Source organism: Amphiura filiformis, chromosome 15 (genome assembly GCF_039555335.1).
Source record: "Amphiura filiformis chromosome 15, Afil_fr2py, whole genome shotgun sequence".
Classification (NCBI taxonomy): Eukaryota; Metazoa; Echinodermata; class Ophiuroidea; order Amphilepidida; family Amphiuridae; genus Amphiura; species Amphiura filiformis.
Window position 1 is genome coordinate 3,219,670 of NC_092642.1, and position 134,897 is coordinate 3,354,566.

A 134,897-nucleotide genomic window follows, 5' to 3' on the forward strand; every position below is an offset into this window, starting at 1 on the left:
TCTCCATAATAAATGTACCAAAATGTGCACAGGATTACTTCAATACTCTACTCTAAACACTGGTCAGTAACCAAACAGTTGTCCAACTGACACAACAGCAAAATGCACTGACATGGAACACCTTCCTGGACAACATTCACAGCCCAACAGATTTCTTTGGCTGGGTTCCAATTATTCGCCTGTGAATGTGGTCCCGGAAGCTGTTCCGTGTCAGTCTATTTTATTGTTGTGTCAGTTGGACAACTGCTTGGTTACTGACATGTGTTGATGTAATCATGTGTGTAATTTGTGTTCATGTACAGTGCAATTTTTGTTCATTTTTATGGAGAGGATTTTAAGATATAACTTTGTGAAAAATTATAAGTTTCTTTTTGAGGCCAGTTTATAATATACATATTTTCAAAAGCAACACTTGAAATTTCAACAAAAAATGTATGTGTTTTATATATAAAAAATAAATTTCAAAAAAATATAATAATATGTTTTTTGGAAATAAATTTTAGAGCTAACAATTTGGAAAAAATAGCAAAATATGTATTATTGAAATACTGATCCCCGGGTACTGGTCAAATATAAAATCTCATTAGTATAGTTGTATTTGTGTCTGACTCACTGGCATAGCCTGGTGAGGGTTTGACTGTCGGCTAGTTTGTCATAGAGCAACATAAATATGACCCAAATGGCTAAATGATCGGGCTTTCGCGAAACTGGCTAGTATTAAAGTGAGCCATTATAATTATGCCATTAAGATATGTTGCATTCAAGCTCATTCAATAATATAAGCCTATGTATATATATCGACTATGGCATAGTCTACTGAACTCTCGATTGTCGGGTGAGCGCTCTAAATACTGAGCTACACGGACTGTCCCTGATAAACAGGACTAAAGTCTGGTACTTAAAAGATATGAGCAGCCAGGTAACAGTACAAACAGCACATTACATACCAGTGTCCGAGATCAATAAATGATGCTATACCCGCCAGCCTTATATAATCATACAAACAAGGGAAGCGCCGGGTTATATTTGTCACGGGTTCTATGTCACCAAATCGTTTTAACCAACATTGTGTATGAAAAAACGAAAGTATTCTCATTGATATTGCCCGGGAATATTGTCTAGCTTTGTGTGGTGGTATACTTAATTTCCAGATTATGGATCACAAGCTGCCACGAATTTTATCAAAGTTGAGCAATGCGCCGGAGACGAAGGTAAGCTTACAATAACAATTTTCCTTTATATTATTAGTACCTCCATGATCATTATACCTGAGACGAATGTAACTTTATTCGTCTCAGGATTACACACATGCTTTTGAAGTTGCTGGATTTTATCATTAAAATGCAGAATCTTTCAAATTCTCATGAATGAAAATCTCAGGAATGTGTTGCTTTTGAAATCTAATGATATGTACTTAAATGTATGTAGCTGGGATGAAAAAGCCGTCCATCATATGAAAATTCTGACCTTTTGTATTGAAGATTGCATTTTTCCCCAAAAACATCACAAAATTTTAGACCATTTTGGGAAAAAAATGTATATCTTCAATATGAAGCACAGGCACAACGCCTAGACGTTGATCCACAAGCCTCAGCACACTTTACAGGTTGTCGCTGACCACTATGGCCCCACATCATTCCATAAACCATTTAACAACAATTCAGGGACTTTGCTGCTCCAAGAGCGCACATCCTAGACATTCCACAAATAACCTTCGCAACCAGGATCAGCTCCCCGAGTTTCGTACGGGTTACAACGAGACAATAAGCAGTAATTCCGTGTCCAGGGGAATTTCAAGCTAGCTCACGAGAGCGTACTAGGCACCGCCAGGGTTCGAACCCGCAACCTCTCGCACCATAGTCGAACGCCTTATCGATTGACTGCTAATATATATTAGCATACATATTTATTATTATACATAAATATAAGTAAATATCATTAGACTTATAAAGTTTACTTTGACATGTTTGAGGACTGTTGAATATCAAACATTTAAAAAAATATATATTTAAATAATTTGCCATAAAATTTGTATTATATGGCGAATTTCAACAAATCAAAATTATTTGATATCAGAAGGACATTCCTCGTATTCAGAATGCAATTCGATATGTCTGATCTACTTTCAGTTCCCACAAAGAAATACTGTGCAAACGTTAATATCCGATTCCTTAAAATCACACATTTTATTGACTCATTTTTGAAGTTAAGGGCAGTAATTTATTGGACCTGAGAGCACAGCAGACATACCAAATTGTATTATGAATACGAGGAATATCTATCTGATATCAAATAATTTAGATTTTTTTGAAATTCCCAAAATAATACAAATTTTATGACAATTTAAAAAATACATTTTTGACATTTAAGGAATCGGATAGCAACCTTTGCACGGTATTTTTTGTGGGACCTGAACACATCAGACATATTGAATTGCTTCTGAATACGAGGAATGTCCTAAAGCTCCATGAAAATACACACCAGGTTCGCTAATGTCATTAAATTTATGGTTATGTTTAAATAATGTTAATCAGAATGCAAAAACGAATACAAAAGTGCATAAAATGCACACAGGTGCCTACCTACAATTGCACGAAATTAATGTCTGTAAAATGGAATAATATATATTTTTTTACTTAGAAGGGCAGGTTTTCATTTAAAATGCCAATCCATTAAATTGAATTATTCTCGAGCTGTTTTTCTGATATCAAGTTAATAATGAAAATGAAAAACGCATACAAAACTCTGCATTAAATGTTGCATGAAATGCAAACGTGTTCCAACCATCTCTTAAAATGTCGCACGGTGGCGTTGAAAATTCTCAAATTGTAATAAAAAATTTGCAAATTAAGTGAAGCAAAGGTGCAGAAGTTGTTAGCAAATTGTATACAGGGTGTCTCAATAATAAAATTCCTTTAAAAGGAATAGGGTGGGCAAATGAAAAATTGTCAAGAGAAATGAAAGAATGAGTAAGTCAAGTTCACAATTAAAATACAGGAAAATATGACACAACATCGATTTCCAATAGGGGAATTACACAAAACGTATAAACAAAGTTAAAAGAGTTTTTAACTTTATACGTTTATACGTTTGTTATTCCCCCATTGGAGGTTGTGTCATATTTTCCCTGATTTTAATCTGATCTATTGCTTATCCTTTGTTCTCTGCTAGTCAGTTGGAACAGATTTTCCCTGTTTTTATATTAACCCTTCACATCATAACACAAGACGTTTTATGTTAACATTTTATATAAAACATGGTTATAAAACTTTTGTAGATAATAGTTATTTAAAACATTTTCGTAATCATACCTTGAGTTTCTTTTTTATCATCAGATAGAAAGACTTCTGCTCATCTTCTCTGGTGAGACAACAGGGCTGGGGTATCTTTCCATATCAAAGTTTAAAAATCTGTCATATCAATTTCCTCAATATGTTGTACAGGGTGTCCCAGAAAAAATTACCGAGTGAATAAAATTGAACGTAAGTCGAGAAATAGACATCAGAATCAAACAATTAAAAATGTAGCGCATAGCCTATTTTGTTGTGCATCACATACGAAAATTTTATTTGATTCGGTTGACTGGTTTCGAAGAAATGAATGATTGCATAATGCGTGCATCAATGCAATTCATTCCAAGTTTGATCAACAGGCGCTTTTTTCATACTCGCTCACCACTTCCAAAAGTTTGTGTATCTCATTAAATTTAGTCCACATTATCTATTAAAATCCGACGGTGTTATGTCATTCATACTTTCCCTGAAGATGAATAACAGTTTGTCCGAGAAAACTTTGATTTCTGCAATTGGAAGCTCTCCAACTTTAATTCTTTAGGCTGTGCAAATATACTTTACAAAGAACATTTGAGCCAAGAATGACAATGATCATGATTGTGCTTACAGCTTTACGTGTAATTTTGATACCACGCAACATTAATGTTGAAGTTTTAAAAGATTTAAACTTTGCAATACAATTTCTTGGAAATATTCCGAAAACATTAATGTGTGTGAGAAATTTATAAGCCAGCTGGAATTCTTTATGTAGTATTCTTCATGCAACATTTATATCAACATTAACGAAAAAATATATTTACAAATACCGAGCATCATCTCACATGCAAGCTTTCATTTTCAATATCGTGCAGGTTTTCAAATTTTAACAAAACCTAATTAAATGTTTTGCAAGAAACAGGTTGTTTAAAAAGAACGAAAAGGATTTCAAATATGAAGCCCATTGACAGTTTAACCACTCGTGCGCATTGTGTTGAATGATCTTTCTTTCAAACTTGGAATGAAGTGAATTGACACATGTGTTGTGTAATCGCTCATTTCTTCGCGATCAGTCAGCCGATTCCAGTAAAATTGACGTATAAGATGCAAAATAAGATGGGCTACACGCTGATGTTTAGATTTTTGGATTCTGATGTTTATTTTTCGACTTACGTCCAAATTCATTTGCCCGGTAATTTTTTCTGGGACACCCTGTATTGCAACTTATGAGGGGATATGTTTGATTTTACAATATTTCGATATTATTTTTTAACTTTGTAACTTTATCATGATTTACATAACTGTATTTCAAAGCGTCAAACTATATCATTATTTTGTCCCAACAAATATAATCCAGGGAATAAAATATTCATTCATATGTTTATTTATTTTATTCAACCTGGGCCATTTCTACTGGTGCACATGCATTCTAATAATTTGTCTATAATACCTTATACAAGCATCAAAGATTTGAAAAGTAAATAGCCTATGTACACACTGAACACAATGCACATACAAGCTGTCAGTATAAAATGATATATATGACCTTCACGATGCTATTAATTTAGCCCAAAGATTAGGAAAACTAGCAAAACTGGTGAACTGGTACTGTTCAAATAAAAACATCTGCAAATCTTGCTGCAATTTCCAAATAGTATTTCTATTACTTAAATAATTATTTTTGTTATTTCTTTTAATACAAACACATTACTGCCTATGACGACTTTATCGTATTACTTACATATCAAAATCAAGTAATAATTACAAAACTCGCTGTAAACTATCACCTCTGTGGGTGTTTGGGATATAACCGGCACGAATATTTTCTCAACACTGCGGCATGTGAAAAAGTAGGTCAATAGTCAGAGAATACAGGGTGGGTGCGGCACGCCGCACCCACCCAAAAATAGGCCCTGAGTCACTGAGATAATTGGGGTTATACAAATGGACCCATTTTTGGGCCGTTCCAATGGGGGAAATACACATAATGTGCTGCATTATACTTTAGGATAGAAGAAAGATATGAAGTAAACTCTCAGTCTTGAAAACATCAACCAATCAATCTCTCAATTAATGTTTTTCACACCTTTCTCTTTGGGTTAACATGCGAAAATATACCTTCTAAAAATATAGTTCATACGTTTTTCAGGCAACAACAATTTCAGTGTACACATGCGTGAATTTTTTCAGAGAAGGAATCACGCGAATCGCGTTTAGGGGGTCAACAACGTTAATTGATGTGTTTAGGAATCATTTTAATGACGTGTTTCCTCGACTGATTTGCATCAAGACCATCATTCAAACATTATAAATATTGGAAAATGTATTAACAAACCCATAAAGGTTGTGCATTTCTTTTAAAATTCTGTATTGGTTCCTTTCAGATAAAAATAAATCATGCCTATTTGTTGTTAAATACGCTAAATTCCTGTATAGGAGTGTTTTTGCTCAAACGGGTAGATCCTGTTTGAACAATATTTTTAGAAGATATACTATCACATATTTTTAGTAGATATATTTTCATATATGAAAGGTGTGAAAAACATTCTTTGAGAGATTAATTGATAGAGGTTGTACATGAAATTATTGATTGGCTCCAAACAAAGGATTTGAACCAGTGTCCTTCATCATGGCGCAGTGCAGTCCATTCAATCAAATGTTGTCATCAACCAATTTGATCGTAGTGCATTTGTTATGTGTGTGAGACGAACTATCGCGGCGGTAGATTGCAATCATGCTTTTTATTTGTTGAATGCATTTGAGTAGTCCGCCATATTTACGATATGATACGTCATATGTACAACCTCTATTGATTGATTTTTAACTCGTACCCAGCAAGACTGAAAATGTGCTACATTTCTTTTTGTCCAAAACCTCAATGCAGCACAGTATTGTTTAATGTTTATTGCCCCATTGGAACGGTCCAAAATGGGTGTATTTGTATAATCCCAATTATCTCAGTGACGCGTGAACGGATTTTAATAATTTGTGCACCATTTTAAAGAAGAAAAGTCATAGTCATCCCCAATCCACAGGGCCTATTTTTATTGAGACACCCTGTATAAACATTATGTTTCCAGTGGTATAAAAATCTCAATTGAAAAAAAAAAAAGTGGGGGGGTGGATAAGGCTGTGGATCACAAAATGCCCTTTTAATAATCCTCGAAGTAAACTTTATAAATCTAATAATATGCACTTAAAGTAAACATATGTCGTTTTCCCAAAAAGACCTAAATATTTTAGTTTTTGGGTGAAAAAATGTATAACTTCAATACGAACCATATGATTAAAATGTTTTGGTTTGAGTTATTTAGATGGGTAGGTGTAAATTCATTTAATTGACTTGTCATTATTTTTAATTACCTACAGCTCCATGAAAGTACACACCAGGTTCACTAATGTCATTAAGTTTATGGTATTATCATTAAATAATGTTAATCAGAATACAAAAACGAATACAAAGTCTGCAAATATATATAAAATGCACACAGGTGCCTATAATTGCACGAAATTAATTTCTGTAAAATGTAATAAATAATAATAAAAATGTTTGGATTAACTGAGAAGAATAGGATTCCATTTAAAGCCATAATGTGTGATTTGCTCCACAGCAACGGGCTCAGTTTTTTTTTCGAATTTCTACTTTTTGCACCCTTGTAATTGCCATTGGTGTACATGCCCTGTAAAAGACTAAGCCTGAAGTGCTTTAATTGCAGTCAAATTTAACATTGATAATAAAACCGGAGATCATTTATTATTTTTTCTAACAAGACATTATATAATGTTCAATTCTAGATATATCTGGACATAAAACGGAAAAATGGCCCGTAAAACGGGGTTTTAATTCTTTCGTAGCCTCAGAGTAGAATATTTTCTGACTACCGGCGTATAAACTGATACGCCTGTATATCAGAACAGAATTTTGTTTTTAATTCAAAAAACGTCATACACCAAAATTAATTAGTGCGATCCCGTTATCTCACAACTTTGTCAGATAACGGAAATCTGTATAACCGGCTGGGTTGTTTTGCATATTATTTTACCCAACACAAATGTAGGATCTGCGATGATATAAATAAAAATTCAATACATATTTTATATTATTGTTTGTTTGTAGATGCTATCAGGAGCATGTGATGTAGAGGAAATAGGCGATGGTCAGCTGAATAACGTTTGGCGAATTCGGAGTCGAGAAAACCCTGACGTGACTATGATTGTTAAATACGCACCACCTTACCTTAAGGTACACTGTAGAATGTAACAAAATATTTAACCATTGTACAACGTAAATTTTTCTTTCCTTTTTTAATTAAAAATTCGTGTTTATAATATATTCCAGGTGCATTATTGTCGAAATCGAACTCGCATTTCTATGCACTCGTTTATTTTAGGGCCTACATGTTAAGCATTATGAACATAGGCATTGAATGGTTGGTAATCAAATAAAAATCAAAATAAATAATTGTCCACATTTTTATAGCGTGTTTCCAACTTCTTCAAAGTGTTTTACAGCCATTTATTCCACTGCCACTATACATCATAATCACTTTGATTGCAACCTTCCCCTAACAATTCTTCGTTATACACCTGAGTTGGGTGATGCAAATGAGATTTGCCAGCCGATTTGTGCTCCTTCGTCACTTAACAAACCGTCTGGCGACAACCTCATAGTACGTCTTTTCTGATTGGCTGAACATCAACTCCCGAAATACTGGCGTTAAATTTTGCTGTCAATCAACGCTGGGCTTCAACGCATGCAGCAGTTGATGGACAGCTATGCGGTTACATAAATCCACACAATGTACGTACGAGCGTAAGTACGCGCTGTGAGTCGCGTACATGAAAGGCGATATCAGACGAGCGGCGCCTCAGTGACTGCTAAAGCTAGCGTACATTTTTCGTTTGCGGTATCTACAATAGTAGAGGGTCTATGATGTTTAGTGTCACTTATACAAGTCACGTCCTATAGCCAATTGAAAACAGTTTTATTTGGAAATTCATTAACCAATCAGCGATTGTCATTTCGGGGTTGTCGCCAGACGGTTTGTTTAGTGACGGAGGAACACAAACCGGCTGGGACGAGACAACAAATGAGACAGAGTGCCTCACCCAGGTGCATAACACGATGGTACCGTTGGAGTTCGAATCTGATGTAGAGCCCGTACCGTTGCCCAGCTTTGCGCTATCGAGCCCTCGCGGATTAGTTCTCCTGGGAGTAATGGGTTTGGCTCTGTGGGCTTACCTAATATTTTGACCCCAAAACGGACAGAAAAAATCACTCATGAATAGAAAATTTTAAATAGGCAATTTGAATAGATTGCTTTGTCTCCCCTGCGACGAATCTATGTGGTTTGTGGCTGCGACATGATCTTTGTCTTCACCGCGTTCGTTTGATTTTAGTTCATATTTCAATTTTTATCGCAAAAATAATACTTTGAAAACACTACACTATTTAAATTTTTTCAATATACATGTATCTTACAGGCAGCAGGGCCACATTTCCCGTTATCTGTTGGTAGAAACAAGACGGAATTTAATGCTCTCACCAAGTTTGATGAGCTCCATCCTGGGTGTGTGCCTAAATCATATGTTCACGATGATGAACACAATCTTGGTAATTAGTATGACAGTTTTATGTTCTATGTAAAAAATAATATATTATATGACAATATACCAATTCTGCTTTTCTACACTACTCCAAGAAATTAGAGGAACAAGGTTATGTAATAACTTTAACTGGGCATTGCATCAACAGAAAGCATCAAGGACATGTCATTTGTATACCATACCATGTAGCCTATTGCAATCTTAGCAATACTGGACAGCCATGGACACCTATGTGTACACTCAATGCACTGATTTTGTGTAAAGCAGACTCCATAAGCTTTTCTCAGATTTCTTCATTCCAACATGTTAATCCAATTTCTACTGGTACCGCTCAGTCTTCTGAGCATGTGGGGTGTTGTTAATGGCGAATTGACCGAGGTTGAGGTTGCTAGGGTTGTCCAGATGCTTGCAGAAGGTCACACACAGCGTTATGCAGCTGAGCAGCTTGGGGTATCCCCCAGTGTCATTAATCGTGCATATCATCGCTACCTGGAAGATGGTCTGTATGGCAGAAGACCAGGCCACGGCCGCAGACGTATCACAACCCCCCGGCAAGACCGTTATCTCCAGTTGCTTGCTCGTCGGAACCGCCAGAGTACAGCAAGGTCCATAAATATGGACTTCCGCAGAGGGGCTGGTGTGCGTATGAGCAATGAAACCGTAAGGAGTCGTTTGCATAAAGATCGCTAGAAGACCTGCAACAGGTCCCATTTTTATCCCACGGCACCGCAGAGCCAGATTGGACTTTGCCAGAAATCACCAACATTGGCAAGATGGTGATTGGACCCATGTACTGTTCACAAATGAGAGCAGATTCACTGTTTCCACCAATGATAGGCGTGTGAGGGTATGGAGACGTCAAGGAGAACGATATGCTAACTGTAACATTGTTGAAGTTGATCATTTTGGAGGTGGGTCCGTCATGGTCTGGGCAGGGATCTTTTTGAACGGACGTACGGACCTTATTGTGATAGACAGAGGCTCACTGACGGGTGTAAGATACAGAGATGAGGTACTGAGACCTGTTGTTGTCCCCATTGCTCGTGCAATTGGTCAAAATTTCATTCTTATGCAGGAAAACGCCCGTCCACATATCGCTCGTGTTGTGATGAACTTCCTGGACAATGAGGGAATTGAGACTCTGGACTGGCCTGCAAGGTCACCTAACCTGAATCCAATAGAACATCCTTTGGACATGCTTGGTAGACGGGTAAGACAACGGCAACAAGTTCCAGACAATGTCCAGTCACTAAGAGATGCTCTGATTGAAGAGTGGATGAACATTCCTCAGGACTCTCTCCGCACCCTGATCCAGAGCATGCCTCGATGTTGTGAAGAGTGTATAGCAGCCAGAGGAGGTCATACCCATTACTAGGCACCATTTAAGAATGATTTGTGGAGATTTTGATTTCAAAACTGTTTAAGTTTGGAGAAACTTTTGTAAGCAAAAATAATGCCAAAAATTGACAATTGGACACTCCGATACTCTGAGGACCAGCTGATTGGAGAAACACATTTTTTCATTAGTCATTATGTCTAGCAAACAATGGAATTTGTCTGCAATGAAGTTGAACCAATTTTTCAATGGTTTTAAGTTTTATCTTTGATGTTCCTCCAATTTCTTGGAGTATTGTATTTTGTTACCAACGTATTTTCTAAATTACTCATATTTTTGGGAGATTCAACGTTTCGAAACCTATTTGCCTGGTTTCCTAGTCAAGAATGATGACTTGATCCAGCAAGCATCCAGTTTCTAGAATGCTACTGCAGTGTGTTTCTACTGCAGTGTTTCAGGATCAAATGGTCGTAAATGTGACTGAGGTTGAATGCGGCACCCCTTTGGTTACATTGCTTTGTCTCCCCTGCGACTTATCGTTACGTGTCATAGGTTGCGTACGGGGCGCGTTACATCCTTTCGCGAAAGTGACATACAGTCACATTAATTGCTGATAGAAATAAAATGAAATTTCCTGCATTTTATGAGAAGTTTGTTTTTCTTTCAAGTAATAATGGAAGATCTGCACGACTACAAAACTATGCGGAAAGCTTTAGTGGCAGGTGAATTTCATATGGGAGCCGTAAAGAAAATTGCTGAAACCGTGGCTATATTGCATCGAAAAACTCACCGAAAATGCGTTTCTGCGGCCCAATTTGCGGAACTTGTCAACAGATTTGAGTATGTATTTGTTATCATTTTTATCATGTTTATGATTTTGATTATTCCTCTTTGTTAATGTACGAGTCATTTGTCCTTTTGTATGCGTTTTATTCAGTATCATCATACAGGTACCATTCAAAATTAATTATTCGTTTCTGGGAGATGAGGGAGGTAGGTTTTTATTTTATATATTTCTCAAAAACAATTGGCATCGTTGGATTTGTGGCATCTTGAGAAATGAAAAATTATTATTGAACGATAAACAAATTTATTTCTAAGCGATATGTCTACTTAACTTTATCAACATGCCCATAATGAGCGGCTGCTTGGGCCGTGACCTCGGCTTCCTGGGTTGTGGGTGGCTACACTTTTTATTTACACTCTGGCTACACTAACTGGCCGTGGAGAGTAACGCACTGCAGGGTTTATTGTTCTATTATGTCAAATTTGAGCACTGACATATTGGCAAATTTTGCCAATCAATATTCATGAGAGTGTACATTCAACGTCCAGTTATCGAAATTGGGTGACTTGTGTTTGGAAAGTGTGAAATACATCTGACTGGGTGTTTTGGACATAAAGGTTTTGGCATCATTGAATGGCTGCCTAGTGCTGTTATATGCTTAGTTTCTATAATATTTTTTTTTCTTTATTCATTCCTTTCTTTTCCTTTCTCTGCACTCTGCACTTATGGCTACACTTTAGGGGCCTGTTACTCCCTCGCTCTCCTTCTCACTCTCTCCCCTTCTCCCCCTCTTCATTTCTTTTTCTTTTTGTCTTCCTCCCTACCCCTCCTTCACTCCCTCACTTGCCCCTGCCTATAACCATGATCACAACATATACTGCGAAGTAGTTAATTATAGAAAGTGACACTGATAGACCCAGTATTAATATACCTGGCAGCCATGGCACGTTGTTACGGGTAATCGATCAGCAAGTATATTGAATTTTTTTAAATGAGTCATCTTAATTAAGGTGGGTGGTAAATAATTGTACATCGACGGTAAAGTGTGCTTTTGTGTGCTGGCGAAGACTCAGTCACACCCGTGGGTTGTATGAGAACAACGGGTACCTCTCACTCAAGTGGGCGCTTTCACGTGACATTCTTTTGATAACCTATTGATTGACAGTAGCCTTCCTGGTAAAGCGTTAATACACTGTCAGGTTAGTTACCGGTTTAATGATGGCACCTCTCAATGAATAGCTTATCGGTTAATCAAATCGGCACAAAGGAACAATGCGTTACGTAATCTATTGCGCCTCCACGGATATGATAGCTCCATGGTGGAGAGCGGGTGCATGTTAATGGTGCAGTACACCAAATCACTACGCGAAATACATGGCTACTGGAGACAATATGGTGTCCTTAGGGATTATGTTCTTCATGAGGTTGACATGTTCTGATTTAAATGAACGATGCTAGCCTATTACTCAGTAACATAGATACAAAATTATAAAAATTTCACAAAGTAGGCCCTGTCCGAATTACCACTATAACGGTTTTAATTCTAGTTTTGTTGTCGAAATAGCGACGTCGCTTTTCAACATTTTTAAATAAAAACTGAATCCATAAAGTTAAACCCGAAGTTTAAAAGTGCAAAATATTGTAACGCAGGGTGAAAGTTAATTTGGTGGTCTGCGCTCTTAATATAGGACAGATAGAGAGATGACCGTATTTGCGGGAACGGGAAAGGGTTAGTGTTAGGGCTTTCGGCATTTACGGTCATTGTCACTCTCTGGGTAGATGTCTCCAAATTATTTGCATGTGTCAAATGGCCTTGTCGCAGGTAAACAGTATGGTTCGTATTGGTTCCACACAACGGCAAATATACATGAATCTGCCCTGAATTTGCCCTGGATATACCCATGACCTTTCTTTTTCGTTAAAGGCAAATCACACAAAACTCAGTGCCGGTTTATTCACTTTGCAGAAATGGTTTTTCATAATTCATGCGTTATAATCATTTGCATTTTACTTTGTGTTTTCAGATGTCGTGATTTAAAAACTTTTAATAAATTTGAATCAAAATAATCATTTCTTCTTTCACCTCAGAAATGACGAAATGTTGAGCATGATGAACTGTTACATTTTTACCTATCCATTACTTCCGTATCATGAATCTAATCGATACTCAGATGAAGTCAAAGCACAATTACCCCGCATCCATGGTGATCAAATAATTCAAGAAAATACGTCCAGGATGAAAGCTAGGCATATTGCTATGAAACAGTGTCTTGTACACGGTGATTTTACCACTGAAGCTGTTATGGTGAAAAACGATTCAGCCAAAGTAAGGGTTTGGTTCTCAGACTTTATTATACATACATACATTTTAAATATTTATATAGCGCTGCTACATTTAGAACGAAGCGCTCAAAACAACAAACAAAGCAAAAGAACAACGTGAAGAAAAAATAAATGAGATCTGCCTAGCGCCTGTGATACAAAGGCTACACAATCTATGGAAACTCTAATTAAACGAATCCCGACCTTACAACAAATAATGTCAAAGTAAAGGTCCACCAGGATGACACTTCATTAATAACAATCATCTCCCTCGCTTTTAGTTGAAACAAACAACACAAGAAGTTATAAAAACAAATTCCCATGAAGAACGGGATCCTCCGTTTACGGTGTACATGGGCGTGCTACCAAAGTTTGACCACGCCCAACATGGTAGCAGCGGCAAACGGTCCCATTTTGGTGGGAATCTATATATGATTGGCGGAGACTCTTGGGCCGGGGGGGGGGGGGGTACTCAACACAAATGACCATACGGATATGTTCCCCGTAAAGACCCCTTTTTTGGATTTCGCAGCTCCGAAAGGTCCCCAATATTTGGCCAAAATAGAGCTCCGAAAGACCCTTGATTTTGATAATTTCAGCTCTAAAAGACCCCAAAATTGCTCATTCCTCATATTTTTTTAGGCGATTTTCAACCAAAAAGCCAGGAAAGACCCTTGATTTTTACTGTTCGCAGCTCCAAAAGTCCCCATTTTACTTGTTCGCAGCCCGGTTCGCAGCTCCAAAAGACCCACCTCAAAATTCAGGGTGAACATACCCACCAAAATGTTTTGATATGCCCCCCCCCCGGGCTCTTGGGAGGTTAATTTGAGAAAGTATTATTTCCATTTCAGGGTCCACCTCGCAAAATAAAAAATAAATTCTTATTGTTTATTTGGGGTATTTTTCTTCCTATTTTAATTGCCACCTTCGGGCTGGTTTCATTAAATGATTACCACCTTTATGTCTTTCTTATGATATTTTTTCACTGCAGATAATAGATGCGGAATTTGCTTACATAGGACCGGCAGCTTTTGACGTTGGGACGCTTCTTGCAAACTACATCTTCTCTTGTTATTCTCATAAGCTTTACCCGACAGAAGAATCGCCAGACTTTTACAAGAATCTTGAGAACGCCTCGAAAGCTACAAGTAATGTTTCATCATATGATATTTTACAAAATATTAATTCGCATTCCCATTTAACATTTTAGCAGCAAGAGCAAAGGCCTTTGGTCACATTCATATTGTCATTTTATCAATGCATAGCAGAAAAGTAATCTTTACAAAGGGTTCCATTGGGTTTTCTGACTTATGCAACTGATATGGGATGGTAATGGAAGCAATATCTATAAGTGTTAACTTCACGGATATTTGTTTCACAATGAGCGAGGGGCGAGGGGCGTTTAGGGGAAACTGGCTTCAGCTTATTACCCTTGCCCGAATTTAACCCCATGGTAGTTGCAATCATACATATTGATTGAACACAAAATGTGGCAAGCTATGTGTAAGAATAAGAAGTAGTAAAATGCTGCTTTTTTGTTACACATGTAAGGGGGGGTATCTTCCTCTAGTCCAGCTACCAGGGGTTACACGTTGTTTTGGTGTTTATTGTTTTGTTTTGATTCTGAAGATATTTGAAATAGAGCATTGCATTGTGTTACATTGTGTTGCCTGCGCAGGCAACATGCTGCCTGACTCGGCAGTATTTCCTGATCAGGCAGTCGGACCGGACTGTTCAGGAGTTATAAACAGAAAGGATAAAGGTCATCATTTGACCTCCAAGGGGGTAAAAATACTCCGATTTCCCTTGTTTGTATGATTATATTAAGATGGCGGGTAAGCATCATTAATTGATCTCGTACACTGGTATGTAATGTGTTGTTTGTACTGTTTACCCTGACTGCTCATATCCATAAGTACCAGACTTGATTCCTGTTTATCAGGGACAGTCTGTGTAGCTCAATGGTTAGAGCGCTCGCCCGACATGTTTCCATGTTCCGGCGTATGATGCGTCAGCCTCTTCCCTTGTTTGTAACAGTATACTTTTTCTGGACCGTTATGACGAGCGGAATAATTTGCTAAATTTTCCAACAACATTTTGAGCATTTTGAATTTTGACCTGCGTATAAACTTCGATCCTTCATATCTCCAAATGCTCAATGCTGCCAGAGGTCCAGTAAACTTATTTTTGAATTTGTGGTCTTGAGAAGCAAAATCCACCAAAACTATGGACACCAAAACAAGCTTCTGTGGAAAAGTTACGTTTGGCAACGTGGATTTTCGCTATAAAGCGACGTCCAATTTCTATGATTTTGGTAGCAATGGATAGTTTCAATCGTTTCGTTCCATTGATAAAGTACAAACATCCTCAGATTGACTCCACAATTGATGTCAAAATTGAACAAAAAATAAGAAATCGCTCATTTTAAATCCAAATTGGCCAGATGTCATTTAAACGTCAATGAAACCGATATAAAATTGGACAAAAAATGCGTACCTGGACAGTGGTTATTGCCTCTGTCATTAATTTTGAATAGGATATATGGTAATAAGATGCGGTATAATACGGTAAAAATAAGTAAGGCCTTTGTTAATTCTCATTACAGTATCTATCTATCTGAAAGACCTAAATAACTATTTGACACAAGATGAAATCGCGTCTACAGTATCAGATATAGCAGGATTTACAGGCTGTTATATATTCGGAAGGTATGGTTAAAATTATTTGTAAATTGTCTCTCTGGTAATCATTGTTTGATATGTTGTGTATAAACGCAGGCCTTCATTTCTAATACAACCAGCAAAAATAATCCATATTTCTATTTGTCTATTGTGGCTTGCAAAATCATGTGTATATTCACGCGTTGATTTTGCAATCAAAACCGAAATTCTGTTAAAACTATAATTTATAGTCCTGTATGATGTGCATTAGAATGTAAGAAATATCTTTCATCCGCGAATTATATTACTTTGAAAGGCAAAACAGTTGACCCCTCCTAAAAATAGGTTGTCAAAATTTTGTCAAATCGGAAATCTTACAAAATAAAAATATAGTGTCAATCATATAGTGTCAAGCATTGGTTTTTTAGTACTAAAAGGATGAAAGTTATCGCTTTTTATTTCGCCGAGAAAATGTATTTTAAATTGAAAAGGTGTAGCTCACAATTTCGCTCATTTCAACACCGAATTTGATCGGTACAGTACCTAATTAAGTGACTGAATGAGCCTTGTATAACAATAGCCAGCGAATGACTAGCGTTATGAGTGTACTAACATTTTTATCGTAAGAATTAAATCTCATGTTTCGTGATTTTATTACAAAATATGAAATTTTGTCAAAAGCACCTCACATGCGATTTTTGTAGGGCATGTTTTTTATTCAAGGACATTGACAAAGATAAATGACATTTGTAAAGATCAGAATTCCACCGCAAATATTACACTTGCTTAAACGAAATGTAGAAAATGTGAGTACACACATAGAAATCAGCTTCTTTATTAGCACTGAATAGGCATCGGATATTTTAAACAATAACAAGAAACTTTTCATAACTTCTTCCTTAGGATAATTGGGAGAGGTCACACGTGCGATCTGGAAGGACGCCCTCTATCAGAGGTGAAATGTGTGGAAATAGGAATCCGCTTGCTGCAGAGGTGCACGGAAATAACCAATCAGCAGCAACTCTTGGACTGTATTTTCAAATCTTGAACAAGTTTAATTATGGGTATATCGGTAATAAGGCCTAGTAAATATCGTATCGTTACCATGGTTCAAACATATTTTGGGGGTTTCATCCTGGTTGAAGGTATACGGGGATGTGCCACGGTTTTGGAGTACCTTTTAGCGATTTTCATGGCGTCCTCAAGATTCTTGTAAAAGTCTGGCGATTCTTCTGTCGGGTAAAGAATAACAAGAGAAGATTTAGTTTGCAAGAAGCGTTCCAACATCTAAAGCTGCCGGTCCTATGTAAGCGAATTTCGCATCTATTATCTGCAGTGAAAAAAAAAATTATTAGAAAGACATAAAGGTAGTAATCATGTAATGAAGCCAGCCCGAATGTGGCAATTAAAATGTGGCAATGTCATAAATGTATATTTATTTCGCGGTCACAATTTTTCTTAATCGTGTGTGAATTAGCCTGTCACCAAAGTAAATTAATTTGTGAAATGATTTTTTGTTTCAGTTTCAGTTAAAATAGCTTGAATATATATTACCATTATTTAGATCAAAATGTTGACTTTCATTGCTTGGAGAGGGTGCAGAATCTATGCTTGAATTAGGTGCCCCAGGCCACGTGCCACCCCGTCGCGCTACGTCGGTGCTCGATGATACCAACCGGCCATGTGAACCAAGGTGTGACGAAATAATTTATAATAACGTTTTAAAAACATATTCATGATCTTTATGCGACCCGATATTTAAATGTTATAAAAATTTTTTGGAATAAACGTATGAAGAACCTTTTTGTGTTTGCTGGGCAGTTGTGACCAAAATTGTTTTTATCTTCATCATTCAAATAATTCGGGTGTTGTTCGTTAAATCGGTTGAGTATAATAAGCGCAATATCTCATTATTTCATTAATGCTCTCAGTCTTAACAAAAACTGCACTGAACCTTTACGCGAACTTGGTTCATATAGCAATTATTAATGATGCAAATAATGTTGATATTGACGATTACGATAATTGCATTAAAGATGACCTTTTTTTATTATGATTGCACGCTCGAACCCATACATCTTCAGTGGTGCATCTGTGGGTGCATACTGTCAGCACTGGCAGACCCAGTATAGCATGCCATTTGGCTCATTGCTTCTGGAAGTGACATTTAATATATACATTGTTAGTTAGTTTATGTTGTGAGTGAATATCAAGAATAAAAACTCCCACTTGCACGGACTTAAACTACGGCAATATACGCATCCAGTACTCATTTGCTACACCATTTCTATACAAGGCAGGTTCAACATCACTCTAGCATATAGAATAACTATTAGGCGAAGCGTCTATACAAATCTCTTACGCGTTAGAGATAACCCATAATAAGTACCCCAAAGAGAAATCCTTAATGATTTGGGAAAAATCCTTAAAACTTGTGTAGATTGGTGGTATAGGTGTGGATGATGACTGGAAGGTTTCTTATAATAGCCACTTGAGAAGGCCAGAGACCCCAATTGAGGTCTTTTTTACCAGGTGGCTGTAACTCCGATCCGGTGGAGTAGCACTATTGATCTTTGTCGTGCACTACGAGTCGCCCACTGTAATCTCTCAAGTGGCACTTGATTGTCTTAGATAATCAATTCCCGACATGAAAGAGACTCTGAAATGGAAATTAGTGATACGGTAACGAATTCCTTGGTCAAGTCCGCAAATGTGTTAAGGATTTGTATCAAGTCGTAGAGCAAAAACTTTTTTCAAATCATTGATATTACTTTCCATGTCTCTAATGCATTAGGGATTTGGCTTCAGAATTTCCGTAGACCTTTGCCGCTAAATGTCAGCTTGCCAGCGCAGAAGAATCTGCTCCTGAAGTTTAGCTTTCAGCAACGTGCTCAATGGTAAAGATAGCGTTCAAGGTTAAAATGGTAGGAAGCTTCTCAGGAATCTGCAACCAGATAAAGCTACTGGTCCTGACGAAATCTCTGCAAGAGTCCTGAAGGAATGCAGCGCAGAACTTGCAAGACCACTTAGCCTGCTGTTTAAGCTTTGCTTTTTCAAGGGAGTTTTCCCAGGCCAATGGAAGACTGCATCAGTCATCCCTATTCACAATTATATGATTTATATATGTTTTGTTTTGTGTTTATTATTATTATTAATTTCTTTGTTTTCTTTTTCTTTTATTCTTTTCTTTTTTTTTTTGTATTCATACTGCCATTGCCAGGAGGGGAGGGGAGTGGATTAAGGCAAACAAAATGCCACACTTCAGCCACAGGAACCACCCCGACTATTGAATCTATTACGCACGTCTAAAGTGCACAATATAATGCATTTTAGTAAGAGAATATACTGAATAATAATACTATAGTGAATAACAATAATAATATTAATAATAAATACAGGTGCAGTAATAATGTCCAAGCTGACGATTCATTGAACAAAATAGAAAAAGCGTTTCAGGAACAAAAGAGAAAAATAAATTGCATGTCCTCCAGCTGTGATCCATTCGCATAGTTGGCAGCAAAGATTTTGATAAAACAATTGGCAGTGTCCCTTGATGAGTACAAGTCCAGGGAATACAGATCTACAGATTTTCAGGTAAGAACAAACATGCTGCCTAAACCCGGTTAATACAATACTATGTATGACGAGCTATATTGGTTCTATTTTGGAAATATATACTTATTTAAGGGACAAATTCGCGTAAAAGCTGGCACCCAAATTAATTTTGCTAATTTGTGTATGCTGAATTCAAATTCTGCTAAGCTATATTCGAACCCCGTAACCCAACAAATGGACCCACACCCCCAAAGGATCATGCAGGGGGCAAAAAATAAACGTGCTCCAAATTCACTAAAATACATAAAATTATTCGCCTGGGTCTAAGAATCACAAAACAATTACATAAGTGCACGTAGGGTACAGAGTACCATGTTATGAGGCTCAACAGATCCAAGGTAAGCGATGTGAAGTTCAGAATATAGTTAATAAATACAAAGACAGTTAAATCCTACTAAATCCTATATCGTAAATACTCGATAGTTAGCACATGTGCTTACTATCGAGCGCTTTTGAAAACACGAAATTGTCCCAAAGTCCGGCGCTTTACCAACTGAGCTAATGGGGTTGAGACACACATTTTGCAGGTTGGGGTGTTCGTATATAACTATGTGCATCGATGATTTGCTCAAAACCCTTTACAATTTTGTGGATGGGGCTCTTCATATTTGCATGTTTTAAAATTTTTTACGGTATACCTTCTAACTCTTTGCTGTGTAACAAACTAGACTAACTAAACATCACAGATAGTCCAAACTATTCTTTTTTCTGAAACCTCTAAGCTAGACGAATAAGTTGCCTATTTTTTTACGAAAATTGGATCAGCTTTGACTCTTGACCCATGCACAACAAGCAAACTTTTTACCTATATGTCGTACGCGCATAAACTTTATATTTTTGGAATCCGTGGGCCAGACAAATAGTTTGACATAAAAATAAAATACGATAATGTGGGGTAATTTTGGTGTTTTTTTTGCAGGATCACTGTCTCAAAATACTACTTGGCAGATAACCGATTCGAGTTCAATTTAACCAAAATAAGCTGGTTGCCCACTTTTACGTAAACTAGCCGATTGGAACGCGATTTTTGTAGAGCCAGTCTAAGCGGTGTGCACTATAAAATTAATAATTATGAAAGTTAGTGTATATAATATAATATATTGGGCAATACAAACTTCACAGTTACGGTGTGCGAATGGCAGACTTGTACCCGAGTCCAGCTTGTCCGAGTCCGAGCCGAGGCGAGTCCATTTGTATCCGAGTCCGAGCCAAGTCCGAGTCCTTTTGTGTCCGAGTCCGGACTCCAAGTCCAAGTCCAGGGGTGCCGAGTCCGAGCCATGTCCGAGTCAAACAAAAATAAGACCTGAGTCCGGACTCGGTCAGAGTCCATGCCCCGAGGTGTGTGTGTGTGTGTGTGGGTGGTGGGGGGGGGTCATTCAACTTGAATGTGACAGGTATCTACTCATATTGCTTAGTAGGATCCTATTTGTATAAAAACGGGTCATTTGGTATAACAAAATGAAAAACGATACATCACTGGCGAATGGTAGAGTATTCTCATTGATGTGATATTAGTTAGCTTTGTCTGTTGGTATATTTTATTTCCAGATTATGGATACTCACAAACTGCTACGAATTATATCAAAATGGAGCAATACGCCGGAGACAAAGGTAAGCTTTACGAATTATATACCCGGTATTTAAGTTGGCTACAGGTCGTATTGTCTTCGTTCTCAGTACCGCCATGATGATTACACACAGGCTTTTGCACGTAATTTTATCTTTAAATTGCCATAAAATAATGCAGCATCTGCAAATTCTCTTATTTCAGGAATAATTTGTTTCTTTTCTACCCAATTACCCCATTTTAAAACTTTTATACCCAATGATATCTCCTTTTTTAAATGTTTATTACCGATAGCCAATAGAGCCGCTAGACACATACTCGTCACTTCTAAAGTGAGCCCCCAGCCCCCTAAGACCCACCCACACACACCCTGCTTACGGACCTGAGTATTGATTTTCAGGGGCATCCAGTTGATATTCTACGGGACAATGTGTCTGTCTGCACAAAAGTTCACAGAACTGAGGCTACAAACCGATGGAAATTCAGGACATTAAAAACAAACGGTTTGATGAAATCCACAGAATAGCTAGGCTGTATTATATACAGGGTGTCCCAGAAAAAAATACCGGGCGAATGAATTTGGATGTAAGTCGAGAAATACACGTCAGAATCCAAAAATCTAAACTTCAGCGTGTAGCCCATCTTATTTTGCATCTACATTTCGCATTTACTGGAATCATTTGACTGATTGCGAAGAAATGAGCGATTACATAACGCATGCGTCAATCCACTTCATTCAAGTTTGAAAGAAAGATCATTCAACACAATGCGCACTAAAAATTTTTTTTCGTTCTTTTTAAACAATCTGTTTCTTGCAAAACATTTAATTTGATTTTGTTCGAATTTCAAAACCTGCACGATATTAGAAATGAAAGCTTGCATGTAAGATGATGCTCGGTACTTGTAAATATCTTTTTTTGTTAATGTTGATATAAATGTTGCAAAAAGAATTATTGCATAAAGAATTCCAGCTGGCTTAAAAATTTCTCACATAATAATGTTTTTGAAATATTTCCAAGAAATTGTAATGCAAAGCTTAAATCTTTTAAAACTTCAGCATTAATGTAGCATGGTATCAAAAAACACACGTAAAGCTGTAAGCCCTTGATCATTGCCATTCTTGGCTCATGTTCTTTGGAAAGTTAAGATATAACATTTTTTTGCACAACCTGAAGAATTAAAATTGGAAAGCTTCCAATTGCAGATATCAGTTTTCTTGGAGAAATTGAAATTCATTTTCAGTGAAAACGTGAATAACATAACACAGTCGGATTATAAAATAGATAATGTGAACTAAATTTAATGAGATACACACACTTTAGGAAGTGGTGAGCGAATATGAAAAAAGCGCCTGTTGATCAAACTTGGAATGAACTGCATTGATGCGTGCATTATGTAATCGTTAATTTCTTCGTAACCAGTCAACCGAATCAAATAAAACTTTTCCTATATAATGCACAATAAAATAGGCTATGCGTTACATTTTACATTTTCTGATTCTGATGTCTATTTCTCAACTTACGTTCAATTTTATTCACTAGGTAATTTTTTTCTGGGACACCCTGTATATTACTTTATATTAGTATTTTACGGTATTTTACACAATACAAATCTGGGATGATATAAGAAATTCAAAACATGTATTATTGTTTGTTTGTGTAGATATTATCAGGAGCTTGTGATGTAGAAGATATAGGCGATGGATACGTGAATAACGTTTGGCGAATTCGGAGTCGAGAAAACCCTGACATGTCTGTGGTAGTAAAACACGCAGAACCTTACCTTAAGGTACACTGTCAAAAGATATTAATTTTACAATGTTTGCAGTAACATTCTGCCAACAAATTCCTTTTTACTGAATACTATATATTTTGGTTTGAATACTTAAAAAATTACTGTAAATATCTAACTTTTCCTCCAATTACTATTCTCATGAAATACAAATAATGGACTATACAAAGTAAACATTTTCATTATACAATTTTGCTTATAATGAAGACTGTAAAATTACAGTCATTTGCTATCATAATTACTACACAACATGTAGATTTCTGTAAAGGGCTGTCTTATAAATTGTAAAAAACATTACTTACATTTTCATAATAATTGCACCTGCGTATAAATTAACTAATATATGACTTGTTCTTCTAAACATAAATATTTTTGATTGGAAATTCGTAACAAATAAATAATCCAGGTGCAAGTGTCAAAAGGAAAAGGTTGTGGTTATTGGACGATCATCGAACTCGCATTTCTAAATGTGCTCGTTTATTTAATAGTTAAGCATTGCGAACAAAGGCAACCGATGTTTGAAAATTATTATATATTTTACATTTTATATGATTCTGTGGAAGTAATGTGTTTTGATCGTGCAAATCTGACAGAAAGAAGCATGAATAATTAAATAGGCAATTTGAATAAATCTTGTGGGTTAGACTCAGATACGGACATCTGTCTACCCGGTCAGTGCTTCACTAAATTTCCCCACGTTCCTCTCTTTATTTCCTTCTTCTTTTTTCGTTTTTATCATCCCAAACTTTGTGGCCCATTGGATCTCGGGCCTGGGTCATCTTGCCCTTTGGTAAATCTGATTTCTTGATCTTATTTCACGTATCAAATTTTGCCGCATATTTTTTCACACACTATTTCGAGTGAATCTTCATACGTGTTGGTTATGGTACGCGGGTTATAACAACATAGGTTTTATCTGAGATGGTTTTTGTACCTCGCGATTTTCCTAGATGTCCGTTCCAAACGTCTGACAGAATTTAGGCAATCCTTGCCGATGTTTTGTCGTATATTCGAGTGAATGTTGTGATGTGCCCTCAGTAATTTAATTTGATGATTTATCTTTGTTTACAAAGTTACATGAGTGATGACATTTTGGGGGAATTCCCCTCTCAAATTGAGCAAAACAAGTTGAACTAGACTAAGCTGTGGTCTAACCCACGAACACAGCCGTGTTGTTACCCCTTATGACCTTTGACCCCAAAATATATGAAAACGGCCATAGATATTGGCTAATGTCAATGCATGGGTGCATGTGGCACCACTTTGCTATGTTACTTGTGGCAGAAGGGGCATTTTGAAGGTTTTTCGTCTCAGACCGGAAGTGACCCCTTAATGACCTTTGACCCCAAATGAAAAAATGCCACATGTACAATAGGTAAACACAATTCACGTGTGAATATACCATCACCCTCCAATGTTTTTCTTAGCAAATAAAAAATTTTGAAGGTTTTTCGTTTTATACCGGAAGTGACCCCTTAATGACCTTTGATTCCAAATTTGTGAGGACCCCATAGACACTGGGTAATAACAATGCATGTGTGCAAGTGGCGTCACTGTCATACGTAATTTGTGGAAGAAGAAGCATTTTAAAGGAATTTCGTTTGATACCGGAAGTAGCCCCTTAATGACCTTTGACCCTAAATGAAAAAATACCACAAATGCACAGAGTAACTGCAATTTATTTGTGAACATACCGTTACTGTCCTATGTTTTTCTTAGCAAATAAAAATTTGTGAAGGTTTTTCGTTTTATACCGGAAGTGACCCCTTAATGACCTTTGACCCCAAATCTGTGAGGACCCCATAGACACTGGCTAATAACAATGCATGTGTGTAAGTGGTGTCACTCTCCTACGTAATCTGTGAGAGAAGAAGCATTTTGAGTTGAAATCACGTTTTTGACCCCTATGACCCTGTTTGACCTTTGACCCCACGAGTTTCATGTGACATGTAGGGGCATGGTCAATGATGGTTGTGACCAAGTTCGGTCAAAATCGGTGCAAGCATGTAAGTGCTAGAGCAAATGTAGTGGTCGGCAGAAAGAAGAAGAAGAAAGAAAGAAAGAAAGAAGAAAGAACCTGTAAGAAAAAAGACACAGCCGTGACTAACGTCACGGCTGTGTAATCATATCTAATTTGGAATATTTGGAAACCCCCCTGAGGTTGTAAAGTGAAAATGGTGTAATGGAATTCCCCTAAGGAAGTGATGTAATGAGAAAGGTTAATGTTATAATTAAGGCTTGGGAATTCCCACGATCACATTTGGCTATTAATACTTATTAATTGCTTGATAGATAAGAAAATGTAAACACAATTACTGTTACAGTTTATAGTGTTGATCTGGGCTAGCTAGCTAATATGCTTACAGTCCAATTCCTTCAAAGAAAGGAAATTGCTAACCAGAATTAATTTAAGTAGTCAATGCACTACTACCTGCCGGTGTTGTCGGAGAAGATCTAGAATACGTCAAAGAACGTACTTCTTCCAAGAAAGGAATATATATTCTTCTGCCGATTTGCTGAAGTCTGGATAAAGGAGCAACACAACTGTCAAAATAAGTGGGGACAACTGCATAGCAGTCCTGCTTCCTGAAGATATTGTGTGAAAGGTGGAAATAGCACCAAGTTTGGAGAAAGCAGCGCAAGGAGGTAAGTTTAGCAGCGCAAGGAGATAACGGTTTGGAGAAAGCAACGCCATTTTTGTGTGAGGATTTCATACGCAAGGATATTTATTAACTCAAGTGTTCACTGGACTTCGCTGATTTTAGCAGGACAAGTGAATAAGGATATATTACATCAGTCGTCCAGAACATTGCAAGAACTTTATGATCGCCAAGAAGAAGAATGCTGGTTAAGTACCGATAGAATAAAACTGATTGTGTGATTTTATTGTAATTGTTGTCATATATTATACCAATCATAACGTGCTTTCAATTAAAGACTTAGATTTTGTTAGCTTAATCAAACAGTGTATTTGTGTTGTGCATTCGTGTGAGTTCGGGTAAAAGGTGATTTTGGCCTTGAGTCAAGTACAACTCGTAACAATGTTCATACGTGTTGGTTATTCAAACAGCAAAGTAAGTTTAAACAGTCATTCAACACAAAATTATTGAGAATTAACCTCAATATTTCGACGTGTGACACACGTCCTCATCAGGAGAACTCCAAAGATGTTGTGAAGGAGTTGACTTCACGATTGATTTAACAATGTTAAAGTGCTTGACAGAGAAGACAGAGAGTACCCACGCTTAGTGAGGGAAGCCATACAAATCAGGAGACACACGCCGCAACTCAACCGTGACCAGGGCCTCGAGATCCCGACACTGTACACTTCATTGATTAAACCTAAGGTCATCTCAGGTCAATCATGAAGTCAACTCCTTCACAGCATCTTTGGAATTCTCCTTACGAGGACGTGTGTCACACGTCGAAATATTAAGGTTAGTTCTCAATAATTTTGTGTTGAATGACTGTTTAAACTTACTTTGCTGACTAAAGTATTTATAATTGTTTCAATACATCTTACAGTTTCTGGGATCAGATACACCTCTAACCGTTGACAGAATCAACATGGAATTTTGTGCTCTCAGCAAGTTTGACGAGCTCCATCCTGGCTGTGTGCCTAAACCCTTGGTTCTCGATGATGAAAACAATCTTGGTAATTAACATAAAAGTTCATTATGTATTAGTAATCCAATCCAATTTGTATTTGTCTTCAAGTTCGAAACTGTATATTTAAATGTCTCAAATGCTGACGACTTCTGTTTTAAAATGACTCTCAAAAAGATGTATGTAACATATTTTATATGACAAATATAAACTTCTCAAATAAAGGATTTTTTCAAGCATTTATATCTCAAATTGTTTGTGACATAATCAATGGATAGCTAATTTATTCCCTGTTACAATGACACCACATTTATAACAATCACCTTTATTACGGCTGAGTACACGTCTTGTGAATGTAGTCAAATGTGAATGTGCCAAATTGACCATTATTCTGTGCAACAAGCTGCAATCCCTTATCTTCGCAATCTGGGACCTAATGCAATCGTCCAAGATGACAACGATCACCCACACATTACGTTACGTTACACATCGAGGAGCTAGGTCAGCTCCGCCGAAAAATGCGGCTATCGTTTAATGAGTAATATTTCATTTGGAAGAACACACATGGCTACACATGTAGGTACCCAGCAAACACAAAAACGTTTTAAAAACGTTTTAAATAAGTTATATTTTGGCCTTTGGTTTAGGTAAAAACGTTTTAATAACATTAAAATGTCGGGTTATATAAAGGTCATGATAACGTTTTAAAACGTTTTGTATTAAAACACACTACAACAATATTTTTAAATGTTTTCAAAAAACGTTATTGTAAACTATTTTTACAAACATTTTTGCCAAATATTGTGTCAATACTTAAATAACATTATGTTAAAATGTTTGAACCCAGCAAACACAGAAATGTTCTTAAAATGTTTTTTCAAAACCTTTTAATAACATTTAAATGTCGGGTTATACAAAGGTCATGAAAACGTTTTTAAAACGTTATTGAAAATATTTTGGGCAAACATTTTTCGCAAAATATTTTTTCAACTCCAAAATAACATTCTGTTTAGAATGTTTTGTATCAAGTTTTCAAGAATGTTTTTGGAATGTTATTAAAACGTTTTTATACCCTTTATATAACCCGACATTTAAACGTTTTCTGTAAAACATTTTTGTTTGCTGAGCAGTAGATTATCAAAAAATGTTTTTTAAGGTTATGAAAACGTTTTAAACTCTTAATATACCCTTTACATAACCCGACATTTAAACGTTTTCTGACAACCTTTTATAACCTTTTGCGAATGATGTCGAAAACGTTTTGTGTTTGCTGGGTACTTCACATAACTTTCACAAGATTTTTGTTTATATTATAGTGATGAGTCATTTCCCGAATTGACATACTGTCACATTTATTTCTGATAGAAATAGGTCATGAAATTTCCTGTTCTTATGAGAAGTTTGTTTTTCTTACAAGTAATAATGGAAGATCTACGCGACTACAAAACTATGCGGAAAGCTTTAGTGGCAGGTGAATTTCACATGGGAGCCGTAAAGAAAATTGCTGAAACCATGGCCATATTACATCGAAAAACTCACCGAAAATGTGTTTCTGAGGTCCAATTTGAGGAACTTCTCAACAGATTTCAGTATGTATTTGTTTTCATTTTTATACTTTTGATAAATTGCTTCTTCTCTCTGTTAATGTACTGGCTATTTGTGCAGTATGATATAGACTGGCATCACCTAGCTTTGCTCCAAAGCCAACCTATTTTCCATCCAATTGAAAGAAAAAATGAAAAAACCATCCCATATGCCCTCTGACACTATAGTAAAGACTTTCGTGGTTGGTGTGTGGGGTAGACCAATATCTCAGGTAGACAGTGATCTGTAAGTGGTCCTACTTTACTTGTTGGTGACTTGCCTATAGTGATCTGTACAAATACATGTACTGCTGGGTGATGCATGGGAGTGGTATTAATTTTTTACAGAATGGATTGGCCTATATACATTTTCTTTACTAATACTAGTCACTTGCTTGGGTTTATTTTACTTGGGGACCTCTGGATCTTCTAAGGTACTGCGAGGGCTCTGATCAAGAGCTAGCATCACCCACTAAATGCTCTGAATACTTCATGGGCGAAATTAATGAAATACATCCTAAGGCCGTTCAAAATGTATTAATTGTTTCTTGTCCCTGAATTTTTGAAAAACTGACGAGGGGGGAGGTTTTTATTTTGTATATTTGTCAATGAAGCAATTGCCTTCGTTATCAGTTCTAATCCTTTTTGCATATATTTGTTGAAAATGAAGTTTTTATTTTATGTTTAACTCCCCTGGAATACCAATAAAACAAAACTTGGAAATGGCCCATTTTCTGATAATAAATTTAATATGTCTAATATGACACTTAACTGAATCAACATATCTATAGATGAGTTGACATGTGTTTACATTTGATACGCCCTCTGTTGGTATGAGATCAAAACTGTCAGGCAAAAAACACTATAGTTTACATGGAAGAAGTTGATTTTTCTTCATTAACTTTGGTTTGAAAGCAAATACTATTAAAAATGTTCTCAAACTTGTTTACAAATGCATCAAGCTATATACATAGTATCACACAAAATTTCAAAGGTTTTTAAAAGTCAGGTTTTGAAGAGATTTATGTGGTCTGTCATAGACACTCCTTTGTTATTTTGCCTGACTTGAAACAACAGAGGGCGGTCTGAATGTAAACATGTGACATCATAGGTCACCTCATCTATACTGAGCAGCTGCCGCGGCTTTATGTGTTCAGTAGCGGTAGAATCATTACAATTTAGGGAGGGGAAATTAAAGCGCGAAAATAAAGAATAGAACTAGAATTATGCGGTTCGTAATTAACGTGGCCCCCACAACAAAGGTTGGAAAATAATAAAGAATACTATCACAAGACCAAGTTTGATATAATATTGGATGGCTGAGCATGATACCATAATATATCGGATGAGTCATAAAAAATATCGGACGAGCCAACGGCGAGTTCGATATTTGTATGACAAATCCGATATGTTATGGTATCATGCGAAATAAGCCATCCAATATTATCATTATTAGGTTTTCTTAACTCCTAATAACCCTGAAAACATAATAATGAAGTTGATCGGTGATTGCGTTTAAGCTGGAGAGTGGATTAATGGAAATGTAGGCAAAATATGCAAATGAACTCATTAATATCCATAAATATACAAATAAAATGACACAAAACTATTCAGCACATCAGGCCAGTCGCCATATACTATCACCGTACCAAGTTAGAAGTTAATCTGTGATTGCTTTTAAGCTGCAGTTTCTTCTTTTGCAGGTTTTCCCGGTTTTTTTCACAATTTTAATTGGTACATTATAATAATTTTCTTAAAATATGTTTTTGTGTTTTCAGATGTTGTGATTAAAAAAAATTAATAATAATTGAACCAAAAAAATATTATTTCTTCTTTTACCTCAGAAATGACGAAATGTTGAGCTTGCTAGACCGCTACCTTTTCACCTATCCATTACTTCCGTATCATAAAGCTAATCAATACTCAGATGAAGTGAAAGCACAACTACCCCGCATCCATGGTGATCAAATTCTTCAAGAAAATGCGTCCAAGATCAGAGCCAGGCATATTGCTATGAAACAATGTCTTGTACACGGTGATTTCCACACTGAAGCGGTTATGGTGAAAAACGATTCAATCAAAGTAAGAGTTCGGCTCTCACACTTCATCACCCTCTTTAATACTATGTTTGCTGGAAAATAGGTAGAAGGTTAGATTTCAGGTGCATGTGCTTGGTTCAGAATGATATTAGTATTATTACCCAAGGATATCTTCAGACGTGTGACGATGTTAACCTTGCGTGCATGCTTCACACCTAACTCCTTTTATTTACACACTCCACGCGAGGAGCATATTAGAGAGGCTTGCATCGGGCGACGTCGTTGTAGATACAAGTATGAATATAACATCATCCAAGTGTATAATGCCTTACTATCTTTAGGTCCGAGAAGCAGGGTGTATCAAAATAAAGTATACAGTTTGAAAAATACCTCCAGATTATGCCTTTAGTTGACAGCTGAATCACCATCTTGTCCTTCCATAACTGTAAAATCACTGGCTTGTGACTATTAATAAGGACTCAGTGGCTATTTTTTCGAGCCGAGTAAAAATGCAGTTGCGCGAAGTTAATTTAAATCAAAGCAACATGAAAATCACATGTTTAACCACTCTCTTTACAGTTATTGACAGTTTTGGTCTTCCATATGGCCAACATGGCTTGGCCACCATTCCTCTGTATGCAGATATCAGGTCTCCTCAACATGGCATTCACACCACGTCTTATGAGAGACGTCCTGCCTGGGAATGTCAACTTGTGCAATTATGTGTCTCGGGAGTTCATCAAGGTCTGCAGGAGAACTTGTGAAAACCTTTGATTTCAGATAGCACCACAAGAAGTGGCAATTCCACTTGATGCTTCAATGCAATCACACGATTGCCAAACAATTCTTGAAGCTGTTCTGTCAATTACTGTAAAGAAAATGGTGAAAATGTGATTTTCATGTTATTTTAATTGACTTCGCGCAACTGCATTTTTACACGGCTCTCAAAAATAGCCACCGAGTCCGTATTAAAGGAAGTCTCCGGCAATCACAACATTATGCCTTATATGTAAGAAAAATAATTATCACGTGTCTTTATTTAAAACAAACTCATAGTGACCATAAAAACGAATAAAAATATCTGTATCTCAACACGCGATATTTAAAATTCCCGGGCGCCGAATTATCGAGTGCAATGACGTCCCAGTAATACAATGAAGGCTGACGACAATTGAGCACAAATGACCATTACGTCATTGCACTTAGACAATTTCGACGCGGGAATTTTGAATATCGCGTGTTGAGAGCCGACTGCGTTTATTCGTTTTTATGGTCAAAATGAGTTTGCTTTAAATAAAACCATGTGGTTCGTGCTTGATAATTATTTTTCTTACATAAAGCATAATGTTATGATTGCCGGAGACTTAACTTAACTAAACTTAACTTAACTAACAACATTTATAATGCGCCTTTTCCTGTGGCTACAAAGCGCAACAAGCATATTAAAAAGAACAGAAAACATGATCAAATACAGAAAACAAAGGCAACAATATTATGGAAAAAGATAGGTCTTGAGCATAGTTTTGAATGATTCAAGAGTAGCAGCATTTCTGATATGAACCGGTAAGGTGTTCCACAAACGTGGAGCTGCCACTAAAAGGCTCTATCACCAGCACCCTTCTTGGAACGAGGCACAAAGAAGGAAATACTATCTGCCGAGCGGGTCTTTATTGCCCTCTGGGATGATCTTTTCACAGTGAGGCAGTTAGTTATGTACTGGGGAGAGAGTCCATTCAGAGATTTAAACACATAAAAGCAGCGTCTTGTATACAATCCTCTCGTTGACAGGGAGCCAATGAAGTTGGCTCAAGAGAGGGTAACATGCTCAAACTTTGGTTTGAGACATATTAAACGTGCACACTTATTTTGCAACTTCTGCAAACTATTTAGATCTTTCTTAGATATACCTTCTCCCTTTAATGGTCACATGCCAGTGATTTTACAGTTTGTGGGTGGACAAGATGTTTATTCGGGTATCAACTAAATTATTTTGACCAAATACCTCATACTGTTTAATCTAATGGCATTATTCAAACTGTATACTTTATTTTGATACACTTTATGGTACACTGCCATTAAATAATCGGACAAGACTCCAGAGTCAACGGGTCCAGCAAGGTCCGCAGAACTAGCATTGTAATTGTTCGCGGGCAACTTAACCCAGACCTCCACGTGGTGCCGGATGGGTAACGCTAATTTGGGCATTTAGGAACAGGCTTGGATGCGAGGATTTCAGCTAGCCAGAGGACCATGTTGAGTTTTGGCTATGGTCTAGTTACTTCTTCGGCTAACTCGGCCTGGTGTGGATCTGAAAAGACACAGTTTGGTTTATGAAGCAAGTCTACAAGGAAATGAAATGGTATCAACGTACGAGTATCCGGGTGGAGATATTTACAACATGGTGTGAAGCTGTTTAGCCATTGCGAATAACTAAGGTGCAGCATATAACGTATTGTACATGTATTGGAACAAAGCTATCTAGATGAAATTGGGTGAAAGTGTGAGTACTGGTGTAAATAACCTCCGGATTGAAAGCGCTATACAAATCAACTAAAAAACAGAATCAACAGTCTTTTGATAGCAACAGTTGAGTACACATTCTCTAAAATGGCAGGTCTGCTAAATGCTAGATAAATAGAAAAAATATTTGCACTACAGACCTTAAGTTCAGGCCACGCACACAGAATATTATGTTTCTATCCGACAAGCATTACAAATTCAGGTTAAATCACAAAAGTGTTAACTAATACTTTGCGATTCAGAATCCTATACTATACATTGAATTACAATAAATTACATTAACTTGTTCCCACAAAGTATGCTTCACACAATTGATATACAGTAAGCCAAATAATTAAGGTACCAGTTACGTTTACCCCCTGTATATCCTACACAAAGGCAAATATGTCATAATTGGAACCAACAGCCAATAGCTGCATCATTTAGCTCGAATTTAAGACCTCATTCGTTGAAATTGTTCAAGAAATAAAGACACGACGATCCAAAAACCCAAGGAAGTTTTAAGTTTAAAAGTTGCAGTTTGCCACATTGCATGCCCTATTGATTTGTACACAATGCGTTCGCGAACAAGAGAACTTGTGCCGTGCTTCCATTGATTAGCACGAAAAACTAGCGTCATGCTTTCATTGATTAGAACACAAAAGTGCAACTTTTTATTTTATATCTACATTAGGTTTTGGACCACCGTTTCTTTAATTCTCAACCAATTTCAACAAATAAGGTCTTTTAAGACCTTATTTGTTGAAATTGAAATCACAGCTAAAGAGTACAGGCAATTGGCTGATTGTTTTAATTTTGTCTTTATTTAGGATATACAGGGTGAACAAAACTGCTACCTTAATTCTTTTGCTTACTGTATTTCTCATGCAATCCCAGTAGTTGATATCAGAGCCACAGAGCCTTCAACCATCCCACGGGTATTTCGTATCTTCAATCATAGCAGCAAAAGACATCCGTGACATTATTCAAGCTTGAATAATCCCATATTTTACAAATTGTAATGACGAGGATGATAGCTGTAACAGGTATGTCCAGAGTCACATTGCACGAGCTTTTAAAACCGAAGCAGACTGTACTGACAGAAGATACCCTGGCATAGATGATTTCGACAGGCAAGCGATTACTCGTAAAGTGCATGAATTCTACCGGAGAAAGGAATTTCCAACTTCTGGTCGAGTATTGGATATACAGAGGTGAAAATACTGGGTTTCCAACCCCACTTGGAAAGGTACAGCGACTCTGTATTCTGAAAATGTTGAAGGGTTTGTTGCAGGAGCAAAACTGCGCTTTTTTGCTCAAATTAATCTGGAGATTATCATAACGAGATGAACTCAAAACATTTCCAGAATGGATGGAAACACTGTAACACAATACTATTTCCAAACATACCACAAGATTCCAAAATTGTAGATAGATAATGCAAGTTACCATAGCGATATATTTTGCCACTAAGGTTTGACCGCGAAAATACAGGTCCGATCATGAGAAGATTGATTTACAGAAGATTGATTCATCATCATCATCATCATCATCATCATCATCATCATCATCATCATCATCATCATCATCATCATCATCATCATCACGCATCAGGCACAGTTATCAAATGTTGTCATCCAAATAATGAGCCTTTATACCGACATTTTTCGTATGTGTAAATTGGGGTTATTTTTCATCCTATTATGATTGCCATCTTTGAACTGGTTCCATTAGATGATTACCACCATTGTCTTTCTTATCCTTGTGTCCACTACAGATAATTGATACAGAGTTCGCTTACATAGGACCGGCAGCTTTGGACGTTGGAACGCTTCTTGCAAACTACATCTTCTCTTGTTATTCTCATAAGCTGTACCCGACAGAAGAATCACCAGACTTTTACAAGAATCTGGAGGATGCCATGAATGCTACACGTAATGTTTTATCATATGATATTTTACATTATTCGTATCCCCATTTAACATTTTAGCAGCAGGAATAAAAGCCTTTGTTCACATTCATATTGTCATTTTATCAATGCATAGCAGAAAAGTAATATTTACAAATGGTTCCATTTGGGTTTTCTAACTTTTGCAACTGATATGGGATGGTAATGAGATCATCTCCTATTAGGGTTGAATTCACTGACATTTGTTTCACTCTGAGCAAGGGGTGTTTGGGGGATACTTCAATCTTCAAAGGTGAATCCTTGTGCAGCTATAAAAAAGCTATACTATGATGGCGCAGAAGTGACATCAACAGGCATAGTGAAGAAAAGTGAAGGTGAAGAAAAAGTGATGACCATACCAAACGAAGAACTTAGGGTGCGGCTTCCTTGAAAGTGGCTAGAGATAGTGCTAACACCGTTGCTGATGGTAGTTGGTTCCACTATCTGACAGATCTGGGATAAAATGCATATTTATAGCAGTAGAATGGAAGCTTCTGGTATGGTGATCTGGTGATCGTGTCTACCGAAATATGATGCTGGTTGGATAATGTGTGGCAGCTGTGTGTTGACCAGGCCATGTTGGATCTTTTATAAAACATGGTCAGCTGTGATGCCAGGCGCCTAGTATGGAGTTGGTCCCAGCCCAAGGTGTTGATCAGGTTTGACACACGTGTAGTTCTCCAGTAGTCTCTGAAAACAAACCGTGGTGTAGCTCGCTGAACTTGCCCAAGGCGATTTACTACAGTGATGGTATACGGGTTCCCGGCTTCTGCGGCGTAGTCAAGCTGAAGGCGTACTAACGACTGGTAGGCTCTGGCGTTGACATCTTGGTTACAGGGAGATAGGGTGCGGCGAAAAAAAAACAGGGTGCGACTCGCCTTCGTGGTGATCTTACTACAGTGGTCGCTCCATCCAAGATCGTGTGAGATGGTAACCAAGGTATATACTTGTGCTGGTCCACTCTTTCAAGTGGCTGTCCAAAGATGTTATATTGGGAGATGCTTGGTTTGCGCAATTGCACTTCTTGGTGATGGAAAGAATAGCACATTGCTGATGTTGAACTGCATGAGCCTCGTGGATGACCAGTCGGCGAGGACTTCAAGATCTCTTTGTAGGATCCGATGGTCACTCATCTTCCGATACACAATACTGTCGTCGGCAAACAGACGCATACTGGACAGGATCTTCTCTTGGATATCGTGTATGTACAACAAGAATAGGGATGGTCTAAGAACCGATCCTTGGGGTACACCTGATGTAACATTTTCCAGCTGGAGTGAGAACCGTTGACTGACACAGCTTGTGCTCTGTTGTGCAGAAAGGAGTTTACCCATTTCTACCCATCACTGGCTTCACCTAATTTCAAATGTCCTAGTTTTATCCCATGTTAGTTTTAATCATACATGTAGATTGAACACAAAATGTGGCAAGCTATGTGTAAGAAGGGGCAAGTAGTAAAATGATGTTTTTTTGTGTTACACATCTAACAAAGGCGGGGGGGGGGGGTCCCCTCTTGGATTTTTTTTTACAATGGATAGGTATAAATCGTTTCTTTCTATTGATGGTAAAAACATCCTCAGATTGACGTCATAATGATGTCAGAATAAACCAAACCTAGGAAATCGGTTATTAGTCCAAATTGGCCAAATGTCATAAAAACGTCAATGAAAGTAATATAAAATTGGACAAAAATTCGTACCTTGTCCTCAATACGGGGGCACAACCCTATCTTCAATATTGGAAGGCTGACCATATCCCCGCGAAAGGTGGCAGGGTCACACAATTACATAAAGCCATTTATTTGCGCGTTTTACGTTGACAAGAACAGTATCCAGAATCCTACGTTAGATGAGTGTTAGTCGGCTACCGCACAAATCCCACACAATTTTCACGCGTCTTCACTATTCATAATAACATTATGCTGCGTATTTTTGTTTTACAAATTAGAGTATTTGTCAGGGCAGTTTATTGATTATTATATCCATGTGCTATTACTTGGACAGTAGTAGAAGACCAGCCTGTAGTGTCCGTGACTAAATCATAGAACAAAAGTTTGAGAGTCATTTTGGGATCTTTGATTGATTCTGAATAAATTTAGCTTGGGCTCACCTCTTTTGCAACATGGCTGCCAAAAGCATCCATATTGTAATTAGGAGGTCATCGGTTCCTTGTACAGTTTTTTAAGTTGTGTAATTGTATTTCTCATGCAAGAAAACATATAATTAGACACCAAAATCACCAAAATCGGACGTTGTTAACTATGGTCAGAATTCAAAAAGGTTGTTGACCTTTGAACATTTTTCGTCATAGCGCCCTTTTGAAAGGTCTGACACATACCAAACTATAGATTTTTGGAATCCTCATGACCATACGAGTAATTTGGTATATTACATGACATAATTGGAGCATTATGAAAAGTTGAACCCATGTGACCTTGATTTACCAATCCCCGGAATGCCCGGAAGTTTCAGGAGGTGAGCCCAAGCTAAATTTATTCAGAATCAATCAAAGATCCCAAAATGACTCTCAAACTTTTGTTCTATGATTTAGTCACGGACTCTACAGGCTGGTCTTCTACTACAGGGGTTATTGCCTCTGCCCTTAATCTTGAATGGAATATAGGGTACAGAGGTTTAATATTAGGGCCTATGTTTATTTTCATTACAGTATCTATCTATCTGAAAGACCTAAATGATTATTTGACACAAGATGAAATCACGTCTACAGTATCAGATATAGCAGGATTTGCAGGCTGTTATATATTTGGAAGGTATGGTTAAATTATTATTATTATTATTATTATTATTATTATTATTATTATTATTATTATTATTATTATTATTATTATTAGTAGTAGTAGTAGTAGTAGTAGTAGTAGTAGTAGTAGTAGTAGTAGTATTATTATTATTATTATTATTATTATTATTATTATTATTATTATTATTATTATTATTATTATTATTATTATTATTATTTCTGGTAATCTTGTCTGCTATAAAGCTGTATTTGAACTCTGTGACCCTCAAAAAGACACTCAAAACCCCTAGAGGATCATACAGGATGTAAAAATTAAACATGCTCCAAATTCACCACAAACATATCAAATTATTCGGATCACAAAAATATAAGGCCAATTTTCATGTTGTACAGGGATGATAAATTTATGTTTTTCGTAAAAATGAAGGCAAATTGTTCCTCAATTTCAAGGGATTCAGGTTTCTACTACAGGGTGTCCCAATTGCGCCCTCTTTTTCGCCTTTTTTTTTGAAGAGTTGATCAAATATATTTTGGTATGGAAAGAAACCTTTATTTGTTAGCTTTAAGGGCTGGGGTATGAACGTTTGGACAGTATTTATTTTGGGACATCAGAGCACATCAGACATATCGAATTGCATTCTGAATACGAAGAATGTCATTCTGATATCAAATAATTTTGATTTTTTGAAATTCGCAATTTAATACACATTTTATGGCAAATCATTAAAATTGATATTTTTGATATTTAACAGTACTTGAAGTAAACTTTATAAATCTGATGATTTATACTTAAAGTGTATGTAGGTGGGATGAAAAGCCGACGATCAATTGAAAATTTTGACCTTTCGTATTGAAGATATGGATTTTTTCCCAAAACACCAAAAAAAATTAGGTCTTTTTGGGAAAAAATCCATATTTTCAATATGAAAGGTCAAATTTTTCAATTGACCGTCGGCTTTTCCTCCCTGTTACATACACTTTAAGAATATATCATTAGATTTATATAATTTACTTCGAGGACTGTTATATATCAAAATTTGAAAAATATCAAATTTTTATAATTTGTCATAAAATTTGTATTATATTGTGATTTTCAAAAATGAAAATTATTTGATATCAGAAAGACATGCTTCGTATTCAGAATGCAATTCGATAGGTCCGAGGTGCTCTCGTGTCCCACAAAAAATACTGTCGAAACGCAATAAACGCTCATTTTAGATCCCTTAATAAACCAAAACAATTATTTCAATCGGCTCACAATTTTTGAAGATATGCCTTTTAAAGACTAGTACTAGTTTGGCCAAGTGGTCCAAAAAACGCGTAAGATAAACGTGTAAGGTTACACGTGTAAGATTGCATCTTACACATGTAAGGTTGCATCTTATACTCGTAAGATTGCATCTTATACGTGTAAGAATGAAGCGGGATTTTTAAATTGACGAATCACCGAGTAAGAAATCACAAACAACCAATCATCTCACGCGTAACAAACCTCAACCAATAATATGTAAAGACGTTTTGTGATTTGTAACACCCACGACTTCTTATACGTGTAAGATTTGGATTTTAGTGATGGAAGATACGTGATATTATTGGCGGCGTACCGATGATAAGGATAGCTCGTCACCAAAATAAAACGTAAACGAGGCATTTGCTCAATTTGCATGAGTGCTACAATGTCCTGTATTTTATGACTAATCTCTGTCAGGGATTATATCAATTAAATTTCAAGAGGTGATGGTAAAATAATCACGTTTGTGAAAACTACCACGGTGCAGATCGATATCGAGGCTGAAAGTTTTCGACACTCGTCGTACCAGTCAAATCGGAATACCGTCCATCCCTAATAGGCAATTCGTACGCGTATAAGAAATGCTATGGCGGTATTTCATTGGTTGAAGATGAATACGCGTAAGATGATAGGTTGTTTGGGGGTTAAATATGGGTTCTTTATATGATTCGTCAACTTAAACATCCCGCTAGATTCTAAGACGTATAAGATGCGATCTTACACGCATAAGATGCAATCTTACACGTGTAAGATACCATCTTACACGTGTAAAGTTACACGTATAATCTTACACGTTTTTGGTCCACTTGGAAATTCATAGTTTTCAATCTGTCCACGGATAGCAAACAGAGTGGTTGGGATGGGTCATGCTGTAGAGTGGCTTGCAAGATCACCAGACCTCACACCACTTGATTTCTTCATTTGTGGAAAATCCAAGATCTATATCAGAATTCCACCGCAAATGCTACAACTATTGCTTTAAACAAAATGTAAAATCGGCTTCACAGGAGCAGTAAATATGTGTCTGACATGTCATTTTAAACAATAACAAGAAATTTTCATAACTTCTTCCTTAGAATCACTGGGATGGCTCACACGTGGGATCTGGAAGGACGCCCTCTAGCAGAACTGAAATGTGTGGATATAGGAATCCGATTGTTGCAGAGTTGCACGGGAATAACCAATCAGCAGCAACTCTTGGACTGTATTTTCAAAACCTGAACAAGTCTAATTATTGGTATATCGGCAATAAGACGTACCTAGTTGATAACGTATCGGTACCATGGTTCATACATTATTTTACTTCAATCTACTACGTGCTGATTAGTTGTTCAATTAACGTCAAAATCAAATTATTTAGTTTACTTTGATTATAATTATGTTCTTGTGTATTATTTACCCTAAAACTAAGCCATATTTAATAACATGGACTACGAAGGAGGGAGGTTGTTACAACCCTTAATTTTCAATTATAAACGTCATATGCCGTTATATTTGGTACCAATGTATACCTATGGGTCTCCTCAATCCAGTCATACCAAAATAAGTACAAACATTCCCCACATAATGTCAATATGACGTCATAATGTAGGCGCCCATGCAAATTTGGTAAATTCTGGCTATGTACAAAAGTATAGGCAAAATTGTTTTTTCGGCTAAAAATTCTGCGACCATGCGATTTTCACCTAATTTTGTCATAAATATAAAAGGCAGTGATTATTTCAACCTAACTAACAAGTAAAAAGTCAGTTGCTCTTTGAATAATTTACAAGAGCGAAATGAAAATCATGGATTTTACTGTAGAAACCAACGCCCCCCCCACCGTAGTCGGTCTACCCCCGGGCAAGGTGCTGGGCCAAACTTTAATCACTAAATAAAATGAGCGCAAAGGATGGATCTACGATTAGCTTAGGTCGTTAGGGCGTAAACACGCGCGTTGTTTATGACGAATAAAACAATCGTAGGGTGGTGGTACACCCCTCCCCCTTTGTAGTTCTAGGGTTATACATGTGATCTCTTTCGTTGGAATTAAATTTTGTTTCTACGTTGATGATTCAAGATTATTCTTGATTTTGAGCAATCTCTTTTTTCATCAATGTGTGTTTACGGCACATGCTCATCTTTATTGTTATGTATCTAATTTTTTTTTTTTCTCTGTGTATTTTTAAGTATATTTGGTAAAAAACATATTTGTATTTAAGTAATATTGTATTTATTTATTCATTTATTTATTTATTTATTTATTTATTTATTTATTTATTTATTTATTTATTTATTTATTTATTTATTTATTTATTTATTTATTTATTTATTTTCATTCTTGAAGAGCTTTATGTTAGCTTTTGTTCAAAGCCCATCGCTATACCTTAGAAGGTACAGTGACCCCCGCGTAAATTATATCCGAGCAAGTATTATATAGATGGATGGCCATTGGATCAAATTGCAACTTTTTTTTAAAGCATCAACCTTTTAAAGCATCAACCCTTATCCCTTTAAGGGAGCACGGTGGCCGAGCGGAACGGGCATCGACTCATAATCGGAAGGTTGCGGGTTCGAGCCCCGGCAAGGCCATCATGTTGTGCCCTTGAGTAAGGCACTTTATCTCGATTACTCCTCTCCACCCAGGTGTATAAATGGGTACCGGCATTCTTAAATGCTGGGAAGGTAACAGACTCGCTGTGGAGGAGGTGTAGCGATCCCCCTATAGCAACATACATTACATGGAGGAGTCTGGCCCAATCGCCAATGAAAGAGAGATGGGCACTCCGATCACTGTTTATACAGAATCGTCTCCTTTACCTTACCTTATTATATAGATGGATGGCCATTGGATCAAATTGCAACTTTTTTTAAAGCATCAACCTTTATTCACAGGTTTTTAAATTTTTCAAATCAACAAAATGTATGTAAAGTTATGCAAAGACATGTTTTGTAATTTTAGGGGGAGGAGTATTTCTTTTAAACCCTGTATTTACCCCTATTTATTTGGTCCTATATGTAATCATAAGACCAGGTGTAGCCGGGATAATTGAGTTTGGTCAGTTGTCTAAAAAGACTTAAGGGTAGACTAAGTAGAGTAAATCGGGGTAAATGGAACGCTGAGTATATAATTTCCTCAATCAAGAACAAAATTGGGCAACATCAGTGCAACATCATACCGAGTGTTCCATTTACCCCAACGCCATACGTTCCACTTTTGTTTCATACCCCAAACTTCGGTGTACTCGGTATTGGAGTGGATGAAAATCTCAAAGGTTGTCGCTGACCATGAAGTGGTGCTACGGTTCAGTGAACAATAATAATAATAATAATAATAATAATAAAACGGCATTTATCCACGCTTTCTGAATACTCAGATTCCTCAAAGCGCGCCACGGGTCGATATGCTGCCAAGCCCCAAAGGGCAGCGCAAGTTGACCTCAATGTAGACTATGCCATAGTCGAATTTTATTAAAAATATGTTATTTTTAGTCATGATGAACCCATTTCGTTGAACTCAAAATTATACTGATGTTTATTAAAATTAAAGTATTCAATAGTAAAATGGTCATAAAGAGTTAAACATATATCAGACGATTAGTGACAATAAAAGTAATTGAATGCAACATTATCTTGCATAATTATAACGGCTCACTTTAATACTGAACAATTCTGATTTTGGAATCTACCAGTTTATTGATAGCGAACCCCGAAATTTCGACTATGAACTTTGAATTGTAAGCAGAACTTTACCCCCTGGAATTTGCTCTCTAAAATCACACTGTCAAGCATACTTGTTTATCAGTCCATTAACCACAAGTACTAAGCATGGACGCGCTAGATGTTTGATGAGAGATTAACTTTCGCGTCAACACAAAAGCGCCGCAAATACCACAGACAGTTGTTTACGGTGTAGTTAATGGTAATGGCGCGGGCCCAGACGATTTAAACCATAGCGAGGTATGGGCGACCAATCACAAGGCAGATCCGTTTAAAGATGGATTACATCATGGACAATTTTAGTTAGGCCAGAAATTGGCCTAACTCTCCATAGAGTCCCGTGTTAATAATCTTAACCGCAAGGCAATGTCAGTAGTCCACTTGGGAAGCTAACAAACAGAGGGAGTAGGGTGACTGATCAGATGTGAAAATCTATCAATTGTGCACACATTAATTAAATCAGAGTTTTAAGCTTAAATACAATATCCAGAGTATGCACAATGGGCAAGTGGACTACGGTGTAGTCTAACCTCAATGCTGAGTGTGACAGACAACAGGCCCGGGCTGATCCCCTGCTCTTTACGAAAAAGGCCTGCAACTTTTACATGTCCAGATATTGCTCTTCTGGTACATGGGATCACCATTTTACGTGACTCGCCGAACCACGGCATGCTATGCACCCACTGTGGTGTCTGCACGTTTAGGGCCACAATGAGTGAGATAGAGGATAAATGAGAAAGCTCATGATCTTACAACCTTACTATAGCCTAGCACACCAAACTACATTGTCATAATTGGAGTTGATCCCTTAAAATAAAAGTGGATTGTTTTCTGGGTAATTCACCTTAATGTCACGATCCCTTAAATCTAGTTGCAGGTATGTGCGCTGAAGCTTGCAATCTAGATGTGGTGTGTGTATTGTACGTAGTGGTCAGACCTGGATCCTAGGTCAGCCCATTTCTTTTGTGGACAATTCTTTAGGTATTGTCAATATTCAGATTTTGTGTGTGTCATGTAAATTAGTCTTAGGCTTGGTGGATGCATGTTCACAGGAAATCTGGGCATTCAATTTTAACATCTGATTGAGATAAGATCTGCTGCCCATTGAGGAAAGTGAAATGTTGTTTTATTCAGCATGATGGATATTTCTCTATTCTAACATCGTATGGCTAAAAAGGCTTTACCAGTTTGCGATGCTTCATACAGAAAGATATACCAGGTCTTATGGAAGCTAGAATCAGCAATAGAAGCTAATTTGTGCCTTGTGTTTGAGTCGGTTTGGCGAAGTTTAAAATGGTCTTCGTGGTTGAAGCTGACACTTTGACTTTTCCAACTTTGTGAGAACCATGCTGGTTTAAGACATTGTTCGTGTAAGTAAAATAATATTGTTTGTAAATTATAAAGTGGAATTAATGATGAATTAGTTATTTAAAGAAAGCTTTGCTTGTGATAGTTTATTGTTTTGGCGGGAAAATCAAATTTAGATTTTCATAGTGTGATAAATTTTGTATTCAGTATAAAGTTCCGAATTGAACATAGTTGAATTGGTGTTGAACCTATCATGTAATTTTGTGTCGAGATTGACAATTTAAATCATCCTGCGGTAAAGACATAAACTTCAGGAATTTAAAATATATCTTGTGGAACTAGCCGTGTGTGAATGTTGTAAAGAAGTTCCACATCGTTCATTAATCAAAGAAAGAAGTCAGTAGTATATTCTGTGGCTCATTTGGAAATATGAAATAGTCTTCCAGATAGAATATTGTGTGAAGTTTATCATATGAACTTGAAAACAAATCCTAGTCACGGATTCATTAATTGTATTTATACAGCCGTACATGGGTGTGTATACTCTACTCTTGGACTTGGACGTTGGGAACTGTTGTTTTCGTCGACACTCTGCATTCCATGTAATTAACAGTTGGTTGAATTAGGCGTGGCTACGTGTTGTGGCATCATTGATGAGAATGGATTCAACGCACTGTATAACTGCCAACGTTGTGATGGAACTCTAGTCATGTAACGACGTTTAAAACGTATCCTTTCCAAGTGCACTTGGTATATTTTTTTTATCGCGAATGATTAAATTGAGTATACTCATTATTTAGGTTCATCCGACTAGTCATAATATATTTAACCGTTATTGCCATTGTGATATTTATTTATTTTTCATGCGTATAAGAGAACTTTTTTTTGAAGTATTTATTATAATCCTTTTGTTGCGTGACATTATTCCGTCTCTTTGTTGTTCACATTATTGCTGCGTGGCTTTGCTTAGCGTCGGTTGGGAATTTCAGTCCAATCCTGACATTTGTGGGGGCTCGTCCGGGAAATAAAAACGAAGCTAATAGCAAAAGTTACCAGTTATTTTGTGAACAAGATTGATGACTATTTTGTCCGTATTTTTGCGCATTGTTGGAAGAGTGTTTGGTTGTGTCAAAATAGTGTCAGTAAGGTATTCAAGTTCAATAGGCTCATTTGCAATTCTGCTTCTATATACGATTTGTGCATTGAATTTCTGGTTGCGCTCTATTGCAGTCATTTTTTCCCAATCATGGATACTGATAAATTAACTTTGTCAGGAGAAAAGATGGGTTATACAGGGGAGGACCTAAAACAATTTGCCAAGACGCAGCGTGACCTTGCGCGAGATGAACGTGCAGCACAGCGCGAATATGAGAAAGAGGCACTTGTATTGCAATTAAGAATTGAGGAACTAAGGAAAGAAAATGCAGCTAAGGGCATTAAAACAGAACATGCATCTGCAGGCCAGGGTAAGGCAAAAATTCCCAAATTGCCAGAATTCCGTGAGGACAAGGATGACATTGATGCTTACTTACAAAGATTTGAAAGGTACGCGGAATCAAATAAATGGAACAGGGATGACTGGGCTTTAAATCTTAGTGCATTGTTGCATGGGAAGGGTTTAGATACTTATGCTAGGCTTGCACCAACTGATACTTATGATGTTCTAAAATCTGAATTACTCAAAGCGTATCAAATGACCGAAGATGGATTAAGAAGTAAGTTCCGTTCAGCTAAACCCGAACAAACAGAAAGTGCTCCACAGTTCGCGACAAGATTGGAGAACTATCTGATTAGGTGGGTAGAACTGGCTGCTGTAACCAAGAATTTTGCTGGGTTATCGGACTTGTTAATACGTGAGCAATTTGTCGCTGGCTGTAACAAAGACATGGCGTTGTTCTTAAAAGAAAGGAAACCTAAAAATGTTGCCGAAATGACTCAATTGGCTGAACAGTACATAGAGGCGAGAGGTGGATGGAATGCTTCCTTTGGTGGTAAGTTACCACATCAAAAGGGTCAACAATCTTCAGGTAAGAAGACTAACACTACCCCTCCCACTCATGGTACTAATCCAAAGCAGAGTACGAATACTGGAGGTAACCAACGAAGGTGTTTTATTTGTGATAAAGTAGGACACATAGCTAAAGACTGTTATCGCCGCACAAGACCTACTTTGAAAGCTGCTAGTTTACAGGGAAGTGCATCACATGGACACAAATCAGGTAAACAAGGTAAGAAGTTAAATCAGACTGATACTTCATCTTCTCTTTGCACTGCATGTAGTTGCGAGTCTTGTGGACAGAACAGGGTGCAGACTGCATCTGCTTGTTTGCTGGTCTCAAATGAAATGTATGGTGAAGGTGTGAAATCGGACGTTGCGTATGTAACGATGTCTTGTGGTCATAAACTTCCTCTTGCGAGTGCTGCGTGTAGTGATAATTTAGTAGAGGATATGCCGGTCGTTCAAGGTTTTCTTGGTAGTAAGGAGGTTCAGGTGATGAGAGATTCAGGGTGTGATGCAGTAGCTGTAAGGAAGAGACTTGTGCCAGAAGAGAAATTTACTGGAGTATATGACAAATGTCGTCTTATTGATGGTACGGTGAGAACTTTTCCTGTTGCATGTCTGGATGTTGATACACCATATTTCACTGGTCATGTTCATGCTCTGGTGATGAATGATCCTGTGTATGATTTGATTTTGGGTAATAATCTCCGTGGGGTACGTGAACCTAAGGATCCTGATCCTGATTGGAAACCACATTGTCAGTCAAGTGTAAACACAGATGACGAGGTCCATGGTGAAGTTAGTAATGTGATGAACGCTGTACAAACTCGTAGTCAAAAGGTGGCAAGTGAGAAACTCAAGAAAGCTCTTAAGGTACCAAAGGTAGTTACTGAGATTATTTCTGCTGACGAGTTGCAAAAGGCTCAGGCTGATGATCCAAGTTTGAATAAGATTCGCGAGTTAGCAGAATCGGGTGAAGTAAAGGTGAGTCGTTGTGGTGGTACATCAAAGTTTGTGTGTAAGGATGGTATTTTGTTCCGTGAATTTCAGTCTCCATCTGTCAACTTTGGTGAAAGTCTCAACCAAGTTGTTGTTCCTCAACCATTTCGTATGCAAGTTATGAAGTTGGCTCATGAAACGCTCTTAGGAGGACATGCTGGTGTGAATAAAACCACTCTCAAGGTCTTGAAACATTTCTTTTGGCCTGGTGCACAAGCAGACATTGGTAGATTATGTAGATCATGTGATATCTGTCAGCGAACATTTCCCAAAGGTAGAGTAACAAAGGTTCCTCTTGGTAGTATGCCGATCATCGATGTTCCATTCAGTCGTATAGCGATGGATCTTGTTGGTCCTATTTTTCCGTCTACAGAACGAGGTCACCGTTTTATCCTTACAGTAGTGGATTACGTTACTCGTTTTTCTGAGGCAGTTCCGCTTCGTAACATAGATTCGATATCAGTAGCAGAGGCACTGCTGGATATTTATTCCAGAGTTGGTTTTCCACGTGAAGTACTAAGTGATCAAGGTAGACAATTCACGTCTGAAGTGATGGCTGAAGTCAATAGATTGTTATCTATCCGTCAGTTAACCACAACTGCTTGGCATCCGATGACAAATGGTATGTGTGAAAGGTTCAATGGTGTGTTGAAAGCTTCTCTGAGAAAGATGTATGAAGAACGTCCTCGTGATTGGGATAGGTATATCAATGCATTACTTTTTGCGTACAGAGAAACCCCTCATGCTAGTACTGGGTTTTCTCCGTTTGATCTTTTGTATGGTCGATCTGTGAGAGGTCCTCTTGGTATGTTAAAGGAGTTCTGGACAGGTCAGATAGAAGAACCAGAAACCAAGACCACATTTGAGTATGTTCTGGATCTGCAGGATAGGTTGCAGAAAACATGTGATCTTGCTAGGGAAGAGATGAAGAAGTCTCAAGGTACGTACAAGATGTACTATGACAGAAAGGCTAAGGCTCGGAAATTTGATGTGGGAGATGAGGTATTGTTGTTGCTCCCTACAGACCATAACAAACTTCTATTACATTGGAAGGGTCCATTTCCTGTGGTAGGTAAAGTAGGTAGTATGGATTACAAGGTGGATTTTGGTACCAAGGTGAAGACATTTCATGCAAATTTACTGAAGAAGTATTTTCGTAGAGATACTGATCAACCATCCAAGGTAGTGGCTGGTCTTCTACAGATTGCGTGTAGTGCCATCATTGAAAGTGAAGTACAAGAAGAGTCAGAAATGTCAGAGGAAGATGATGTGTCTTTGACAAATGAAGATCTTCTACAGATTCCATCTTTTCAGGCCGAAGAAACCATAGCTGATGTACATATCAACCAAGACTTGACAGAAGAGCAGAGTTTGGAAGTGAAGAGATTGCTAGGTAACTATAGTAGTGTACTAACCGACAAACCAGGGTTTACACATCTGGGTTCGCATGATATCAAACTTACGGATAGTACACCGGTTCGTACCAAGCCATATCCAATTCCATATGCCTTACGAGATTCGGTGAAGGAGGAAATCAAAACAATGTTGAAGTTGGATGTGATCGAACCATCAACTAGTCCATATGCATCGCCGCTGGTTGTTGTCAAGAAAGCAGATGGTAAGAATCGAATATGTTGTGACACTCGCAGAATTAATGCGATTACCGAATTTGACGCAGAGGGGATTCCTTCTCCTCAAGAAATCTTTGATCAATTGGGAGATGCACAGTATTTCTCAAAGTTAGACCTCAGTAAGGGTTATTGGCAAGTTCCACTGACTGAGAATGCCAAACCGCTTACTGCGTTCCTTGCTTTTGATCAGTTGTATCAATACCGGAGAATGCCGTTCGGGCTCGTCAACGCTCCTGCGACATTTTCTAGGATTATGAGGAAATTGTTGAACAATTTTGACAAAGTAGTAAACTACATAGATGACATTAGTGTATACAGTCACTTGGGAAGAACACTTGGAGAAATTGAATGAACTTATGAAGAGGCTTAGAGATGCGAACTTGACTGCTAAACCTTCTAAGTGCTATATCGGCTTTGAACGTGTCGAATTCCTAGGTCATACTGTTGAGAAGGGATGTCGTCATCCAAATCTAGATAAGTTGGAGGTCATACAGAAGGCTCCACGTCCTGTGACCAAAACACAGCTGAAGTCGTTTTTGGGTCTTGCCGGTTTCTACAGGCAGTACATTCCAAACTTTGGAGCCATAGCGGTACCATTGACAGACAAGACGAAAGCTGGTGAACCAACGAAAATCAACTGGGAGAGAAGCCAAGAAGTAGCATTTCAGACCCTCAAGAGTATGCTTGGAAAAGCACCCATTCTACATCTACCAGATTTCCATCGTCAATTCATTCTACGCACAGATGCAAGTGATGTAGCGATCGGAGCTGTCCTGTTCCAGGATTTCGAAGGTGTCAAATTTCCACTTGCATATTTAAGTAAGAAGTTGAACAAAGCACAGAGAGGATATGCGATAATGGAGAAAGAGTGTCTTGCCGTTGTATGGGCAATTCGCAAGTTAGAACTTTATTTGTACGGACGAGACTTTGTCTTAGAAACAGATCATCAACCACTGCTATGTGTGAAGCGTTCCAAAGTTGCAAATGGTCGGATAATGCGCTGGGCATTGTCATTGCAACCATATCACTACAGGATTGAGGCAATCAAGGGAAGTGACAACATTGGCGCAGACTACATGAGCAGGATTTCACATGAATAAGGAGATGTGTATTTTGTGTAGCATTGGAAATTCAAAGGTAGAATTTGTGCAATGTACATTGGAGAAGGTAAGAGTCATGTGAAAAGTAATTTTGAGTATATTTCTTCTTGGTGAAGACGGGTCACAGTTACAACTGTAAATCCGCTTAAGGTTAAGTGGTAGATGGTAAGTTGTGGAAAATGTAAATCCACTTATTTTTAAGTGGTGATTGTGTGTTATATGAAAATTGTGTAGACACAATTTGTTTAAGGGTGGACGTAAATGTCATAATTGGAGTTGATCCCTTAAAATAAAAGTGGATTGTTTTCTGGGTAATTCACCTTAATGTCATGATCCCTTAAATCTAGTTGCAGGTATGTGCACTGAAGCTTGCAATCTAGATGTGGTGTGTGTATTGTACGTAGTGGTCAGACCTGGATCCTAGGTCAGCCCATTTCTTTTGTGGACAATTCTTTAGGAAATCTGGGCATTCAATTTTAACATCTGATTGAGATAAGATCTGCTGCCCATTTCACTGAGGAAAGTGAAATGTTGTTTTATTCAGCATGATGGATATTTCTCTATTCTAACATCGTATGGCTAAAAAGGCTTTACCAGTTTGCGATGCTTCATACAGAAAGATATACCAGGTCTTATGGAAGCTAGAATCAGCAATAGAAGCTAATTTGTGCCTTGTGTTTGAGTCGGGTTTGGCGAAGTTTAAAATGGTCTTCGTGGTTGAAGCTGACACTTTGACTTTTCCAACTTTGTGAGAACCATGCTGGTTTAAGACATTGTTCGTGTAAGTAAAATAATATTGTTTGTAAATTATAAAGTGGAATTAATGATGAATTAGTTATTTAAAGAAAGCTTTGCTTGTGATAGTTTAAATTATTGTTTTGGCGGGAAAATCAAATTTAGATTTTCATAGTGTGATAAATTTTGTATTCAGTATAAAGTTCCGAATTGAACATAGTTGAATTGGTGTTGAACCTATCATGTAATTTTGTGTCGAGATTGACAATTTAAATCATCCTGCGGTAAAGACATAAACTTCAGGAATTTAAAATATATCTTGTGGAACTAGCCGTGTGTGAATGTTGTAAAGAAGTTCCACATCGTTCATTAATCAAAGAAAGAAGTCAGTAGTATATTCTGTGGCTCATTTGGAAATATGAAATAGTCTTCCAGATAGAATATTGTGTGAAGTTTATCATATGAACTTGAAAACAAATCCTAGTCACGGATTCATTAATTGTATTTATACAGCCGTACATGGGTGTGTATACTCTACTCTTGGACTTGGACGTTGGGAACTGTTGTTTTCGTCGACACTCTGCATTCCATGTAATTAACAGTTGGTTGAATTAGGCGTGGCTACGTGTTGTGGCATCATTGATGAGAATGGATTCAACGCACTGTATAACTGCCAACGTTGTGATGGAACTCTAGTCATGTAACGACGTTTAAAACGTATCCTTTCCAAGTGCACTTGGTATATTTTTTTTTATCGCGAATGATTAAATTGAGTATACTCATTATTTAGGTTCATCCGACTAGTCATAATATATTTAACCGTTATTGCCATTGTGATATTTATTTATTTTTCATGCGTATAAGAGAACTTTTTTTGAAGTATTTATTATAATCCTTTTGTTGCGTGACATTATTCCGTCTCTTTGTTGTTCACATTATTGCTGCGTGGCTTTGCTTAGCGTCGGTTGGGAATTTCAGTCCAATCCTGACATACATGACCACCCTCTACCTCTAGGCTAATACTGTAGCCTTCTACATGGTGGACTAAGGATTACCACCATTTCCCCTGCACTATTTCTGGCTAGCTCACTATATCTAATAGCAATTAAAGTAATTCTGCTAGTTCTATTGTACATACTCTTTGCCTATTTTCGGAAAAGGCAAAAATGGCACACAAAGCCACTCTGCATGCGATTCAATTTTGATTGCTGTCAGACGAAGATCAAAGAGCTGAAATTGGATATGGTTTATTATGTATCACAGCTTGCAATTTGTTTTGCAATAATGGATAAGGAAAATTGATTGTGTTAATTAACAACTGAAATTGGATAAGGTTTCTTGTGTATCTCAACTTGCAATTTGCTTACCAATAAATGGGTAAGACTTTTTTTGCAGTGATAATTGGGTTGTATTCTAAGATTTCCACAAAGTCTTCATATTGGTTCTATATAGGGCAGCCATTATGTTGGCCTCATTTTTCCTCTCTTGTCGGACACTAATTCATTACTTTCAACAATACTAATTTAAGGGTATTGATTCCTAAATACTGAATACTGTGCTAAGAATTATCATACAATATTGGCAATATGTTTATTATCTACAAATGTTTTAAACAAAAAATAAAAGATTTTAATGATGAAATTCTGCAAATTAGTTGGGTTTGGTGTTCCATTTACCCCACAACAGACATGACAGACCCACTTGAGGTAAGTGGAACACGGTTGACTAACCTTAAATATATATAACATGTTAATATTTTTTTCCTAATTGGTTTAAATATTATGAAATTATATACTACAAATAACTAATTCATGGTAGATAAGGCCCCCTATTGATTTTTTTCCTGTTATGTACCAAGAGAAAGTGCGTTTTTACGTGGTATTTACCATGTTTATAAAAAATCATGAAAACAATATCATTGTTCTTATTCTTTTGTTTAGTCACAAAATATATGTTAAATAAAATATTCTTATGTCTTTTCAATGTAAATATAGATATGAATGTAGGCTCCTTGCAAGTAATGCCCCTTGTTCCAATTACGTGCCCCACTGTTCCATTTACCCCCAAGTTGTTGGGGTAACTGGAACACCATGACATGTGTATTTGGACTGAATACAAGAAACAAATCATAAAATGGGAGTTAATCTGTTAAAGCAAGTTGTAAAAACATATTATCTACTTATTGAAACAAACAAAAATCATATATGGATACCCTCCCGACTACAGAAAATGATTTATTACTTACGCGTTCCATTTACCCCAATTTACCCTATTGTTGGTCGAAGCAACCAAAAATAAAATCGATTTTCATTATCTGAATCAATATATTATTACAAAATAACACTTTAAAGTTTTGCAAAACTTCATTCTACAAATCAAATTGTTTGAAAACTTGCTTGATTTATTGTTGTTAATGAGTTATGTGCGTTTTACAAAAGTGTTGTTGTTCCAGCCCTCTTTACAACACAACTCAAGAACCACAGGATCTACAAAAGTATATCTGTGATATTTGAATTCTTCTACACACTCGTTATGAAATGATCAATGCATTAAAGAGAACAGGGGTGGATCAGCACTTTGTAAATTTGAAAGGGAATGTTACCCCAGCAAACACAAAAATGTTTTCAAAACGTTACAAGAATGTTTTAAACATGTTTTGGTTTTGGTGAAAGCGTTTAATTATTTTAAAATTACTACTACACCCTGCCCAAGTTTATTGCCTATTTTTGCATTTTTCTCAAAATTATAGCGCATTGGTGACAAGTAAGATATGTATATAATAGGGCAAAGACTACAACTATTTCAGGACAGACAACAGTTGTGGAGTTACAGTCAAAAATGAGGGAAACCCACTATTTGACCACTATTTGTCTTGAGTCACTGAAATTCCAGTGTAGTAACTGGATTCCTTGCCCCTATAATATACATAACTTTTGTTACCAGTGTTTTATTAGTTTTTGAGAAAAATGCAAAAATAGTCACAACTTGATCAAGGGGTGTAGTACCACCTTAAATACCGGGTTATAGACTATGCCAAAGTCGAATTTTGATTTAAATAAAAATATGTTATTATTAATCATGATGAACGCATCCTGTTGGAACTCAAAATTATACTGATGTGTATTATAATTAATAGTAAAATGGTTATAAAGAGTTTAATATACGAGTAAAAGTAAAGTATACTTATGTTATTGAATGCAACATATCTTGCATAATGGCTCACTTTAATGCTGAACAATTCTGATTTTGGAATCTACCTAGACTACCCCGTAGTCCACTTGCCCATTGTGCATACTCTGGATATTGTATTTAAGCTTAAAACTCTGATTTAATTAATGTGTGCACAATTGATAGATTTTCACATCTGTTCTTTTCAGTCACCCTACTCCCTCTGTTTGTTAGCTTCCCAAGTTTTTAACATGGAATTTCGCGATTAATAAACTGGCAGATTCTAAAATCAGAATTGTTCAGTATTGAAGTGCCAATACAATTAGGCCTATGACATTATGATATGTTGCATTCAATAATATAAGCCTACGTACACTTTACTTTTACTGTCACTAATATAATTATACTAGAGCCACATCCTGGTGATAGTCTACTGATAGACCGTAAGTTAAGTTGGGGGAGGTGGACCCTTGACCTTTGACACGACTCCTGCTAAATGTTCCAAACTGTTCCCTGGTGATGAGCTTTGTTGATCAGAGCAACTTAAAATTAGACTTTGACTTGACCTTTGACCTGGGATGACCTTTGCGGGTTTATACTCTCCGGGAGTCAGGGATTATTTTCCGCAAGTTACAGCCCAATTGGAACAACTTCAAATTTGACCTGATCTTTGACATCGGATGACCTTTGCGGTTTTAGACTCCCCGAGTGTTGAGGATGATCATTTTCCCCGAGTTACAGCCCAATTGGAGTAGCTTCAAATTTGACCTGACCTTTGACCTCGGATGACCTTTGCAGTTTGGTAGGGATTATTTTACCCGAGTTAAAGCCCGATCAGAGGAACTTTAAATTTGACCTGACCTTTGACCTTAGATGACCTTTGCGGTTTTATACTCCCGGAGTGTCTATCCCCGAGTTACAACCCGATTGAAGCAACTTTACAAATTGCATTATGGGTAAAAAACCACTTCACATTGCATTATGGGTAGGCTTACACAACCACTTCCATACCCATAGGCCCCTACCAACAGACAGAAATGACAAATAAACAACCACTTCACATTGCATTCTGGGTAGGCTTACACAACCACTTCCATACCCTTACCAACATACAGAAATGACAAATCTGTAGGCCTACCATTTGCAGACCATTCGGACAAAGTTTGAAATTCAAAAATAATGTGCAGCAATGAGATATCCACAGACCCACAGACCGAGAGCTCTGTGTTAGTAGTTTGATATACTTTTTCATAACAATTTTATACTAGTATTTTGATGTAATTAATATCAGTATAATTTCGAGTTCAACTATGGCATAGTCTAGAATCTACCAGTTTATTCGCCAAAGGCCGAGTAAAAAATCCACTTGGAAGCTAATAAACAGAGGGAGTACGGTGACAATTGCACACAAATTATTAGACTAGGCCTACCCCGTAGTCCACTTGCCCATTGTGCATACTCTGGATATTGTATTTAAGCTTAAAACTCTGATTTAGTTAATGTGTGCACAATTGATAGATTTTCACATCTGATCAGTCACCCTACTCCCTCTGTTTGTTAGCTTCCCAAGATTCCAAAATCAGAATTGTTCAGTATTAAAGTGAGCCGTTATAATTATGCAAGATAATGTTGCATTCAATTACTTTTATTGTCACTAATCGTCTGATATTTTTAACTCTTTATGACCATTTTACTATTGAATACTTTAATTTTAATAAACATCAGTATAATTTTGAATTCAACGAAATGGGTTCATCATGACTAATAATAACATATTTTTAATAAAATTCGACTATGGCATAGTCTAACAAATTATAGGCAGAGTATGCAAAATGGGCAAGTGGACTATGGAGAAGTCTAGGTCATGAACATGTTTTTAAAACGTTTTATATGAAAAAAAAACACTACAGAAAACTACTCTATGAAAAAGACACTACAGAAAACACTAGGCCTATACTATATAAAACAAAAATATGGCGGGTATTTTTATATGAAACAAAAAACACAACAGAAAACACTACTATAAAACAAAATGTTTTATATGAAAAAAATTTGAAATGTTGCAATTTTTTTTTTGGAATGTTATTAGAATGTAGGACCTACATAGGCCTATAGCCTTAACATATAACCCGACATTTAAATATTTATTTTTGTAAAACGTTTTGTGTTCTGCATGGTGGACGGATCTTTAAGGCAAGTTATAACCACCGTTAAAAACAGTAAATAATAATAACAGCAACAACAAATACATTTTTATTGAAAGCATAAAATAGTATAATATAGATTCATGGTCAGCTGACGACTCATTGAATAAAAAATTGCAAAGCATTCTGGGAACGAACGAGACAGATAAATTGCATGTCCTCATTCGATCGCAATAGTGGTAGCAAAGATTTTGCCCATGCATTGTAGCTCATTGTTGAGTACAAGACCAGGAACATCATTCTTGACGCCCGACGAGTGAACACATTTTGGGTAAGTACAAACATGCCTGCAGATACTCGGCTATGGTTTATGCCACTGTCGTGGTGCGCGAATGTATGTAAGCTTATGTATTCTCGTTGATATTGTCCAGGGATTATTGTTTAGCAGTTTCTATAGCTTTGTCTCTTGGTATGTTTGATTTTCCAGATGGATACTCAAAAACTGCTGCGAATTGTATCAAAATGGAGCAATGCGCCGGAGACGAAGGTAAGCTTAATGCTTAACCATGCAGTTAACCGGCAGTCACTTTAATAGCGGTGTTTTTCTGTACTCCGGGTCTGTACTTTGACCCGGTGACCGGACCATGCCTATCGTTGCTTCCGAGTAAACGCTGAATATCAATATCCCACCATTCGTACATAAAATACATGAATTTTATATTTTTCTGTATTCTTGTTTTAATTTGATATAGGCTATTTATTGGATTTAAAGGGCTCGCTATGGGACTTCTAAATGTACTGAATAGGCCTATGGACCTTTATTTTTGAAAAAAAAAAAACCACCACAAAAAATCACTATTTCGTTGTTTGTTTTGTTTTTCCTTTTTTTTTTTAAGTTTAGGCCATGCAATGTGAAAGTTTCTTCTAAATTAGAATCGTTTTTAAAAGCACATTGTACTAAAAAGTGGATCCATTAGTGGGGTGGTGGACTAATTATGTAGGGCGCGGCAAAGATTGGCAAGCTCAAAGGTGTGGAAAGCATTTTTTGGCAGGTCGAAAGTTGAAAGGGAGGGGAGGGGGGCAATTAATGATTTTGGCACAGATGTTTTGGGCACCGATTCTATATTATGGCCAAAAAGGTGTAGGAACACTTTCAAATGTGCAATATTTCATTAGTCCTGCTCGCTACGCTCGCATTACGCCAAAAAAAAATTGTTCTTGTTGCCATTCCAAGACAAAAATTTGGAGGGTCAGTAGATCCATTTTCCCTACAGTTTGAAAATTGAGCATTTTTGAACTGAATTTAAATACAAATACTTCTTGTTTTAAATCAAATAGGCATTTAATAAATAAATGAGTGAATAACAAATATAAAATGTCCTTGATTCTGTCCAAATTTAAGGTTTCCTCTAAAAAAGTGATTGAAAAAAAAGGGGGCAGAGGTTTTTTGGCACGTTAAAAGGCCAAGGGGCAACGAATTTTTGGCATGGCCAAAGGGGGGGGTCAAGTGATTTTTGGCTGAACCATTTTGAGAATTATCACCCAGGGGTACACATAAATATTACACAGCCCCTTTAGTAGACCCCCTGGTTACGGTCCTTATTACTTCACAAAATTTAAAGTAGGGCCTACAAACCGACGGTAATTAATTCAAAAGCAAATTACTTAATTATTAGTTTATTGGCTTCAGAGTAGCCGGATTATTTTTTATAATAATATATCTGATTTCCCCCAACACATTTTAGGATAGGATGTATGAGAAAATTATGACGCTCGGTCAATTTGTATTATAGATATTATCAGGAGCTTGTGATGTAAAAAGAAATAGGCGATGGAAACCTGAATGACGTTTGGCGAATTCGGAGTCGAGAAAACCCTGACATGTCTGTGATTGTTAAACACTCACCACCTTACATTAAGGTACACTGTAAAAAATGCTGTTGATTTTACACTAAAATTCGCACAGCAATTTTGCCTGTGAAACATTTTACAGCCTAACAAATTTGTTGTTTTTAGTCCTATATGGAATAGAGTAAGCCATGCAGTAGAATCACCGTTTGTGTATAAATATTCTCAATTTCTTTTGCTAATACTCACCATTAAACGTAAATAAATTAAATGTAGGACCTGATTAAGTTTGAAATCGGTATCATTGTGTGATGTTTTTGTTAAAGTATAAAAATTATATATGATTCTGTTTGTTTTATATTGTTATAATATCGTTTTTGCATATTATATTTTTATTATCTAAGCTGTACAATTCTACGCTTCCCTGCAAATAATAATGCCGATAAAATGTACAATATAGTTCATAATTTACTGTACAATTTTAAGTCATTTGATGTTTTAAAAAAATTGCACAGTGAAATATAACAATAATGTTTGCTTTTAATCGTCATTTATTCGTAATTGTAATTTTGAATGAAAGTTATGTTATTTTGTACAAAATAAAAATATCCATTGCATTGCCGCATTATTTCATTTTCACGCTTTCCTTATTTAGCTTTAGGCATTCGTTTAGTCTTATTTTACCTATCAAATTTTGTAGCAAAATACATTATATGAATGAATGAAATATTGTACTTTTTAAACACTTTAATACTTTTTTTAAATGTATCTTACAGTGCGTAGGACCAGATTCACCATTAACTGTTGACAGAATCAACATCGAATTTAATGCTCTCACCAAGTATGATGAGCTCCATCCTGGGTGTGTGCCTAAACCCTATGTTCTCGATGATGAGCACAATCTTGGTAATGTATAGCAGCATTAACCATGTTTACGTTAATTGTTTTATTTAGATTTTATGTTACTTAAGTTCTGAAAATGAAATCCATATTTACGGAACATGTTTAAAATGGTCGTTTAAAATGATTAGGGACGCACCATTAAGGGAGGGATTTTGGGTCAGGCGGATTTTTTTTTTCAATTTTGATGTATACCTTTAAACAGAGTTGGGTGGGAGATTTTTTTTTTTTACTCAGGCGATTATTTTTTCGTCTCACTAGTGGGTGAATTTTTTTTTCCAAAAAACAAAAAACTGCCATGCCCGCCCCTGGAAATCAAATGATGCGCCCCTTACCCCCACCAGACTACACATAATGCGTACTTCGCATTACGTTTAAAAGAATATATTTTTATCCGTATGTGTAAGAACACACAACGAGTCCTTTTAGGACCGAAATATATTGTCCCATTTATTGCTGATAGATGATTTTCTATATTTCAATATAAAAGTAAGAGAACTTTTACGTTTTTATTCTTTTTTCAAGTTATAATGCAAGATCTGCACGACTACAAAATTATGCGAAAAGCATTGGTGGCGGGTGAATTTAACATGGTAGCCGTAAAGAGAATTGCTGAAGCAACCGCCATATTACATCGAAAAACTCACCAAAAATGTGTTTCTGAAGCCCAATTTGCCGATCTTGTCAGCAGATTTCAGTAAGTATTCGTTTATCATTTTAATGACCCTTATGTTTGACAAAGTATTTCTTTTATCTGTTCACTCCCCACGAATATGTCATATGGTTTTTGTTTAGTACCATTAAGTTGGAATCGATATTTAAGGGTTTGTGCTCCTGGATATAGTTATGGTCAGGCATTGTGCTCCAGGAGCGCAATGTGACGACGATCACTCAATGTTGCATAATAGGTGGGTTTCACTGCATGATCCTTATCAATCAGCGAAAAGAAACAAATGAGAACTTGACCACTGTAATCTATTTTTGTATGCTGCTTTTTTTGTTTTTTCATGTTATTTTTGTGTTTTTTCTGTGATTTCTTTGTTTTGATAATAAAAATACATGAAGATAAAAAAAGATAAGCCTAACCTGAAAACGAGTCACACAAAAACACGCTGTTCGACTCTATGCAGAAATCGTGACAATAGAAATTCTTAATTGTTGTACTCATCGTCAAATGAATTGAACTGTTACAAATATATAAAGGCAGACGAATTTGTATTTTGGCGTTTCTATAGTTGTGATTAACAAAAAGAACATATAATTATTTGGATCAATGGATTTTTTTTTTTTTGACTTCAGAAATGACGATATGGTGAGTTTGACGTACGATTACGTTTTTACCAATCCGTTTCTTCCGTATCATCCAACCAATCGATGCTCAGATGAAGTCAAAACACAATTACCTCGAGTCCACGATGATAAAATTCTGCAAGAAAATGCAACCAAGTTGAGGACCAAGTTTACTGACATGAAACAATGCCTTGTACACGGTGATCTACACACTGGATCTATTATGTTGAAACAAGATCTAGCCAAAGTAAGAGTTTCGCCCGGTCTACTTAGGGAGCCAAGTCATTTGAAGCGACATGGCGTGTTATAAAAGGTTGGCATATATAGGTGTTTTCTATGGGTCAAAGGCAATAACTTCTGGGTGGCCAACTAAATCAATCCTCTACAGTGGGTCCCAGCATGGGGTCAAAGGTTATATGGGGTCAAATTTCAAAATTGCTCGAATCTTGTTTTAAACCCCACCAAAGTATTCCTCTAATCATAAGGATTAGAAAAAGTATAGTTTGACCTACCTGTGACGTACGGTTCTTGAGTTATAAGCAAAAAGGTCAAATTTTGACCTCAACCGGGGTCAACATCGTAAAAATGCTCCGATTTTAACCAAAAATGTCTCAATTGTTCCTCTTGCAAAACCATTTAAATTTAATGAAGTTTGCACCATCTAGGATGTTTTGTTACAAAGGTTACGTAGCAAAATATGTCAGGGTCAATAGAACTCATCTGGGATTGACCTCTAATCATGTTACCTAGATAACGAAACATTTAAGATGCCAAACGTTTCTTTATTTTTAAATGGTTTTTAAAGGGGAACAATTTGAGACATCTTTGGTTTAAATCAGAGCATTTTTATAATGTTGACCACTGTGGAGGTCAAAATTTGACCTTTGACCTTTTTGCTTATAATTCAAGAACCATACGTCACAGGTAGGTCAAACTATACTTTTTCTACTTTTTCTGAATCCTTATGATCAGAGGAATACTTTGGTGGGTTTAAAACAAGATTCGAGCAATTTTGAAATTTGACCCCCAAGTAACCTTTGACCCCATGCTGGGACCCCCTGTAGAGGATTGATTTAGTTGACCACCCAGACGTTATTGCCCATGACCCATAGAAAACACCTAAATAGGCCAACCTAACTCAACATGTCACTTGCTAGCAAAATACGGGATTTGGCTCCCCAAGTAGTCCCGATCACCTGCTAATTTTGTTGCTTTATTGTTTGTTTGTTTGTGTGTTTTTTTTGCTCCCTGTTCTTGCATGTACCTTAATTCCACAACTGTTGCCTTTGGCTTGGCTCTATTAGATCGAGTCTGACAAGTCACATATGTCGCTTTTTCGCTGCAGATGATGGATTTGGAATTCGCATACATAGGACCGGCAGCTTTTGACGTTGGAATGCTCCTTGCAAACTACGTCTTCTCCTGTTATTCTCATAAGCTTTACCCGACAGAAGCATCGCCAGATTTTTACAAGAATCTTGTGGAGGCCACGAAAGCTACACGTAAGGAAATAAATTATATCACAATACAGAGGCATATTCGTAATAAACATGATAAACCAATCCCATTTTTACCAGCAGAACCAAAAGTCTTTGGTCACATTCAAATTTTCATTTTCAATAATCACAGGAGAAAAGTTTTTGGTTATCTGACTTTTTGTGGTGATGGGAGCAACACCTAATGGTCGAATTCACAGATGCAGACCTGTCTCTCTATAATAGTGCAGGCGCTAGTCCTATAATTAGGTTCGCTATAGTCCTAAGGTTTGCATGTCCGAAAATAAGATTCGCCAGTTCGCTATTCCGAACCATAAAAAGGGTTCGCTGGGTATGTTAGCGTTCTGGTTCGGTTAGGGAAAGATTTGGGGTTAGAATATTAGCAAACTTTTTGGACCATGCAGCACACCTTGGAGACTAGCGGGTGTAGACCGTATATGAGCGAGTAGTGTTTGAGGCCGGATTGAGGATCCTGACTCCAGCTCATTCCATGCCCTATTCCAGTTGAAATGCACACAACCCTATGGAAGACATGACAGTAATCAGGGATGCAAGTTTTTCCTGCTTTCGTGAAGTCCAAATTCCCGCACTTTTCTTTATTTTCAGCTAGTTTGGAGGTTTTGGGCCCAGATTCACGCACTTTTCAGGCTTTTTCCATCAGGTCAGCTTGCATCCCTGTTAATCTCCCACAAAGGAGGTGTATAATTATTTCAAATATAGTCACTTATTCATGTAACCCCATTTGAGTTCCACACTCCTAGTGTGGCAGATTATGGACATGTCTTCCACAGGGGGTATATTGATTTTAACTGGAATAGCTAGCCCATTACTGCATCATGTACGTACCTGTATAATGTCGAGTGTTGTTTGAAGATATTGAGGTCATTCTCTCTGCTGAGTTACACCACTGCAATGATGTATATAATAATGGGCATGATCATTTCCTTACAGTAACTATCTATCTGAAAGACCTAAATGACCTTTTGACACAAGATGAAATCGCGTCTACAGTATCAGATATAGCAGGATTTGCAGGCTGTGAGTTACTCAGAAGGTAGGATTATTTGTAAAGTTTTTATCTGGTAGGCCTAATCATTGTTTGATAAGCTGGATATAGTCTAAATCGTCGGTCGCAACACATAGTGGCGTAGAGTGATTTTTCAAACTATCCGTTTCACATAGTGGCGTATAGGTTTCGAGCTAGCTTTTATCCTATAATAGTTATTTCTTGTTAGCTATTAAAAATACAGTGTAATAGTTTGAACTTTAAACTTCAATTTCAAATAGAATCGGGCCACTGAGATATAATAGTGGACGAGTATCAACTCCGTTACTAGTAGCATATCCTTCAAAAATGTTTTACTCGGAGACGTATTTTGTCCTTCACGTACGCCACTATGTGTTGCGACCGACGAAATGTACAGATTGAGCGAAATAGACTAAGTGTTAAAGTTTAAGAAATTCATAAACCAGTTTCTTTAGTAGCACTGAATTGGCCTCTGACATGTTATTTTAAACAATAATATAACGAAGCTTTTCATTTTTCCTTAATAATAGGATAATTGGGATAGCTCACGTGGAGGATCTGGAAGGACGCCCTCTAGCAGAGGTGAAATGTGTGGAAATAGGAATTCGATTGTTGCAGATGTGCACGGAAATAACTAATGAACAACAACTCTTGGACTATATGTTCAAATCCTGAACAAATCTATATTCGCTGTAGAAGTGATGTTATAAATCGGGTTAACTACCATTTCAAATAAACTCAACCCAGAAAGTATCGAAACGATTATAGATGGTCAAATATATCGGGAACTGAAATATATAGCAAAAACTTATTTAATGTATATAAAACACATGCTTCTCCTGCGCATTTTGATTCCTCTTTTGTTGCTCTACGATATCATTTGGTCGAGTTATGGGCGCTTGAGTGGCTTCAAGTCGGATTTTGAAAGTTTCACTTAGCTCCTATTCAAGCCAAATGCGTTCGTCGTGTACACACACACAAAATCAAGACAAACCATGAACATGATGAACTTAACTTTATTTTACTCCTTCGACTTCCAACTTCAATACTTGCTACCCATTACTTATCTCTGACTTATCTCATGAACTCTTTCTGCTGACATCTCAATACTTGGTGTGCCCACCATCATTTGAATTTGGTCATTTATTGGTCACAGTACATTAGTACAACGCATCTGGCTTGAATAGGAGCTAAGTGCAACTTTCAAAATTCGACTTGAAGCCACTCAAGCGCCCATAACTCGACCAAATGATATCGTAGAGCAACAAATTGTATTCATCTAATTGCTATGGTAGTTAATCCGATTATGACGTCACTTCTACGGCGTATTATGTTGCAGGCGGAGTAGCGCACTCTTTCGCGTTTAATAAAAAAAGTACTTCCATTTTCTATTTCCCTATTTCTTATTGTAAATCCCGAGCCCGATTAAGACAACAAGGTGGAAACTCCCTCATATCTGAAGATGAAAGCAGAATGGTTCTATACATAAAGCTCCATTGAGACAAAAGGCGGATAGAGGGTATCCGTGTTCTATAAGCTGCATCAACGACTGCTATACCTTGTTTAGGACTTTCAACAGAAGTACCTGCATGTGCAACCATGACTGTTTCAAACTAACCCGCCAAAGTCATGCAGGTAACTCCGAGGTCGTGCATTGAATTGGTTTGTTTGAATGAGGAATACTACGGGAACCAGCGCCTTTTGTTACACATGCGTAAAGTGGATAACCTCTATTGACTTTCTCAACTTCTGAAGTTGAAGAGCAAAATGCTATACATAGACTTTTTTGGTCCGCGATTTGGTACAACCGAACAATAGGTTAATTTGAATGAAACTGAATTAGGATAAACCTAATAGAATCAAATGTATATTGTCATCTTGAGTCGAGGGGGTAACGTTTTGTTTGATACTGAGATTTTATAAAATAACCAAGATGTTATTAACTCATACATTAGTCGATCTTGTCCCTATTATACCAATGGAAGAACCACTTTTTCTCTTCGATGAGCAACACATTTCACGTAATTTTGTCGCCCACATTTGTTTCGCGTGACTGGTGACGACAAGTACTATAAATACAAAGAATCCTTGCAAGGCGTTCAGGATGACATATATGTACTCCAGCACGGGAGAAGACAGAAGTTCCGCTGGCTTTTCAAGTATCCAAGGCAGACCCAGTAAAAACGAGAGCTGCAATAACAAGAGAGAAGTACAGATGAAATATGGAAGAAGATGGGGTAAGAAAAAAATCATCAATTCAACATTATACAAGTGTATTACTCTTAGATAAAAAGGTACAACTTCGAACCTTTTTTTGTCCCGCAGGGAGCACCCGCAGGAAAGAATGGTTCTGCAAGGGTTCTTTAATGTCTTACCATTCTTTCCGACGTCTTTTAAAGACTCAGATAATGCAACACAATGATTCTGGTCTTTTTAATCAAGAGGAGCAATGTTGAATTTGGAAAAAGCATGCGTTTCGTTAAACATCAAAACTGATGGGTCACAATCATTTTACAATCAAGTAAACTGGGCTCAAAAGGAAACTTATAATTTTCCACATGGTCATATCTTGAAAATCTGTCCATCAAAATGAACAAAAATTACAGGATTACATCTATACTCTGCTCTGCTCTAATGGCATGTCTCAATATCCAAACGGTTACCTTACTGACACAACTGGGAAAATACACTGACATGGAACCACTTGCTGTATCACATGTCAAAACCTGGAAAGGTCGGCAACATAAAGTTCAAGGCATGTAAAGAAGTCAAAACAAATGATAGTATTTGTGAGACCGTGTTGGTGAATGGTGCGTATAGTGTTCTCCAATGTCGGGGCGTACTTATGTGCGTTGGGTACGAGTGTTATTTTTGTGGGGCAATCCTGAGACAGGTAAGTTCATATTGCTGTTACAATTGCTTTACGTCAAATGGACTGTGACATGTGGTCCAGGAAGCTGTTCCGTGTCAGTACATGTTGGTGTAACTACTTGGTTACTGACATGTGTGTAGAGTAGAGTATTGAAGTAATCCTGTTTGTTATAACTTTGGTTAATTTTTATGGACATGATTTTAAGATATGAACTTTTGAAAAATTATAAGTTTCTTTTTGAGCCCAGTTTACTAGGCCTACTATCATTGACTATTTACCTTTATAAATATCCAATATTCCCAGTGTGGTGTGCGTTCCTGTTGTCTTGATGACCGTATGCTACTGGCAATGTTTCTAACTACACGGAATGTATAAAGAAAAAGTACTATGTTGATAAAAAGTAACACGCTAACAACGACGGTGTAGAGGAGGATATCGGCTAAATCGTCCCCTCCTATCCAACAAGACTGTGGCTCTCCTTCCTTCTGAACCGCTTCATATCGAAAACTCATATCAGTGCAGTCACAAAAATGTAAGATTAATGAGATAGTCACTATTATTATAGGAGCCCCCATCCATATATCATGATGGTAAATAGTTTCTTGTTTCCCTTATGTTTCCGGATGGGTGTGGTCCGCGTTAGAGTTACAGTGGTATTAATGCTTAACGCGTTCATCCAAAAGAAAGCGGACAGCCAGAAATAGTGGAAAACAGGACCAGCGCCGATACAAGCGTACGCGGGGAGTGCAAGATCGATCAGAACAGTTAGGAGGGCAATAAACAACGCTACTAAGAAGTTCATGACGATCTTTCCAGGAAGGTTTCTTAATTCTGAAAATACGCAGTATGTTAGAAAAGTTACAATTATAGCAATGAGTGAGATAATAATTAAAACCATTGTCAATGGTTCAGGAACGCGGCCGGTTGCCAATGGGACGCCGAGAACAGGAGGACCGGCAGTGCATACAAGAAAACTGTCATTGGCAAGTCTGATGAATTTATCTTTAGGTACATCAATATCCATTGTATCTAATCGTGCTGTCAAATAAATAGCGGTCACCTCGATAATATCATCGGGTTCAAGAACAATTTTCTCATACATTGAGCAATCTATGCATCTAGTGTACATGATGTCCTGTTGGTACCCAGATCCACTCCATTTGTAATTAAATTTTATTCCAAAAACGTTGTCGTCAAAAGCAAACTCTGGCACTTTTTCCGAGAGCGTCATGTTATCGTTGACGATCATATCAGAGCAAGCATGGGAGTCACTCAATGGAGTAGGATCTTCGGAAACTACAGTTATTTCAAAAAATCCGCATAATGGATCATCGCTTTCCATTGAATGATGCAGAGTGACTGTTTGAATGTTGTAAAAATTATGCCAATTATGCCACGCCCCAATAAATGGAGCAATCTCAACTAAAACGACTGAAGAGGTGTTTTCTGTTCCAGAAATGCAGGCGAAACCATCTACAGGAGGAGGTATGCTGGAGTAGGTGTGGGCGACATCACTAATAATGTTTTCGCACGAAATGACATCATCGGAGATAAAGACATCAAGAGATGTGATATTGGTGAGGACTTTCTTAAGACATTGGAAGCACGCAGTCGAGCCGTTCCCTTCAATGCAGTCCAACATTGATACACATTCTGAAAAAAGTAAAGAAAAAAAAGCTGAATTATTGTATGTAATAGGATCGTACTCAATGTATAAAGCGTCAGATTCGACCTGTGGATCGTGTTTGTAAATAGCTGACATTGATAAAATTATGTCAATTCAATATGTGACCAGCTCCAACAAAACCCGGAACAAGTCGCCAGGCATGTTTTTGAGTTATAGGCCTTAAAGATGACATTCCCACAAAAAATCAGACAGAAGCTCCGTTTTCTTGCATGACAAACCATTTTCTTAGCTAAATAATCTGTTCTACTTAGTTCTTAATTAAGGGCTCGGTAATATATATTAAGCCCCAGAATTTATAAATTCTTAAAATATGCACTCTTAAGATGACGTAGAAGCAAGTTTATTACAAGTTTGAAATGTTGAGCCCTTGGTTGACAAAAGGTGGCCATTAGGTGTGAAACAGGGGGTCATTGGGTAGCCGCACCTAAAAAAAGGTGGCTATCGGTTATATTCTGTACTTCAAAACAGGGGGCCTATTGACAGGCACAAATCGAAAGTTGAGTGCCCCCCCGGTTTAATCAAGAACATAAAAATAGAATTGTATTGTTTCATTCCAGAAATTACGAGGAGTATCAACATGCCAGCACGCGTACACAAACCTTTTGCAGAAAACGTTTTAATGTCGGGTTTATGTAAAGGGTCAAAACATTCAAAAACATAAAAATGATTTTTTTTGTGTGTTTGCTGGGACACTATACGTAGCCTGAAACATTTTGGGTGAAATTGAGGTATTAATGGATTATGCAAAATAAGTATTATAAATTGCATTATATTTTAAGCTTATACAAGTTTTAGATGCAATTAATTAAAAGTTAATTTAATAGGCTTAATTAAAAAAGTTAAAAAACAATAAAAAATTGAAACACTAAAATTCCCTCTCTGCATCAACCTTCTTGTTGAGTGCCAGTACAATTTAATTTCGGTTTATATACATAACATTAATTAATCACCTGTACTTGGGGCAGGTGGGGGAGAGAAAGCATATTAAGACATTCAGGCAAAAATACAACTCGAACCAAAGATGAAGAATCCAATTCAAAATCATAATTTTAAAAACCAGACACTGAGCAGGTTCAAAGACCCACTGAAGGAAGACAATGATACAGAGTCCTGACCCGATCCGAATCTCTTGGTCTTTACATAGATTCAGGTCCGTACGCAGGGGGTGCGTGGGGTGCGACCACACCTGCCCAAATTTGCAAAAGTATACAAAAAGTCCCTAAATTTTTAAAAGAATTTGCGAGCGTAGCGAGCCAAAAATCAGGGTTTTTACGTTTTTTTTGTCAAAAAAGGTCCAGATTTTTGGGAAAAAGTCCACTTTTCACAAAATTGCCCCCCCCCCCCCTTGGAAAAAAGTCCACTTTTTCAAAATCGGCACCCCCCCAAAAAATCCTGCGTATACGGGCCTGCATATTAACCACCAGCCCTTCATCAGATACAAAGTTTCAAAGCGATGATGTTTTATAATAGAACAAACCCACCCACACCACCCCACCCAACCCCACCCAAAAGACACGCCCACAACAACAAAACAAAGACATACATAAGGACAGGACAAGATACACCAAAAAGAAATGTTATTCAAAACATTGATGTCAAACAAACTAGAAACCAACCTTTTCTGATTCAAAGACACAATAATCAGAAAGTTACCAAAATGAATTGCAATAACAAAGAAATTGAATTGTATGACAGAAATTTATGACACGGAACATGGAACCTGTATACGTGTGCATGCAGACCACACAACAATAAATATATGCCAAGCACAACTTTAACGGGGAAAATACAAAAACAAAACCAATCAATAAATTTTGAGAAAGAAACAAATTCCCCAACCAATTCTTTTTAAATCAATTTTCATCAAAATCAAAAGTGAATTTCTTCAAAATGCTTTTGCTTACCCTTTTCTCTCAGCAATTTTTAGTTTTCATCTTGATTTGCATTAGCCTTAAGGGATCTAAAATTAGCGTTTATTGCGTTTCGACAGTATTTTTTGTGGGACATGAAAGCACCTCAGACCTATCGAATTGCATTCTGAATACGAAGCATGTCTTTCTGATATCAAATAATTTTCATTTTTGAAAATCACAATATAATACAAATTTTATGACAAATTATAAAAATTTGATATTTTTCAAATTTGTGATATATAACAGTCCTCGAAGTAAATTTTATAAATCTAATGATATATTCTTAAAGTGTATGTAGCAGGAGGAAAAGCCGACAGTTAATTGAAAATTTTGACCTTTCATATTGAAGATATGGATTTTTTCCCAAAAAGACCTATTTTGTTTTTGGTGTTTTGGGGAAAAAAAATCCATATCTTCAATACGAAAGGTCAAAATTTTCAATTGATCGTCGGCATTTCATCCCACCTACATACACTTTAAGTATAAATCATCAGATTTATAAAGTTTACTTCAAGTACTGTTAAATATCAAAATATCAATTTTAATGATTTGCCATAAAATGTGTATTAAATTGCGAATTTCAAAAATCAAAATTATTTGATATCAGAATGACATTCTTCGTATTCAGAATGCAATTCGATATGTCTGATGTGCTCTAATGTCCCAAAATAAATACTGTCCAAACGTTCATACCCCAGCCCTTAAATATGCCTGAAAATTAGGGTTACATTACTGAAATTTACACCTGTAAATATGAAATTTTAAATAAATAATCCAGAAATCATGCCAAACATTTTCTGAAAAGAACGGTGATATTTTTTGCCGACGGAGTTGTGAATTGTTGACCCAATTTCTCTCAAGAATCGAGGGAGGGGGGGGGGGGGTTAGAGAAAAAATTCTTAAAAATTTCTACACCCTTTTAGGTTATAATTCAATTTGGCAACGTAAAAAGGGGAGAGTTACATCAGCGGCGTAGCTGGGATTTTTTCCGGGGGCAGGGCAAGCCTGTATGGGGCGGTGGCCCAAATCCACCAAATTTTGCCAGGCTTATTGATAATAATCGTGTGGTATTGCAAACAAAAATTCTACACCCTTTTAGGTTATTATTCAATTTGGCAACGTAAAAAGGGGAGAGTCACATCAAATATTGGAAGTATTTGGGCTTATTTACATGTATTCATTATTTCTTCACACTATAGGCCTATTTGTCTACTGTTGACCCCAATTTTTAACCAACACCCTTCGTGTACTGACGCCCCCCCCCCGACTACGCTACTGGTATCATATATTTTATATCCTTTGGAAGATGATGGGTTGTGATTTTATGGTTTAGATAACGGAAGATCAGGGCGATGCTTTGAACGGTTGAAATCCACCCCGGTAGTTCATAAAACCTTTCATAGTTTATAGAAATCGAAATCTACCTAGGCCTACTCGATCTGGAATAGGTCAATAGGCATGATAGGCCTACTTTCACTTTAGAAGCGACTGTAGGCCTACGTGTAGCATTTAATATTTAATATGGTAACAAATCAGTGTTAGGATAAGATATTTTATCAGAGGTAGGCCTACCCTACACCGGAAGTATGTCCTTTTGATAAGTATGCTAAAGTATGATATATTTATTTATGATATGTACTGGGATGTACTTACCAGTTTTGAGAGTGAAACAGAGCAGTAATGCCACAATATAAGCAAAACAACCTTTCATCATTGTAGACGATTGTAGAACAAAACCATACACAAATAATGATCTATGATAAACATGATAAATATAGCCTACTGTAGTTTTTATGCACAGTAATTCCAATGTGTCAAACTACATAGTGTTTGGTTCCCGGCTTTGTATATTATTATAGCCAGGGTCACAGCAATCCAACTTCCTATTGTATTTCATCCTAGTATTTGTGACCGTACACCACGAATGAGCCGTAAATGTCCTCAATTGTATTCTGAGTTACAGGGTAAAATGGGCATGAAGGTCGTATTCATAGGTACCTCAATTTGGTGCTACGTGTACCTCATTTAATGAGATACACGTAGCACCAAATTGAAATACCTATGAATATGACCTTCATGCCCATTTTACACTGTAACTCAGAATACAATTGAGGACATTTACGGCTCATTCGTGTGTACGGTCACATTTATGTTTGATTTGCATTATTAAGTGGTCATGGGTCAAAGCGCAAACACGTGATGTAATTTGTTCAATGCTTTCAATACAAAACAAAGTCACTTTCAGCTACTTTCCACAGTGCTCAACCAAGCTGCATTGCAGAACCAAGAAATGTTCTCAGCCTAGTATTATTAGTCTCTTTCTTTCTTTCTTTCTTTCTAACTAACTGACTGACTGACTGACTAACTTACTTACTTAGGCCTACTTACTTACTTACTCAAAATAGATTGAAAGAATGAAAGAAAGAAAGAATAAAAGAAAGAAAGAAAGAAAGAATTAAAGAAAGAAAATAAATGAAGGAAATAAATAAATGAAAAATGAAAGGAATGATTCATACATAATGCATCAAATACACTAATAAAGCGCAAAAACTGTAAACAGTTCCCATATTATTCTTGTATAGAACATTGGTTGGTACAGGGTGTCCCCCAAAAAGAGGCCCCTCATTGCGCCCTTTTTTTCCTCCTATTTCTGAAAAGTTGATTAAATATATTTTGGTATGTAAAGAAACCTTTAATTGTTAGCTTTAATAAACCAAAACAATGATTTCAATCGGCTCACAACTTTTGAAGATATGCCCTTTTGAATAAAAGTACCCGTTTTTCACTCTGTCCACGGATAGCAAACAGAGTGGATGGGATGGCTCATGCTGTGGAGTGGCCTGCACGATCACCAGACCTCACACCACTTGATTTTTTCCCTTTGTGGCAAAATCCAAGATCTTCGCAAACGTATTACTGCCAAGCATTCGCAAGTATCCGGCGCACAAGGATGGACGCAACGCAATTGATGCAATGAGGACCAGGGCTGAAACCTGTATGTATTCGCCAAGGAGGCAACCAGGTAGAGGGCAGAGCAGCACAGTAAACTCACTTCAGAAGAACCAAAGACAAACCAAACAGCCTTTTAGGGCTACCTTTTATCCTAAAAAGAGAAATGACTTATATTGTAAATGAAAAAAAAAAGAAAGCAAGAAACAACAAATTAAGAAAGAAAGTAAGAAACATAATAAAACAAAAAGGCATAAATAACCAAGAAAAAATAAGTAATCGCAAGTAAAACAAAAGAAGTCCCATTCGGCATCCATTTTACCCACAAATTAATGACACTATTGGCCCATTCTCCGATAAAGCGTCCAAGTTTGGGCTCAGGAATTGCAAAATGCCAACCACGAAGAATTCGTGAAAATCATTCAGAATCGTAAACTTTAATAGTTTCAGAACACAAAACAATGCATGGGTGATTTTTCAACAATACTTCATTTTTGAGCAATATTACTTGTACGCATTGGGGGTAACGTACTCAGTGGTAACGTATCTGTGAAGCCCTTTCCCACTTTTGTCTTAATCGTGCAAGTGTAAAAACTTACCGACTTAATACCCATACTTGATCAGTCATCACCCAATGTACTAAAGTCTGGTATGGTATTTGGCTTCATTTATCACAGCGTTTTTTCCGAGGGGAGTAGAATTTAGGTAACGTATCTGTGAACGCATGAACGTAACGTCAGGATTTTTTGCCATTAATAGACCTGATTTTTTTTACTTTGAAACCATTGTGTTATGTACCACATATATAATATAACTATAGAGCCTGCTTGATCCATAACATATGGGAACATTCATATAGCCAGTTATTTTGACAGATTGTTATTCATTAGAAATATGGTAACGTATCTGTGAACAATTTTGGCGACATAGTCTCAAAGACCTGTTGGAAAAATTTAATAACTTGCGTTGTGATGTTTTATACTTTATAATTAGGGCATGATACCAATAATGAAAAGTACCTATAATCCATTATTATGCGCGCATGTTTAACGAACAGGGACACATTATACGGAACGTACCTTAATTGGCTGGCGACATGGAGGAAAACAATGCGGACATGCATAATCAGCTTTATTGTTTTATACTTTCTAGGCATGTTACAACCTCCAGCCCCACACATTTTAGAAAGCAACTCCTAAGTATTAGTTATATTAATAAAAGTCATTTCTTTCTGACGAAACAAGTCTGAATACGACTTGACACTATGGGCGACACAGATTTGGCTTTTTGGACACTTTATCGGAGAATGTGCCTATTAACAAAATCCATTGCCCATAAACCCACCGGTAAAGCCCATTCCATAAATAAAGTTATTTTAAAAAGTTATCATTGAGGAATGTTTGATATTCATGCATGGTATGTGTACTCCTTTCAATCTTTGAAGTAGCCAAACCTTCTCCGTGGACAGAGTGAAAAACGGGTACATTTCTTTAAAAGAGCATAGTTGTGAGCCGATTGGTATAATTGTTTTGGTTTATTAAAGCTAACAACTTAAGGGTTTTTTTTACATACCAAAATATATTTGATCATCTTTTCAGAAATAGGAGAAAAAGAGGGCGCAATGACGGGCCTCTTTTTTGGGACACCCTGTATAATACTTGATGTAATGAACGTCAGCACGCTTCCTGAGAAGTTGCCTAAAATTGACACAACAATGTGTACAACCATTCGAGTATAGTAAAATAACTATGCTTATTATTGAAAAGAATTAGAAATGTACAACATTCTGTTAATATAGCCTACTTTTAAAATTACGTTTATTTAACCTATGCTCAGCATGTTTCGAATATTAACCACTGACTTCTTTAAGAAACCAACTTATATTTACGTTTAATTGTAACATGAATAAAACGGGCAGTAGGCTATCCACTTAAAACCTGTGTATAGCAGCAACTTGATATATATTTCGATGCATAACACAAAATCATGCAGTTTAGAGCCTTAATTACGAAATGTATGTAATTTAGCATGATTTCAGTGACCACTTTCTAAATAAACAAATGTCTTTATCAATCATTTTTGTTATAATTCAAAAGGATATTGCCTATTACTCCCTAATCGCGTGCAATATGAAGTTCATACGACATTCCGTTTGTGAGTTATGAGACAAAAATCAAATTTAGATCAATTTAGTTTGCATTTGGCACAGACAATCTTGGAAAAAAGTCTTGGAACACTACTCGTAAAATATTTTTTGCAAACGTTTTTGCAAAATATTATTACCATTGTGTGAAAATGTTTTTGCATCAAGTTTTCAAACATGCTTTTGGAACGTTATCTAAACGTTTGACTTTGATACCCTTTATATAATCCAACAAACGTTTTCTGTGAACGTTTTATGTTCGCTGGGTAGTCTCTATACAATATTAAACTGGGCTCAAAAAGAAACTTCTTAAAATTTTTCACAATGTCATATTTTAAAAATGCTGTCCATCAAAATGAACCAAAATTGCACACAGGATGACAGGATTACTTCAATACTCTACTCTAAACACATAACAGTTGTCCAATTGACACAACAGCAAAATGCACTGACAGGGAACAGCTTCCTGGTCCATATGTCACAGCCCATTGGATGTTTGTGTGTAACGCAATCGTAACAGCAATGTGGACTTTCCTGTCTCAGGATTGCCTCACAAAAATAACACTCGTACCCAACGATCATAAACACATCTAGGCGAACAAGGACAAATGTACGTTCGGCGTCCCATGCCCCCAACGCTCTCTGATGTTGCCGAAGTGTCCAGGATGTGACATGTGATGCAGCAAGCGGTCCCTTGCCAGTGCATTTTTCAGTTGTGTGAGTAATGTAACCGTTTGGATATTGACATGTTATTAAGGTAGAGTATTGAAGTAATCCTGTGTGTTTTTCAAGATTTTCAAGAGATGAAATGCGAAAAATTGTAACTTTCTTTTTGAGCCCATGTGAGTAATCATCTATCAAACATAAAGGAAATTCAGCTGTGTTGCCATCATGGTTGCGTTAAGTTATCAACGGTGGCAAACCTGGAATATTGCGATTACACTTTTTTACTTACCATATATTACCATAAATTAGTTTTTATTTAAGTTAATTGAGTTATAACTATTATTTGCTCCAACCTCAATTTGCATGAAACAATTCAAGAAAGTTCGTTATTACCATGATTACTAGTAACTGTTGATTATATACTGCGCCAAAAAGTATCCTACACTTGAAAAAATATCATAATTTTAAAACTAAACAATATTTGGGCAAATTGATTTACTGAATGTATATACGTAGGCCTACGGCACATGATTATGACACCCCATTGAATCCAATGCGACTTCAAAAAGGAAAGTTACAATCATTTGATTAGAAGGTCCAGTTTTAAAAGTGACAAACTGGCCTAAAATCCACGGACTAGACATGGTTTGAGAGTGGTGAATGGCTAATTTATAAATATGCACCTTTAGTTCAAAACAAAAGGAACAGAAGAAAACTGAAACAAAAGAACTGACAAATAAAATGAAAGTTATGAAAAGTACAGAGAAGTAAAAACTGAAATAAAAACTGGTTTAAGGTGGTACTACAGCCTCTGATAAATTCTGTGACTAATTTTGCATTTTTCTCAAAAAATAATGTATATTATTAGGGCATGGAATCCAATTACTTCACTGAAATTTCAGTGATTCAAGTTCATTATATGTGTTAAGAAATGAGGTACATTCTAGCGGTACCTCTTTTCTTATCATAAATAACGTATCGCTTGTCTTAGTCACTGAAATTCCAGTGTAGTAACTGGATTCCTTGCCCCTATAACTTTTGTTACCAGTGTGTTATTAGTTTTTGAGAAAAATGCAAAAATAGTCACAAATTTATCAAGGGGTGTAGTACCACCTTAAATAAAGTTTCATTAAAGAAACTGTGTTGTCTCTTTGTCGCGCTTATTGAACTTTTCGCCTAGTTTAATAGGCCAGTTTGTCACTTTTAAAACTGGACCAATTCGTCTAATTAATTGCTTGTAACTTTTGCATCAGGGTTGTCTTAACATTTCATAGGCCATTACAGCAGAATGAAAGTGATACAATTCCATAACCGGAGACAGAATATACGTCATTTTTCTCGTGTTGATTTCACCAAATACTTGGTTCATCCGGGGATTCAGAGAACTTGCCTTTTCTATGGTATTCTCTCGTGATATTGCCATCTGCAACCACACAGAGATGTTAATTACAATTAGATACATCAGACACCATCTGGTCATCTTAGAATGGTCCGATTTGCGCGAATTATGAGCCGTCAGAAGCAGTTGAGTTTGTAGCCAGATTTGTAAGATGCAACAGAGCTGTAAGATGTTGTAAAGTATCAGTTCAAAGAGTGAAGGTGTTGTTTGTGTATCCATTTTCCCAGGTTTTGAGAATATAATTGATGTTGTCGCAATAAATCGAAGTATAAACCAGATATAATTTGTGGCAGATGTAAACAGAAGCAAAGCATCTGTTTTTACAACTGCGGACACTTGTGTTCGCTTGTTAAGTTGATGTATCGCCAATTTACAAAGTATCATAAATGGTAAAAATATTGCAGCTTGAATTGCGCGATATATGACGTTTGGGATTTCTGAACCATCTCCAAATAGCTTAAGATATTCGAACTGCTCCAACGTAAGTAGTAGATTGGTGAAGAGGAAGCCAACGCCAGCAACAATGAGAATGAACATATAAATAACCACATATAGTTTTTGGTTTTTGGATACACCCTGGGCACGAACCCTGACAGTCAAAAGTCTCGCCTGTTCTGATTCGGCATCACTGGAGTCATCAGTAGTTTGATGTCTTCGAGTGTCTCTTTGATCAAATTCGCATCTGTCCTCATCTCGATAATCGTCTTCTAAGTTGTTCGAATGTCTTCCGAAAATTCGCTGACGCCTGCAATAGCTGTGGCCAATTAGAGTCCACAAGTTAAACAGCACACATACAGACATATTCAAATATTCAAGAAAGATTGGTTCAAGGAAAAGCATAGAAATATGAACGGTTACCTGATAAATATCAGTTTTGTTACCGTGTGAATCATGGGAATGCGTGGAATTAGGCGTTGCTGCCGAAAGTTTGACGTAATGGCGTAGTGTAACGAGAAGCCACACCCATATTTTATCAGCAATCATCAAAGCGAAGATGTAATGGAACACGCGATGATTTGGAAATATCGCACCATCGTACCAGAGAAAGAAGACGATTTGAACCAGTACCAATATCAGGTACACACCAGAGTCCAATATTCTAATGATACTAACATACGAGTAGTGTCCCGGTTCGTGAGTACCGATATACATGATATTTAGGAGCAACCAAAGGCCGCATCCGATCCCAAAAACGACAATTTGTAAATGCGGAACTCGATGACTCGCGACCTCGCTATTTCCAGTATGTTGTTGATTCATGTCATTATTGATGTTGTCACTAGATTCAAGTTGATGGTCTTTCAAAAACACAACTTTCTCTGAAAGTGTCCAAACTTTCTTTCGTATAATAAATACAAGACAGATTATGCACATGAGTATAGAGATCAATGCATGCATGGGTTGTGTGACACTCTGGATGTTCTTAGAGATTTGTTCTGGATTGTATTTAGAGGACGAGACCAAGGCGGGTAACATTGCTAATGCCATACCAGTACTGGAGATGAGAAGCACCAACATGAAGGCCGAATGGTAACTCCAGTGGTTGTCTCCATTGGTGTCAATTCGTGGATGTGTGGGTACACTCAACTGTAAAACAATTGAATGAAAGTTTGATACATGTAATAATTATTAATTATACTCTGTAGAATAAAAAGCCTATGGTCAGAATCGTTGTTATTGTTGTTGATTGTATTACTGCTGACTACTTCTGCTGGCAATGCAAATGGTGATAAATTGCATATTGATAACGACGATGACGATGATATGGTGATGATGATAATGACCCTGATGACGATAATGACGCAGATGACGATGATGACAATGATGATGATGACAATGATGATGATGGATGATGACGATGATGATGATGATGATGATGATGATGATGATGATGATGATGATGATGATGATGATGATGATGATGATGATGATGATGATGATGATGATGGATGATGACGATGATGATGGATGATGATGATGATGATGATGATGATGATGATGATGTTGATGATGATAATGCCGATAATGACCCTGATGACGATAATGACGCTGATGACGACGATGATGATGATGACGATGACGATAATGACCCTGATGACGATTATGACACTGATGACGATGGTGACGATGATGATGATACCTGATGATACCTGATGATGATGATGATGAGGATGTTGATGTTGCACCTCAATAAACATCCTAGCATGAATCAAAGCTATTGTATAAGATGTTGTTTTTGTTGCTCATCTGTAGTCCTGCATGTCGCTGCTGCTGCTGTCTGCTACTGCTGCCGATGATGATGATGATGATGATGATGACGATGATGCTGATGCTGATGATTGAAGTAAACATGGTAAAAGCGTTGTTGCTGTTGATGTTGCTGCTGGTAATGATGGGGGTTTCCCATCAATAAACATGATAAACACCCCAAATTGAATCAGAGTGCCAGAAGCTGACGCCCATAGTGCAGTTATGTCCCGCGCGGCAAATTCACCGTGACCTTTCCAGCCATAAACCCGCTTAGTGAAGATTAAACCGAGATATGCAGTACTAAACCATTGTCCCAGCAAACACAAAAACGTTTTAAAAACGTTTTAAATAAGTTATATTTTGGCTTTTCGTTTAGGTAAAACGTTTTAATAACATTAAAATGTCGGGTTATACAAAGGTCATGATAACGTTTTAAAACGTTTTGTATGAAAACACACTGCAACAATATTTTTAAATGTTTTCAAAAAATGTTATTGTAAACTATTTTTGCAAACATTTTTGCCAAATATTGTGTCAATACTTAAATAACATTATGTTGAAATATTCGAATTGAAACATACAGCAAGTAGGTACTTAAAATCATAGAGTTTATATATTTTTTGATATATGACGCTAACTAGTTCATCTCCTATATCTACAACACAGCGCTACCAGTAGGGGCCAATTGCCTATTGTAAGTGCCCCTGTGTTGTGTGCATACACGTAGGCAACAATAACTGCATGATGCTATTCATTTCGGTAAGCATATTAGTACATGCATGGTGAACCAGGAAGTGGAAAACGTACATGTAGTACCCCTTACCTCACCTGAGACATTTCCACAATTGCTGTAGCACTATAATGAAAGGCCGGCCACTATGGTGATAATGATTTGCAAAAGGTTAAAAAAGGCTGCCAGAATAGATTATATAAGGGTAGGCCTATAAAACGTTTTCATAATATTTAAAAACATTCGATGAAAACTTACTGCAAAATATTCTGACATAAAATATTTGACAAAAATGTTTGCCAAAATATTTTACAAAAAACATTTTGACAACATTTTAAAAATGTTGGTGAAGTGTTTTCATAACAATGTTTTCATGATATTTATAAAACTCGAAATTTAAAGTTATTAAAACGTTTTTACCAAAACCCAATATAGGCCTATAACCAGTTTTAAAACGTTTTGCTTGCTAGTCGATGATGCTAGTGGTAGAACTTACTTGATGTAGAAGGCCTCTCCGAGAAGATTTATTAGCCGCCATGATAACATCGGCTAGCTAAATAGCCTCGCTTGCCTAGGAAGAAAATATCACTATTTCAGAAGAACTTCTCAGTATCTACCAATATTATTATATCTGAGTGTTCTGACCCAGACCATCGTGACGTCGCGACACATCAAATTCAGCGTTATGTCAAAATTTGCTTTCTGGTGTTCCTTTATAGCAATCGTCAGCAAGGCATGTGGGATTTTGCTAGCGTTTACACCAGAATCAGATAAGAACGTGGCACAATGCCCGGACACATTGAATGATATTAATACTTTCACAGAGTTTCACTTATGAACTGGTATAAAAGTATGTGTTATCAAAGTATGCTGGTGTTATAGAAACAAGAAACGAAAACATTGCTGAATAGGCCTACCGTATCTAATTTGTCGAAAGTTTTTAGTTTTGGAGCACATTTAAAACAAGAAATGTCTTTAAAAAAGACAATGCCTCAAGAGATTCCAGCGGGCACCATCTGTTATTTGCCATAAGAGATACTTGAAATGCTAGCTTTAAGCCTAGTACAAGGAACTTACACGATGTCCTCATTCACAAACTGATACTATCTGTCCATCGTATAAGACTATTACCGTAAGGCAGCGTATTGAATGAATATTAAACAGTCAAGAATAAGCTCCGCCACCCGCTGTTTCGGATCCCTCACTGTCTCCCAAAACATCAAAAAGCGTTGCACGTATACTTACTTAAGACTGTCCTTTTTCACTCAACGCAGACAAAGTAAGGCCAACTTGCCTACAAATGGTCAAATTTTGGCACGAAATATCTCTGTGTAATCCTATGCAAGTCCCACATCACATCCATCACATCGATATCGGCGATCGTATTTTTTTTTACTGAAGTTAGGCTAGGCTGGTTACCACCAGCGTCATGCGCGTGACGTGACACAGCTAAAATAATCAACCGGAAATCGGGGATCATTAAAACGTCAACAATTTCAAAATACGCAATGACAGTAAACTTAATGGCGAGCGGTCCGAATTTTGAGCTATGCAAGTTTACGTGGTGAACTAGCTTTATTTAAGCCATCTTGCAATGGTAATAATTCTGATGTATTTAATGCAGGAATATACACACCCAGTTTTTGCCCACTTTGTACATAAATTTTAAATTTACACACCCAGTTTTTTAAATTTACACACCCGGCAAACCTTCTGATCCTGCCTAAGACCCTGCCTAGCATGGAGGACAGGCCTAGGCAAAATAAAAGCTTTTTTTCTAATAATTTCTCCGCAAGCGTCATTTATGTCAACAAATTGTTCGCAAATCCACAGCAGGGTTGCAAATATACCATATGTCACTCGGAGTGCGACAATTTGTACAGATAAATTTATCACAGGTATTTTTCTATTAATTTGGCCATTCGTCTGCATATTACCAAAAATAATGCATTTTGGGCGACCGTTTCTCCACGAACGTTATTTATGTCGACAAATTGTTCGCAAATCCACCACAGGGTTGCAAATATACCATACGTCACTCGGAGTGCGACAATGTGTACAGATAAATTTATCACAGGTATTTTTCTATTAATTTGACCATTCGTGTGCATATTACCAAATATAACCCATTTTGGCCCACCGTTTCACCGCGAACGTCATTTATTGCGACAAATTGTTCGCAAATCCACCGGTTAGTTTTAAGAATATAATACATGGCATAAAATGTGACAATTTATCAAAATAAATTGATAATGAACGCTTTTGTGGATATTTGCCAATACAATTATACATCTGACATGTATATGAATTATGATTATGTCTTCAGGCTGTCTTCAGTCAGTAGGAATTCAGATGAGTAGGCCTACATGCAGCTGAGACTAGTCAATGCTAGTCTCAGGTTGTAGTAAGCTACAAGTTTCAAATGTAGGACTTGTTCTCATTGCTTACCTGTGTTTCACATCATATTTTGTGGTCAAAATGATTACAAATGTGTAATTTGCAATCATTTCCGACGGCTAGTAAGGATTTGAATGCACACACTAAACCCCATATGGAAAACTTTTGCCCTGATTTGTGCATTAGCTATTTGTTTGCAACACTCAGTGTGTGTGTGACCTTTTTGTACACGACGACCTAATTACACGGCTCATGAGCACTGCTCAGATAAGTGGACCATTCCACTTTATCAAATGAATCCTAAACATTAGCGTAACAGAGTGAGTTAGGCCTATAGCAGGAAGTATAGCGTCGACAAACACATCCCCGTATCGTAAAGTGTTGTGGCCCGAATCGCGGGTCAAATAATCGAAAAGTCGCCCAATTTTTCTCTTTACCATTGGTTTCGATAGGACAGGAAACTATCGGAAGTCGCGGGAGACAATGTTGAAAAGTCGTCCAAATTTTTTCTTAACCATTGGTTTCTATGGGACAGGAAATTGTCAAAAGTCGCGGGGAAAATATTCAAAAGTCGCCCAATTGGGCTACCAAATCGCGGGTTTGGCAACCCTGGAGACACGGTCCTCGTGATTGGACAAGTTTTGCCCACCTCTTCCCATGAACCAATCACGAAGTGTGTTATATCACTGGAAAGAGAATATTATGTAGATTTTGATTCCGTCCGACGACCACACATTTGACAGATCGTTTAATTTTGCTGATGAATTTAGCGCTGGCAACCCGCAGAAAATCGTCAAAAACAGGCACTGTCCTCATTGAAGCTTGAAAAAAATGACCAAACGAAATCAAAATTGCCCACCGGTTCCCGTCATTGGATATAATCGAATTTAGGCTTATTTGAAAGAAGAAGTGTTATATTTTATGAAACCGTCCGACGATTATAAGAAAGTTTATTTTAAAAGCCATCAACAGCAAAAGTTTTGTCAAAAACGATAAATGCGCCGACGGAATCCCGTGCTTAATGAACCAATTAGGCCTGTGTTGAGCAGATGCGCGCAAGTTTTGCATATGGGGCCGTGACACTCGTATTCAATCCCTGTATAAAAGTGAACGGCAGTTGACACATCGTAAGTTTGAGTGACAGTTGCTAGGCATTTTAAATACAAGATGGCGGATGTCGATCGAGTACGTGCTATTTTATCAGCAAAAATACAGCTGATTTAGCCAAATTCAACATGGGGTCATCGGTTATAATATTTTCCTAGCATATTGAGCTAACACCACAGCTACATGGTTTTTCACAATATACTAGTAATAAAATAAAGAAAATCAGTAAGCTTAAGACGAATATTACCGGTACCTAGGGGAGATCGGGGGAAAGTGGAACATATTTTTGTCCAGCCCAAACAGGATTACGAAGCAAGCAAGGCAAAACGTAAGGTTTACAAGATACATATTTGGTGCATACGCACCAATATGAACCTCGTAGTAGAGTAAAGTTACCACATGACCCCAAAAAAATTGCAACAGAAGGATTTTTGGTATTTTCTTGCAGTATAATGTCTAATAAATAACATATCAAAAGTTTACAAAAATTTAACTTGGGCGAGGGGTCCAACTGTGACGTAATCAAAATGGCCGCCAAAAGCTGGAAAAATACCCAATAATCAACTAATTTTATCCATTTTTCACTCGTTATTGTGGGTTCCACTGGTAACAACCTTGTTCAGAAGTACATTACTAGATATAGTAATGAATCTTTAAATTGTGGTATTCAGATGGAGCAATTTGACAGCCATAATGAATTTCAAAATGGCCGCCATTTTGGTATTTTGGCTTATGAAGTGAAATCATACATGTAATTGTAAGGCAAAACTTAAGGTGTTAGATATTCTAAAATAGTCAATATCCTTTGCACCAATATTCCCATTCAAATTTATATAGAGGTAGGCATACAAACCAAATTGGCAGCAAGAGTGAATTTCAAAATGGCCGCCATTTTGGTATGTTGGCTTATTGAGTTAAATTATGCACGTATTGTAACTTGAAACTTAAAGCGACAGAAATTCTAAAATAGCCAACATTAATATTATACTTTCAAGTAGGCATATGTATCAATTTGGCAGCCATATTTACCACGATGCGATTCCTTTGTTTGCAGTAGTATGCATCGACCACATTGTATGTATGTTGGAATTAGTTGTCATCATCATCATCATCTCAAAATAGTTCTTGATCCATATTCTTACATATAGCCTATGTGTCCACATACTTCAGTGTAATTGAGTCCATTCTTTCTGCTGCTACATTTCTTTGTGATGCATCCTGTAGAACAATTGCATCGAATCATCTTCAGCAATGATTCTGGTGCTGGACTTCTTTTCATCATGAATGGAACAAATCTGTCACCTTAAACAATCCATCCCCAGTCAGATACGTTCTCCTAGAGTTAAGCTTTGCAGCAGAGGCTGTGGGTGGAAGTCTTTCAGGTTTAACAAAGTTCTCTGCTGGGCAAACTTTTTTTGGAAAGAAACCTGTAGCATAATGATTCCAAAGACTCTGATTGCTGACCATTAAACAAGGACACCATTGCTTTGCAGTCTTCACTTTCTATATATTCTTGATCCATACTGGGAGTGCAAAATGCCTTGGAACAAGCTTGTAATACAGGATCACCATTGATAATGTTGTGCAATACAGACTTCATGCCTACCCCAAATATTCTTGAAGTAGTGTTGCAACCTGAAAACGCATAGGCAAACAACAAATCATTTCTGTTGCATACGCTCCCCAATTAGTTTAATGAGTGTCTGTTTGTTCAGATCATTTCTTTTTGCCAGCAAATTGCCAGCATCTGATATGTCTACCTTATTTGCAACCCGACTTTTGCAGCGCTGATTCGTGTTATACTTTGTGTTTTGTCCACCAGTGTATCTATCAAAGACAACCGTGGCCTTGCCATAGTGATCAAATGTGAAAGATATATAATTATCAGCAAGGGAACTATGGGTGCTTCCTTCTGTCCACTTCAAGCGATGTAGAAGAGAACCTCCATCAAGAACATAGTGATCAGTCCTTAGAACCGTCTCACGGCCATCAGCCTCTGATGAGGACACATGATCCTGTATGGCTTGTAGTAGTGGTGCTTTATCTGGAAACCAGAAACTTTTGAAACAACAGAGCTGGAACAATGGTTTGGTCATCAGTGACCTTGACAGTCCATGCAGATGCAAGGGTCTTGACTCTAGTCTTCCGTTTGTAGCTATATGAAAAGACAGCTTGTCCTTCCATTTTGTTTGACTGTATCCTTGCCTACTTTGAACCGGTTTTGCATGTGACTCACTTATCAGACTGAGGCTGATGCCCCTGAGATAATTATGCATCTTTCACATTTGATCACTATGGCAAGGCCACGGTTGTCTTTGATTGATACATTGGGGACCGTATGCACCAGAAAGGATGTCATCTGATCCACGCTGAAGGAGATACCGATATTGATACAGTGAAAGCAGCAGTCGCATCATTTAAGTCTACAACCCTAATTGGAGAAGACACATCTGTTGGTATTACTTCTTCATTATGCAGAAAAGGACTGCAAGGACTTGTACTTTCGGTCTGACAATGATAAACCATATGTATGATATCAAAGGTTCCGAAGCGCTTACTCAGTTATGACATTTGTTCGGATTTCTTGTTTGCCCATGCGTTTTCAGGTTGTGACACTACTTCAAGAATAGTTGTGGTAGGCAAGTCTGTATTTTAACAAAATCATCAATGGTCATCCTGTATTACAAGTTTGTTCCAAGGCATTTTGCACTCTCAATATGGATCAAGAATATGTATAAAGCGAAGGCTGCAAAACAATAGTGTCCCTGTTTAATGGTCAGCAATCAGAGTCTTTGGAATCCTTACGCTACCGGCTTCTTTCCCCCAAAAAATGCACAGCAAAGAGCTTTGTTAAACCTGAAAGACTTGCACCCACAACCTCTGCTGCAAAGCTTCACTCCAGGAAAATGTATCTGTAGGTCATGCAGTGGACGTGTAAAAGTGATGGTATGCATCCAATTGACTGGGGTGGATTCTTTAAGGTGACAAATTTGTTCCATTCATGATGAAAAGAAGTCCAGCGCCAGAATCATTGTTGAAGATGATTCGATGCAATTGTTCTACAGAATGTATCACTATGAAATGTAGGTGCAGAAAGAATGGACTCAATTGCAATGGAGCATGTGCACACATATGCTAATGTGAGAACATGGACAAGGAACTATTCTCAGATGATGATGACAATTAATTCCAACATACATACAATGTGGTCGATGTATACTACTGTAAACAAAGGCATCGAATTGTGGAATAGCAAGATGAATTTTGTTTACTTCAATAATATACTGTAAGCAACATATTGATTTTTATAATGGTGATTATAGCTGACAGCCATTTTGAAATGGTATATGGCTGCCAAATTGGTACATATGCCTACTTAAAAGTAATTTTAATGGTACTATTGGTGCATATGATGTTGGTTATTTTAGAATTTATGTCGCTTTAAGTTTCAAGTTGCAATACGTGCATAATTTAAGTCAATAAGCCAACATACCAAAATGGCGGCCATTTTGAAATTCACTGTTGCTGCTAATTTGGTTCGTATGCCTACCTCTATATAAATTTTAATGGGAATATGGGTGCAAAGGATATTGGCTATTTTAGAAAATCCAACGCCTTAAGTTTCGCCTTACAATTACGTGCATGATTTGATTTCATATGCCAAAATACCAAACTGGCGGCCATTTTGAAATTCATTATGGCGGCCAAATCGATCAATCTAAATATCACATTACAAAGATTCATTACTACATCCAGTAATGTACTTCTGAACAAGGTTGTCAGCAGTGGAACCCACAAAAACAAGTAAAAAATGGATGAAATCAGTAGATTAATGGGTATTTTTCCAGCTTTTGGCGGCCATTTTGATTACGTCACAGTTGGACCCCTCGCCCAAGTTGAATTTTTGTAAACTTTTGATATGTTATTCATTAGACCTTATTTTGCAAGAAAATACCAAAAAAGCTTCTGTTGCAATTTTTTTGGGGTTGGGGGTAGCTGTGTCATATTTTGATCCTACTATCGCGCCAATCAACCTTTTTGTTCCTTATGACCGGAGGAAAAGTTCGACATATCGCACGACTCTGTAGGATATTTGATTAAAAAGATACAGAGTTAAGTGCACAAAGTACAATAAGTGACTATATCTCATTAACCAATGATCGTACAGATACGCGACCACTGAATTTTTTGTTCCTTATGACCAGACGAAAAGTTTGACATATCGCACGACTCTCTAGAATATTTGGTTAAAAAGATAGAGGGTTAAATGCACAAAATTGGAAAAGTAACTCTATCTCATTAACCAATGATCCTACAGATATGCCACCGCTGACTTCTTTGTTCCTTATGGCCAGAGGAAAAGTTTGACATATCGCACGACTCTGTGGGATATTTGGTTAAAAAGATACAGGGTTAAGTACACAAAGTAGAAAAAAGTGACTATATCTCATTAACCAATGATCCTACAGAGATGTGACCGCTGACTTGGTATAACCAGAGGAAAAGTTTGACATATCGCACGACTCTGTGGGATATTTGGTTAAAAAGATAGAGGGTTAAGTACACAAAGTACAAAAAAGTGACTATATCTCATTAACCAATGATCCTACAGAGATGTGACCACTGACTTTTTTGTTCCTTATGACCAGAGGAAAAGTTTGACAAATCGCACGACTCTGTGGGATATTTGGTTAAAAAGATAGAGAGTTAAGTACAGAAAGTAGAAAAAGTGACTATATCTCATTAACCAATGATCCTACAGAGATGTGACCACTGACTTTTTGTTCCTTATGACCAGAGGAAAAGTTTGACATATCGCACGACTCTGTGGAATATTTGGTTAAAAAGATAGAGGGTTAAGTAAAAAAAGTAAAAAAAGTGACTATATCTCATTAACCAATGATCCTACAGAGATGTGACCACTGACTTTTTTGTTCCTTATGACCAGAGGAAAAGTTTGACATATCGCACGACTCTGTGGGATATTTGGTTAAAAAGATAGAGGGTTAAGTACACAAAGTACAAAAAAGTGACTATATCTCATTAACCAATGATCCTACAGAGATGTGACCACTGACTTTATTGTTCCTTATGACCAGAGGAAAAGTTTGACATATCGCACGACTCTGTGGAATATTTGGTTAAAAAGATCTACACGCTTAAACGCCCAAACGAGAAAAAGTGACTATATCTCATTAACCAATGATCCTACAGAGATGCGACCACTGACTTTTTTGTTCCTTATGACCAGAGGAAAAGTTTGACATATCGCACGACTCTATGGGATATTTGGTTAAAAAGATAGAGGGTTAAGTACACAAAGTACAAAAAAGGATGCAGCCAAAAATAGGAGCTTGTAGTCACCTGCTCCGCAGCCGACTGATGATTCCGCTTTGCCCCGTGTTCCACTTTGCCCCGGTCTCCCCTAAATATTCGTATCAGGCTGAACTATTTAGGTGCCGTTCACAAAATAATTCGACATTTTTGTAAGACGGGGGTGCAGGCCCTCTAAATATCCGTAAAATCCTTCACAGATACCTTATTTCAGATTAACTTCTTTAAAACAATAAAAACTTCACACATTCAAAGCTTTATATTCTTTTCAAAGTCCAGAATCAAGTCAAACATTTTTATAATCACTCTTCAAGGCAAACATTTTACTACAACCCCGTATAAAGAATTTATGACCGTCCCTGCCATTTTTTTTCTAATGCATAATTCATTAGCCCGAAATGCAGACTTATTGAGCATTTTGTACTGTAGAACTTCGTGGCAACATGGAAAACGTAGCCCAAATGTACTTGACAGAATGATTTGTCATGGCAATCCGGCCATTATTTCGCCCAATAGTCGTGTTTCATGTTCCAATTCGAATACATACTGCTTTCGGCAGAACAAAGTGGCCTTAGTTTACTGTCAATCAAATCATCTTCCAAGATAATGAAACTTAAATTTCCGTTCTATTGTTATGCTTTATCCGTACATAGACTGTTTAATACAGTCTATGACCCGTATACTCATAAATACTGCCTCCAACGAGAACTCTGTCAACCGAGGGGGGGGGCTCATGGCCATCGTATTGCGTGACGGCGTCTTTACTGATGGCGTGACGCCTCGGGGTTGTCTGAGATGAGAGTGCCCCTTGAGAAGGTGGACTTTTTTTGTAAATGAAGGGCCAATTGAAGCCATTTGGTGCACCATAACGGCCACCATAGATTGCGATGTTCCAAACGCAGCACGTTGAACGTACGTTTTCACGTTTCAATGGGCAATCTCTGCGTATGGACATCGCGTATAAATTTAGTCGATTTTCAACACATCGCTGTACCTTTCTTATAATGATTTGTTACAAACAAAAAGGATCATAATAGTAATTAGACTTTCCTTCGTATGTTCATTATCATTGACTGTCTTTAACATATTGTAAAATGGACAAATTTGGGGTATTTAGTAGCGCTATGGTATCGCAACGGATAGCGCTACGGGAGCGCTACAGTTTTGAACATTTACCCAGATAGCAACACAACGTTGCAATAGGCTTATTCCTATCTAAGTAGTATGTCATAGACCGTCCGGTTGGCTTATTTTGCACATCAACCAATCAAATCAGGTCTTTCATTAGTCTGAAAACGGAATAAACCAAAATATATAAACTACAGGCTTTCAGTTAGGGTTAGGGTTAAGGGTTAGGGTTAGGGTTTATGGTTAGGGTTTAGGGTTATAGGTTAAGGTTAGTGCTAGGGTTTAGGGTTAGGGTTAGGGTTTAGGGTTAGGGTTTAGGGTTAGGTTTAGGGTTTAGGGTTTAGGGTTTAGGGTTAGGGTTGGGGTTGGGTTTGGGGTTAGGGTTTTGGGTTTAGGGTTACGGTTTAGGGTTAGAGTTTAAGGTTAAGGTTAGGGTTTAGGGTTAGGGCCCAGTATCACCATAGAATATATTTTCTACTTTTTTAAACTTTTACCACATAATTTCCATCATTCTTCAAGCTCTGCCCTCTTTCGGGGGCTAATTTATAGTTTAAGTTTGTTGGATATCCATATTTCGCGGTTAGTGCTTCTTTGTAGACCTGCGGGGCAAACTAGTTGGGTATCCACATTTCGCGGTTAGTGGTTCATTTTAACCACTAAAAAAGGTAAGGGTTTAGGGTTAGGGTTTAGGGTTAGGGTTACAAAATGTAGGGTTTAGGGTTAGGGTTTAGGGTTAGATTTAGAGTTAGGGTTTAGGGTTCAGGGTTAGGGTTAGGGTTAGGGTTAGGGTTAGGGTTAGGGTTTAGGGTTAAGGTTTAGGGTTTAGGGTTTAGGGTTTAGGGTTAGGGTTTAGGGTCAGGGTTTAGGGTTAAGGTTAGGGTTTAGGGTTACGGCCCAGTATCACCATAGAATATATTTTCTACATTTTTAAACTTTTACCCCATAATTTCCCTCATTCTTCAAGCCATGCCCTCTTTCGGGGCTAATTTATAGTTTAAGCTTGTTGGATATCCATATTTCGCATGTTAGTGCGTCTTTGTAGCCCTGCGGGGCAAACTAGTTGGATATCCACATTCCGCGGTTAGTGGTTCATTGTTTAACCACTAAAAAAAGGTTAGGGTGTAGAATTAGGGTTAGGGTTTAGGGTTAGGGTTTAGGGTTAGAGTTAGGGTTTAGGGTTAGGGTTTAGGGTTAGGGCCCAGTATCACCATAGAATATATTTTCTACTTTTTAAAACTTTTACCCCATATAATTTCCCTCATTCTACAAGCCATGCCCTCTTTCGGGGGCTAATTTATAGTTTAAGCTTGTTGGATATCCATATTTCGCGGTTAGTGCGTCTTTGTAGCCCTGCGGGGCAAACTAGTTGGATATCCACATTCCGCGGTTAGTGGTTCATTGTTTAACCACTAAAAAAAGGTTAGGGTGTAGGATTAGGGTTAGGGTTTAGGGTTAGGATTTAGGGTTAGGGGGTTTAGGGTTAGGGTTTAGGGTTAGGGTTTAGGGTTATGGCCCAGTATCACCATAGAATATATTTTCTACTTTTTAAAACTTTGACATCATAATTTCCCTCATTCTTCAAGCCCTGCCCTCTTTCGGGGGCTAATTTATAGTTTAAGCTTGTTGGATATCCATATTTCGCGGTTAGTGCTTCTTTGTAGCCCTGCGGGGCAAACTAGTTGGATATCTACATTTCGCTGTTAGTGCTTCATTTTTCAACCACTAAAAAAGGTTAGGGTTTAGGGTTAGGTTTAGGGTTAGGGTTTAGGGTTTATGGTTAGGGTTAGGGTTTAGGGTTAGGGTTTAGGGTTAGGGTTTAGGGTTAGAGTTAGGGTATAGGGTTTAGGGTTAGGGTTTAGCGGGGTTAGGGCCCAGTATCAGGGTTAGGGTTTAGGGTTAGGGTTACAAAATATAGGGTTTAGGGTTAGGGTTTAGGGTTAGATTTAGAGTTGGGGTTAGGGTTTAGGGTTCAGGGTTAGGGTTATGGTTTAGGGTTAGGGGTTAGGGTTATGGTTTAGGGTTAGGGTTTAGGGTTTAGGGTTAGGGTTTTAGGGTTTAGGGTTAGGGTTAGGGTTTAGGGTTTAGGGTTAGAGTTAGGGTTAAGGTTAGGGTTTAGGGTTTAGGGGTGAGGGCCCAGTATCACCATAGAATATATTTTTACTTTTTTAAACTTTTACCCCATGCATAATTTCCTCATTCTTCAAGCCCTGCCCTCTTTCGGGGCTAATTTATAGTTTAAGCTTGTTGGATATCCACATTCCGCGGTTAGTGGTTCATTTGAGGGCACGGTGGCTCAGTGGTTACGGCCTTGGACTCATAATCGGAGAGCTTGCTTAACGTGCGTGGGTTCGAGTCCCCGTCACACCACCGTGTTGCGCCCTTGGGCAAGGCGCTTTGTCTCACTTGCTTCACTCCCAGGTGCAATGGGAAGCTGTTAGGGGTAGTCACAGTCGTTGTAGGCCTACTGATGAACCCTGCGCCATTTGTAGGCAGCAAACGTGGTTCCGACATATTCTAATAACGGCGGAATAAATGTAAAGCGCTTTGAGGCTGTTTACGGCATAAAGCGCTATATAAATATCTACATTTTTTATTTTTTTTATTTTAACCACTAAAAATAGGTTAGGGTTTAGGATTAGGGTTAGGGTTTAGGGTTAGGGTTTAGGGTTAGGGTTTAGGGTTAGGGTTTAGGGTTAGAGTTAGGGTTTTGGATTAGGGTTGAGGGTTAGGGCCCAGTATCACCATAGAATATTATTTTCTACTTTTTTAAACTTTGACCTCATAATTTCCCTCATTCTTCAAGCCATGCCCTCTTTCGGGGGCTATTTATAGTTTAAACTTGTTGGATATCCATATTTCGCGGTTAGTGCTTCTTTGTAGCCCAGCGGGGCAAACAAGTTGGATATCCACATTTCGCGGTTAGGCCTAGTGGTTCAATTTTCAACCACTAAAAAAGGTTAGGGTTTAGGATTAGGCCAATGAAAGTCAATTCCTTGTTTCTCGTTACACAATTTTTCATGACTGTGTAGGTGACTATTTCATTTTTCATTATTCATTATTTCATACGATTACCATTTCATTATTGCATCTGTTACAATAACTATACCCATGTAGGCCTATACATGTGATTAATCACAGTTTGTAGTTTACAGATGTAGGCCTAGTTTACAACCACATTCAGGTGATTGTAAACAAATTATTAAAAGTTTCACAATATTTTTATGGGATGAGATCAGAGCAGATCAAAAAGTGCGGGACAGAGAAGTGAGTAGGTATTCATTATTAATTCATTATTAACCATGCTCCTACTGCAAAGAACTTCCCTGAAAATCAACAGAGAGTGATTTATGATAGGCCTATATTTAAAACCACAATTTTTTATTGGTATATTAAAGTTTGTTAGAAATCAATGTTTTATTCAAAATAATGAAATATTTGGCCAGCAATTGGTTTTGAGCGGAGTAGGGTAACGGGAAACAAGGAATCAACTTTCATTAGCCTTAAGGTTTAGGATTAGGGTTTAGGGTTATGATTTAAGTCTATGGAATTTTGCTGTTTCAAGAGAAAAAATACTCATATCCGTCATCCTCATTATCAAAGTATCAAACATAAAATTTCTGGTTTTGTTTTGTTTTCTTTTTTTTTTTACACATCCATATCTAGGCCTACGAATCACCTTAAAAAGTTTGATGATGAAATCACGTGTCTGGTGAACCATATCATCACATGATCAAACAAAACAAAACAAAAACATACAGGGATGGGCGATAGGTGTCCCGTTATTTTTTGCCCTCGAGTACATAGGGAATTCTAATGTACCGGAAGATGATAATATATATCAAAATGCCCAACGCTAGGAGTCAGGTGGCATTCATTCATTCATTCGGGCGAATGCATAATACTTGTATTCTGTTCTGTGCAATGGTGAAGTACCGGTACATAATCAAATTGCATTCCTTAAAATGTATGCAAAACACGGGTAAATGAGATTTGCTGTCACAACCAAGGACGATTATACAAGATTAGTAACTTAGTAAGTATTGTGCATACTGGCTGGCATTCTAAAAATTTGAGTTTAACTTTGTTAAATTTTAAGCTTACTTCCATCATGTCCATTTGACTTTGACTTTGACGTAATACTGTCCAACGTTCCCTGCGGGAATCAAGCGGCCAGGAATAGTGTGCGCCTGTTGTTGGTTACTTAGTCTTGTTTCTTATATAGGTGGCTTGTGATTGCTGTTTTAAATGCTTGAGGTTCTTTAATGATGGCTATGCTTATGCTAGGTGAATTCAAATTTGCCATCAAACTGCATCATTTTATATATCAAATCAAAGCCCTTGAGTAAACATGATCACATTTTGAACATGTGAGGGCGGGCTTCATTAAGCTAACTTGTGCACCAAGATCCTGTCTTAACTGTGTAATCCAATAGGAAAATGAAGAAAATTTGGATTTTGACCCTCAAAGCTCCAACCTAGCATGATTTTTAGAAAATATGCATTTGAATAATATTTGATACTATCAAGTAATGAAAGCCACATTTCATGAAACATTTGCGAAAGTTTTGTAAAATGGCCCTTCGTGCTTAAAAATTTAGCCATAAAATGCATACACACATGGTATGTCATAGGAAGCCATTGATAATGCTGGGACACACAATTTGGCCCATTTTGGGACATTCAGGCGAGCAAACTTTTCCTCATAACATTGCCAATTATAGGCCTACATACATGATTGACCCCTCATTTTTTAAGTTAAATGATTCTCTTTTTAATGAAAGCAATTTTTGGTGAATTTATTAAATTTCAAAATTTTATGAACATGCCTACCTTGAGTAAACAAAGCCAAAACTGAAAACCATTTTTTTATTTTTTTTTTCGTATCAAAGTTACATCTTGTCAAAGATTGACTTTCATCAAAAAGTTTCAGCTAGCAAAATTCCCCAAAACGGCATTTCGGAGGTGTTTCTAGATCTTAGTCTCATTATGATAGCAGCTTTTTTTAATGGAACTGCTATCCAAATCCCTCTAAAATTCCATGTGCGAGTGACTTATCACCATAAAAAATCATATATTTGGGTCAAGTGAAGTATAGAAAACATATTTGGTCAATTCCAGCCAAAGCGGGCCAAAATTCTCTCTGGGGGCCATTTTGAAAATGTTTTCCTTTTCAATTCTAGACTTATCAAATGAGACGATCATGTCTAGTGAATCATCAGGTGAAAGTGCCATCGGATTGAAAAATAACTTTTCTTGCTAGACCAAATAAAGTGTTAAATGCGCATATGCATGTTACCCACAATTCAAGCATTTTTCACCTGTTGTACGCCATAAAATTTCACTTTCTTTAATATCTTTCAATATTTTATGTGTGACTCATATACACTAGAACCCGTGAAGACTTTGAGCGTAAAATAGAATTTTATTACATATATCTACAAAGAAATATTTTGGTTATTACAAATTTTAAGAAAGAACCAGGTGTACAGTTAAGATTGTGTCAATTCTTGAACTCTTTCCAAAGTGGCTGTCATTTAACATTACTGTATTATTTCGAAAGATTAGAATAAATGCATCATATAAATATAAAGTTAGATTTTGTATCTAAATCTTGGGATGAGGATCTCGGATGGATTCGTGGGTAACAGCGTCTGGAAAATAGCAATTCCTATTAATTTTTTTTAATAAAAATAAAAAATACTTTTCCGTATGTCAATAATTCAGGCTGCAATGGCACTAAAATGAATTTTAATCAAAATACAGACTACATGGAATATTTAGAATGGATCATTATGGCATTTTGGGTATAAAAGTTTTGAGAATAATGAAGTTGCCAAATTCAAATAGACAGAGCAAACAGTTTTATATTATTATTTTAGTAAAATCATTCCATATTTTCATGCAGCAATATTCTATTAACTCGTGTTTGGCAGTTCCTATGAACTAAAACACTATCAATACATTGTTAACTATAATTTAAGTAGGGATTCGTGGGTAACCAAAATGTTCGTGGGTAACACATATTTGAAGGTATGTATTGGTAAGCGGCAAAATAGAAACTATTACAGAAGGTTGGAAACCACCATGCGGTTATTCCTCCATTGTGTTTCAATGATTCCCGTTTCTCTAACTAATTGCATTTACCCAAAAAATGGTAATTTAGGATAATCAATCAAAACTTCATGATGCAGCTTCAGTATACCTTCAAGAGGACGCTATTAAACAGGACTGTTTTGGAACCTATTTCGCATGTTTACAAAATGTTAAGATGCATAAGAAACATATAATTTACTGAGTAAATCCTTGGATTAAGTGGGTAACGCCGAATTAGTGGGTAAAGCTATAAGTACTATAGTACCGTTTGGGGTTTGCGTTTCTTAGGTGTATAAACTGTAAGTACTGTCAAAATTATAGCATAACCATGGCTTGAATATGTGCTGATTTAAACTTAAAATAAACAATCTCCTTATTTTTCAAGGTTAGCATCTATTCGGGATTCGTGGGTAACAAAAGTTTAAACTGTCGTAGATTCTTTTTTAAAGCGGTGAACGTATTTTTACGATTTACAATTTTAAGCGCTTGTCAAACTAAATTCAGTGTCCAAAGTCATTAAATGTTAATTTAAGTTATGGCGATTATATTTGCTGGACTCGTGGGTAACAGTTGATACGTGGGTAACGTCAAATTTGATTTTATGGAATTTTATGGGTAAAACGTATTTGCATAAAATAATCACTTGGACCTCGAATTATAGAACGAAACTTCGTTTCATGATATAGTCATTTATGGCATATTCACTTAACATTTTTCAGAACGATCATTTTATTTTTGATACTGCTGGGTAACAAAATTATTAGCCAAATTGACTTAATGGCCTCTAGAGTCCACAAACTTTGGTGGAATTCAATCGTTTTACATATGATGAGAGATCATGCAAGCGTCTTTCTAACGGTAATAATTTCATTTTGATTGAAGGACATTCAATGACATTTATGGTGCTTTATCTTTGAATTAGTGGTAACGCCAAATCATTTAAGCTATCATAACTTGTCCCCTGGTATGACTTGCTAGTAAAGGCCTATATGCACAAAGAGAGCACATTGGACGTGACATGATATGCTCCATCAATAACGTGATTTCCTTTATTAATGACATTTTAAAGTGGAAAGTTAACATAGAGAGAATTTTGTCCTGCTTTCGCTGGAATTGACCATTTATGTACGTTTCCTTCTTCGGCCAGTTGTTTTAAATTTCTATGTAAATATGCATTGACATTGTCGGCGAATTTGGCGGACTGGCAAATGTGTTAACTAAGGTTTGCCTGGGTTACCTATTAAAAGCCATACATTTTCATACAAAATAGATTAGTATTTCTTTGCCATAAGATGTTAGCTTTTACTGAGATATCCTCTTTTGTTTTTGAGGTGAACAACTAAGGTAAAACAAAGAAAATTGGAATTTACTACCAGCGCCGATGTCGCCAATATTACGTATCCCTCATCTGAGACGAATATAATATTATAACGAGGTATAGGTCAGTTGTAGTAACTACAAATTTCGAACGTTTGAGGACTTGTTCTCAAGTTGTAGAAGGTGCCATAGGGTGTCTTCAGTGTTAATTATTTTCATTATAAATGTCGCAAAATATTAATATTGACAATAATTAACAACCTGTTTCACCTCTCCATATTAATTCGTCTCAGTCACTCATTGAATCATTCAGTCATGTTATCATTAGACTCGCTTACCAGTCCTATATATACGCCGTACCTATGTATATTAAGGACTGGCTTACGCCATTTTGGATGTCAATGGGAAATACACACTTAATGAGTGAAACGATTTGCGCCGGTTAGAAACTTGAAAAAAAATCTTTAAAATTTCATCAATGTATATAAAAGTGGTACCAACCTTATTGTGCTTGCTAATTTAAGACTCGGTTGAAACAAAATTAAGGATCGAATGCATTTTAGTGTCCAAAAAGGCAAAATTGTCGTCAAAGTTCTGCCAAAATCGGCACCCTTGCGAAGGGTTCAGAAATCGAATCAGGAACGAAAATATCCGATCTTTGCGATCAAAAACACAAAATTACAACTTTAAACATACTATTGGCAAAAGACATTATTACCAAACAATATAGAAAATTTGACATCATTTTCTCAAAATATTGAAGAAATTTGCAAAAAGTACGCCAATTCGAAAAAATCGCAATCAATTCCCGTTCAAACGCGTGGGAAACTGAAAGTGCATAATCCCCACTATGTTATCATGGTACGATCATTTGTTGTGTAGATCACCGTCCCGCACGCCATGTACGTACTGTGTTATGAACATCGTGTATGCGTTCGACTAATAATTCCATCATAAGACTAAAATGAGCGGTTCCTGCGGTACCAGTACCTCAAAATCTCGGTTTTGACAAATCTACAGCACATCCTAGACTTGATTTTTGCAGGGTAATGGTATGTTAGTTTAAAGTACAATTAATATAAAAGAATTTTGAAAAATATTGAGGGTATCCTCCTCAGCAACTGTTATAATGGCTTTCACTTCCCTCCAACACAATCATGTCAGTAAATGAATATTTTGTTCTGGGACTGATAAGACAAACTTCTATCATGCTTCATCAGTTGCAGCGACCCTTTTTTTTTTTGAATCCATGGAAGCAGTAGGTGTGTTGAGATGGTAGCCTACTTCTGAAAGTGCGGTGCAATTTACTTTCAACCAGGGCTGTCAACTCTCACGCATTGGCCGTGAGTCTCACGCATTGGGTCACTTTCTCACGGTCTCACGCCAAGGTAGTATAATCTCACGCCTAGGTAGTAAATCTCACGCATAAAAAGCTGTAAATGAGTCTAATCTCACGCATCGTCATGAATAATTTGTTGCTCCTACCAACCCCCCCCGCTTTTCACATTCTCGAGCGCTGTGGCTCAAATAATCAAGTTGACAGCCGTGCTTTCAACCCAGCAATTGGATTACACATCTTGCAAGTGTGTGAATGAACACGATACTTAGTAAGCAAACTTAGAAGTATTAGAAAGCGTATCCATCACTGGTACATGCCATGAATCCCCATGATTTATGCACAATCGCAATAGGATTGGATCATCCAGTCCATGTTCAACACCAGGTCATGCTTAACATGCGAGTTACCTGGCAAGTTTACTTGCAAGTCTTGTTCACATGGGCATTACTTTTAATTTGAAAGTAGCTTGTTACATGTACATTTACATTTATGTTGAATACTCAGTAGGATCCATCAGATTGGACGTAAAGCCAAGGGTGACAAAATGATGACCAGGTGCATGCAGTGCATGCACATATAGGTGAAACTTATACAAAACCTGAAGAACCAAGGCACTATTACCAGTCGCAACCAGCTCTACTGAAGCCAGGGTTGAATAGGGAATATCATAGTTGAACTGTTATTTATTGATTTAAAATAAACCTCTTTTGAAGAAGTACTTTCAAGGATTTATTCCCACAGTCAAATACAGACCTATGACTCAAAAACATATCTGGCGATTTGTTCCAGGTTTTGTTGGAGCTGGTCACATATGTTATTTGCATAATTTGTTATTTTACCCTTTTTCCAGGTACTCTAGATACAATGTTACCAATCAGTAGATTTGCAACAACTAAATACTTCCTTGTTCTTGGACACAGCAACTTTAGGCCACCTGCACATGATGATGTTTATACACCATTGACTGAGTCAGTAAAGTAACCCCAGCTAGGAGTAAGCAAACATTTTTGCCCCATAATCTGACATCTATCAAGACATCATGGGGCAGGTGTTAGGCTACGGGAGGAGTCAGTTGCCAATTTTGGCACGTTATTCTTACGGTGTTGGTCATGTACTGAACGATTTGTGTGCTGCTATGTGGTTTTCTTACCTGCTGGTGTACTTCCACAGTGTTTTACAATTTAGGTAAGAGCTACGAGTATGATCTTTAAAATTGCTATTACGGCCACTTGTACAGGTGCACCGTGTCTAAGGTACCTGACTGGTACAAACAGTATCTACACAGTACCAATGCTGCTACTACACTGGATCAACCAGCAGTGGTACTGCAACTGCTCCCCTGCTACTGCACAGTACCATCTGGAACATCTTAGATTGTCTCTCTGAACCTGTAAAACATATTGGTACTTCTAACATCAAGGATTGCCCCCCACAGAAATTTTTCGGGAATAAAATGGGGACGGCAAAGAGTAAAGTGTCATGGCTAAAAATCAAAATGGGACAACAAATTGACAAATGCGATGAAAATTTAGCTTTGCCCTCTCACTAAAGTCCTGCCTACACTACTTACCAAGGGTTTACATTATATTCTCTTAATCTTATTCTATTTTAGTAATGTCATGGCCGGCTATGTGATGTTGTTAGGTCAAATCAGTGATGCTGTGTGCACTCCCCTTGTTGGTTATGAGTCTGATAACACAGCTGGTAGATGTCGCTATGGAAACAGGAAATCATGGCACCTTGTAGGTAAGTTATGCATGAGAAACCAGGTATTAACTAAATTGGTATAAGGGAATTAGCTCTTATTAAAGGTATTATTATCTTATTAAATGCATAAGACAGTTTACGCTCTGTAGCTTTTACACTGAGATTTCAGGGCTTATTCTTTGTTATGCTAAAACCTTTCCCTATTTCACATGCTCAAGGCGACACAGGTGAAATGCTGCTTTTACACAGATTTCAGGGCTTATTCTTTGTTATGCTAAAACCTTTCCCTATTTCACATGCTCAAGGCGACACAGGTGAAATGCTGCTTTTACACAGATTTCAGGGCTTATTCTTTGTTATGCTAAAACCTTTCCCTATTTCACATGCTCAAAAGCGACACAGGTGAAATGGTGAATGAGAATGAAAAGAGTCTACAGCACTACTACTTGGTGAGGACTAAATATCACTTTAGTGTACTCCAGGAATGTAATGTAAAAAGTTGACGGTAAGGCTTATAAACACTGCATGCTTGAGGATTGTAGCTTTGAGACATGCACAGCCTAATATGCTCGCATGTACAGGTGGCACAATCGGAACTCTCTCTCACATGCAGAGACATATTTGAATGTCAATACCAATTTCGTGGTAACAAGCAGTATGTGCACCTATGTTTCAGATGGACATATTATTTTTTAAAAGACCATATACATACCAGTGACATAAAAAATATATTTTGTTTAGCCCCATTGCTTACGTACTTGCTCAATTAGCATTTTTTATTTTATTATACAATTTGATCCCGTTCTTTTTTTATGGACCTTTTTATTTTAAATGCAAAGTCTATGGAGAGAAGGCTGGAAAGGGTGCTATATAGCCTCATTTTAGTCTGTTTTGGGCACTTAAATGCTCATAAAAAAGAACCGCATCGAATTGTGTTTAAAATTGCATCAAACGCTACTTGAGCAAGTACAAATATAATTAAATACTTCTCTGGAGAGGGACTATAGCTAAAACAAAAAAATGTTCTATACCTTAGTTATGTTTGTTGTTTATTTGCTTTATTTTGTTTGTTTTGGCTCTTCAGTCAGATGTCAAATCAGTGGTATCAATCTGATTGAAGTTTGGAATTAAATCAAAATACTGGACTTACTATTTTTAGCAAAGCTATGTTGCGTGTGACACGTGTGACATGCAACGTAACTTTGCTAAAAATAGTAAGTCCAGTATTTTGATTTTAAATTCCAAACTTCATATACTACAACTGGATGACTGAAAACATTCATCAATTTATCAATCTGATTATTGTGCAAGTTAAGCAACCTTTATACCAAGTGGCAATATCTAATAGGCAACCTTCAGCTACTCCCCTTTCCAGAAAAATACAGCACTCAATCCTAATCATTCATTTAGTACTAACTGGAGATAAAGAAAAAGTTCACTATTTTCCTAATTTCTTGAAAAAGAGTCAACAACATGCATTTTCAGCATGTTGCAGATCGAAGTTGCAAGAGTTGTGTCCAGCTGTGGCTGAAACACAATATCTAGCATGTGTTGCGATAAGGAAAAGAAGACTTGATTGTCACAGCATGTGAAACACCCTAAAATGCATGTTTTTGGCCCTTGATTCACAATTTGGCTTAACTTTCATTGCTAACTAATAATAAATGAATTAGGATTGAGCTGTTGTTTCATTTGGCAGAAGTTGATAATATTTTTTAAATCTTAAAAATTTAGTGCTGTATTTTTCTGGAATGGTGAGTAGTGCATTGCTTATTTTGTTGTCTCTCCAGGAAGGAAGAGACTATGTAATCATTATTTGTGTATACTGTACATTGTACAATGTAGGCCTACATGGTCTATGCAACTTTGTTTAAAGTACATTACAGGCCAATAATCAAAGAACTTCTCAAATATTTCCTGTTACATAATATGTGACATGGTCAAGGGGAATGAGTCACATGTCGGCAATGTTCAATTAGAAGTTTTTTACATCATTTTCTGGCAGTTAATAAATGCTACATTTTGATGCAAACCCCATCAAAATCGGACATCTGGTTACCGAGTTATGAGCAATTTATCAATGGCTGAAAACAATATAAAACAAAAGAATTTGAACGCTGTTTTTGAAAATATCTCAAAAACAATATTAGTGACATCCGACTCATTCCTCTTGATCATGTCACATATTGTTTTTGTTAAAAATGGTATATTTGCTTTATATTCATTTGCATGTTTTATTAGCATAAGTCTCTTATTGTAATGTGCTTGGGTATTTTGTGATAAGGCGCAATATAAATCCTTACCGTAACCACTCGGGTATAAGCCCCCCCTAGATGGCAGATTTCACTTAAAAAATGGGATTGTTGATGAGCAGACCTTTGAAGATCCTCCTCAGTTTAATAATCAACTAAAAATCGCAAACGGTTTTCTTTCCTTTCTAATATTTCAGGCACAGCATGTGTTCTAGTCAGCTTCGTATTCATCTTCAATCCAGTACTGTTCGGTGCCCCTGCCGAAAAGAATGCTGAAGACTGGGCCCAGTTTATCTACTATGCACCTTTTGTGGTTATATTCCAATTTGGTTGGGCTACTACACAGATATCTCACCTGTCTCTCATTCCTGAGTTAACGAGATGTGAAAGTGAGAGGGTTGGACTCAATGCAATCAGGTAACATACATGTCTAGGGAAAGAAGGTCCTTTCTGTAGCTCTGCTAGGTTTCATGTTCTTTATGTATTGTATGTACAATCTAAGGCATAAAGGATCCAATGTCTATTATGTATGATTTCGGCATGCACAGAACTGTAAAATTGCAGATTGTCAACCTTATGATGATACTTGGCAGAAGATGCAGTTAGTATTTTTCAGATATATTAAAACTTCATAGGGAAATACATAAAAAAATTGACAATGCTGAAGGACCCTTGTCTTATTTTTAGGGCAACACAACATTTTTTTGCCTAATCATTACTACTGTATTGCAAAATCACCAGAAGCTTTTTACACAATACAAGCATACATGTCACATGCCTATTAATGTATGTAGTTTTCTTTTGAGTGAAATACATCACACTACTCACCCACACACTTAATGGATGAGAATCTGGCAAAATTGATTTGCAGATTTCTCTAGCTTCTCATGGTATGACAAAAGTGTTTTTTTAGTTCAAGTATTCTGTTGCCTGAACATTACTGAATGAAATGACAACCATATGATTTACAATGTCTAAAGTGTTAATGCTGCAGTAGCATAGAGTGAGTCATTCTTTTGGCAGGGCACCGAGTGTCATGATTAGGAGGGAGGGGGGCACAAGCCATTTTTCAGCGATTTTTTCTATGGGATTTTCTAAAATGTCAAATTGTTGGGGCTGGGCATTTGCCCTTATAATGTTATAATGAGTAAATCTGATCCTTTTAAATATTTTTGAATAGTTTACTTGCGGAATAGGATAAAAAAAGTGCCATGTAACTTCCTTGTTTGTACCTGCATTGTTTTCTGATTGGGGTAATGACATTTTATCACAACTAGTTTCCTGGTGATTGTTATTGATAAAGTAAACTGTGGGTAGGACTTTGATCCAGTGTTTCAGTTTAAAGGGACTTTCAGTGTTTTGTCATTGGTTGTGAGGCACTCACAGAGAATCACTAATTCAAAAATCTAAAATAAAAAAATTCATCAAATGTCAGATTTGTGCATTTTCGTGGATCAATTGCAGGTGTGCTAATCTACCCAGTAAGTGAAAGTAGTCGGGGTCGGATTTACATTTTTGGGGGCCCTGGCCAGGCCAAAATTTGGAGGCCCCCAAGCGCACCGTGAGGAAGGCATGTGCACTCAAGTGGCCAAGTTTTTAGACTTTAGAAGGACATTTGAACAAATTTCAATTTTAGACTATTTTAGCCCAAATTGAAGCTGAATTTTGCTACATAACAGGCCAGTGCGCATGAAGCGTGCAAAATTTTGCAATTTTGGTACCATATTTTGGCCCAAAACATGTGTTTTTTGGCTTAATTGGAAGATGGACACTGCACAGGGCAATTTTGGGGGCCCCAAAAATTTGGAGACCCTGGGCCCGGGCCCATCTGGCCCTATGGTAAATCCGGCCCTGAAAGTAGTCTAATAAACATTGAATAAGTTCATCAGGTTTGTTGAAAAATAAACCAATTGGCATTTTTGCTTGACAAAACCAAATTTTGCATACAACATTATATTATTATTGACTTCTCAGTATCAGAAGTGGGTGTAATAGCTGCCATGTGTAGCTGCCTTTGTAGATGAGTACAATATACTGCATGTAAATTGGCAAATATTCACAGGGCAGCTATTGCACTTTCCCACTTCTGGCACTGAGCAGTCAATATTTTGTCTTTCGCATATGGTATACGGTTTGAAAAAATGGAAGAGAGACTTAAGGAAACCTGGAATCCAGTTTCCAAGGAAAATGGATCAGATGACTATATCGGTCATACCTGATGATGAAGTCCTCCCATGTGAAGGATGAAATATTGTAATGAGTAAAAAGTCACTTAGTTTTGTCAAGCAAAAATGACAATAATTAGATTATTCAACCTTCATTGTAAATAAGGGTAAAATTTCACATTTAGTCAATGATATGGACACTTAAAAAATATTTATTGATAATCCAGGCATATATCACATACATATTACCAAAATAAATAAAGTAAATAAATAGCCAGCCTCAAGGCAGTAGCCAGAAGGGTGTACAAAATGGTCAAAAATACCTAATTCTACAAAATCAGGGTATCCACTTCCTATTCACAATTTTAGGGTGTCCAAATTGAAAACAGGGCATCCAAATGACACTCTGGCTAATTTATAATGCCTTGGCCAGCCTGATCCCTGGAGGATCCCTAAATGGTGAAACAAACTACTTTCAAGTGGGGCTCCTATAACCAGGACAACAAAAAACATACAATTGAATACATGAATACAAAACCCACCCAAGTCCATGGGAAGTGATTTTGAGATAAAAACCTGTGTATCATTTTAATTCCTTTAGTTAGATTTAACTGGTCAATATGGTAAGTTTTACGTGCAAATAAGTGGGTTAAACTGTATTAGGTATGACGATTAGCATTTCAGGAACTTTGTGGGGTTCATTTTAAAAGCTGGACTTGGGTGTTTTTTTTAATCAAATACAAAGACAAAAATGTTGGAATGAGAGTACCACTAGTAAGAGAATACAAAATAAAGCACACAGGTATGTATAATGTTGATAAGCATTCTGCCACGTAATATAAACCACTCACTTTTCTTGATTAAACCTTTTTTTTTTTTCAAAAGTCACTCTCCAGCAATGAATGTGTTACAAGTGGACTTTTATACACACTGGATTTCAATCAATGTGTTACAAGACTCAAATCATGGACTTTGGTGATTCTTTCATAAATGCTATTTTGCACATGCCCAATAGACACAGAAGTTGAATTTGAGTTGTTCTTTCATACATATGACAAGCCTATGTATAGCAACAATTTCCTATGCTTAACTCAATTTGGCCAATGTATGGACCTGGGTGGGTTTTGTATTCATATATTCAATTGATTGCAGCTTCACATTTGCTTAACACTACTGTTTTCTCCCTTTTTGTCACTTTTTCACATGAAATAAACACCTAATGAGAATGTTATCTTTCACTTTACAGCTATTCCTACAAATGTCACATATTTTTGCAATTTTGCACACTGAGTCACTGATAGTGCTTTGCCTTGACATATTTTCATGTATTTTGTGTATAAAACCATGTGTTTTGCTTGAATTATTTTATGTTATTTCATCGCTTAGAATTTAAACACTATCCAATATGTATCAATGATGATTCCAGAGCATTCCAGACAAGGGGAGACTTAACTTCAGATGAGACAAGATCAGATATAAAAATTGTAGCACTGTAACTTTCTGACACTAATGATCCTGATATGTATATTTCTTCTATACCAGATATAGTTTTACAGTTATGTCCAGTGTTTTTGTATATGGAATGACATGGTTACTGTTGTCACGGAGCAATGAATCAATAACAACTGCAGCGCCACCAAGCCCTAATGACTGCGACCATGACGGCGATTCAGTGTCAACGTCATTAACAAATAACATTCCAGAATTTAGGGTAAGCATATATACTGATTTTGTGGAAGATCAATTGGAAGTGTTAAGGTACACTTGTACAGATGAATACTACATACTTACAGAAAAATAACCACAGTAGCAAATCAAAATGTTGTACTTATTTAAACTAGGCATAGGCTACAGGGCAAACCAAAGGGTGATGTTTCAAAATGGGTAGGGTACCAGCTGATTTGAAACAACTTATTCTTCTAAGCATAATAAAGAGGGGCTCCACTAATGACCCCTCCCCCCTCTCTTTCACTCTTTTGACAATTATGGGCATTTGCTTTGTTGTTTGATGGGTGTAATAACATTTACTTAGTTTTGGGACCCCATATATATTTACAAGAATTTAATGTTTTGATGCAAGTTTAAGGTGGCTAACTTGGATAGGCTACTATACTCTTGCAGAAAAATAGCTACTATGTCTTTAGAATCAATTATATCTATTCATTGAACACTTAAATTGCACCAAGGAATATTTTAGGAATTTCATAAACATTTTAACATTTCTCACATATTTCTATTTTGAAATTACCTAAATCTGTCCATGTTTGAATTGTTGTAGCCTAGAGGAAGTGTGCTATGGTTTTCACAGTTTCAGGCGAGTGGGGTGGCAGGAGCCATATTTTTCCAGTTTTAACCATTACTAAAAAACACTGCAGTGCACATCTAAAAACACTGCAGTGCACATCTAAAAACACTGCAGTGCACATCTAAAAACACTGCAGTGCACATCTAAAAACACTGCAGTGCACATCTAAAAACACTGCAGTGCACATCTAAATATTAATAAATATTATCAAACTTGTAGGAAAATTTTCCACAGGTTTTGAGGTTCTAAAATTTTGGGCATTTACCACCTTCCTGAGAAAAATCATGCACATGGGCAAAAATGACACCCCTAATTTCCCCTTTATTATAGAACCCATGCTGTTCCTACTGTGTGTCACCTTTATTTGTCTCAATTCTTGAGTGCAAACACCAATAGGTCATGCTCCCCTTAGACCTGCCTTAACTTAACATGTGTTTCATAAACTTTTCAAATAGCTAACTTCTCTTGCCAGATTGTTTTGGATAAAGTACTTAATTTTTGAGAAATATGTTTTTCATTTTTGAGAAATTTAGAAACTCAATAACTAATGAAATAGAGACACTAAATTAAAAAAACTGGCAAGAGAATTTTCTAAATTAAATAACATTTCATATGACACCTTGTTTGTTAAGCTGGGAGCTTTGGTTGGCTCAAAAAAATCCTGAATTTGCGTAATTCAGTGTTTCTAGAAACAAAAAAAGTAAGAAAATAAAACTATTATTACTGTTAAATGTTCTTTTTATTATGAACAATATATTGAAAAAAATCATTACCATTACCTTTTTGCAACAAAATGAATCAAAATCAGTTTAATGAATAATACGAATGTGAGAAATTATTTATATCTAACAAAAAGCTATTCATATATTTAGTGGATTTTGTGAACTTGGCAACCTGCCAAAACTGTACAAAGTCAGTTGCACTTTGCATTGATAAAAATAATTGCCATAAGTCAAAAAATCTTTAGCAGGAATTTTTTTCTCATCCATTTAAATCTGTATGCCTTTCAAGCAAATCTGTGCAGGGCACTGCTGCCACAAAACAACAGCCTAAAACATACACAAATGCTGATATCTGCCGCAATGTACACATCAAAGTTCCTCCTCCCTCAGTCACCTTATGAGATGGCCAAAAATCCTGTATACATTTACCACCTGAGCTGCTGGATGGATGTACATGTAGGAGGCGTCTGATAAACATTCTTATTTTAGTTCAATCATTTGTCATACCATCTACATGTACATGAAACATCTTGGGCTAAAATTTTACTGGGGCTATAGGAAATATACTAGATATCTTCTGATGCCAACGTTTTGACAGGGTGAAGCTGGGAATCAGGTCGTCAATGGAATCTCACATCTTTAAACCTCCCAACACAGATAACAAGTTTCATGTTTTCTTTAAAAATTAAATAATGTCAGAATTGAACATGTTCATGACCATATTTGGAATCAGAATGAATAATGCATTAAAATGAGTACAAACAAGCCCAGTATTGGTTCAGTGGCTCTTGAAAAAGCTCTTGATATTTTGAGGAAATATTTTAAATTTGTACTCTTTTAAGCATATCACCAGCAGGCAAGGCATTACTAGATTTTGTTTTGGTATTATTGTTTGCTTCAAAAGTAAAATATGGAAAGTCAAAAGATGAAGGCGAGGCATGATTTGTACATTATTGTGTGTACTTACTGTATGTGTGTTTCATTGTTTTAATTCACAGAAATTATCATTCATAGTCATTGGAGTAGGAGCATTTTTTTCAATAGTCTTTCATATCGGTACAAAAGAAAAGTGCCTTGATACAGAATCAGATGAAGCAGCCGAAAAACGAAGGAGAAGCAATTCAGAACCTATGAATTGGACAGACTGGTTAAAAGAATCACAATTTTATCAAGTAAGTTTTTCACAAATTCCCAGAAGGCAACATTTATGTTTGCTAGTATCCGGGGCACTAACTAAAGTTTGTTCGGTTTACATAAGGCGGAAAAAATAAGACTCATAACACCGTGTATTGATATAGAATGGCATGCATGCAGTTGGGTGCAATGCTTACTCTAGTTTGTGTTGAGTAATGAGTGACTGGCGCACGCTTATTGGAATTTACACGAGCGCGAGTTGGGACTTTATTGACGCGCGCAGTAACAAAAGCCGAATAATTTCCACCTTATATAAGCCGAACAAATACTAGGTTTGAATACTGTAATGTTTGTTTCCTTGTATGTGTGGAGTCAAACTTATAAGCTTCAACTTATAAGCATGATAAGGCGCTAGACTTTCATGCCTGAAGGTACGAGTTCATTCATTACGCCTGTGCAGTGTCGTTAGTTTGCTCTCATGAAAATACTCAGCTAGCTTGATAACCTGTTGTAACAAAACTTGGGGGTCTGATCATGGCTGCAATGGTTTATGGTGGTATGTCTAGGGTGTGTGCTTGTAACTGGAAATCCCTGAGTTGTTATAAATATATGCAACCTTTACTTTATTGTTGCAATCAATTTACAGCAATTTCTAATGCCCTGTGGTGCATTTTTCTTATGCAAGGTTTTATGTCTCCACAAGGAAAATTATCTCCATAGGGTTGTCCTAAACCCATAATTGGTTCCACAGGGTAACTATTAGGTGTAACACCGTCATCACACACACAAAAACCACTTTAGTGATTTATAGTGCCAAACCTACCAGGCCTCGGCATATTTTACAAATAAAGAGACATTGACACATATTGGATAGTGTTTCAATGATGAATTATTCTGTGCAAAATAGAAGTGGTAAGTTGATGATTGATGGTTTTCTTTGCAAATTTCAAAACTATTGTATATCAGTGAAAATTCATATGTCCTGCCTGGCATATAGTACAATATCTGCATCCATTTCCACTGCACACAGAACACTTAACCTCGATATTGTTGATGACTACTGTGGCCTCAATCATTCCATAATGGATGATAAACCACTCCATGGGGGTCTACCTTTATGGTGTGTAGTCCCATGGGTATGCCCAGGGGCCAATAATGGGTTCAGGTACAACCATTGGATAGGAAGTTGGTGGTTGTGTGGGGTATGTCCGGGGTGTGTTGATTGAAATCAGGTGTGTGTGTCCTCAGTTAGATAGATAGGATTAAATCATATGCAGAATGTGGTCCTCGTTTGCAGGTATTAACAAAGAGAGGTGTGTATGCGTTGGTTTTTGCCTTCAATCGGGGATATATTCCAATTTTGTAACCTGTAATTGGGGATCCCCGATTTTTAAAAGGACTCTATACAGGGTAACAGGGGCTATAGAGCGTGTTAAGACACTCTACAGGGCAATAGGGGGTGATGTCTCCATTTGCCCTGTAGAAAGTCAGGAATGTTTGACAATTTCCTAGTCAACTGGGGAAGATCGGGCTCTATTATGTGCCAACTGGGTGTCCCCATTTTCATGGTTACGCAACCTGTGTAAAATGTGTGTATCCCTGATTGAAGGGAAAAACAGGTGGGGGTGAATATCAATGAGCTTTAATTTGAATTGTTTTCATTTCAGATTGCTGTGTTATACATGTCCAGCAGACTAATGGTGAATGTCTCACAAGTGTATATACCTATGTATGTAACGGATACTTTGAATTTAGACAAGGTATGTTGTTCTTTCAAATATCAATATTTATGACGCTATCATTAAGATAACTTGTCATGGCAGTATCACTGTGGGTGCAAGGGGCCTGAACTACTGTAAAATTATTTCTCAAACATTGCATAAATATTAACCCTAGTCTAACTAACGTGGGTACACCCCATCCAGATTTTTGAAATTACCTGACCATCTTTTGCACTCATTTTAGAGAAAAACATTTTTTACCCTACCACCAATACGGGGATAGGATTGGCCATCCAACTTTTAATTCCCAAGTACATTTACATCGGAGGTGGGGGGGGGCACCGTGTGTGATTTTGGGGGCAAAAGCCATTTTTCAGCAATTTTCCTATGGGATTTTTTAAAATTTCAGATCAATTGGGGGGAAGCTACGCCACTGTGTATTGTGATCATTTTGATTGTGATTCCGAACACCGATAGCATCAGGGTTTACAAGTTTTTGCCATAGGTGGGAAAAAACCATGGTTTAACCACATTTTTTCTGCTTGGCAAAAACAGTTTTTTAAATTAAAAGTGATAAATGTTTCACTTTTTTCATTTTACAACTAATTAAGTAACAAAAATAACTTCTGAGTGTAATAAGGCCAGATTTGTTTTATATCTTGTGTATTTCAGGAATCTATAGCCATAGTGCCATTAATTATTTACATCAGTGGTTGGTTATCTACTTTTCTTCAAAAACTTGTCAACAAAGTTATAGGCAGAAAGGTAAGTGATTAAAAATGAAGGTCTAAGCTACAATCAAATTCCCTGTGAAAGCTGTTCATATTTCACAGAAGGAGTTAAGGTTAGCGAAAGGTTTTTCATGCGCTTGATTTCAGAGGGCGTAAGTTCATAACAGAAACAGCCATGCAGAAAATGAACAAGCGTGCAGGGAGGTATAAGCCTACTTTAATAATTATAATAGAATATCGATCCACGGTCAAGACATGAAACTTGGCTCAGCTCGTGCCGGGAGCTCGTGATGCGGGGGGCACAAGCCGTTTTCGGCAATTTTCATGAGGATTTTATAAATTTTAAAATCGATTGGGGGCACTTCCTCTGGCCCTATGCCCGCCCCATGAAGATGCGCCACCGTCTAGAAAATGTGTTGATATTAAATTTATAGAGCCTTGATATATTTGATGAAATAAATAAATAACATCAACAACAACATCACAATGCAATTATTTGTAAATCGAATTTGGGAATATTCAACAAGATAGACTTAGCAGGACTACAAATTTCTGAATTATATAAAGTGAAAAACAATCAATCACCGTAGTCCGCGAATCAATCAAATAAACACAAAAAAAAGAAAGGAGCAAGAAAGAATAAAGAAATAGTGAATAAAAAAAAAGAAAGAAAGAAAGAAAGAAAGAGAGAAAGAAAAAGAAATGAAAAAAGAAAAGGAGAAAGAAAAGAGGGAAGAACAGAAGTAAAAATGAGAAAAGAGGAAAAAAACGAAATTTCAGCCACACGGGGACTCGAACCCACAAAATTTAATCATAAGAGATTCAAAGTCCAACGCTCTATCCGCTCAGCCACACATCAGCTTACGCAATTGATTGTCCTCGAAAGGGATATATAATTATAATTTGACGCAATGACGTGATTACAATTGCGTCCGCATAATGGCTCTTAGAATAAACACGCATGTCGGCGCTGAAATTTTGGACGAACCCGATGGAGAAAAACCTTGTTTTTGCAAAACTAGCTTCAATTTGGAGTGAAAATTAAATGGAATGGCAATTGGCAGAATGTTGAGAAATAATGTAGGTATTCAGATGTCTAAATTAACGTCCCGTAATCAAGATATCGATAATTTCACAAACCAGCTTTTTCTCAAGCAAATTCTCCAAAATTTTCCCCAAAACGGGCTTTTAAAATTTAATCGGTACTGTATTTGGTTCTTCCCCATGGCAACATTATTTCTTTGATCGATTTGTAGTACAATACTGAAAAAGAAGAAAACAATCACTCGGCGTGGATTTATACGGGCACACATTTGAAAAAAAACGTCATGGAACGTGTTTTTGATCTTGTGAACATGGTGCGTAAAAATGCTTTAAAAAGGATTTTCAAATTTATTCTAAAAATTTGTATATAACACACGCATAAAAATGTTAAGCTACGTCCAATGCACCAACATTTCACTCGCTGCGATATTTGATTACTGAGAAAACTCTGTTTTAGAGAACAACTTTATACGTCTTTTATACGTCTTTTATACGTACGTTTCTTCATGTAACCTTAAGTGTGATTCAATAAAAAAAAATGCAGTGATTCATAGTGCCCTACGCACAGGCACTACGCCTAGATGTTGATTCACAAGCCTCAGCACACTTTACAGATAAATTAGATTGATTGGTTGATGACACACATGTAACATTATGAGACTTTTGTTAATGTTTTGTAACCTCACACATAAATGTGATGTATGCTATCCATTCATATTTTATTATTTTTAAAGATGCTGATGCACAGGCACAGGCAGGTTATTGAAATGGTATAATGACTGCGTCTTGTGATGTGGTACATTAATACACTTATAATGACCGGGTTGTATGACATGTTATGTACTTGAACAATATATGTGGGTGCTTACTGCCTTATTTGGGCATGAATATGTGCTAGTGTAATTGGTCACTGGCAGTGTGTCCATTATCAGCTTTTCAATTCCTTTACACGGAAAAGGAAAAATAAAGTTACATTTTATTTTATTATCAAGTCTAAATGAAAAGAATAGTGATACAGATGAATCTTTGATCTGCACGTGATATTCCTCTGTTCGAAAATGTTTCCATTTTTCATAATACCCTAAGAAAAAATTATGCATCATTAACCTTGAAAAATCACTGATTTTATATTATGATTATTCCAGTTCTGCATATGAATAACCCGTGTATGGGTAGTACACGTGTACCCTTCCCTCAACACACAAACAAGCATATTATAATATAGCCTGGTATTTGTGCACTGCACAAATCAAAGGTACGACTGGACTGATCTCAAATTTACACACATGAATTAAAATAGTGAATGGAAGGTAAAATGTCTTGAACAAATTAGAATCCAATTATTTTATTTATTTTTTCTCTGCACAGATGACATTCTTCTTGGGCGCTGTTATCTTCCTGGGTGGTTGCGATTGGCTTTGGTGTGATGATATAGGGCATCAGGTATATGGAGCAGCAGTACTATTAGGAGCCGGGGGATCAACGGTACTTGTCACATCACTATCAATGACAGCAGATCTCATTGGACAAAATACAGTAAGAAGAACTTCAACAAACTTGTAAGACTGGCTCATGACACTAATCTAAATGAATCTCAAGATGAAACATGTGTTGTATGAGAAGAAAAGTTCAACAGACACACAAAATTTTAGTGAAATTCTACCAGATTTCAACTATACCACATTTAAGGGTAATTGCATCCTATTTTTAGCAATGGATGCATCTTGACGTGGAAATAAGATAAACAATTTGTTAATAACCTTGTATATACGTACAAAATTCAACAAATGTGCATATGACTTATTTGATTTTAACCTATGACCCAATTAATACAGCTTGAACCAATAAGTGCTCACCCAATCGAAGTCAACAAGCTATTTAAACAGGTCAATATGAAGGCTTTTCTGAATCGTGTTTTGTTGTGCAAAAAACATGATATCCAGTAAAACTGTACTATCTGCAAGCATTAGAATATTGATTAAATTTATTTGCTCAAAAATAAAGCAACTTCGTCATTTTCAGAAATAAATCTGCAATGATTTCCACAAAAATGTGGCCTACCTTTTTAATAAAAATTAGCCTTTCTTGTCAGACAGTTTCCGATGTACTAAATCTGTACATGTTTTATCCAACACATCTTTTACAACCAAAAATCATATTTTAATTAGACAACTTTTATTTTGTAGCCAAGATTTAAAAGTGTAATCATGGGTAATTTCAACTTCCTGGCACGCATGCAGGCCTCGAAATAAGCCAGAATTTCAGAGGACCATTTTGGCCCTTGATCTTAAATGTTTGAGGCCCCTCGCAAATGTTTGTGGGCCCGAATTTGGGCCATTGGTTTTAACCTATGAACCCCACAAAAAGTGAGAAAAATTGCCACAAATTTTGCGGCCATTTGGGCCCGCCAGATGTGTCTTTTGCGGGCCCTCACTGATTTTCGGGGCCAAGGGCCCTTGGGCCCTCCTTATTTCGAGCCCTGCTGGCACGTAAGATAACAATAAGAGTTACAATGAGCCTTGGGATCTCACATATTGAACCAATACCTTTCTGTGTCGCCTTTATTTTTCTCAATAAAAAGCACAAACCCAGCTAGCTCAGGCACCGCTCTGACTCACCGTAACACTCTCTTGTCTCTGTTTATCATTACCAGGAAAGTGGAGCATTTGTGTTTGGAGCGATGAGTTTTACTGACAAACTATCCAATGGCATAGCAGTTGTCATCATACAACATATTCATCCTTGCCAGTAAGTGGTATCCATGATGCTATTTGATCAGTTCTGATGTTAGAGGAATAGTTATGCAAATTAGGAGACGCCATTTGTGATGTGTTACCACGAAATGAGCGTTAAGTCACAAATTGGTAATTTCACTGCAATTCTCTACAGTGTGCAGTGCAGTGAGGTATGAATGTACTTTAAATCAATTATAAAAGGCATATATAAGCAGATTTACAATTGATACACATAGGGATTTTAACGGGAAAGCATTATAAAGTTATGACTAGTAAAGGAAGTTATCGTGATCAGAGTGCATATATCCATGAATTATATTTTTTCCATCCAGTTAGCTCATTTGCTGATCAATTGAGACAAGTGTCTTTTTTTGACCAATGTATCATTAGCGCCGATACCGAGGCGCGCTGCGCTCAAAGGCGTGAAGAGTCGCATAGCGCCGATATCCAGGCTGAAGGCAGTGTATTATGGGTAGTGGCAGAGGTTCTATACTAGAGCTACAGTCTGTCCACGTAGAAGTACAAAGCATATAGACCTCGGAAACTGGAGGTATGAGAATTATTATTTCGGTGCAATGCGTGTGTAAATTTCTTCTTTGGCGTGCCAACTACTGCGCGATTTGTACTTGCCGAGCGCACCACACTCTTTACGCGTCACATTTTTTTAACACACAGTGCATGTGACGAAAAGCATCGACCCCCGATGCCACAGATTTGGTTTGTACTTCTTTGTGGACAGACTGTAATATATCATTAGAAATGTTAATTTGTATCAACTTTTGAAACTCTTGACTCTGTAGTTTCTTGAAATTTGTAATTTTGCTTTATTATCAATGTACATCCATTTTAACACTTTGTTTATTTGCAGGACATCAGTATGTTGTGAGGCTTGTGAGTGGTTCTATCAAGGTGTCGTCGTTCTAGTGCCAGGTTGCGCTGCTCTACTTGCGTTATTCATGTTACTGACATTAGTACCAATACAAATTGGGCATAGGACCGGAAGAACATCAGGTAATTCAAACTTTCATTATTAAGGCGGGTCGGATGGGACCTAGCGGTGTTCGCGCTCAAATACTGAGACAAATAAAGCTGATTGTGCATGGACTCATGATCACCCCTAAAGCCACCACCCTGGCAGCCCTCAAATTAACCCATGGCACCCATGGCATTTTGCCGTGGGTGCCCATCCCCACTGCCGTAATGCCCTCAAAATATGTCCTTCACCCAAGGCAGTCACTTGCTGTGTCCTCTAATGAAGTTGCCGTCGGTGCCCCAGCCCTGCCCGCCCCTTCATTATAAAATCATCTATCAGACTGTTTGTGTATGTTTTCTTCACTTTTGAGAAATTGCCTTGGTGCCCTTCTCAAATTTTCAACAGTTGTCATGATGCCCTATTGAAATATTACAAACTGCCATGCTGCCTTGCCTTTTCAGTGAAAATCCAAGGCAATTATCAACTTGCCCTAAAAAAGTTGCCGTGCCCTTTCAGATCCTTAATTCGAGGGCTGCACCCTGGGCATGCACCTATCATATACTTATCAGGGGTATATTAACACAAATACGCATACTACGAGAGTCATTCAAAAAGTTCTATCATCACATCTCTGTTATCTTACGTGCCAGGAATTTGAAATTACCCATGATTATACTCTAACTAGATTTCGCGGTTCTCGGGTTGGGCGGTTCTCGTGATAGGCCTATCTCTAATTACCCAACGCCCGTTACCTATAATACTTGTCCTGACCTATACGATATATGTCTCTCAATGATTAAGACACAACTATCAACTCTGTTTTGTAGCTGTGACGCTTACTTGAACCTATAATCTGAAAACCCATCGTTCGCCTCTTCCAAACCCTGTCCTGCAACCACATCGGAGGACCCAAAAATACCCCTAAATTTTAGTAGTGTCTGGATGTAGGCCGTCAATTCAATCGGGAGAAATGTGAACGCAAACGGGTATGTTAATCATGTGTTTAAAATAGGCCTATAGGTCCGATGAGATGCACCTGTTAGTCACTGTAATACTTTCCGATGCTACTTTGCGCCCGTCGGTACTCCGCAGCACTACTGCGATAGCGCATCACAGCACACGCGATACGCACCACAAGGCCTTTCGCGTTATCGCATTTGAAAGCACGCGCTATTAGCGAAAGCCGCACGCGCTTGCCGATAAGCGCATGGACAGAGGACAGACACGCCATAATTAGTATTAAGATATCTTGTCTACAAAATAAAAGTTATATGATTAAAATGTGATTTTTGATTTTTAAGATGTGTTGGTTAAAGCAAACACAGATTTGGTATGTCAGAAACGGTCTGAATGAAATGCTAATTTTGATACAAATGGTTGCCCACATCTATGTGGAAAATCATTACAGATTTATTTCTGAAAATGATTAAATTGCTTTATTTTTGTTTAGATTATTTAATCAATATCTAATGCTTGCATATATTGTATAGTTTTACTGGGTATTGTGTCTTTTGCACAACAAAACTGATACATATTTAGAATAGCCTTCATATTGACCCTTTTCCATAGGTTGTTGACTTCATGTTGGGTGAGCACTTGTTGGTTCAAGTCGAGTTAATTGGTTCACAAGTTAAAATCAAATAAGTTGTATGCACAAATTTTGTATTTTGTAAGTATATACAAGGTTATTAACAAATTGTTCAAGTTATTTCCATGTCAAGATGCATCCTTTGCTTAAAATAAGGACGTAATTACGAATTACAATTAAACGTCGTCTAGTCGAAATCTGGCAAATTTTACTTACATTTTGTTTGTCTAGAAATTGTCTGTTGAACCCTTAATGTTTTCTCATACAAAACGTGTTTTATTTTGTTTTCAAGTCCCAAGGCATGTCAGGGATCTCAAATAGGATCAAAATTTTCATCTTGAGTAAGCAGTTGGACAACCGTACAATGTACCTTAAAAACATTTATATGGAGATTATCCAAATAAAATATGATGCTTATTAACTTTTGGCTTCAGATTTTAACCATTTCTGACATACCAAATCTGTTTTTTGCTTTATAAAACATATCGAAACAACCAAAAATCACAATTAAATAACTTTATTTTGTAACCTAGATCTAAGAGTATAATCATGGGTAATTTCAATATCCGGACACTTGAGGTAACAGAGCTGTGGTGATGGAAGTAGAACTTTTTGAATGACCCTGGTATATATAGTCGGTCTCATCTCAAATATGCAATGTTGGATTTCGCAGTGGCAGATTTGAATTACGCATGCTCACCTAATCCTGCAAGGTGTACACACATGTGTAGAAGAACGATTTGTCCATACGCTGAGGATGCAACGGCATAAATGCACTGAATCGAATCTGCCATTGCAAAATACAACATGGCGTTATTCTCAACTTGAGATGAGATACACTATAGTATCACTATCCTGTGACAGCGTTTGTAAGTTATCCTAGGTATAGCGTCTTATGGCCCTTTGCTGGAAAATTCTTTTCAGATCATTTGCCTACAGGCCACAGTAACTTATTTTTGTGTTGTGGATTTTTTGATTGAATCTATTTAGGCCTGGTCTTACTTCTAGACTTACTGAACAAAGGCTATGTCTGATTAGGCATAAAACAAATTGTTTGATTTTTGTAACAGACTGTTGTGCTTTTAAAAGAATCCATGTTTTGGCTGTGTCCTATAAAGGATCTGCCAAATGTATACACACATTTGGAATGCCCCCTCAAGTACACACTCTTGTACAGTGTGTCGATTGGTGACGCTCTCCTAAAACCTACCATTGGGTACACACAATTCTAACGTAAAACCCACCAATTGGGGACATCTGTGTGGCAACTGGGGAAACTAACACACAAAACTTGTCTGAAACCTACAATCGGATACATATCCTACACCCCCTGGCAACCGGGGACATCGTTATTAATGCTATTTTTGACATATTTAGCCATCGGGATGCAGGGGGAGGAGTCTCCATAACTGGGAACGTCCCCAAAGTAACAAATAATGTTGTCTTTCAGAAATGGGCAACTGCAGTTGAAATCCATACACCCCCTTAGTTTTCAAATGGAGTCACCCATTCAAGTAACCCAATTTGAAATTCACACTCCCTTAAATTAATGTCATGTCTTCAATAAATGGTGTATGGATTTTAACTGGAATAGCCCAATTGTAGAATATTGCATATCGAGGGGGGAGTGACACAAAGACATAACTCCATTTTGGCCTTTCTGAGAAAAATGAGTTTTAAGTCCACATTGACTTACTTAGTTAAAAGTCTGTTTCACCGGCCATTGATTTCAATGGGGTGCAAAAAATTAGCTACATGTACTTTAGAAAATACTCATGTTTCTGAAAATGTTGATCAAAATCTCATTTTCACAAAAAAAAGGAGTTACATCTTTGTGTAACTGACCTCTCTATACTATGATCAGCTCTTAATAGGGGGGAATTATTCGGTTTTGTTACTGCGCGAGTCAATAAAGTTCCAACTTACACGCGTGTAAATTCACAAAAGCACGCATCATTCACCCAAAACGCAAAGCGCAGTTCGCGTAGGTGCTGCGCCTATCTAGCTGTGTGTACGCCATTCGGTATCAATCCATGATGTTATGAGTCCCGCCTATTACGAGCTGATCAGAGTATATGTAAAAATAACCGCTTACAAATATATATAGTGTTGCTTGCTTACTTGCTTGTAGTGTTAATGTTTCAGATGTGAATTAACTGCTTTATTTCATTTCATTGCATTCCAATTCCATTCGATGTTAAAAACAACCTTGGACAAAACATTTTTGGTAAGTTCAGTCCCATATAGTATTTGCATGTTATAACAGAAGCTGGAGGAAATTAATAAAATACTAGTAAATAAATAATTGTGATGTAAATAAAAAACACCACTAAAAAGCTGATCCCTTGGTGTGTATTGGGAACTCGCCGTGTTGTTGTGTTTTTTAAGACGAAGCTGCTCGTTGCCACATACAGCCTTTGTATTGGGGCACGGAAGACGAATTTCCAATTTCTTAATTAATGACACAAGGGATAAGAGCAAAATTGTAGAATTGATTTACTTGGGGTGGTGGCCTTTAATGATCATATGTACCCTCAATTCTATTCATAAATGCCAAAATCTAGTGACATTTGTTAATTCAAATATTTTTGTTTCTTTTTCTTACAGTTCCTCTTACAGATGATCGTATAACGACAGATATAGAAGATAGTATTAATGGTACAATATCCCCATTGCCTGCTGCGCTCTGTGTGAATACCGATGATGAAGATACTGGTTTACTTATTAAAAACTCAAGACAGAATGGACATGTTATTAAAGGGATGGAATCACCTACTGACTATGGAGCTATTGTACAGTAAAGTCTTCCACAAGTGGTATGACAAACTTGCTGAAATATTTTACTCTCCAAAACACCCAATTTGTTTACATTTTGGGAGCATTTTTACATGATGGATGGATAATTTTTGTTTTCAACTCCCAAAAATGATGGTAGGTCAGGTTATATGCCAATGTGCCATTTTTGCCTTGGCCTTACAATACAGTTGAGATTGGATTAAGCACTTCCTTTCTCTTGACCCAAAGGCTGACAGTAAAATTGTTAACTTGATTGTTGGGAGTGGCCTTCTTTTCCTTGTTCTTGTCTTTAAATCTGTTTCTCACTTCTCTTTCCATACAGGCCAGAATACTTATAATAGGCTTTTTAGCCTGGCTTGAGCATTTTGTTTGAGCCTGGTCCCATCAGGACCCAAGCATGTCTCCACACGGATTGACCTTTTAAACAAACATGTGACATGATCTGATACACCCAGGCCAATGTTATAAATTTTGAAATTGAATATAAAATAAGGAGTACATTCTAAAATAACAATTCAAAAATTGATATTTTTAAATATGTTTTAATTGTAACGCATGGTGTTTTCTGCCATACATGAAAGGCCCATACCTGAGCCTCAAGGAAGAACAGATGATTAAATGTGTTTTCAACTGATTGAGTGTCCCAGGTTAAAGAAGAAATAAAACAAACAAAACCCCAAAGGTCATTGGCCCGATCGACAGCCTCATCCCCCATTTTTCTTCATCAAAATTGAGTATCAGAAGAAAGTTCATATATTTCTCATTATCTCAGTAAAATTTAAGGCCAGAGATATTTTTCGTTTAAATGGTGTAAACAAAAAATACTGATTGTGATAACCACACCGGAAGTGTATGTACTATCCTATGGGCATTGGATACCAAAATCTGCATTTTGATGAGGGGAGATGATGCTGTTAATTCGGCCACCTATTTCTAATGGACAAAGATATTGCGATGATAACTCAGATGTCAAAATTGCCACCATTGGAGTGAACAGATTGTGTCACATGACATACATGTAGGGCTCAAAAAATTTCAAATATACAACGGCCTAAAGATGTCAACACCATTTGAAAAGGTGTCCTATAAAATTTTCCAAGCCGTCTCACTGACACACTCCCAGAACTACTCTACCTGGAAAAAATAAGGCAATTGAAGTATGTTTGGTTTTAAACACCTATGCCATCAAGAGAATAACATCTTACACCATCAGGTCGGTTCTGGGGGACCCCCCCTCTCTGGCTACACCACTGTACATGGCATGCTGACTTTACATTTGCCAAACTCAACAGAGTGTGATGTACTTTTTTGCAAAGTCTCCACTTTGTATGTATGTATATGTATCATATGTATATGTGTATGCTGATATCACCAAGTTGCCAAAGGTAACATCAGCATCAGAAAGACTGAAATAGTTACTTTTCAAAGAGAAAGAAATGTTTTAATAATACAAAAGAGTTTATTTTTTTAGCACAAAGAAAATGATGTATAAGAATTATGTAGCGTAGTATTACTGAGTTGCAATCATGCAAGATGTTTTGAATGTGTGAATCAATGGACTTTTCCAGTTGAAATCCATACGCCCCCTGTAGAATTAAGACATGATCATATCTATATAGGGAGTGTGATTTTCAAATGGGGTTAACTGAATGGGTGAATCCATTTGAAATCTTCACCCCCCTGTATGGTAAATTAAGGTCATGTCTTCCATAGGGGTGTATGGATTTCAACTGCAATAACCTAATTTTAAAAGATACAGAAGTTAATTGTTATATTGAATGGAGCAATATTATCGCACAATTTACTGGGTAGTATTATTAATATTGTTATCCAACAAAATATAACTGTTAGGTCCCCTGGTGGGTTCAGTTTGTATTTAAAGGTAGCACCTATGACTGTTCCATGATTTGAAAAGACCCCCTATTTCACTGGGAATTGAGGATATTTGCAGCAATTTTACGCGAAATCAAGGAAAATTAACCCCCCTATTTTATCATTTTGAGGACGTATTTTCATTTCACCCCCTTATCACAGGGGAATCAAGGACATTTTTTGCGAAAAATACCTCTATTTTTACCATTTCAAGGATGTTGAATTTTACCCAGGGAAATGAGGAAATTACCCAAAGTTTGTGTGGAACTACTAAAAATCAGACAGAAAAAATTAAAAAAACGTGGACGAAAGTCCTAGAAATACACTCTTTTTTTCGTTTCACAGACAATTTTGCTCCAAAACACCCCTAATTTGGACAAATTCTGCGGATATTTCTTGAAAAGTACCCCTAATTGGAATCGTCATGCGTACCCATCGTCAGTGAAGACTGAACCCACCGGGTTAGGTCCATATATTTTATTGAAATATGTATTTGTAGTGTCTGGCATATTGTATGCATAAATCCAACTGGGGTACCGAACAAAATTTCCAAGGGGGAAACATCAGTTTAAAAAATGCACTTGTGGGGAGTGCAGGGTCTATATTTACAGCTTATGCCAAAAATATCTAAACTCTCAATATTAATTGACAAATCAAATTACAAGACTCTTTGTATTAATTTAGTTATATCAATTTTATTATTTTTTCAAGGTATGTATCTTTTTAGTGGCTAAGTATGTAGTACTTAAAGTTAATGATATACACATAATTTATTCTTTCCCTTTAGAAGGCCAAGAAAATATATTTCATCCTGGACCGGGACTTGAACCTGGAGCTCTAATTAATTCCCTACAATTGGTAAAATATTATAAATGAAGCGGGTAAAATATTATAAATGAAGCGGGAAAAATATGATTTGGAACCACAGAATTAAAACCAGAGAACCAGGACTCGACCGCCATCTTGATACAGGCATGGAGCAAAAATTGGGGGTATTCGGTTTCCCTCGGAATGCACCCGAGGCATTCGTTGCGTGCAAACGCAACATGGATGAAAGGCGCATTTAAGAGACGCACTTGATGCGACCTGCACGTGAGTACCAAGACGCTTCAGATGAGACGCAGAATTGTTTTGTTCGTCTTCGCGCACCATTGGCAAGGACCCGAATACCCCCAATTTTCTCCCCATAGCTGACGGCGCGATTGTATGTGGCGGTATAAGGAGTCCCGGTTCTCCTTCTCTAATTCTGTGTTTGGAACCTTGGGCCTGCAGACTAAAACACTTTGATGCCATTGGTTTCCTTGATAGCTCAGCTGGTATGAGCGCTGGTCTAGATACCCAAGGGTTTCATGCTCAAATCCTGGTCAATGATAATTTTTTTCTTCCTGGGCGTACTACAGGGAAAGAATATATTCTGTGCTTAGATGTCTATGGTAGGCTGAACTGAACCCTGAAATGTAACTGCTTGTATTTTTTTTGTATTTTATGTTATCCATAGTTTGCCGTTCTCTGTATTTTTTCAATGTGCTATTATTTTTGCAATGTGTGTATAGTTTATATTTTATTAAGATACAATATGATCCCTCATGAAAGTCATTTAAATCATAATTTCTTAGGCTTGGATAATTTATTTGAGATCCCTGCATATTAATATTGGGTGACACCAATCAAACATTTTTTAGGCCTAATTTAAGATATTATAATAATGCAATGCAATAAGGTTGCAAGTGCTTTGGAATTTTTATGCACTTACAAAGTTTCTGACAATTACAATTTCAAATGTGCACTCCCTGGGTGGAAGATTGAAGTCATATCTGTTATAGGGGGTGTATGGATTTCAACTGGGATAGCCCAATTCCTGATTGGAATTTTGTTTTTGTATCAAAGTTGGGGTGGGGATAGCAACACTTTTATAGAACAGTAAAATGAATTTGTGTAAACTGAAAAGTGTATAATTAATATACATTAGTCAGTTTTAGTGAAATTGTTGGGTAAGTACATAGTATTTGAAATACACAGGAGTGCAAATAAGTTATAATTATGGTTCAGGAAAAATATATTATACACAATCTGCCGCTAAGTGCTATTTTTGTATCGGTATTGTTATTTTATTTTTAGTGTACATGGTGTTATAATATTGTATTCACTCTCTAAGTAGTGCCCCCTCCCAGTGGCATAGCCAATATATATATGGGTTTTTTTTTGGGGGGGGGCAACATTAGATCCTCTTGAAATGCCCAGGATTTTATAGTTGTATATAACATTCATCCATAAATAAGGTAGCTCTTATGCTGCAGTATTGTCCATAATGGCTGGAAACTGATGGGTACCAATCATTTTGATGCAGCTTGTAGAGAACCAAATTAGTTCAATCTTTCAATCAACCCCCAATGATTGGTCAATCATTATCATTTATGAAATCAATGAATTGACTGTTGTTAATTATGATAACTTAAAACTCTTTTCATGTAATGATAATGACCAATACAAATTTACCATTAATTTTATAATAACAAACATCGAAGCGGGATTGATGGTCGATCCAACGATCAAAAAATTTGGTTCTGGTGCCTAATCAAGATACTATTTTTCTACAAGCTATATGAATTAGCACCAGTGGGATCAAGGTGTCCAGAAAACAATCGCAGGTCTATGGGTTTCATGTTGATGTCACACCTGTTTATTGTTATGTGGGACTGCAAATATTTTGTAAAATGCTAGTTTGTACAAGTCGTAAGATATTGCAAGTGCCTTTTATTTTCGCTGGTGCATGGAAGACCATCTTAAGTGACACTTTGGATGGTCTTGCACGCAATAAAAATAACTGTTGAATTCAAGACCATTGTATGTTTGTTGAGTGCAAGATCATCTGTCATTCGAGCGCATGATTAATAAACATGCCACTTCTGATGATCTTTCAATATCAGCAAAAAAATACACACTTATGACATCTAAATTTAATAATAACTATTTTATGTAATATCATGAACTTTATTTGCAACAATTGCAATAAAAAATGAAATTTTTTAATATTCTAAGAAAACTCTACAATGCAAATATGCAATACGATGGTCTTGCAATTCACCCATGACATGCATTTCTATGTCACTAGCAAGAATGCTGTAAGCCTAAAGACATGATAATAAACTAATACTTTTGTTAGCCAAATCCAAGGAAATACTACTCACGAATCTGAGCTTTCGCCATCTTGGCTGATAGCTTGATCACAGATGAACTGGTCCACTGCTTTTCCCTCGAGACTTGAATGCTAACGACGCATCCTCTTTACCCGGAAGTGATGTTGATTTTAGCAGTAGGTCATATACATGATCTAGAAAGTGTGCACCCTCGTCACGGTTGAGAGAGTTCTTGTGTTTCTTTCTGATTTGGATGGCCTCCCTGACTCTCCTTGTGAAAGCATTTGAGTCTGCTGCTAAATCAACATCACTTCCGGGTAATTTTTTTTTGCTCTTCACTTTTTCAAACAACTGAAAAATAAATTGGGTCAACCTTTTTGAGGAAGGGGCGGCAAAATTTTGTTTGGTGGATTTGGGCCCCCGCCCCATACAGGCTTGCCCCCCCTGGAAAAATTCCCAGCTACGCCACTGCAAGTCTCGCGGGAAAGCAGTGGACCAGTTCATCTGTGATCAAGCCATCAGCCAAGATGGCGAAAGCTCAGATTCATGAGTAGTATTTCCATGGATTTGGGTAGGAAAAGTATTAGTTTATGATCTCAACAATCCTACAAAATGAATCTCTTTACTGAAAACATGATAATATCTCAAGTATTGATAACTCAGGGCTCTATTTTTCATTGAAATATGTAATTTCATGATGATTTAGCATGCATTTTCCCTTGTTATTTGGCTATTCCTTTCAAAATCCATACACCCCTTTATGGAAGACATGATCTCCTACACGGTTGAGGGGGTTAGATTTCAAATGGAGTTACCCACTTAGGTAACCCATTTGAACTTCACACTCACTGTGTGGAAGATTTGCATCATGTCTTCCAGGGGGTGTATGGATTTCAACTGGAATATCCCATTCAGACCAATTAACCCATTTCTGGGTTATTTTGACTTGACCTATATTTGGTTTTCTTGTATGTTAATTGTTGTAGGATCAATTAGGAAGTAGACTTGTTTATAGTATGTAGCTTGTATAATATATATTTCTATGCACATAATGACATGAATACAGTCACACTATAATATGTAACCCCATCATTAAGCAATGAGTACTTTTAGACCAGAGATATACGTTTTCTGGATTAATATGGATTGTTTCAATGTGAGCAAGTACTGTAAAACCTCATCTACAAGCTTATAATTGAGTGCTTTTAATGAAAGTAAATAAATTACAGACAAAAGCATAATATACAAACAAGTACTATTGAAGGACCAATCTATTGTATTGGCATATTTTACCGGGTATATTTACAGCTGTTCCGTATTAATTTAGCTTTCATCAAAACACTATATATGCTTGTAGACGAGGTTTGACGGTATTCTGGATTTAAAAAAAAGGGTGATTGTTGAGGGGTTGGGCTTCATTTGAGGGTGCTGATGGCTGATAAGTGAGCTTTTCTTTGCCATTCTTGGAGTGTGTCACACTCCAGAGTGATAAACATACTGGTGACGCTGCTGTCCCTCTTGTAGATGTTTGTGGAAAACGTGGCTGCTCTTCTCTGGATGCTTATATCCTTCTTGATGTCTACTTGTTGTGCTGTTGTACGAGCATGATGTATGTATAAAAATTCAATGCAAGAGTCACCTATTCAACTAATTTATATCAGGGCACATAATAAAAACATTCCTGGCCAAAATGATGATATATCTATTATAAAGGCTTTGTACGCTCAGAAATGCATTAATTAAAAGTGCTATGACATCTTAATAATTCATGCAAGAAAAGTATACATTTTTTAAATGGACATTAATAGTCAAGGAATTTAAATATAAACACAGATTTTGGTTTTGTACAAAATCACACAAATACAAACTTTAATAAAAAGGGAGAAAAATAAAAAATAAAAAGAGAGAAAAAAACATTCCTGGAATGCAGTGATTTCTCAACAATTGCTGTTTTGCACTAAATATGTGTTTATAATTAGATTCAGTGACTAATTCCCTTTCCAAATATGCACACTTTTCTATATCTTGCTTGAATAATTTTTTTAATTTTATCTTTTAATTCCTGCATTTTTGAGAATGCAACATCCCTTAAAAGAGTATTTTGTGACCCAAGCATCCTCTGTTTATGACACTTTTAATAGATATCCGCCAAAAAACTTATTCCTAAAATTTCAGTTGATTCCGATTTTGCATTTGCGAGTTATGCATGATTATGTGTATTACACTGCTCCATAGGCCACTGTGATGTAGCTTTAGTGTACGTAATACAAAGTTGAAGATTTTTTCACTAAACAAATTAATCGGCAAGAAATTTTTTTGTACATAAACATTATGTAGCCAGAGGTTTCCAGTGGTATAAAAATCTCAACTTTTGTTTTGTTTTGAAAAGCAGTGGGACGAGGCTCTAGATCACAAAATGCCCCTTTAATGTAAGGTTAACAAAACTTTGACGTTTGCCAAAATAGTGTTACAAGTTTTTTTTATGATTATTTTCAGGTACTATAGTATGTAAGGTTGTGATGATTGTCAGTGTAAATGAAATTATACTTGGTAAAATCAGAGCTTGAGAAAGTTTCCTACTTAAAGGGTTAGTTAGTGCAAGAAGGCCTAATCTGAAATAGCTGCCATGTAACATATTTTTATAGTGTACACTGTACCATATTTTAATGTTTTAATGCTTGTATATTTTGTTGTAAAGCGCATTGAGGCTCTTCGTAATAATGCGCTATATTAAGTGTCTGTTTATTATTATTATTATTATATATTCTCTCTAATAAACATGGTAGATAGAATAGAATGCAGAAATTGTCATATGAATAATAGGGCAGCTATTAAAGTTCTGGGCCTTCGTGCACACTTTAACAGCAGTACTAAAATTGTTGTATAATAAAATGTCAAATATAGGATTCACAGCTTATCAGTTTCTCCCGATGCTTTTTGAAACAAATCAAAAAATATTTTACAAAAATGTAAAAAGTTATGTGTAGCCTTATTTGTTTTACACATCTGGGTCACATAGTTCATTATGTAAAAAAGAGGCCATTTTAAAAAGTTGCGTCGGAGTCAACTCTCAAACACAATACAGTAGTCTAGGCCTACTCATGTGTTTGTTAAGGAAAGTTGACTCAGGTCCAAGCGCTTTTAAAATACCCTCATTTTTTATTTACATAATGAACCATTTTGAGTGAATGCAATGATGTGTGATGCTTTCAGTGGCATAGCGTGGGTCATCATATTGGGGGGATGACCATGATAGGGGGCACTGGGTTTGATGGGGGGAGGGTTGGCACAAGCCGTTATTTTGGCAATTTTCCTATGGGAATTTCTAAATTTTGCAATGGGGGGGGGGGGGGGCCCCTGTGCCCTTATGACGCTATGCCACTGGATGCTTTAACTTAGTCCAGATGTGTAAAACATATCATTAAGGCTACACATACCTTTTTAAAGTTTTACATTTCATAATTTATTTCTTTTATTTCAAAAAGCATTAATAGGAGAACTTGTGTATCCTATATACAATGGACATAATTTGTAAGCTAAAAAGCTTCCATGGTGTGAAGCATATTGTTGTATAAAGAAAGTATAGAATTCACTTTTATATTAATATATATTTTCACAAGATTACACTTTACATTACACTATTGGGTATAAGGTTTTATTTCCTATGATTATGTAAATATTGCATAGACAACAATTTATTTGAAGATGAAAATAAACTAGTACATACCTGCAAAATTTGGAGAATATTTTATTTAAAGGGCCATTCAGTGATCCCAGCCATGCAGAGTGTGAATGGTGTGTCATTAAAAGGTGTCATTGGGTATTTTTGAAATGGAAGAATTTGGCAAAAAAATGGAGAAAACAGCAGTATTGATGAAGTTGAAGTTCAAATACTTGGAGCTAATTTCACTAAATTTCTAAAAGTGTAGAGATATTATACTTATAGTTTCATGTAAAACGCCCCCTTTTGTCTTAAATGATCTGTGTGCTAGCATAGGCTTCAACATAAAAAGTCCTAAGTTATGAGATATTTTCTCAAAATATCAAAGAGCTATCGTAAGAACCACTATACCAATACTAGGCTTGTTTGTGCTCATTTTAATGCATTTTTCCTGCTGATTCCAGATTCCACATAATGGTCATTATAATTTACATTTCTTTAGTTTTTGAATTTTTAAAACAAAATTTGAAACTTGTCGCCTGTTGTCAACAGAGAAGTCGCGTGGAGAAAGTTATTACACAGCTTTCTTTCTTAAATGGTGTACCTCACATCCTACTTTGTTTGGATACATATGCATTGTATCGCCATGCACTTGATTTTCGCAAAAGAATTTAATGGTGGAAGTAAGCCCTACTCTTTACATTGTTTGCATTTGCGAAGACTGGGTTGATTATTTAAATGAGTATATGGTCAATTCCAGCCAAAGCGGGACAAAATTCTCTCTGGGGGCCATTTTAAAAATGTTTTCCTTTTCAATTCTAGACTTATCAAATGAGACGATCATATCTAGTGAATCATCAGGTGGAAGTGCCATTGGATTGAAAAATAACTTTTCTTGCTAGACCAAATAAAGTGTTAAATGCGCATATGCATGTTACCCACGAATTCAAGCCTTATTCACCTGTTGTACGCCATAAAATTTCACTTTCTTTAATATCTTTCCAAATTTTATGTGTGACTCATATACACTAGAAATCGGTGAAGATTTTGAACGTAAAATAGAATTTTATTACATATATCTACAAAGAAATATTTTGTTTATTACAAATTTTAAGAAAGAACCAGGTGTACAGTTAAGATTGTGTCAATTCTTCGAACTCTTTCCAAAGTGGCTGTCATTTAACATTACTGTATTATTTCGAAAGATTAGAACAAATGCTTCATAGAAATATAAAGTTAGATTTTGTATCTCGTCGCAGGATGAGGATCTCGGATGGATTCGTGGGTAACAGCGTCTGAAAAATAGCAATCAAAATACAAACTACATGGAATATTTAGAATTCATCATTATAGCATTTTGGGTATAAAAATTTTGAGAATAATGAAGTTGCCAAATTCAAATAGACAGAGCAAACAGTTTTATATTATTATTTTAGTAAAATCATTCCATATTTTCATGCAGCAATATTCTATTAAAGGGCAGGTCTATAGCAAAAACAACATCATATCATTGGCAAGCTAATATTATGAGGACAATGAAAATGACTCCTTTTTTGAGAAAATAAGACGTTTAAAATTGATATTCCGCAAAAACCAACTTAAGCGGTGAGTTCCTTCGAACGAGACAGATTTAGCCTAGAAAACCGGTGACGTCATGAAATGAGATGTGCCCGCTGTGAGAAAAGGGACTATAAACGCTCTCAATAGACAGAACGTATACTGTTGCTGTTCACAGAAAAAAAAGTCCAAATTAAGTATTACAACAAATTTCATGGTTTTTAAACATATGGATAAAATCAGCCGCTTCTTTTTTATATATTAGACAATTGTGATATTACAATTCATATGTATATCAATATCATGAGAAATATTAGACCTAAAAAATAAATACATAATTTGAGCTTAGAATTTCATCTGAGACTAGCATATAAACCGTGTTAGTCCACAAACTCATGTATCTGATTTCCCTGTATATTGCAATGCTATAGTTTCAGTTGGATGAAATATTACAAAGCAAACGCATAGTAACAATTACTGTGTGGGCTTTGTTCCCGAAAGAGAACAATAGCGTGCATATTGTTATGCAGCATTGTTATGGTAAGTGATAGTACAACTCATTGTTGCTAATGTCAAACTTGTCAAAGTGATTGTGATTGTATGATGAGAGCACGATAAAGTGTCCGCTTCATTACCTACGTCATCAGTCAAACGGGGGAGAACACGTACGCTTCAAACGGGGGAAGAACACGTACGAGGCTGAACTTTACCCACACAATTTCTCCTTTTTCAGGAGAAATACGCACAAAAAAAATGGCAACAAGTGTCAACTTGTAATGTAATAATTATTCTCTTCGAATAGAAATAAACTGTCTTGTTTTTGCTATAGACCTGCCCTTTAACTCGTGTTTGACAGTTCCTATGAACTAAAACACTATCAATACATTGTTAACTATAATTTAAGTAGGGATTCGTGGGTAACCAAAATGTTCGTGGGTAACACATATTTGAAGGTATGTATTGGTAAGCGGCAAAATAGAAAATATTACAGAAGGTTGGAAACCATCATGCGGTTATTCCTCCATTGTGTTTCAATGATTCCCGTTTCTCTAATCAATTGCATTTACCCAAAAATGGTAATTTAGGATAATCAATCAAAACTTCATGATACAGCTTCAGTATACCTTCAAGAGGACGCTATTAAACAGGACTGTTTTGGAACCTATTTCGCATGTTTTCAAAATGTTAAGATGCATAAGAAACATATAATTTACTAGTAAATCCTTGGATTCGTGGGTAACGCCGAATTCGTGGGTAAAGCTATAAGTACTAAAGTACCGTTTGGGGTTTGCGTTTCTTAGGTGCATAAACTGTAAGTACTGTAAAAATTATAGCATACCCATGGCTTGAATATGTGCTGATTTAAACTTAAAATAAACAATCTCCTTGTTTTTCAAGGTAAGCATCTATTCGGGATTCGTGGGTATCAAAAGTTTAAACCGTCGTAGATTCTTTTTTAAAGCGGTGAACGTGTTTTTACGATTTACAATTTTAAGCGCTTGTCAAACTAAATTCAGGGTCCAAAGTCATTAAATGTTAATTTAAGTTATGGCAATTATATTTGCTGGACTCGTGGGTAACAGTTGATACGTGGGTAACGTCAAATTTGATTTTATGGAATTTTATGGGTACAACGTATTTGCATAAAATAATCACTTGGACCTCAGAATTATAGAACGAAACTTCGTTTCATGATATAGTCATTTATGGCATATTCACTTAACATTTTTCAGAACGATCATTTTATTTTTGATACGCGGGTAACAAAATTATTAGCCAAATTGACATAACCCTAACTGAACACAAGGGATTTTTGCTATCTGAAGGGAAAGAAGAAACGATAAAGGAGAGAAGATGAAGAAAGAAGTCACTTTGCACCCCCGGGATTCGAACCTCGGACCCCTCGCATGCCACGCAGAAGATCCCCAGCATGTAGCCACACGTCACAGGTGACGTTGGCCCGGCCAACGATTCCCTGGGCATATATGACTTAGGCTGATTGCGTCATCAAGTCACGTGCAATGCGTGCACGAGCAGCGATTTTCATAGTGAGATTCAGTGAGATCTAGTTCAGTAAGGGTTAATGGCCTCTAGAGTCCACAAACTTCGGTGGAATTCAATCGTTTTACATATGATGAGAGATCATGCAAACGTCTTTCTAACGGTAATAATTTCATTTTGATTGAAGGACATTCAATGACATATATGGTGCTTTATCTTTGAATTCGTGGGTAACGCCAATTCATCATGACTTGTCCCCTGGTATGACTTGCTAGTAAAGGCCTATATGCTCAAAGAGAGCACATTGGACGTGACATGATATGCTCCATCAATAACGTGATTTCCTTTATTAATGACATTTTAAAGTGGAAAGTTAACATAGAGAGAATTTTGTCCCGCTTTCGCTGGAATTGGCCATATAGTCGACCCTTTTGCCATCATGTATTGTTTGAATTAAAAAACGGCAATATTTTGTGGAAATGCTAAGACTACTTGACGTCAAAGTAATACAGATGTACTGTTCTGAGAATTAATTTATATGTGTATCATCTTTACGGATGATATCACATTGAAATAGTAGAGAATCGTTTTGTAACCAATGGTTAGAGATTAAACCGATTTTTACCGTGATCATGGTGATCAAAATTTATTCCTGTTTTTAGTCAAGTTATATTTAAGCTTTCAGAAGAATTTGAGTTAATTTTAATTGCTTATTGCAAGCTATGACGAGTATATACAACCGGTCAGTATCATTAAGTTTGTAAACTGGGCTCAAAAAGAAACTTGTAATTTTTTACAACTTGTGAATCACAAGGTCATATCTTAAAATAGTGTCAATGAAAATGAACCAAAATTACACACAGGATTACTTTAATACTCTACTCAAAACACATGTCAGTAACCAAGCAGTTGTCCAACTGACACAACAGTAAAATGCACTGTCATGGGGCAGCTTCCTGGACTTCCTCCACTTTCACAGCCCAACATTCGGCACCCAGCACAAAAAATCTGTGAGAATACACACAAGATCCATGCACAGGTGATAAAACGGTGCTGCTTTCTGCTTTTCATACACTTTTTTTCATGAAAGAGGGCTGGGCTGTGAATTTGGTCCAGGAAGCTGTTCCATGTCAGTGCATTTTGCTGTTGTGTCAGTTGGATAACTGCTTGGTTACTGACATGTGTTAAGAGTAGAGTATTGAAGTAAACCTGTGTGTAATTTTGGTTGAATTTGATGGACAGGATTTCAAGATATGACCTTGTGAAAAATTATAAGTTTCTTTTTGAGCTCAGTTTACTTTGATCACATTGGCATTTCATCGACAAACGTCATTGCCCTTTAAAATAATATTTTAAAGGGCAATGACGTTTGTCGTTGATTATTATATTATGCGTTAACCACCATGACCACGGGTAATTTGCTGTAAGCAATTAATGGTCTATTTACTTCAAATTAAGCTTTTCTAAGTCCATTGATTACATGGAAGGGGAATTCCCTGCTTTGGTTTTTATTCTCTCGGGTAAATAGTTCGGTATAATCATGCCACTCAAAACCGTCCATCAAAATGAGAGACTATAATCTGTACCTTCCTGGAGAGTCAGGAAAGTAAAATCATATTTTAAGATTTTCTTAAAAACTGTTCATTTTTGCAGGAATCTCTTATGCTCGTTGGATTCCTTGCATCATTTCCTTTGCGTATCATGGTAATGACATTATACATTGTATACTTTATACCGTAAAACCCCGTCTACAAGCATATACCAAAGAAACGCTCTCAATAAAATTAGTTGCTTTTGTATTTGGAATTTGAACAACTATATACTGGCACTATGTGGCTATATACATTAAATCTAAGTATATTGTAACACTAATTTGACATAATATTACATTTAGAAACACAATAAAAAAACAATATCTAAATTTCGACTCGAGAAAGGTATAGGCCTAAACAGTAACTTTTTTTTAAATAGTATTACACCGTTCCTCGTGGCCCATGGACAAGGAGCAATGCGGGACCCTTTTAACATATCCTTTATCTGCAGGTCAAAATCCAAGAGAATTAAGGTCCTCATGGTCTGGAAGAGGTTCCAGGACTGGAGAAAGACGCATCAGGTGAATCTTTCAAAGACTCCACTGGGCTGGGGCGCCGAGGGCAGAGAATATCTTATGTGAGCTTCCTCCTTGAGTAGGCCCTAAGAGGATACCAATAAATGATACTCCCGTACGAGGTGAGCAAGAACGACCGATGCTGAAATAGAGCATGACATTATTTAAATGCGATATTAGGCAGTTAAAGATATTGAACATTATTATTCTGACGTCTTTCAGATCACTTAATTTTCTACGGAATGTTTGCATCGGTCTGTAAGATTCAGATGCAATCATGCAAGACATAAAAAGGGTAAAAATACATCATGAATTCGATACTCATCGGTTTATAAGGAGGGGTAGAATATGGATAGATTAACCAGGTTCTGCGTCTGAAAATGTTCTTATTCAATGTGTACCCGTTTTACTGTAAGTGCTATCCAGATGGCGAAATAATTACGGGTGATACGTAACATAAAAGCGCAAGAACAATTCATGCACATGGGGAAAAAATGGCATCCCTTATATCAAGACTTGGGATCTCATAAACCCATACCCCATTCCTCTTATTCAGCAGCTTTATTTGTCTCAATATTTTGGTACAAACACCGCTAGGTCGTGTAGATCCGTCTTTGAACCGCCTTACATGCATGCGCTTATAAATTGTCTTCATCACTGTCAAGACATTACTATACGAGTATAATTGATTATTTTCAGAACGTTTTATTCCCACAATATGTGATCACAATATAATGCACAATGTCATGAATGTTGAAGAGATAGGCCTATATCAAAATTGGTCTAAAAACCCTGTCATTTGTTGAGGATAGGATTCAATAATAAGCCACAATAATAATTTCACATCGATTCTCATAACATTAATATAGGCCTATACATTAAAAATTTCAAAAAGATAAAAATTTACAAAATATACCTCTTTTATTAATTGAACAAATGCCTGTTTACGATTCGTATGGAAAAAGTTTCTTTCAAAAGAGCAAAATATTAATCAACTCTAGCTTATTGTACCGGTATAATTATGCATGTAAAATTACAAGATGTTTAAAAATAATTAAGTCGAGAAGACACTCTGCAACTAACAAAAGTTTAGATTAAAATTATGAGGTCTGAGAAAGTTACTTTATACGGCAACCTTAAGGGGGTACTACACCCCTAGTGGTAAATTTATTACTATTTTTGTATTTTTCTCAAAAATAATAACACACTGGTAACAAAAGTTATGTATATTATTGGGGCAAGGAATCCAATTACTACACTGAAATTTCAGTGAACCAAGACAAGCAGTTCAGTAAATATGATAGGAAATGAGGTACATCCTAGCGGTACCCTCATTTTCTA

At 36.8% G+C, this 134,897-nt stretch overlaps 7 protein-coding genes and 1 long non-coding RNA gene across 8 annotated transcripts; 6 read left to right on the forward strand and 2 right to left on the reverse strand.

Moving 5' to 3' along the window:
- Positions 1 to 1,116: 1,116 nt before the first annotated feature.
- On the forward strand, positions 1,117 to 14,316 carry LOC140172067 (methylthioribose kinase-like). Its single transcript, XM_072195415.1, has 7 exons — positions 1,117 to 1,211; positions 7,387 to 7,512; positions 8,754 to 8,883; positions 10,881 to 11,052; positions 13,088 to 13,325; positions 13,603 to 13,691; positions 14,313 to 14,316. Exons 1-7 carry the CDS (start codon positions 1,155 to 1,157, stop codon positions 14,314 to 14,316), a joined length of 816 nt encoding a protein of 271 aa, XP_072051516.1. The 5' UTR covers positions 1,117 to 1,154.
- On the forward strand, positions 14,314 to 17,218 carry LOC140172107 (uncharacterized). The gene is made up of 3 exons (XR_011861666.1): positions 14,314 to 14,469; positions 15,927 to 16,029; positions 16,885 to 17,218. It is a non-coding gene; the product is annotated as an uncharacterized lncRNA (long non-coding RNA).
- Positions 17,219 to 19,913: 2,695 nt separating this feature from the next.
- Positions 19,914 to 32,033, forward strand: LOC140172068 (methylthioribose kinase-like). Its single transcript, XM_072195416.1, has 7 exons — positions 19,914 to 19,934; positions 21,145 to 21,207; positions 22,826 to 22,951; positions 26,480 to 26,609; positions 27,978 to 28,149; positions 29,988 to 30,225; positions 31,971 to 32,033. Exons 1-7 carry the CDS (start codon positions 19,914 to 19,916, stop codon positions 32,031 to 32,033), a joined length of 813 nt encoding a protein of 270 aa, XP_072051517.1.
- Positions 32,034 to 44,930: 12,897 nt separating this feature from the next.
- Positions 44,931 to 48,668, forward strand: LOC140172069 (uncharacterized). Its single transcript, XM_072195417.1, has one exon. It carries the CDS (start codon positions 44,931 to 44,933, stop codon positions 48,666 to 48,668), a length of 3,738 nt encoding a protein of 1,245 aa, XP_072051518.1.
- Positions 48,669 to 55,681: 7,013 nt separating this feature from the next.
- Positions 55,682 to 62,846, forward strand: LOC140171152 (methylthioribose kinase-like). Its single transcript, XM_072194340.1, has 9 exons — positions 55,682 to 55,794; positions 55,951 to 56,010; positions 57,257 to 57,383; positions 58,088 to 58,217; positions 58,737 to 58,908; positions 59,511 to 59,748; positions 60,847 to 61,003; positions 61,949 to 62,051; positions 62,555 to 62,846. The coding sequence occupies exons 3-9, from the start codon at positions 57,345 to 57,347 to the stop codon at positions 62,697 to 62,699; spliced, it is 984 nt and encodes a 327-aa protein (XP_072050441.1). The 5' UTR covers positions 55,682 to 55,794; positions 55,951 to 56,010; positions 57,257 to 57,344; the 3' UTR covers positions 62,700 to 62,846.
- A 1,085-nt stretch (positions 62,847 to 63,931) lies between these two features.
- LOC140171151 (uncharacterized) lies at positions 63,932 to 70,388 on the reverse strand. Its single transcript, XM_072194339.1, has 3 exons — positions 70,150 to 70,388; positions 65,175 to 66,549; positions 63,932 to 64,214 (listed from the first exon to the last, which is right to left on the reverse strand). Exons 1-2 carry the CDS (start codon positions 70,208 to 70,210, stop codon positions 65,456 to 65,458), a joined length of 1,155 nt encoding a protein of 384 aa, XP_072050440.1. The 5' UTR covers positions 70,211 to 70,388; the 3' UTR covers positions 63,932 to 64,214; positions 65,175 to 65,455.
- A 4,740-nt stretch (positions 70,389 to 75,128) lies between these two features.
- On the reverse strand, positions 75,129 to 79,440 carry LOC140172108 (uncharacterized). The gene is made up of 2 exons (XM_072195453.1): positions 79,130 to 79,440; positions 75,129 to 77,240 (listed from the first exon to the last, which is right to left on the reverse strand). Exons 1-2 carry the CDS (start codon positions 79,169 to 79,171, stop codon positions 75,504 to 75,506), a joined length of 1,779 nt encoding a protein of 592 aa, XP_072051554.1. The 5' UTR covers positions 79,172 to 79,440; the 3' UTR covers positions 75,129 to 75,503.
- Positions 79,441 to 92,488: 13,048 nt separating this feature from the next.
- On the forward strand, positions 92,489 to 119,226 carry LOC140172071 (major facilitator superfamily domain-containing protein 12-like). The gene is made up of 12 exons (XM_072195418.1): positions 92,489 to 92,632; positions 98,199 to 98,533; positions 98,961 to 99,094; positions 101,505 to 101,724; positions 105,015 to 105,183; positions 107,498 to 107,671; positions 109,301 to 109,393; positions 110,027 to 110,119; positions 112,498 to 112,665; positions 113,783 to 113,877; positions 114,733 to 114,875; positions 119,033 to 119,226. Exons 2-12 carry the CDS (start codon positions 98,388 to 98,390, stop codon positions 119,224 to 119,226), a joined length of 1,629 nt encoding a protein of 542 aa, XP_072051519.1. The 5' UTR covers positions 92,489 to 92,632; positions 98,199 to 98,387.
- Positions 119,227 to 134,897: the final 15,671 nt, after the last annotated feature.

Coding starts and splice junctions, on each gene's coding strand:
- LOC140172067 (XM_072195415.1), top strand. CDS start 1,155: ATGGATCACAAGCTGCCACGAATTTTATCAAAGTTGAGCAATGCGCCG. Junction 1,212..7,386: donor GCAATGCGCCGGAGACGAAG/GTAAGCTTACAA, acceptor GTTTGTTTGTAG/ATGCTATCAGGAGCATGTGA. Junction 11,053..13,087: donor GAACTTGTCAACAGATTTGA/GTATGTATTTGT, acceptor CTTTCACCTCAG/AAATGACGAAATGTTGAGCA.
- LOC140172069 (XM_072195417.1), top strand. CDS start 44,931: ATGGATACTGATAAATTAACTTTGTCAGGAGAAAAGATGGGTTATACA.
- LOC140171152 (XM_072194340.1), top strand. CDS start 57,345: ATGTCTGTGATTGTTAAACACTCACCACCTTACATTAAG. Junction 58,218..58,736: donor CGATGATGAGCACAATCTTG/GTAATGTATAGC, acceptor TCTTTTTTCAAG/TTATAATGCAAGATCTGCAC. Junction 61,004..61,948: donor GGAGGCCACGAAAGCTACAC/GTAAGGAAATAA, acceptor ATTTCCTTACAG/TAACTATCTATCTGAAAGAC.
- LOC140172071 (XM_072195418.1), top strand. CDS start 98,388: ATGGGGCAGGTGTTAGGCTACGGGAGGAGTCAGTTGCCAATTTTGGCA. Junction 98,534..98,960: donor CACAGTGTTTTACAATTTAG/GTAAGAGCTACG, acceptor ATTCTATTTTAG/TAATGTCATGGCCGGCTATG. Junction 112,666..113,782: donor ATCTCATTGGACAAAATACA/GTAAGAAGAACT, acceptor TATCATTACCAG/GAAAGTGGAGCATTTGTGTT.
- LOC140172068 (XM_072195416.1), top strand. CDS start 19,914: ATGAGGCTCAACAGATCCAAG. Junction 21,208..22,825: donor GCAATACGCCGGAGACAAAG/GTAAGCTTTACG, acceptor TTGTTTGTGTAG/ATATTATCAGGAGCTTGTGA. Junction 28,150..29,987: donor GAACTTCTCAACAGATTTCA/GTATGTATTTGT, acceptor CTTTTACCTCAG/AAATGACGAAATGTTGAGCT.
- LOC140171151 (XM_072194339.1), bottom strand. CDS start 70,210: ATGATGAAAGGTTGTTTTGCTTATATTGTGGCATTACTGCTCTGTTTC. Junction 66,550..70,149: donor CTGTTTCACTCTCAAAACTG/GTAAGTACATCC, acceptor TACTTTTTTCAG/AATGTGTATCAATGTTGGAC.
- LOC140172108 (XM_072195453.1), bottom strand. CDS start 79,171: ATGGCGGCTAATAAATCTTCTCGGAGAGGCCTTCTACATCAA. Junction 77,241..79,129: donor GGAGAGGCCTTCTACATCAA/GTAAGTTCTACC, acceptor ATTGTTTTACAG/TTGAGTGTACCCACACATCC.